Source organism: Silene latifolia, chromosome 9 (assembly GCF_048544455.1).
Source record: "Silene latifolia isolate original U9 population chromosome 9, ASM4854445v1, whole genome shotgun sequence".
In the NCBI taxonomy this organism is placed as follows: Eukaryota; Viridiplantae; Streptophyta; class Magnoliopsida; order Caryophyllales; family Caryophyllaceae; genus Silene; species Silene latifolia.
The window spans coordinates 119,663,904-119,808,082 of record NC_133534.1 but is presented as its reverse complement, the minus strand read 5'-3'; the positions used below and the strand labels follow the sequence as shown (position 1 = coordinate 119,808,082).

At 39.8% G+C, this 144,179-nt stretch overlaps 1 non-coding gene across 1 annotated transcript; it reads left to right on the top strand.

The window, feature by feature from the left end:
* Positions 1-9,852: 9,852 nt before the first annotated feature.
* Positions 9,853-9,959, top strand: LOC141603616 (small nucleolar RNA R71). Its single transcript, XR_012525480.1, has one exon. It is a non-coding gene; the product is annotated as a small nucleolar RNA R71 (small nucleolar RNA).
* Positions 9,960-144,179: the final 134,220 nt, after the last annotated feature.

The window sequence follows — 144,179 nt, the reverse complement described above, 5'->3', positions numbered from 1 at the left end:
GAACAAGACATACCCATATCATCCTTAGGGTCCACTTTTAGGTGTGCTCACACGACAAGGAAATTTTTACAAACTTTATTATACCTCTTTGGTTTATGATCAGAGGGAGTTATCTCAAATCAATTATTCGAGTCACCAAAGGAATATACCCTTATGACCCATGCACTTTAAGGTCCTGACAACATAGCTTAGGCACACACTCTGAACTACGATCTGGTTTGATTTCACTTCACGTGAATACGTAGGGAATCCTCAAGGACGCAACCATCCCCACTTTTAACTTTCAACCTCAATTATCAACCACTTCAAACATCAACCTTTAACCTTAATTTCAACCTTCCAACCACAATTTCCATTTCTACCTCTTTACTAAGGGCTCCTTTTTGTCGCCCAGTCTCCTTTTTTACCAAATTCAAGGGTCATTTTCTCAGCCTGGGGGCTTCTATTTCGAGACGCCACCCTTCCTTAATTTTTCCCTCTTATTCTTTGAGTCTCATTTGAGTTAAGCTAGTGCTCGGTCCGGACAATGACGAAGGTCTTAGATCAATCCTTCAAGTTATAGTGCCTCAATAGAGGTCTTTTTTATGGCAGACGATGGCGAAGGACATCCAAGTAGACAGCTGATCCATGGTTCATGCCTTGCCTTTATATGCCTTCATCATTCTTGCAATTCTTCTACCTTTGGAATAGATACGCATTCTCACCCACACTTGGCTAGGGATTGCGCATACTTAAGCAATGTCTATCAAGTTCATCCCTGTGTCACGTCAAATCTAAGTCAGCGTTGCGTCAGTTTATTGTCTTTTGTCCTAGTGAGTTGATGTTGTGTCAAGTCATGCATCTAAAGCCCATTGGATATGCATAACACATTACAAGCAACAAATTCCACCTTTGTTTCAAGTTTTAAACAACTTTTATAAAGAAAAGAGCTTTCAAAACTTGTATGTTTCCTTCCTCATTTGAGGTCCATGTGCTAATTGCGTTTCCACATGTGATGTGTGCTATTTTCCTATTAGATTTCACTCTTGTGTGGCTACTAACCATGCAGGTGAGTATCAGAAGCAGTGTTCGCTCCAACTGGGGGCTTCGCCCAAGTCTTCATTTTCCCCAGCGACGGCCAAGACATTCCCCAGCAGTAGTTGCAGTATTGCTCAAGGTTTCTTCCATGACAATCAAGGAAATTGCAAGAATTCATGATCACTAAATAAAGTTCATGAGCTTCTCCTCTTTAACGGAATTTCGCTTGCGACGCGAGCGGAGTTTCTCCATAGCGGTGCTAGGGACGCGCCAATTTCGATCGAACACTTTTCCTCAGCGATGCCAAGGACGCGTCGTTGTCGATCTATTATTTTCTCTTCAGCAGTGCCAAGGGTGCAGCGTTTTCGACTCAATATATGATTCTTCCCCAGCGGAATCATCGATATGCCCCCAGCAAGAGTTCCTTACAGCCCACGTATTTCTTAGAAACAGAGTTCGCTTGAGACCGACGCAAGCAGATTCTCCAGCGGTTTCTTCCAACGTCCTGCTGACCGTCATATGGTTTCCTACGTAGTTCGAGAGAAACAACTCTTAAAGAGTCCTTAATCCTTCAGATCTTTCAGAAACTTGCCTTAATCCTTCAGATTCTTCCAGAAACTTGCCTTAATCCTTCAGATTTTTCAGAAGCTTGCCTTAACCCTTCAGAGTTAACCCTTCGTATAGTTTAAACCTTCATATGTTCTTCCTTTAGATAAACTTCAGATAATCCTTTATCCCTTCAAGATAATCTTCATATATTCTTCCTTCAGATAATCCTTTATTCCTCCAGATAATCCTTTATTAATTTCAAGATAACCTTCATATGTTCTTCCTTCAGATAATCCTTTCAGTAACCTTCAGATACCCCCTTTTCAGTATATTTCAAAACCTCTTTTCAGTTGAGTCCGCATGGTCATTCCTTCAGAGAGTTGTCCTTCAACCTTTCCTTTGGAGATAGCCTTCAGAAGTGTTAAGAAGTTTCTTCAGAATCCCTGTAACCCCTAATGCCTTCAGACCCCAAGTTATCTTCAGACCAAAGAGTTTTACCGAAGCGCCTTCAGTCCCGTTTCACCCAAGGGTGTCACAAGTATGTTTTCTTCTTATGGTTGGAAAGCTTCCTTACATATTCTAATGGACTTTAAATGACCCTCCCCGATAGTCGATAGACTCTAAAAATGTTCCCGACGACAGGTCTTTGGCTCAGACCCCTTGAGTCGCCTCGCGTCGCCATATTTGCCAGGTTGTAATATTCGATTGACCTGATGGCTATACTTTGACTTTCGCCTTGTCCAAGCCTATGTCAAAGTCGAGGCTATGTAGACACCTTGTTTCGGTACCCCGTCAACCACCCAGTGATGATTGGGCCGCATGTTTGATACGCGGATCGATTTTATGACACTTCATAAGTTCATCTTCAAGTGATAGCTCAAACACTTGTGTCAACCTCATGGTCGTCATCTATGCGCCGATACGGTCGTTTTGACAGTAATTAGAGTTCATTTGGAGTCCGGGTCGAAACCGCTTCATTTTCTAAAAACCGTTTAAATGCCGAGTCGGAATATTCCAGAGTGTTCTAGAATTCTCTTGATATTTATTCCTAATTAAATTTAATATTTTTAAGGAAATATCTTACGCATATTGTGTTTCACAGAATAAGGAAGTGCATATCTACCGAAATTCCATAAAAAATGCGGAAATCTTTCTTGCTGAGGAGGAAACTTCTAGGGAAATGACGCAGGAGGTGTTGCGCCTCTTCTAAGGGTCGTAGTGGCCGCTGCGCCTGTTCCCCAGCCCTCTTTCCACGCTTTCCTGAATATTTTCGTGATTTGTTTCCGTATCCGTGTCATTCCTAAACTCCTCCATAGGTTTAGTATAAATAGAGACTTTCGGTCTCCATATTTGGCACGCGAGTGTTCTGCCCCTTCTTTCTCTCTCTTTGCATTCTAGACCACGCTATTGCTTTCGACGTCTACGTGCTTGATCAATCATCCACGTAAGCTCAGATCATTCTGAGTCCCAGTCACGTTGTATAGACCGACCAATTTGACCAACTACGTTTAATCAACCTAATTAATCTAAATCCTTTAACAAGGGCACCTTCCACGAATATTCGAGTCGAGCAATCACTAAACGATAACTTTAGTCAATCTCGTTTCATCAAACATGTAAGTATGAGGGTGTAAATCCCATTTATTTATTGTGCTTTTATTTTATATCATCTAATGTAAGAGTTATATCAAGAGCACGTTCGAAAACCGTCTTAAAATCCGTTTTTATAAAACAGCGGAGGTCTGACGTCGAGAAGGAACGCAACAGCAGATGCGCCTCTTCGAAGGATCGCAGCATCTCTCCCAGAGGCTGCCGTTGCTCCTGCTCTTCTTCTTCTTCCTCGACCTTCTGAAATTTTCTATTTTTCTTATTTCTTTCATTTTTCTTTGCTTTCTTTGTCTTGTTAGTACATAAATCATGTTTTAACAACTCTTTTTTTTTATTATAACGCTTAATTCGACTTAAATCCCTTATAATTTAATATTTGCCGGTTTTCGTCATCTCATTCAAACCCGGATTTTAAAGGTTCGATTTTCCCATATCGAGTCTTTAGAGTTCGTCTTTTGTACATAGTTTTCTTTATTTGATTTCAGTTCATCAAATTTTATTCCGTTTTCAAGTTCAAAGTTTCGACCTTTATAAAACCGACGTCGTGTGATTATAATTACGCAAATCGCTGTAAAAAATTATTTAAACTTAGTCTTTAATCTGACTTGTGACGATATTAGTATATGCATATAACCTGTTAAATCACTTCCACTTGTGTGAAATATCAATAATCGATCTTAAATATACCAATGAACGATAACAATCCGCGATTCTGACTTCACAGCCAGTGCCCGGCTCTAGAACAGACGCAGGAGGAGCTGCGTCTCTTCCAGAAAACGCAGCAGATGCTGCGCCTGTTCTAGGTTGGCTTCTGTCCCTGAAGTCTTTCTCCCTTTGACGTAGCTTCTAATTATGGTTTAAATCAACTATTATCCGTATTATCACCTCTGATCTGATGTATTTTCATTCCAATTTTATTTTGTCCTTTTTTATTTTCTTCTTCGAAATCCTGTCTTTGAGCGTCCTTTTGACATAGATCAAATGAACCATGTAATATTTGTAATTTTCATTCTTGTAATTTTAATATTCCTTTATTATTTATTATGTATGGTTTAGTTACTTGGCTTTCACACATAATGAATCTAACATCTACTTCGACGCCAAATTGTTTGCTAGACACGTGTTCACCGACATAGTCTAATTTCACATGTTAGGAGAGGCCGCTATCGAGTCGGGTCGGATTAGGTGTTCGAATTAAAGAGCTTCTTAATACATACCTTCACCCCTTACTCCAGTTATCTCTTGACATATGTGTCCATTGGCATCTTCGAGAGTCATTCTAGACATAGAATGCTAAGGGTAACGAGTTCTTGGTGTTTATGTCATTCCTTTGTGTCTTGACATGGCACGAGGAATTCGAACGGTTCCAATTTTCCATAAAAATTGGTGGCGAATCAACAAATGCAGGCTTATTCAACCTTTCACCTATTTCAATGCCTCGCCAATCGTTAACGGCCCATGACGTGCTCTGGCAAACCATGGTTCCGTGGGAGAAGTGTCGCCGCCTCGACAACCAACGTGTGGGTGCGCGCGGCGCGGGTGGCCCATGTCCACACACTCCATATTACAAAACGATTTTTCAAATTGAGCTTTCCTACTCATAAGTTTTACACTTTGTCGATTTCTTGTCAAGCAATCGAACATGTAAGTATGAGGGTGTAATTAATCCTCTTATTTCATGCTTTTATACTGTTTTCATGACTTTAACATCATAAAACATGCATAACACGATTCAAAACTTGGAAAGATTGAGCCAAAACCGAGTTTTGGCCTGAGACAGAAGCTCGTTGCCTCGCCTAGCGGCTCGCTCCTCTATGGCGTCTCAGGTCAGAACTCAACGTGTTTAAGTTCATCATTGCTCAATGTTTTATTTCGTTTTACTTTCCTTTCTTAAAACGGTTTTTAGCATTTTAAATCATTTTTATGATAAAACATTTTTAACCATAAATCATAATCATCATTGGTTCTTTATAACATGACGGTTAATTCCGTGTTTCGGTGATATTATTTGGTTAATTACATTTTAAAGGGTATTTTAACAACCTTTTCTTCATTTTAACAATTTTACTCTTTCATGCACACTTGCAAGCACTTTATTCATATTCAAAACCATCCTTGGTTCTACATACAATGTCGGTTTAATCCCGAGTACGATGATAAGTTTTGACTAATTACAAAGCAATGAACATAATATAATTAGTTCATATCAAGCACATTTCATTTCATTTCATTTCATTTCATTTCATTTCATTTCATTTTGCTTTTCCCTTTGTCTTACCCATATTGCATGTCACCCTTGGCTATCATATGTGCCATGTCGATTTAATTCGAGTTCAGTGATAAAACGGTTGAGAAAATACATTTTACACGTTTATTTAAAAAATTATTCATGTCAAGCTTGCAAATCCATATTCGAGAACAAATATCATCATCATAATGATGAATACTCTGAGTCATATTTTATACTTGGATACAAACAAGATCTTAACGACCTTTTCCACAAAACAGTTTTAACAACCTTTTAAAACAGTTTTAACAACCTTTTGCAGAACCAGAAGGTTCACTTGGGCTGCTGTCTGACCCGCGCATCAATGCCCTTCTATTCTTCACCTTTTACAAAAGTAGGGGGAGCCCCTTACACCGCCCATTGGCTCGCGCCTCAAAGGCTGTCTGCAGTGTAATAAGCAAGGACTCACAAAAATTTGAAAACCCTGACAACAGACGAAGGACAATTTCAGGGAATGCAAAGAACTTTAAGAGTTTTGTAAAAATGGCAACTGACCATGATTAATCGTGAAAATTGGTGAAAATTTAGTTAAGGTAGGAAACTAAAACTGAACCAAAATTTAATGTTTTATAAGCTCCCTAAGTATTTTAATGAAATTGAAAACCAGACTAAAAATATTGGAATCTCAGACAAGTTTCTTAACAGGATTGCGTGACTCTTTTTGTGAATGAAAACTGGGATATAATTATCAAATTCACCCTCAAGCAAGCACAGAAGGTTAACTTAAAAATTTAAGAAGCCTGAACTGAGTTTACTCAAGCAAGCACAAAGTAAAAATAAGACAGCCTATGAATTCTTGCATTTTTTACCCATCACTTACCTTTTCAATGAGACCTGTAAGACATAAACCAACTCGAGTCTCATTAGACCATGCATATAGTTGGATAGGGAGGATTAAGTCGACTTGTAGGTGTTATACAATCTAATCGATTCGGCTCCCGGACCCAAACTTTCCCAGGGATTTTAAGATATACACTAACTCGATCCCATCACAATAATAATTGCTTGCATCTAGTAGAGAATATGTTTGTCTGATCAAATCCAATGAATCCCCTATGAATCCATGACACCCTAGTGCTTTTAATCAATTGTTTACATCTCATCTTGCTTGCTTTTATTACTTTATTTGCATTGTTATTTAGTTTAGTTGATCTCCTACCTCAACCCAAATTGTGACACCCTTAGACACAACCACTTGCAGTCGAAAATCCTACATCAATACCCGTCCCTTGGGATCCGACCTTTAGTTACCTCTTTATTAAAAGTAGAGTAGTTTGTGAAGTTATAAATATTGTTTTGGTCTAGGTAACTTTTGACGACAAGTAACAAAATCGACGAGCCAATTTGGGTGAATTTGGTTGAGGAAATCGAGTTTTATGGATGAAGGGATTGAGGGTTTTGAATGTGTGTTTGAATAGAATGAAATGAATTAGGGAAGAAGGTTTAAAATCTCGTGTTATAGCATCTTAGCAGCAGGAGACGAGCGGTTTAGGCATGAGACGCTCGGATTATAGGTCAATCAGCAATGCAATCCTAAGCCCGTGTTGAGACGAGCGTCTTCTGGAGGACACAAGCGTCTTTCTCTTGAGACGAGCAGATTTTTCTGGAGACGCTCGGATTCATAGTTAGAGCAAAATCCCAATTTCTGAAGTAGCCAGGACGCTCGGATTTTCAATAAGACTAGCGTCTTCTTGACTGAGATGAGCGTCTTCTCCATGGGACGCTCGGATCCATAGTCAGTACCAAATTTTTCTTTTCAGCTTTGTCAAGACGAGCGTCTTACTATCAGGACGCTCGGATCACTTCCAAGACGAGCGGGTTCTCATGGGGATGCTTGGATTACTCCTGTACCTCACAGGTTAAGTTCCACCCATGGGTATCTTCATATCCTAAGTAATTTCTTCTTCATTCCTTTGGTCTTCATTGTGGGTGCACTACGAAGGCTCGGATAGCCTAGGCAATTGCTATCCCCACACTAGTCCAAATGCTAAACATCAAGAAACATTAAAGTACCTCCCTCACTTCCTCTCATAATGATAATCTTGATCAAAACATAAGAATGTAAATCCAAAATTGACAAAGAATGCAATACAAGATGTAAAATGCAAGTTAAGGGGTTAGAATATTTACAAATGGTGGTTTAGGGAAGACTTCACCAAACTCTCATTCATGGATGAGATGTCAAGGGGGCATAGCCAAGGTGTTGTTGATGTTGCTCAACACCTTGTAGAAGCAGTCGAAGGCTTGTTCATTGTTATTATAAAGATCTTCAATAAACCTTTGCACATTGTTATCTTCATCGTGGTGACTTGAGTTAAAATGATCACTAAAGCCTTGGTCTTGGGTCATAGCATGACCAATATAATGATTGACTAACCCTTCAAATTCATCATCCTATAGACCACAAACTTCATCTACTTGCTCCCCAATAGTGTTATCATGAGTTGATGAGAACAATTCTTCTTCCTTGTTGTCAATGGCCAATAAGGCCTTCTTCATTACGTGTCATGATTGATGGTGAGCTATTCAAGCTCTCATTCTTGTTGCAACTTTCTTGCTCTCCGGATATAGCACTTTGAGGTTTATCCACTTTCTTATTCCATATGGGTGATTATTATTTACCCATAGCATGTTCTTTGCATTAAGATGATAACTTCTTCCTATCACTTTCTCAGCTATAATAATCAACCTTGAAACATGGCTCATGTAGTCGGGGAGCTCTCATTGTCTTGTCAAGATTAAAAGTGATTGTCTCATCCCCTACTTCAAGTGTGAGCTCTCCATGTTTTATATCAATTACCGCTCCCGCGGTGTGCAAGAAAAGTCTTCCTAAGATGATAGGAATGTTGGAATCCTCCTCCATGTCTACAATGACAATGTCTTCCGGGATAAAGAATTTGCTAATTCTCACGGGTACATCCTCCCATACCCCTAAAGGTATATTTGTTGATCGATCCGCCATTTGAAGCGTGATATTAGTGCACTTGAGCTCTCCCATTCCTAGCCTCTTGAATACCAAGTATGGCATGACACTTACACTTGCTCCAAGGTCACATAAAGCCTTGTTGATTGTAGTGTCGCCAATGGTGCAAGGAATAGAGAAGCTTCCCGGATCTTTGAGCTTTGGAGGTGAACTTGCTTGAAGAATAGCACTACTCACTTTAGTGAATGCAATAGTCTCTAGCTTCCGGATGGATTTCTTCTTGGTAAGAATATCCTTCATGTACTTTGCATATGCCGGAACATGATTGATCAATTCCGTGAATGGGATTGAGACTTCTAAGTTCTTCACAATTTCCATGAACTTTCCAAGTTGTTCATCAGACCTAGGCTTGGCTTGACGACTTGGGAATGGAAGTTTAATCACAATAGGCTCTTTTTCTTTAGCCTTCTCTTCATTCTTCTTCTTTGAAACTTCTTGAATGGTGGGTTCTTCTTCCTTAGAGTTCTCCACAACTCTTTCCTTGTTACTAGCATCCACAATGATGTAATCAATTGGCTTCTTCGGCCCTTCATACCTTGTACCACTCCTCAAATGGATGGCACTCACCAACTCATATCTTGGGGGATTACTTTGAGGTGCTAATTGCCCCTTTTGTCTTTGAGAGCTAGAAGATGCTAATTGAGACATTTGGGTTTCCAATATCTTCGTGTGAGCTAGTATGTTGTTGATGGTGATGTCTTTTGCTTGGCTATATTTTTGCATTTGGGTGAAAAATTCTTGTTGGTTCTTTTCCATTTGGAGGACCGTTTTTTGAACATCAAAGCTTTGGTCATTGGATTTATTGTAAGAGGGTTGATTTTGATAACCTTGGCTTTGGTTGTAAAAGGGTCTTTTAGCATGATTTCTCATTGGAGGTGGGGTGTATATTGTTTGAGGATTTTTAACATTTTGGCTTTTGTATGAAAGGTTTCAATGAAATTTGGTATTCTCATTGTAATAGTCGGAATAAGGGGTGCCACTTTTATATGCTTAGAAAGCATTCACTTGTTCCCCTACATTCAGTTTGGTCATGACCCAAAGTTCCACAACTCTCACATACTCCACTTGGATTTGAGGATGATGCCACCATAGCATTAACATGTTTTTTGGGTGATTTGGAGGCCTCTTCAAGTTTAGCCATGGCCTTCTCAAACATCAAATTGATGGTGTCAATATGAGCACTTAGTTGAGCACCCAATTGTGTATTGGAATCTACCTCATGCTTTCCTCCCCTAGTAGCCTTCTGAGGCCTACTATATTGCGAGTTATGGACCGCCATTTCCTCAATTTTGTTCCATGTTTGATTATCATCAACTTCGTTAAACATGCCATTGGATCCCATATTGAGAATGGTTCGGGAGTCTTCATATAGACCATTCCAAAATTGTTGCACAAGGAACCACTCGCAAAGTCCATGGTGTGGACAAGAATGACAAGTATCCTTGAATCTCTCCATGCTTCATATAATGATTCCTCATCCCTTTGTTTGAACCCGGTGATTTGGGCTCTCAACATGTTAGTCTTTTCCGGAGGATAAAATTTCTTATAGAAAGCAAGTGCCAACTTCTTCCGTGAATTAATACCAAGAGTAGCCTTGTTGTGGACACGGGCCACGGGGGCGCTTGGGAAACAAGAGTTTGCATTTGTGGAGTCGCCACCAATTTATTGTGGAAAATTGGAAATCGTTCGAATACCTCGTGCCATGTCGAGACACAAAGTAGTGACATGAACACCAAGAATTCGTTACACTTAGCATTCTATGTCTAGAATAACTCTCGTGGATGCCAGTGAACACAGATGTTCACAGAGATCTGGAGTAATGGGTGAGGGTACGTATTAGGAAGCTCTTTTGATCGAACACCTAATCCCGCCCGCCTCGATAGCGGCCTCTACTAATGATTAGGGAAAATCATGTATACTGGATATATTGTCGATTATATGCATACAATGCAACATCAATAGAATTAAACCTAGCATGTGAAGATTAACACTAAGTCGGTAAACAAGTAATTTAACATACAATTGGGTCGAATCGGGATTTAAGTTCAATTACATGTGAAAGTATGCAAGTGAAAAAAAAAGGTATAATGATAAATACAATAAAGGAAAATTACAACAATGAAAATTACAATAATTAAATAGGGTTTAAAGATTTATGTCGAAAATACATCTAAAACGGATAATTTGGAAAAGAAAGAATAAATAAATTAAATTAACGAACATGAATTAGAGTGATAATACGAGTAATAGTTAAATAAATACAAAAGCTAAAACTAGGTCAAGGCAGCACGGGAGTTCAGAGACAGAAGTCAGCCAGGAACAGGCGCAGCAGAGCTGCGCCCTCTGGAAGAGGCGCAGCAGTCACTGCGTCTGTTCCTTGGCTCAGTTCTGGCTGTGAAGCCGGAATTGCAAGTCGTTAATGTTCGTTGGTGATTTTAAGTGATCGATTAATAATATTTACTCGGTCGAAAGTGATTACTTGATTATTTACATATGATTGACGGTCATGAAAGTGATAAACACGGATAAAAACTAATTAGTTAGAATTATTACAAGATTAATGAAGATTAATTAACAAATTAATAACTAATCAAATTAAGTAGGTTAGATACGATGAATTAATGACGGACTAATGATGAATATGATAATAAATAGGTGAGAATATATCAAAGATCGAATTCCAGAAATTCAATATGAACGAATCGAATTTCTACAACCCGGATTTGACTTTAATGACGAAAACCCGCAAATATTAATTACTTGGGATTTAAGTTGGGAACTAATTAGATGAATTAATTGTGAAGAATTATGAATTGCAGGTTAAAATTATCATGCTTAAATTGTCGTGTTAATGAAACAATGAACATTTGAAAACAAAGTGAAAAACAAAAGGACGAACAAAAGATGAAGGAAGAAGAAAGGAAGCAGGAACTGCGGCAGCCTCACAAAGAGGAGCAGCAGGTACATCGTCCCTTCGAAGAGGCGCAGCAGTTGTTGCGTCCTTTCTCGACGGTTGTCCCCTGATAATCCGTAAAAAAAGTTTTAAACAAAGGGTTTTAGAAATCGGTTTTAATTGTATTTTCGACATAAACCTTACAATATGATTTCAACAATAAAGAACAATAAATAAAAGAGAGATTTACACCCTCAGACTTACATGTTTGACGAAACGAGATGAACTAAGTTTACGATTAGTGATGCTCGACTCGAATATAACGAAAGTGCCCTCGTAAGAGGAAAACGATTAAGATTGAATAAAGTTGATTATGGTGGAGTTGGTCAAATTGATCGGTCATGCAAAACGAGGCTGGTACTCAGAAAGATCCGAGCTTACGTGGTCGAAAGTTCAAGCACGTAGGCACCAAAAAGTAAGAACGTGGTCTTAGAATGCAAAGGGATAAGAGAAGGGCGGACGCTCGCGTGAGAAATATGTGAGACCGAAGGTCTCTATTTATACTAATCACACGGAGGAAGTAGGGTTTTTTGGATAAACTTTGGAAGTGAATCTCCAAAAGATATGAAAAGATACGAAAAAGACACAGAAAAGGACTTGGGAAGAGGCGCAGCAGGCACTGCGTCTCTTGGAAGAGGCGTAGCACCTGCTGCGTCTATTCCCAAGTGGTTTCCTCCTGCGGAAGAAAGATTTCCGTGTTTAGTTTATGGAATAACGGAATAATTTGGTTTTCTTTAATATTTTTTGTGAATATTACGGGAAATTCTTTACCAAAGACTAAAAGATTTATAAAATATGGAATAGAAATATCCGGAACATTCCAAAACATTCCGACTCGGCATTTTAATGGTTGTCAGAAAATGAAGACGGTTTTAGGCCCGGACTCCAAATGTACTCTAATTACTGCCAAAACGACCGTATCGGCACGTAGATGACATTTAAGAGGTAGACATAAATGTTTGAGCGATCACTTAATGATAAACTTACGAACTGTCACAAATCGTTCCGCGTACCAAACGTGCGGCCCAATCATCACCGGGTGGTTTGCGGGAGGTGCAGAAATGAGGTATTTACAGAGCTCCAGCTTTGATCGAGGCTTGGACAAGGCGAAAGTCAAAGTATAGCCATCAGGTCAATCGAAGATTACAACCTGACGACTATGGCGACGCGAGGCGGCTCAAGGGGTCTGAACCAAGGACATGTCGTCGGGAACATTTTAGAGTCTGTCGACTATCGGGGAGGGTCATTTATAGTCCATTAGACTACGTAAGGAGGCTCGCCAGCCATAAGAAGAGACCATACCTGAAATTCCTTGAAACTCCAGGAAAAACAAAACGCGATATTGGGAGAAGACACCAGGACACAGTCTGGAACCGCTGGAAGAAATCTACTTGTGTTCAGCTTCAAACAAACTTCGGAAGAATTTGGGGTCGATATTGATCTCCATGTCTCGAGAGGGAAAGTCTATCCGTGTATGTTGGGAAATGTGTCCTCAACAATAGTGCGATCACATGATTTAAATATCATTATTAAATCTCATTTTAAGAATACATGTGGGATGCAATATTTTACAGTCAACTGGTCCACACATATCGGTAATGATTGGCTGACTAGAGTTTGACATTACCGTGATGCGACGGTGGTGATCCATTGATCCCCTTAGGTCATACCTATAGGGAAATACTCTTAATTGATTATTTAATTAATCGTATACCGATACGAGTTAATTAAATTGCTTAAAATTGACGGATGATTTTGTGAGTATAATTTACGTATCTTATTGTAAATATGATTAAATGAGATACGGTCTGAGTAATCGAATTGTATCATTGCTCAGATGAAATTATTGTTTAAGGAAACAATTGAATTGAATGAATTATTATAAATACAATTTATTGTGATTTATAAATTGGTAAAATATTTTGGTACAAGTAATTATGAATTACTAAGTCGATTTTTGTATATGACGTATTTTTATTAATACGTTGATTTTTAATATGATAAAAATATATTGCATTGTAACATGTCATGTAACATGTAACATGTGACAAAATTGACAAATGACAAAATATAAAATGGACTTTCCATTTTATAAGTGCCGAAATATTAAGAGGGAGTTAGTGGAAAAATTATGTTGATTATTTTAATAAGAGAAAAACATAATTATTAAAGCCTAATCTCTAGCCATGTAAGCCTACAAGCTTTTGAGAAGAGCAAAATCTAAAGGCATTGGGCATGCTACCCAAGGCCATTTTTTCGGCCACCCTAAGGAAAGAAAAGGAGTTTTTCTTTTTCCAATTTCATTCATTCATAGAATACAATAATTTTCTAGTGTAAGAAAATTAATATCCTCTCTACATCTTATGAGATTTCTAGAGAAATAAATCACAAAAATCCTCTTCTCTCTCAACCGAAATATATGAGAGAACAAAAATATTTTGTGTCAATATTTCTAAGCAAGACTAATTTTAATACTAGATCATATTATTTTAGTCTTTAAGATGTATTCCTTGGGTATATACTTTTGGGAGGGATTCTACATTTGAGTCCTTGTTCTTCCATTTGGAGAGCTCAAGAACAAGTGAGTAGGTGAACTCACTTGTGCCCATAAATCCGAAAATCACATGGTGAGATATAGATTTTTCCATCTCTTTAATTAATGTTTGCATGCATAAGACCTTTATTAATTTTATGACAAATTAATTTCGACATATAAGAGTATGTTAGTATGTATATGAATCTTCATTTCCTTCAATCGGTATCAAGAGCCACGGTTGTTTGCATGCAAATCGGTTAAAAGTTTTCCCGAGTTATAAGAATAACAAATAAAACTTGTAAAATTTGTGTTATTATGAGATATCACGAAATCAATCCATGCATGTTAATATTTCTGGTCCTAAAATGTTTTAGGATATTTTGGTTAATTTTTCGGATTTTTATTGTTCATAATTTACAATAATGGCATTTAAATGTGATTTTATGAGTAAAAATGTCATTTTTGGTCTAAAATTAGCTATACTTCAAATTTTCACTTGGTTTTTGGATATGTTGTCACATATATTATTTTGAGATAACCTGTAAATTTTCATAATTTTTGGACTTGTTATGCTCGAAAAATGGATTTTACATTTTTAAATTCGGATTTAGGTGTAAAATAGGTTAATATGAGATAAATTTCGAATCTGGTCATATAAATTTAGTATGTTGTCACATGCAATTTTACAAGATGTGTGTAAAATAATTGGCCTTATTGAAGTTTTTATGCATGATTTATGATTTTTTGAAGAAAAATGACATAAATAGTGACATTATTAATGAAATATTGATAAAACATGCTCTATGACTAAAGAAAAACATGATATGTTGCATTTTATTGTCTTTTTCAGATCTAAAATTGAAAAGTTAATGAATATTTTTTTTCCATGTTTTTATGATTATTTTATTAAAAATCGATAAACCGCAACATTGTTTTTCCGGTAAATTTTCGAAATTTTTAACCTAATATTTTGAACATTATGAGTGTCATGGAAATTTTCCAGAATGTTCATGGGTTTAAATTTCAAATATTGAATTTATTTGAAATTTTGTGATTTATTTGAAGTTTAATAGCTTATTTTTGTAATTTTTGGTCCATTTATGAACAATTTTGTTAATATGGGTTAATTATGGTCAAATTATTAGTGAAGACTATATTTTGAGTCCTAAGAGGTTAGGGTAATTAACTTATGCATAAATATGAGTTTATGTATTTTTGTGATTATAAAATGTTGAAATCACGCAAATCCGTAAAAACCGAGTAATATACGATATTGGCTTATTAAAGGCGATTTAGCATAAAATTGAGCATGTTCATACATATTTTAATGCTGCATTTTCTTTATGATTGTCATAATTTTAATTTATGTAATTTTTGAAATTATGTAATTTTACTTAGTATGGCCTTAGATTTTAATAGGTATTTCCCGAAATGTATGGGAATATCGATTCGGTTGTAATTTTATTGTGATCTCGTATCACCGTCTTGTAATTTAATAGATTTATTTTATTTTAGTTACAAATGTATAATAGGAAATTATGTAATTTGCTATGTAATTTTATTCATTCCGGAGTTCCCAAAGACGGATTTCTTCAAGTATGGCGATACATAAAGACGGTGTTACCTCGAGATGCGTGCCACAACCGAAGTTCAAGGGACCAATGGAGTTGGTTTCCGAATATGTAATAGTTAAATAGTTTTTCTATTTTAGGAAAGGCCATACTAGGATTTATTTATTTTATGCTTGCATTTTATTTTATGTCACATGCATCGCTAAATCGCCATAACTAAACATGCATTGTTATTTTATCGAGTTTATCGACCGTGTCAATTAAAATTATCGTAGTTCACCGCTTTAGTTCACTTAAAACGTGATAGATAATAAATTGACATGACCTCTCGCTAAAACAATTAATTGAGACATAGCCTTACCAAATAGTAGAAACCATGAAAACCTATTTCGCGAGGGAGTGCGCTCGGCTACCCCGGGGTACAAACCTTGTTACGTAGGGGAAGTGGGTGATGAATGTTAATCCACCGAATTCATGTTGATAAGGGATGTATTGTTGGGGTTGGTGTCCTTAACAGTTAGTGCAAGGACTTATAAATCTCTAAAAGGATCAAAGGGCATACTTTTGGTATTATTATCAGTTGATCCACGTTTATCAATAACGGTTGGCTTGCTAGATAAGTTTGACGTTATTGTCATACAGATGGCGGTGATCAACTGGTCCCTAAAAGTCACACCTATAGGATACGTTTGAGAGATGTGACGGTATGAAAATACTGTCATGTAGATGCCAATTTTGACTAACCAGTTAGTCCGAGTTATTTGACTAGTAATTAGTCAAAATATGATGTTGAGATATTATATTTAATACGGATTAAATATTATGGGCTAAGGCGAATTAACCAGTTAATTCGTAAAATTAAATATAAGCGTTTTATATTTAATTAAATGTATATTGAATATTAATTATACAATATTGTCTTTGTCGGACATGTATTAATACTTTCAACTAATCCGTGTTATTAGTCGATGTATTAATAACCGATAACCGATGACAGTTTATAATACAAACCCGTCATATACATTTTAGCATTTTGGCGAACTGGACCTCGAGCTAAAAGTAAGAGGAAGTGGAAGCCCACTTCCCCATGAGGGCTCTCGGTTTTGGCCGAAACACACAAAAGGAGAGCTCCTCTCCTTTTGTGACCTAGACAATTTCATTTACACGGAAATTAGGGTTTTGGAGATTAAGCTTTCTCTGAAACCGAGATCTCACATCTCGAGAAAAACTCACATCAAGTTCTCCCAATATTGCAAGGCAATCGGAGAACACGTTCTAGCACAAGGGCATATCTCGGACGGTCTTGGGTGCAACAATTAGGAGGAAATCTCTGTTGATTTCTGTTCTTTACGCCGTGGATCTAAGGACCCGAGGTTGATTCTTACTCCTTATCGTTTCTCTATTGTATTTATGTTTTATGACGATATTCGCATGTTAAATTTACGTTATAGTCCTAAATTTAAAGGGTATTATACGGATATTTACCCACAAGTGGTATCAAAGCGAGGCCACGTAAATTTTTCCATGTGTTTTTCATAAAACGTTTTTGAAACGATGAATTTGTGCATTGAAAACCGTGCGGCTCTTTACACGGCTGATTTTGTTTTCAATTCGTTTTTTTTTTTTTTTTTGCATGTTGTTGTTTTATACGGAAATTATAACAATATGTCATGTTTTGTCAAATTGTAAATTTGATTTTATGCGGTTTTGATCAAAATCAAAGTAGGTTTTGCATTGTCAAACTGTTTCACGAGGGTTTGGAGTTTTTCAGAAAGCTTTGTACTCGATCGAACAAGTTTTTAATCGATCGAGTGGTTTTTCTGTCATGTTTTTACTCGATCGAGTCCTTGCTGTACTCGATCGACCACTTTTTAAACCCTGACTACTCGATCGAGACCTCCTCGTACTCGATCGAACAGTCTTGCTGATATAGGTCCTCGATCGACCTCATGTTTAGTCGATCGAGCACCTCCTGATTGGCAAACCCCTCGATCGAATGGCAGCCTCATTCGATCGAGCCCTTTTGTTCCTCGATCGAGCACCTGTGTCCCTGGATCGAGGGATTTCTGTTTTGACAGCTTTGAAAATTTATTCCTTTTGCTTTAAATTTTCTTTTGGCTACAAAATGTACATTATACGGATATTGTACACTCGCTATGATTGTGAAACGGTTCACACACGTTCCATTAAGTTATTTTAAAGCGTATTTAAAGTAACGGATTGTAATGGATTAAAATTAAATGATAGAAGCGGTTTTATCACATGAATTTTAATCATTAAAAGGTGGTTTGGATAAATTTTAACATAATTACGGAATTATGTCACGAATGAATTTGTTTTTAGTTGATGCATTTTTATTTTTATCGTTAATTTTGAATCCTTGTGAATGCCTTTTATTACGTATTTAATTTTACAATCAGTTGTAACTTAGTGTGGCCTTAGTAGAACGTGTTACCGTAATGATGAAACACGGTCTTGGTTGTATTTTGAGATCTCGTATCTCCGTTTTGGATTTTTCACTTGTAATTACAGTTTTAATTAGAATGTAAATAGGTTTATATTTTGTAATTTCAATTGTAATTTTGAGAAGACCAAAGATGGAGACCGGATGCTCACTCCCGCTACATGGATCAAGATGGAACATCAAGACAAGCTTTTCGGGTCCAACGGTGGATTCCAAAGTTGTATTATGTTCTTATACTAGGATAGGCCACACTAGGACCTTTTTATTTACGTATTGCATTCTTTTATTTATTTTTCGCAACGATAATATGCATCATATTCCGCCTAAAAACCAAACCACCTAATTATTGCATGAAAACTGACACATATAGAGGTCACGAGTTAGTTTTCATTGACATTCTCATGTCACACGATCATGCTAAGCCATAACCTAAATTGATTCATTCACGCAGACGCTAGTTATTCGTTCACTTAAAATGAATTAAAACTTAGTTGATGGGATCTTCCTCGTATAAACCAAAATTGAGAACGGTCTTTATAGGTCAAACTCCAATGAGTCCCTTCTTCGTCGGTAGGCATAATATGACCCCTTCTACGTCGGGTAAGTTGGAACCGATTGACCTATTTTATCTCAACACTATGGTCACTCGTACGATCCTGTGATCATGGTGGACTATAGATAGGATTTACAGAAATCTATCGACCGAGAGTTCGTACGGAAGAATTAGCTAAACAGTTGGCTTATCAATTTACGGAAATTGAATCTTGGGATCACTTGTATCATTCTTGAGGGAGATCAATTATGCAAGTGCGAGAGTCTACATGTTTAAAATGAATTTTAAAATAGACTTAAATCACCTCGATGAGTTGCTTATTTCGTTTTGTTTTTCTTTCTTTTTCAGTGTAGATCACGACTTTTAAACTGCTAAACAACAAATGGCTGGTTCTACTGATAACCCAATGCCAAGTGCCACATTGGACCGTGAGTCCTGGCTTCGGATCTTCATGAATCGATGAATCGGTCTACTCGATCAAGAATGATGGATCAAACTTCGCGGACCGGGAGGCGGCATTACGGAATGCTGCGCCGCCGACGGGAAGCTCAAATATCTCTTGGAGCCCATCCTGGCAAACCCAGTCCCACGGCTAGAGCTGCTGAAATCACCAAGTTTAATGATTTCTGTATGGAAGCGGGTGCGATTAAAAACGTACTCATTTTTGCAATGGAACCCAATTTGCAGAAACGCTTCATAGCCCATGGTGCAAACAAGATTTTCACCACGCTCACCAAGGAATTCTCGAAAGCACCGAGAATCGTGACCTATGAGCATACCACTCGCTTCTTTGATGCGAGACTCGGAAGGGCCAACCGGTTAGCCCACACATTCTCAAAGATCATTGAGAATGTCGAGAAGTCGAGACCTTTAATTGTAACATCAGCGAGAACATTGTTATCGACCGCATACTTCACTCACTCCACGATGGTTATTCGCAATTTAGAGCGAATTACTATATGAATGATTTGAAGAAAACTCCCCATGAATCGCACTCCTCCTCGTACATGCACCGAGAAGGACATGAAGTTCAGTGGGAGTTTGAAACAAGATGTTCTCGTTGTGTCAAACAAAGGGAAAGGTAAGGGCAAAGCTCGGCAAACCTAGCGAGAGGTAAGGCGAAGTTTAAGAAGTCGGGTTCGGAAAGAGTGGTCCCGGTGAGTCGAGCAACTCATCAGCGCGACAAAAGAGCAAGAATGAAAACATGGAATGCCATCATTGCCACAAGACCGGGCATTGGAGACGCACATGTCCTGTTTATCATGAGGACTTAAAGGCGAGTCATGTTAAACTCGTTGGTATGTCTTCTTCTTCTTCTACTTTTATTCATATGATTGAGATTAACCACGCAAGTTACGGAACTTGGGTACTTGATACTGGTTGTGGTTCTCATCTAATAATCATGTGCGGGGGCTCAGAAACATCGAACCCCTCGTAAAGGGTGAGGTGGACCTGCGTGTCGGGAATGGAGCACGAGTGGCTGCCGTCTCGAGGGGAACATATGTGATCCAGCTTCCTAGCGGATTTGAGTTATTTCTATATAACTGCTATTATGTACCCAGTCTTTCTAAAAACATTATTTCTGTTTCTGCACTTGACAAACTTGGATTTTCATTTGTAATAGAGAATAATTCTTGCATTTTCTCATTACACAATATGATTTATGGCAAGGCAGTCTCCATGAATGGAATTTATGTTTTAGATCGACCAAATAAATATTACACGTAATGAATAAAAGGTTAAAGGTTGGTGACAAAGATCAAACGTATCTATGGCACTGCCGTATGGGACACATTAATGAGAAACGCGTAAAACAGCTCATCAAAAATGGAGCTATCTCGGCCTTTGATTTTCAATCATTTGGCACGTGTGAATCATGTCTCATCGGTAAGATGACTCGTATTTCCTTCAAAGGTGTTGGAATGCGCGCTGCTGACCTATTAGGACTCATACACACGGATGTATGTGGACCTATGTCAATCACCGCACGAGAAGGCTATAGGTATTTCATCACTTTCACGGACGATTTAAGTAGATATGGCTATGTCTACTTAATGAAGCACAAAAGTGAATCCTTTGAGAAATTCAAAGAATACCAGAATAGGGTGCAGAACCTATTGGGTAGAAAGATTAAAACACTACGTTCAGATCGTGGTGGCGAGTATCTTTCTCACGAGTTTGATCAACACCTAAAGGACTGTGGGATTGCCCTACGCTTAACTCCACCTGAACACCTCGGTTGAATGGTGTGTCCGAACGGAGAAATCGAACACTACTTGATATGGTTCGATCCATGATGAGTCACACGATTTTACCCGATTCATTATGGGGTTATGCTCTTTTTCAGCCGCTCTAATACTTAACCAAGTCCGTCTAAAGTCAAGTTGACAAGACTCCATATGAACTATGGAAGGGAACGGTCCCTAACTTGTCCTTTATACGGGTTTGGGGCTGCGAGGCTTATGTCAAGTGGAGACACGAGGATAAGCTCGGCCCGCGATCGGTCAAGACATACTTTATAGGTTATCCTAAAGGAACGCTTGGTCATTACTTTTATTCGCCAACCGAACAACGTGTTTTTGTTGCGGCTAGTGCGACATTCTTAGAGAAGAAATTTCTCGAGAATGCAAAGAGTGATAGAACCTTCGACCAGTCGGAGATTCCAGAACCAAACACCGAGCAACCATTGGAGGAACCTGTTCCTTCAATCCCGGCTGCGGTGAATATTCCTGAGGAACCTAGGAGGTCGGGAAGAGTCTCTATTCCTCCGCATGTATACATTGGTATGGTCGAGGAACATGACATAGATGACGTTCTACTCTTAACGAGTAGTGAACCCGCAACCTATAAAGGTGCCATGACTAGTTTCGACTCAAAGCTATGGCTTGAGGCCATGCAATCCGAGATGGACTCCATGTATGAGAACAACGTGTGGGATCTTGTTGACTTACCTGCTAAGGTTCGTCCCCTTCAATGCAAATGGCTTTACAAGATAAAGCATTCTGTGGAAGGTCAACAAGATATCTACAAAGCACGACTAGTTGCTAAAGGTTTCACCCAAGTGCCAGGTTTGCACTACGATGAGATTTTTGCACCCGTAGTCATGCTGCGTTCCATTCGGATTATCTTAGCGATTGCCGCTTTTCATGACTATGAAATTTGGCAAATGGACGTGAAAACCGCCTTCTTAAACGGCTTTTTGGAGGAAGAGTTGTACATGGTACAACCCGAAGGTTTCATTGATCCAGAACATCCTAAGAAAGTGTGCAAGCTTAAGCGTTCCATTTATGGACTTAAGCAAGCATCAAGGAGTTGGAATCATCGCTTCGACCAAGTGATAAAAGAAAATGGATTTACTCGATCGGTCGAGGAACCATGTCTATATATCAAGTCGAGTGGGAGCAAGATTGTCTTCCTAATATTGTATGTTGACGACATACTCCTGATTGGGAATGACATACCTCTCTTAACTTCGGTGAAAGTATGGTTGAAAAACCATTTCCAGATGAAAGATCTGGTAGAGGCACAAAGAATTCTGGGCATCCATATCTATCGAGATAGATCACGACGGATGTTATCTCTCAGTCAGGAGTCTTACATAGACAAAGTCCTAGAGAGATTCAGCATGACTAACTCCAAGAAGGGGTTCCTTCCTATGGCTCCAGGGGTGCATTTGAGCAAGTCTCAGGCACCAGAGACACCGGAAGAAAAAGAGCGCATGACACGGATTCCTTATGCCTCGGCCATAGGATCAATCATGTATGCCATGATATGGACACGTCCGGACGTGGCATATGCATTGAGTATGACAAGTCGATTCCAACAGCATCCAGGTGAACCACATTGGCTGGCTGTCAAGAACATTCTTAAGTACCTACGGAGGACTAAAGATTGGGCATTGACTTATGGAGGCGAACAAAAGCTATGCGCAACCGGTTACGCAGATGCTAGCTTCCAAACGGATCGAGATGACTCAAAATCTCGGTCGGATTCGTTTTTACTCTTAATGGCGCTGATCACTGGAAGAGTTCGAAACAAACTGTTACAGCAGATTCTACGACTGAGTCCGAGTACTATGCCGCGTCTGAAGCTACAAAGGAAGCGATATGGATGCGTCAATTCTTACGTGGGCTATCTGTAGTGCCTAGTTCGAATGACCCGATCACCATCTATTGCGACAATAGTGGTGCCATCTTCCAAGCTAAGGAGCCAAAGTCTAGCAACAAGTCTAGACATGTACAACGGAAAGCTCATCTAATCCGGGATTACGTGGAGCAAAAGGAAGTAGTGATAGAAAAGATTGCTACGGATAATAACATAGCAGATCCTCTCACTAAAGCATTACGACAAGATAAGCATGAAGGGCATGTTAATTCCATGGGAATTAAACGTGTTCCTAAGTTGTAGTACTCTTTTATGGATTAGATTCATTCTCCTTTGTACTCTATACGACATCATCGTTCTGATATTTAATATATATATTTTGTTTTTCATGTGGAATTGTACGACAATTTTGAACACCACAAAGTGAACTGAACAAACATCATATCTTTTTAGTCCTTAATTGCCCACATGAGCTGATAACTCTGGCAATTATTTTGTGACGTTGGTTGATGGTGGGTTCAACGAGCCATAAGTCAACCGGTTGACTGACCAATCACAGAGGCGATTTATACGGATATTTCGTAGGACACTATTGTGACATCGACGTGGAGTCCTAAATGTTTTATAACATTCCGTGCCTTGGTCGTGGATAGGACCTCCATGGTGATCCTAAGAGTCGATTCTTTTGACTATCGACAGTCTCTTGAGACTACGGCAGATTTTGGGTGACTTTGGTTTCTTTCTCACGGTCATCCGTAATAGAGGGCCAAGTAGATTTTTTCTGGGTCATTTCATGCTGTGCTTAGATCGGAAGGAGTCGAGTTGAAGGAAATATTCACCCTTTATCGTGTACTCGATATTTCTCGGGGCCACTCGAGGAGTCAGAATCGAAATGCATGGCCATGCTCGGATACGGATTCGTTTTATCACTTAAGTTACTCTCTAGTCGGGGAAACCACTCTAGATACAGATCGATTGTAAAATACGACCTTTGTGGATCCGGATCTACAAATTGTTTTACATTGAGTGGGAGAAATTTTAAATGAATATGAGAATCGGTTATCGCACATACACTTGTACGGACAAGTGGGAGTTTGTTGGAGCTTGTGTCCTCCAGTTAGTGCGGATAACGTCATTGCACATACACTTGTACGGACAAGTGGGAGCTTGTTGGGGTTGGTGTCCTTAACAGTTAGTGCAAGGACTTATAAATCTCTAAAAGGATCAAAGGGCATACTTTTGGTATTATTATCACTTGATCCACGTTTATCAATAACGGTTGGCTTGCTAGATAAGTTTGACGTTATTGTCATACTGATGGCGGTGATCAACGGTCCCTAAAAGTCACACCTATAGGATACGTTTGAGAGATGTGACGGTATGAAAATACTGTCATGTAGATGCCAATTTTGACTAACCAGTTAGTCCGAGTTATTTGACTAGTAATTAGTCAAAATATGATGTTGAGATATTATATTTAATACGGATTAAATATCATGGGCTAAAGGCGAATTAACCAGTTAATTCGTAAAATTAAATATAAGCGTTTTATATTTAATTAAATGTATATTGAATATTAATTATACAATATTGTCTTTGTCGGACATGTATTAATACTTCAACTAATCCGTGTTATTAGTCGATGTATTAATAACCGATAACCGATGACAGTTTATAATACAAACCCGTCATATACATTTTAGCATTTTGGCGAACTGGACCTCGAGCTAAAAGTAAGAGGAAGTGGAAGCCCACTTCCCCATGAGGGCTCTAGGTTTTGGCCGAAACACACAAAAGGAGAGCTCCTCTCCTTTTGTGACCTAGACAATTTCATTTACACGGAAATTAGGGTTTTGGAGATTAAGCTTTCTCTGAAACCGAGATCTCACATCTCGAGAAAAACTCACATCAAGTTCTCCCAATATTGCAAGGCAATCGGAGAACACGTTCTAGCACAAGGGCATATCTCGGACGGTCTTGGGTGCAACAATTAGGAGGAAATCTCTGTTGATTTCTGTTCTTTACGCCGTGCATCTAAGGACCCGAGGTTGATTCTTACTCCTTATCGTTTCTCTATTGTATTTATGTTTTATGACGATATTCGCATGTTAAATTTACGTTATAGTCCTAAATTTAAAGGGTATTATACGGATATTTACCCACATGTATCGGCCACACCGTGCCCAAGTTAATGTGGGTTTGGATAATGGACACATTTATTCGAAATTTGGATTGAACTCAACAAAAGTAATTGATAAGGGTTGCATCGGCTACCCCGTGCCCTTGTTGATGTGTTTTGGGCTATAGATAAACATTAGAGTAAGTTTATCGACCAAGAGTTCTAAAAGTAGAATCGATTAAAAAGTTAATCTACCGAGTCATATTAATGAAGGTTGCATCGGCTACCCCGTGCCTAAGTTGATATGATTTTGGGTCTTGGAATCATTTATCATAGTTGGGTAGAGGTCACTATGTAAATGCTTTACTTGTTTTTCAAGTATTAATAAAACGATAAATGTTAAGTTTTCCACTATTCCGTTATTATTGTTCTATTTCTTTACCACTATTCATATACGATATCATTTCGTTTTTGATTCAAATCTCCATTAAAACATCGTAACTAAAGACAAAATATGAATTTTCTTCTAAAGACCTCGTACGAACCATTGCTAAGGATCTCTTGTGAAGAGTGTAGATTAAAGTTATTCATTATCAAACAGGTTTTTGATTCTTGACTAACACATCTACTTACAATGGATTATTTTTCCATGTACTTAATTGAATTAAGTACCTTGAAGCGATAAATTGTTTTGGTAATTAGTTTTGTCAGAATTCGTAATTGACCAAAATAACGCAACCACTTCAATGAAAGTTTTAAGACTAAAACGAACAAATGAAGAGTAATCTTCATGAATTCAATTTTGCTTCTCAAAGCAAAGACTCATTGAAATGAGTGGGAGCATTCTCTTAAACCGTTAAGATGAGGACGAGGTTCAAGAAGTAAAGATTATAATGGAATTGATACAAGGTAATGTTAAAGGTAAAGTTGTTGAGAATGACGATACTAAACCTATCAATCCCGACTGATAAAGTTTCCATTGTCTTAAATGTTGGACACGAGAAAGGAAACTACCCCAAATTATTGAAGAATCAACAAATTAGTTGTGGGACATCTAATAGGATCTTCTTCTTTAAATGTTTATATGATTAACATAAAATTTTGCTAGTACTACTTCGTCAATATTAGAAACCAGTGGAGGTTTTCATCATTGTGTTCGTTACATAAGATGATTAGAATATGACGACTAGCATCAATAATGTCGAGAGATAGAGTAATTGTGTACTCAATCTAGTTTTTGGATTTAAAGTTGTACTTAATTATGACTATTAAGTGCATAAACTCTAAATAAGAATATAAACTTGTTAAGATACAAAAGAGGTTTTCACTTTTGTGACCCTATACACCACGATTTGATGTATGGCTAGCCCATTATCAAGGTGATTATATTCTAAACCAAACTAGAATGATATATCATGTAGATGATGTAAGATTCAAATTGGTAACCCAAGATTAAACCTTAAATTTTGGAATGATAAACGCAAAGAGTTATCGATTACTCTTGAAACCATTAGATTGTTAATGGTATATGCGTACCTTGTATTCAAAGCAAGATGTCTCGTGCCCTTTTTGGTTGAAAAGGAGATCGAGGTTATAAATCATCGATCCAAAATAGGTTGATCATCATATTTTACCAACGATTTAAGTTGACACTAGTGTGTTCACTTAATAAGGTAAATAGAGAAATCTTTGAAGAAGTTCAAGAGTTCAAGGAATCACGATTTAGTTGTGATGGGATTATCAAAGTGAAGACTTTGATATAAGCCAAAGGAAATGTGATATAGTATCACAAGTTAATCTCTCTTAGCACGCATTATGAAATAATGTGTGGATGGATAAGAAATCAAACGCTATTCGATATGGTTTGAACTTCGATCAAGTTACTTTGAGTTACTTGATCCTTTTGGGGATTTTATCATTTTGTCTAGATTATTTTTCCACTAAATCGAATCATATGAGATATGAAATGGTAAGGGTACCATGGTTGTAAGTTTTCACAAGAAACAAATGCTCATTTTTCCCTTGCAATTATCACGTGCATGACGGGTTTGCGGCTCATGAAGCTGTCTTTCTAAAATACAAGTTTATTTCTAGAAGACAGAGTGGGAGAAATTATTCAAGAGCCACAAAGAATGTTATATCGCAAGAAACTGGTCTTTCTTGACTACATGAGACGTTTTGTGTAAGACATTGTTTCTTCAAAACCTAGGAGGTTAAATTCGTCACTTGTTAAAAATGATGAATTCGTGCTACTCTTAAGAAAGTAAAGAGCTTAAAACTTACAAAAGAAATTGTTTGATTCAAGTTGATTACTTCTAGAAAGTAATGAACATATGACTTACATAAGAGTGGTTAAGTCACAACTCAATACAAGGCTTAGAGCCATGAAAATCCGAAACAAAAAGGCTTGATTAGTGACAAAGGGTTTTGAACTAATAAAGAGATATTTCAAAGCAAGATTGGTTGCAAAGGGTTTTGCACTAATTGAAATGCTTAAGTCTATTTGTATCTTCTTGGGGATTATATATCATTATGAGATATATAGCGAGTGAATCTAAAACCCACTTCTTCAATAGAAGGAATGTATTCAATACATGTCATGAGTTTTAGTAGATTCTTGCAATCCTAAGATAATGTGAAACTTAAGAGAGGGTCTTAAGTAGGACATCAATGAGTTAGAATCAACATTTTGATCATGTGATAAAACATTTCTCGATAAGTCGAGAAGTTGTGTTTATACATGGAGTTTAGTGGGAGTTACAGAATTTTTTAATTAGTCCGATATGTGGATGACATATTGATCATTGAGAATGATTTAAGACTTTTGGAGTATTATAATACATCCTTATTATCCGGATTTATGAAGATAAATCCACATGATATTAGCGTCAATAAGAAGTCTTATGTTGATAAGATTCATGACTAGTTCAATTAATTTGAACATATTTGATTGATTCCATTTGCTTCCGCTGCCGGATCAATTAAATGAGTAATGATGTATAACACTTCATATGCTTTGAGTATGATGAATTGTTTTCAAAATCGAATTTAAGTAATCTTTACCAAGTAAGCTATAAAGATTACCCTTAAGTGCATGCAGAAGTATTAAGGAAGTAAAGCAAAGTGTTTATGATGCAATTTTGTGTAAGGGTGTTACACAAGTGACAATTGACAATTGAGGTTGCGCATGGTTTCCGACAAAACCATAATCAAAACATATTAGGATGGTTAAGATACCATTGCGGCTACGTTAATTAAGAAGTAGATTTTCTAGAATCGTTCTAGGCAAGAAAGAACAATGAGAGATATTTATAACGGAAATTGAGTACACTTGCAATCATGAGATGTGCAAGAGGATGAGTCCCGCACACTGTGAAAACAGTGGGAGCTATTCTTAGGCTAGAGGACCTATGTCTTGATTGGATCTCGACACGTACTCAGAAAGTTTTGTGATGGAAATGTATACATTACAAAGGAAAACGAGTATGTAGTAAGGTTGAGTAAGGTACAAGAAGTTGATAAAACCTACTAACCAAAGCCTTCTCAAAGGCTAAACATGATGAGTCATGTCATTTCAATGAATTGAAATTAACAACTACATGCAAGATCAAATTAGATTATAGAATATGAAATAGTAATCAGGCATTGACTATTCATATGTGATAATCGCATTTGTCGTTCGAGTTTTTCTTTAAAAACTCCTTTTATACTTTGTTACATCCAAACGGGTTGTAGTGACAATTGAACCCCGTTAAAGTGAACACGGATTAACATTGTATTCGCCCATAGTCACTTGTATGAGGTGACGTCTCGAAGTGACTAGAGTGTGATGCGATTGATGGCAAGTTCAAATGCCATAGAGTCATGTGAGATGACTAGTCGATCACATAGGCAGACTGTTAGGAACTTTTTGTCGGGCCTAATGACCGCTTATAGAGTTCTGGCAAATTTATATAGCCTGGTCGTGGCGAGAGCTGCTATAGTATTCAAATGAGTCGATTCTTTTGACTAAAGACTATTCACCTAAGATGACTCGGTTTCAGATTAACTTTGATTTGTGTTACTACGACCTTCGTAAATGGGGTCAAATGGGCATATTTTGGGTTATGATGGTCTGTGGCTAGTCGAAGGAATGAGAGCGATAGGAATTGTCCATCCCCATGTCGTGGTTAAAACAATATCTCAGGGCCACTCGAGGAGTAATGAACTCGAAATGCGTGGCCACGCTCGGAAGGTATCTATGATAGATAAATCCGGTCAATCGCTTATTCTCCGGATCGAGGAAACCACTCTCGATATGATCACTTGCAAGTACGACCGAAAGACACCTTGCATTGAGTGGGAGATAGTAATAGGACAAGAGAATTGGTGACGCACACTTGTCGAGGACAAGGGGGAGATTGTTGGGAAATGTGTCCTCAACAATAGTGCGATCACATGATTTAAATATCATTATTAAATCTCATTTTAAGAATACATGTGGATGCAATATTTTACATCAACTCGGTCCACACATATCGGTAATGATTGGTGACTAGAGTTTGACATTACTTGTCGTGCGGCAGTGGTGATCGATTGATCCCCTTAGGTCATACCTATAGGGAAATACTCTTAATTGATTATTTAATTAATCGTATACCGATACGAGTTAATTAAATTGCTTAAAATTGACGGATGATTTTGTGAGTATAATTTACGTATCTTATTGTAAATATGATTAAATGAGATACGGTCTGAGTAATCGAATTGTATCATTGCTCAGATGAAATTATTGTTTAAGGAAATAATTGAATTGAATGAATTATTATAAATACAATTTATTGTGATTTATAAATTGGTAAAATATTTTGGTACAAGTAATTATGAATTACTAAGTCGATTTTTGTATATGACGTATTTTTATTAATATGTTGATTTTTAATATGATAAAAATATATTGCATTGTAACATGTCATGTAACATGTAACATGTGACAAAATTGACAAATGACAAAATATAAAATGGACTTTCCATTTTATAAGTGCCGAAATATTAAGAGGGAGTTAGTGGAAAAATTATGTTGATTATTTTAATAAGAGAAAAACATAATTATTAAAGCCTAATCTCTAGCCATGTAAGCCTACAAGCTTTTGAGAAGAGCAAAATCTAAAGGCATTGGGCATGCTACCCAAGGCCATTTTTTCGGCCACCCTAAGGAAAGAAAAGGAGTTTTTCTTTTTCCAATTTCATTCATTCATAGAATACAATAATTTTCTAGTGTAAGAAAATTAATATCCTCTCTACATCTTATGAGATTTCTAGAGAAATAAATCACAAAAATCCTCTTCTCTCTCAACCGAAATATATGAGAGAACAAAAATATTTTGTGTCAATATTTTTAAGCAAGACTAATTTTAATACTAGATCATATTATTTTAGTCTTTAAGATGTATTCCTTGGGTATATACTTTTGGGAGGGATTCTACATTTGAGTCCTTGTTCTTCCATTTGGAGAGCTCAAGAACAAGTGAGTAGGTGAACTCACTTGTGCCCATAAATCCGAAAATCACATGGTGAGATATAGATTTTTCCATCTCTTTAATTAATGTTTGCATGCATAAGACCTTTATTAATTTTATGACAAATTAATTTCGACATATAAGAGTATGTTAGTATGTATATGAATCTTCATTTCCTTCAGTGTACTCTCACTAGGGGAACTTAATCGGGAACTGATCTCCATGTCTCGAGAGGGAAAGTCTATCCGTGTACTCTCGCTGGGGGAACTTAATCGGGAACTGATCTCCATGTCTCGAGAGGGAAAGTCTATCCGTGTACTCTCGCTGGGGGAACAGAATAAAGGTGTGTCGAAACACCTGTCAAAGAGGGATGCTCGTTGTGACAAGCTAGATCTTGGATAAGAAATAAGGCGATAATCTGCTGTTGGCTTGGAAGATGTGGATCCGGGTAAAGAACATACGTCAAACGGACCAAATAGGTGATGTAGCATCAAGGAAGAGGCGCACCAAAGATGGGCCCACAAAAATAACGAACTCATAACGAATTTTTGAAAATTCGTATGAAGGGAAGCTGAGGAAGAGGCGCAGCACCTGCTGCGTCTTTTCCTGGGCGCGTCTTTCCTGCGTAAAAACCGGATGAAACAGGGATTTCATTTCATTATTTTGAAACATAAAATCTCAATTACTCTCTCAAATTCCAACCATTTCCGTCAAAATTTGATCCAAAAGCTTGCATTTGCCATGACTAATCGAGGTATGTGTATCAATCTTGCATTTATCTTCTGTATTTGCTCAAATGGGATCGACAAAATTAGGGTTTTCGACCCTAATTAGTCGAAAATTTGGGGCTTTTCCCCCAAATGATTTTGCCTTGTGAAATTGACTTTGAAAATAGCCAATTGGTAGTATAAGGATCATAACCATGTATTTGTTTCGAATTTTTGTTGAGTTTTGAGCATTTGAGTGAGATTGAGACGGTTTCACAGCTAAACCATAAATTGCTTCGAAAATAGCCTTAGGATTGCCCATTTGCGACGAAACTTGATGTTTGGAATCCTTGTATGATGGGTAAACTTCGTACCATCTCGGAATTTTGGTTTGTGACGGCTTTTTCAGGAAACTTTTCTAGGGCATAATCGCCGTTATAACGAAATGCTGTCGAAATTCCGACTCGAACCCATGACTAGGCTTCAACTTAGGCTTGACTTGACCCAAATTACCACATGAGCGGACGGGTTGGTGGGAAAAAATTGCCAAAGATGGCGAGAAAAGAGCGATTTCGGAGCTTCGAAAACTCGAAAATCCCCTAATCAAGGCTTGTCGTCACTTGACGCGTCCTAAATTTGCCTTAATTTTTGCAGGTGACGAGGCTTCTACGTCTGGGAGGGCTCCCATGGATGTGGACACTGCTGTTAACCCTTCTCAGGTGCTAGAGGAGGCGTTGGAGGAGGCTTTCACCGCGGCGGTGATGGCTGCTGAGGACGAGGTCCTAGAGGAGGAGGTTGTTGAGGAGGATGAGGCCCCGAGACGGGCCAACGTTGGATGAGGCGGTGGCTAGCTTAGGGGAGCACCTGCGTGGGCTGAGACCTGGGACAGTAGGCACCTGCTCTGGGCTGCGGAGGGTCACCTGTCCTAGAGGACGGTGAAGAGCTTGGTAAATAGAATTTATCACTCTTCATTCATCTTCTTTCATTCCTGTTTATCATTCCTTTTCTTCTTTATTTGAGCTAAAGATAGCTTTTGTTTCAAATCATCATAGGAGGCCGGGAACATTAGGTCGTTGGTGATGGGGTGCTAAGATAGCTTTTGTTTCAAATCATCATAGGACGGTGATGGGGTGCTACGAGAGGCTGTCGGCTGAGGAGCGGGCCATGATCGAGCGGGGAGCGTTCGGTGCCTTGGTGCAGGCTTGGAGGGATATTGCGAGGAGGAAGCATCGGGCTAACCTCAGTCTCGTCCGAGCGTTCTTGGACCGGTTTTGGGACACGACCCCCACGTCTCACATGCCTTTTGGTGAGGTGGGGGTCACTTTGGAGGACTACGACATGATTTCTGGCCTGCCGTGCGGGACTGAGGTGGTGGAGTGGCCATAGACGGCCATGAGGGTTGACTCGGCGGAGGCCAGGAGGTTGATTGGCTGGAACTTGGCGCCGAAGGCGGCTGCGGTACCTGGCTTGGTGCCTAGTTCTTACGTGCGAGACTACTTCGCGGGGAAGACCCCGACGTTGGTGGTGATCGAGGGGAGGGAGACGGCTCATCCTCCCTGCACTGCAGAGCAGAGAGTCCGCTTGTGGCTCTGGTGGTTCTTGTCTTCAATTTACCTCGGAGAAAAGGGAGAGAGGCTTTCGACGAAGCTTCTTCCCTTTCTTTCTGACCTGAGCTCCCTAGGCCGTTGGGACTGGGTCACTGCTGGTTTTGCGGTCCTCATCCGCTTCATGAGGGCCATGGTTCGTCCGGAGTTGATGGAGAAGGGGACTTCTCCTGCTGCTGCCGGCCATGGACTATTGTTGGAGGTATGAACCTTCACTTCTTCTCATGAAAGATCATTTCTTTTTCTTACCAAATAACGAAAGATCGTTGCTGATTATCTTGATATACAGGCATGGGTGTACTACTACTTTTCGAGCCTCGTGCCCAAGAGGACGGAGCCGGTGGAGAAGGCCTATCCCGTCGTGAGGGATTAGGTGTTGTGCCGCACGAGGAGTCGGCGTTCCTTCCACGACGTCTGTCGGCGGGAGGTGAACGTTCTTCAGCTGGACGGCGTGAGTATTTTACCTTACATTTGACTGTGTTTTCTCTTTCTTTTAGAATTGATCATAAGAATGACCCTTCGTTTGCTTTTCTAGTGGGTGCCTAGGCCTTGGGAGGAGTACGCTGGCGCTCCTCCTTTCGTGGCTGAGGTCCTTCGACCTAGGATCTCGAGTCGGCTGCTACTGAGGACGTCGATGGGTCCTGTGTGGTACTTGGGCGAGCGCTTGGCTCGGCAGTACTGTCGGGATATCTTAACGGTTCCCATCGATCCTCCTCGGATGATGTTTAGGGATCCTTCTGAGGCTGAGAGGAGGCTGACCTGGCTGGCGTCGGTGGCGACGCCCTCCTCCTTCCCGGTGAGGACTACTTGGCGTTCCTCTACAGGAAGTTGGCGTACTGGCCGGTTGTGGTAAGTGCTATGCCCTCTTTCATTCTTGATTGTTTGAGCATATGATGAAGGATCATCGGTTAACGGAAATCATCTGACTTTGCAGGAGGTCGAGGCGGCGGGCATCGAGCCCCCAAAGTACACCGACACGACGGGGATGACGACGATCTCCGAGCTACAGGACTTTGACGTGGTGGTGAGAGATGCTGGTTTGGACGATTGGCAGCATCTGATTCGGAGGGTGAGTCTTCTAGCCTGTATAGTTTTCGTGTAAGAACACACTTGCTCGAGTTTGCTCAATTGCTAAACATTTTCCTTTTGAAATGCAGGTCACGCCATCCCGGTTCGTGGCTTTGTGGAGGGTAGCCAACCGGCTGCGGGTTACTGCCGTCGAGGCACTCGCTGGTGGGCGAGGACGTCAGGTATGAACCTTCCGTTTACTTTATTTTTGAGTTTTCTAATCTTCCTTTATTCTTGAAATGAATGACATGAGCCACTTTTGTCGTTTGCAGAGGGAGCGCGAGCTAGAGCGAGAGCTTGCCCAGTCCCGAGAGGAGACGGCTCGCCTGCTGAGGGAGCTCGAGGTTCGCGACGCCGAGGTTGCTGCTCTCCAGGCGAGAGTTGCTAAGCTAGACGGCGACGAACAGTAGCTTCCTTGTTGTTTCTTGTTTTTGGCTGTATTTTGTACATTTATACATTTTAGGACATTTGGATTTTGTTTTGGGGCTCGAGCCCCCAGTTTGGCGTACATATCCCTTTTTGACCGTATATATGACGGCCTGAGTGGCTTTGCTGCTGGGTTGCTTGGTTTGTACCTGCAGGTTAGCTTTGAACAAGTTTGGTAGATGACGGTTTACGCCGTCATGCTGCCGAAATTTACACAGAAATCACATAGAACATGTATTTGTACATATGGCCTAAATTAGCGCAAAACAATGACTCGAAAAAAGCAAAAAAACGACCAGAAATGCAAAAATTTTGGTCGGAAATGGCAGAAATAAAAAAAAAAATTCGGAAATGACCGGACGGTAGGGAGGGTTACCCCCTAAAAAAAGAAAAAATAAAAACATATAAGTTTGAAGTGGAGAGTGAAATGATTCCCCAAAAGGAAAGGAGGTAAAGTTCGAAAAAATGATATAATTAAATTAAATACCAAAATGTAAAAAAAGACTAAATGAAATTAAATTGGTGAAATGATTCCCCAAAAAGAAAATTAAAAAGGATCTTTAAGTGGGCTAAAATGACGAAAATGTCGACATCGTCTCGAGATGCGTGCCCGCGAAATTAGGAAACACGAAATATGGCAACTCTACGCGTTTACCAAAATAATAATCCGTATGAATAGGAAATTATTCGTTGAGGAATTTAGGAAAGATCCAACGCGGAAAATAACAGAAAAACAGCTGAGGAAGAGGCGCAGCAAGAGTTGCGTCCCTTCGAAGAGGCGCAGCACCTGCTGCGCCTGTTCCCAGTGCGTCCGTTCTAAAGGATTTTAGGAAACAACTTTTAGTATAAATAGAGACGTCAAAGGAGGTGTTGTTCACATAATTCTTTCGTCTTTCTCCGTCTTATTACACAAAACTCCCAAAATAAGCCTACAACATGAATACTCTTGAAATTCGTCTAAAAGAATGGACAAATGAGTTTTCTAGTGGGGAGAAGTATGACATGGGTTCTTATAATTTTGGAGCACTTTTGAGCTTGAAATTGATCAAGGTAGTCAAACCGTTTCTCGATGCTTGTCTTGACTATTGGGACCCGAATCATCACGTATTTGCCTTCCCTGGAAGAACAATTGCCCATTTCCTGAGGAGATTGCTGCGATTGGTGGTTGGGATCCCGAACATTTGCATGCTATTCCTTCCACTTCTCAAGGGTATAAGAATAAGTTTAGAGACTTGCTTGGATTGGCCAGAGTTGATGTTGACCGTCTTGTGATTTCTAAAGGAGTGCGAATGTTGGATTTCATCGATCGCTTCATCAATAAGGCTGATCCTACTGTTTCTTATGTTGCAAGGCGAAGTGTGACACCCCGCGATAACGCGGAAAATATAACTAATAAAATGCGGAATTTTAAGGAATTTCTTTGAAACTTTTAAAAATTTAAAGCGCGGGTTCACCAAAATCTAAAACATAAATAACGAATGCGGAAATAAAGATTTTAAATTATACAAACGTGATAGTCGAGGTGAGGGAAAATATATCCCTCGAATGACAATACAATAAAAGGTAGGTCTAAACAATCCTAAGAAATCAACTACTAGGCCGAAGTGCTCGCTAGCTCACACATGTCTTCACCCCATGAATGCATCACTAATACCTGTCATTCATGTAAACATGAACGCCACAGTCAGTGGGGAGTAACTCAAGGTTCTCCCAGCCACAAAATGTCGAAACGAACATAACAAGGAACTAAAACAGGTAAGTCATGTAAGACTCTTATAAAAATATGGATATCAAGTTTATATGTAAACATGGCAAATAATTGAGATGGAACAAGATAGGCCAACATTAGCATAATAAAGATTCAACTGTTCACGGGAGACCATTAAATAATATGAAAAACAAGAATATGGTCATTTATGCAAAAGTACGCATTTCAAGAAATTACGACATATATATGAGATTAGAATCCGAATCATGTGAAGCAGTTAAGTAAGGGATCAACCAATGTAAATTACAAGAATAGAAACCGTAGCCATTATTTGGAAAACCACTTAGCAAACATTGCACGGGACGTGGCTACTAATGTCACATTCATACTTATGGCTTGCATCTCACCATACGAACGGATGGGAACATCAATCCCGACGATCATATCGCAACTAGAGGGCTTATAGCTCACCCCTAGTATCCGATAGGACCAAGACAAACAACACAAGGCATCACTCTTACCTTGAAAGACAAATACCAATAACTATAACCAAGCAAGACCTTTACTACTCATATATCAATATATAATTCCCCTGGTAGGACGATAATGGTACTCCCAAGACTCAGTCCTAGTCTAAATCTGGCCAGACTCTCGGGCGAAACGGTCCCCGATTCGACATGCGGCGAAACAGTCCGCATCCAAGACTCGATCGACGAACGGAAGTCGAGAACCCACAATCGGCGAAACAGTCCAAAGAGGCGGAAAAATATGAGCTAAACCCACAATCGGCGAACAGTCCGAAAAGAGGCGTAAAGACAAGTCAAGCAAAATGTATAGCATAAAGGCATTGTCACCGAATACGGTATGAGGTAACCCGCCATCGGCAGAAACGATCCGAAAGAGGCGGGAAAAACATAAATTAACCAACTCCCGTGAACGGCACGAGAGCGGCGTAAACCCATACTTGCGAACGGCACAAGTAAGGCGTAAAGATATATCATAAGAATAGGACTCAACCAATTAAATATTTAAATAAAATCTAATAAGCAAGTAATATTCCATTTTCTAATTTAACATGCCGGTTGAATGTAATATCATGAGTGACAATGAGTAATTTACGTATATGAAATTACGGAATAAAATGTGACCAAGCACACATGACTCATTCATGAGCCCAACATGTGAACCATCATAAGCCCAAGCAAAGAAACAAAGGGAGCCCAACCAAATTAACAAAACAAATCCACTTGATTGAATATGACAAGCCCAACCAAATAAACATGTAAAGCCCAATAAAAAGGATGTGTGAAAGGACGATAATTAACGGATTACTTGTATAGAACACGAGGCGGGAATTTATAATATTTTAAATAATTTCAAGTAACCAAAACTAACGCCAAAACACAACTCGACCCACGACACAAGGGACCATTGAACGGCCCCGTACCCGTTTCTCTACACCCAACCATCAAACTTGTCCAAAAGTCACTCAAAACCGAAACCAACAACCCAAAACCATACTTGACAAGTCCCTAAACGGCCCAACCAAACCATTTACACCATGTCCACAGCCAACATTTCAAGACGACCAAAAACATTAACATTACGACTCAAGGGGTCCCCTCACCTATACCACGTTGGCCACCACTACGGCCTATGGTCTGCCCAAAAAACCGTCCTACAACAGGCATTCCTCCACGACCAACAAACAGCCTATGAAACAGTACCATGGGCCGTGACAAACAAGCCATGACGGGACATTCAGGCCCGAGTTCTCCCTGTGTGCGAGATGAATTTAGCATGTAAAAGCAACACAAAAACCATCCTGAGATGCAGTGTAGGACCGTCCCCAAAAACAGAGATCGAAATCCGAAAAATGGAGGATAAAACAGAGGCGGAAAGCCTAGCAGGTATACAATTTCAGACCAACAGCCAAAGACACACTCAAGACGGGAACAGCGTGACTTAAACAGGACGAACACCGTCCAAAATCTCGCCACAAGCGCACCCAGAAGGTCAGCAATGCAATATACACAGTTCCTCAAAGAGACAACAAGCAACCCTCGAATTTCGAAGACGATGAAACCGTGACAAACGAGCCACGGGACAACCAAAGACCAACTAAGCTGACCGCGAACTTAACAAAACGCAACTCCACACATGAGAAAGCACACAAAGGTTGAGACTTTACAATAAACACAGTAAAGATTGAAACTTACGATAAATGAAGGTAAAAACCGAGTAAGAAGGGTGAATTCCCGACATATTGTCGAGTAACCTATCACCGTTACCTGTTTATGAGCTCTTAAACGTCCAAGGAACCATCCAAGGGTGATTCTAAACCCAAAAATGGAAGATACTAACCCAGAAACCGCATCCTTGAAAGGTGGTCGAAATGAAACCGGACGAAAGCTGGGTTCTTTCTTGCATATGAAGGAGGAGGACGAGATGGGGAAGCTATTGGTGCAAAAATAATGAAATTTGGTGGAGGGATGAAGTCGGGATCTGAGGTGGGAGGGGCGTAAAAATGGCGGATGCTGTGCGTTGTTGCTGTTGTTGTTCTGTTTTTCCGAAAGAAAAGAGGAAGAAGGGAGTATAAAAGGAGGGGTGGGGTTTTGTGCGTATAAAACAACAATAACCACACACTCTTTCTAATAATAATATATAATAATAATAATAATAATATATAAATATTAATATGAGATATTTTAAAAGTGGGGTATAGGTAGGTGAATGTGTTGTTGGTTTTTGATTAGTCCAGATTAAGATACGATTCTCAGATAAAATGTGACGGTCTAATGTTAGACGGGATTTAAGACGGGAATTATTACTATTACAGTCATTATTATTATCCGGCCAAAAATACGTATACATATATTATTACATAAATCGTGCCTTAAAAATATAATTTAATCGTACGTATTTTTATAAAAATGAGCTTTTATATAATACGTTTATAAAAATCGTGTTTGACGTAAAATTAATTAAATAAAATAATTCGAAAATATATAACAAAATAATTAAACGGTTTAATAAATTTTAACTGTCAGAAAGGGAAATTCGCGGGTGTTACAATCACCCCATCTTTTAAAAAGTTTCGTCCTCGAAACTTGAAAGTAGAAATGAAAGGTTATTTAAAATGAGACTGGAACTGGACTCGGTAACCGAAACATTTAAAAGGTTACTTATCATAAGAATTAGAATTCTTTCAAAAGCTTCAACTAAAATTTTCCGATAGAACCAAGTCGAAAGGCAAATCATTTGTATAAATCAAAATCAAAACACTTTCAAAAACATTAACGGAGAGTTTTCAAAAGTGTAAGTCTCATTCATGGAACGAAATTGCTCTTGTCGTGCACACAAGAACGCTAACCTTCCAAGTCAAAGACAAATTTAAAACAAAAAATCATTCGCCGACAAGCATAGAACAAGTTATTAAACGTCTCTAATAACGAGTTCTAACATCCGATCAACGTCAAAATCAAAAGAAAAGGCAATCCACTCAAATTTTCTCTTGTAAAAGTCAAAATAGAAATGAAGATTTCTCCTTTAAACTCAAAAGGAAGTCAAATTTCTGAAAATATAATATTAAACTTTCACCAAGAAATTTTAAATAGATCAAAGTTAACAGGGATTGTATAAAATTTAAAGAAATTTCGGGTTTAGCAATTAAAATTATGATAAATGAGTTTATATTCAAAGACCAAGTAGGGAACTAAATCAAATTTTCATTTTCAAAATTTTTTTTAAAAGGTAAGGTTTTACAAAAGTAACATCAACTTTTAACAACGAATCAAAACTGGTAGTTCGAAAGTTTAGAAGTTGTACAAAAGGAAGGTAACTTAGACATCATAGATACAAGTATGCTACAAGGATCCAACTTAACTAATCAAAAGAGCTATGATGAATTTCATAGGGTAAGAATTGAAGTCAAAACAATAAGAATATCAAGGGTAGAGTTTTTATAGGTCACTAGCATCAAACTTAAGGGAGGAGCAAGATGAAGCGAGGAAAGGAGGTATGAACGGTAACGCTCACGGTCAAAGAGGACAGGAAATTAGGCAAGAAGGAAACGCCAAGTACTCAAACCTCAAACAACAACATCCATCCTGAACGGTTCCGAAAACTTTCTAACAACAAAGCTCATAACCACAACGCTCCCAAGGATTTCCTCAAATCACTTATGTTACTTCACCCTAAGCAATTCCATGAAACAAGGCACTCCACTACGAGGGTGATTGCGTCACTCCAAATCCTCAAACATCTACAAACAACTTCCACAAGATCAAGGTCAAAGTTCCAACAAAGCTGTACTCGTATACAACTAATGTCAACCGTGGGTTTCTCGAAATGGTAAAACCCTCAATCAAAAATCTCAATCAAAGATCCGAACACTAAGCTCTAAATTCCCAGAAAGGGTTCCTCAAATATTCCACAAGGTTCTCCTATAAGGCAAGGTAGCACATGTCAACCCAAAGTCTGAAAAATTCATAGGTTCTCGAGTCCTCCCATCCTATTAATTATTATGGATTTCCAAAAGCAGAACTACATTCGACTACAACATCATCTCATCATCTCAAGTACTCAATACCACCACAAAGTTTCTAAAACCATAGGGTCAACAAAGACTTCTCAACCATGTAGTTTAGTCTCACTACACTTCTCAAGGTTTTCAAATCCCAAACATAAACAACAAAGCCAAGTTCTATAACCTTAGTAACGAATGCAACTCACACTTGACACACAAAATCCACCGATCAATTATACTCACTTTATCAAGGAACTAGGTATAAGAAGCATCAAGTATGTCTCATCACACTACCTAAGTATTTCCAACATCAAATCCTCTCAAAACTAGGGTTAAGGGTCAAACACAAACAATCTCCTCAAAAGACAAAATTTCCAACCAAGGTCAACATTCCTCAAAAGAAAGAGTACTATAAAAAAAACCGTTAAGGGAGGATAAGCAAGGAACAAAACGCAAGTTAGGAGGGTACAAGAGTAATTCTCAAGGAACAAGAAAAGAGAGTTTAGAAGAAGCAAACATTAAGAAGAAAAGAGCAAGGCAAGGTACATAAAGATGGAGGAAAACTTCGAGGAAGAAGGATCATTCTTCAAAGGTTGAACAAATCTTCAATTTCTGGCAATAGGCACCAAATCTTGATCTTCATGTAGGTAAGCTCACAGTCATTGATCCAAGGGCAGAATAATTATTAAATGGCAATCAACAAACATGTTAGAACCTAACAAAGAGCAAACACATTACAGACTACCACCTTAGGTCCTTAAGTCTACCCATCTCTCATTCGTTATTCAAGGTCAAGTTCACATTTAAATTTGGGGTACACGTGTGTGCGTCGGGAGCAACATAGGCTCTGATACCAACTGTGACACCCCGCGATAACGCGGAAAATATAACTAATAAAATGCGGAATTTTAGGGAATTTCTTTGAAACTTTTAAAAATTTAAAGCGCGGGTTCACCAAAATCTAAAACATAAATAAAGAATGCGGAAATAAAGATTTTAAATTATACAAACGTGATAGTCGAGGTGAGGGAAAATATATCCCTCGAATGACAATACAATAAAAGGTAGGTCTAAACAATCCTAAGAAATCAACTACTAGGCCGAAGTGCTCGCTAGCTCACACATGTCTTCACCCCATGAATGCATCACTAATACCTGTCATTCATGTAAACATGAACGCCACAGTCAGTGGGGAGTAACTCAAGGTTCTCCCAGCCACAAAATGTCGAAACGAACATAACAAGGAACTAAAACAGGTAAGTCATGTAAGACTCTTATAAAAATATGGATATCAAGTTTATATGTAAACATGGCAAATAATTGAGATGGAACAAGATAGGCCAACATTAGCATAATAAAGATTCAACTGTTCACGGGAGACCATTGAATAATATGAAAGACAAGAATATGGTCATTTATGCAAAAGTACGCATTTCAAGAAATTACGACATATATATGAGATTAGAATCCGAATCATGTGAAGCAGTTAAGTAAGGGATCAACCAATGTAAATTACAAGAATAGAAACCGTAGCCATTATTTGGAAAACCACTTAGCAAACATTGCACGGGACGTGGCTACTAATGTCACATTCATACTTATGGCTTGCATCTCACCATACGAACGGATGGGAACATCAATCCCGACGATCATATCGCAACTAGAGGGCTTATAGCTCACCCCTAGTATCCGATAGGACCAAGACAAACAACACAAGGCATCACTCTTACCTTGAAAGACAAATACCAATAACTATAACCAAGCAAGACCTTTACTACTCATATATCAATATATAATTCCCCTGGTAGGACGATAATGGTACTCCCAAGACTCAGTCCTAGTCTAAATCGCCGGACTCTCGGGCGAACGGTCCCCGATTCGACATGCGGCAGAACAGTCCGCATCCAAGACTCGATCGACAGAACGGAAGTCGAGAACCCACAATCGGCAGAACAGTCCGAAAGAGGCGGAAAAATATGAGCTAAACCCACAATCGGCAGAACAGTCCGAAAGAGGCGTAAAGACAAGTCAAGCAAAATGTATAGCATAAAGGCATTGTCACCAGAATACGGTATGAGGTAACCCGCCATCGGCAGAACAGTCCGAAAGAGGCGGGAAAAACATAAATTAACCAACTCCCGGCAGAACGGCACGAGAGCGGCGTAAACCCATACTTGGCAGAACGGCACAAGTAAGGCGTAAAGATATATCATAAGAATAGGACTCAACCAATTAAATATTTAAATAAAATCTAATAAGCAAGTAATATTCCATTTTCTAATTTAACATGCCGGTTGAATGTAATATCATGAGTGACAATGAGTAATTTACGTATATGAAATTACGGAATAAAATGTGACCAAGCACACATGACTCATTCATGAGCCCAACATGTGAACCATCATAAGCCCAAGCAAAGAAACAAAGGGAGCCCAACCAAATTAACAAAACAAATCCACTTGATTGAATATGACAAGCCCAACCAAATAAACATGTAAAGCCCAATAAAAAGGATGTGTGAAAGGACGATAATTAACGGATTACTTGTATAGAACACGAGGCGGGAATTTATAATATTTTAAATAATTTCAAGTAACCAAAACTAACGCCAAAACACAACTCGACCCACGACACAAGGGACCATTGAACGGCCCCGTACCCGTTTCTCTACACCCAACCATCAAACTTGTCCAAAAGTCACTCAAAACCGAAACCAACAACCCAAAACCATACTTGACAAGTCCCTAAACGGCCCAACCAAACCATTTACACCATGTCCACAGCCAACATTTCAAGACGACCAAAAACATTAACATTACGACTCAAGTGGTCCCCTCACCTATACCACGTTGGCCACCACTACGGCCTATGGTCTGCCCAAAAAACCGTCCTACAACAGGCATTCCTCCACGACCAACAAACAGCCTATGAAACAGTACCATGGGCCGTGACAAACAAGCCATGACGGGACATTCAGGCCCGAGTTATCCCTGTGTGAGAGATGAATTTAGCATGTAAAAGCAACACAAAAACCATCCTGAGATGCAGTGTAGGACCGTCCCCAAAAACAGAGATCGAAATCCGAAAAATGGAGGATAAAACAGAGGCGGAAAGCCTAGCAGGTATACAATTTCAGACCAACAGCCAAAGACACACTCAAGACGGGAACAGCGTGACTTAAACAGGACGAACACCGTCCAAAATCTCGCCACAAGCGCACCCAGAAGGTCAGCAATGCAATATACACAGTTCCTCAAAGAGACAACAAGCAACCCTCGACTTTCGAAGACGATGAAACCGTGACAAACGAGCCACGGGACAACCAAAGACCGACTAAGCTGACCGCGAACTTAACAAAACGCAACTCCACACATGAGAAAGCACACAAAGGTTGAGACTTTACAATAAACACAGTAAAGATTGAAACTTTACGATAAATGAAGGTAAAAACCGAGTAAGAAGGGTGAATTCCCGACATATTGTCGAGTAACCTATCACCGTTACCTGTTTATGAGCTCTTAAATGTCCAAGGAACCATCCAAGGGTGATTCTAAACCCAAAAATGGAAGATACTAACCCAGAAACCGCATCCTTGAAAGGTGGTCGAAATGAAACCGGACGAAAGCTGGGTTCTTTCTTGCATATGAAGGAGGAGGACGAGATGGGGAAGCTATTGGTGCAAAAATAATGAAATTTGGTGGAGGGATGAAGTCGGGATCTGAGGTGGGAGGGGCGTAAAAATGGCGGATGCTGTGCGTTGTTGCTGTTGTTGTTCTGTTTTTCCGAAAGAAAAGAGGAAGAAGGGAGTATAAAAGGAGGGGTGGGGTTTTGTGCGTATAAAACAACAATAACCACACACTCTTTCTAATAATAATATATAATAATAATAATAATAATATATAAATATTAATATGAGATATTTTAAAAGTGGGGTATAGGTAGGTGAATGTGTTGTTGGTTTTTGATTAGTCCAGATTAAGATACGATTCTCAGATAAAATGTGACGGTCTAATGTTAGACGGGATTTAAGACGGGAATTATTACTATTACAGTCATTATTATTATCCGGCCAAAAATACGTATACATATATTATTACATAAATCGTGCCTTAAAAATATAATTTAATCGTACGTATTTTTATAAAAATGAGCTTTTATATAATACGTTTATAAAAATCGCGTTTGACGTAAAATTAATTAAATAAAATAATTCGAAAATATATAACAAAATAATTAAACGGTTTAATAAATTTTAACTGTCAGAAAGGGAAATTCGCGGGTGTTACACGAAGGGCATTCGGATTCTGCCTATTACATGTAAATGTCCTTCAAGGGCACGTTGATGAGGACATGAAGGGCGACCCTCGTCTTTTGAGCCTGATTGAGCAAATGGAGCTGCGCAGGAGCCCAGCTTGTCTGTGTTTAGGAGAGATCCTATTGGGCTTGGATAACAGGAAAGCCAATCGCGACCTACCTTATTTGGGAAGTCCCATTATTTTGCAGGTAAAAGAATACTTTTTTTTTTTTTCTTTTTTTGTTCTCTTTTTTTGTTCTCTTTTTTTGTTCTCTTTTTTTCTTTTTTTTTTTCTTTTTTTTTTCTTTTTTTTTCTTTTTTTTTTACTTTTTTTTTTTCTAATACCCGTTTTTGGTAGGTTTGACTTATGAAGCGTCTTCGATTGATCGAGCCCCCAGCTAATGTTCCTTCTTACCATGTTCGTTTGATTGCAATGAGGACCAGGCTTTACATGGTGGACTTCACTCGAGTGTGCAACTACTGGGAAAACAAGTTGAAAAGTGAATATGGCCCCTTAATTAGATGGATTGTACCATGGTGGCACCTCAAATCTGTCACTGGAGTATCTTCCCTGGATCCTACCCGAGCGGTTCGCATTCTCGATTTGGAGTTTATGATACGCATCTTCCCGGAGAGGATGATGAGGCAGGTTGGATTGAAGCAGATGATCCCAAACCTTGACAGTGTCCCGCAGACTGCCGTGGCGCTTACCACGGAGAGTCGAAGAGAGTGGGCCATCAAATGGGCTCAAAGGAACATTTGGTTCTTGAATTCTTCTGTCAGTGCTCTATGGGTGTCAGATTCCTATTTGCGGTGGAGGAAAGCTACTACTCCGGAGGAACGTGAGAGACAGAGGAAGCGTGAACCTGTTGACTACAAGGTTCGCGAGGTGGAGAAGGAGAAAGAGAAGCATCTGACCGAAGGAGAGGAAGAAGCCGGGTTTCGAGTTATTCATCCTTCGAAGAAACCAAAGACTTCTCCTGCCGTCGAGATGGTGGCTGGGAAGAATGGCAAAGTGAGACCACGAGAGAGACCATTGGTGATTAGGTCGGAAGTGGCGCAGGAGCGTCCGGCTCGAGGTCGCGACAAGAAGTATGATAAGAAGGACAAAGGCAAAGGGAAAATGGAAGAGTAGCCTATGTCTTTTATTATTATTATTTATTATTATTATTATTATTATAATAAGAAGGCGGGGTTTTTAGAATCCTAGCCTATTTATTTTTATTATGATTTTATTATGTAACGTATTATTATTATGAATGAAATAAAAGAGGTTGATTGGTTATGAAACCGTTTTGGTTTTCTTTTCATTATTCTTGTCGAATTTCAAATGCATTTGCAAATGTCCTTCTACTTACATTTAAAGCGATTAAGTGGGTTGTATCCCGTGAAGGATTGCTTACGTATTCATTAAAAAAATGAAATCAAACCCTTGCGCGTAGTTCGAGTAAATATAAAGGAATAATTGTTCTAAGCAAGAGCTTGTAACGAACTTTAGAAAATAAGCATGTGCTTTACTTACTCCGAAAATGCAATTTAGTGTATTTGATGATATGAGAGTGACATTAGCTCGATTCAGCTTCGCCAGGGGCCGTTTATTTCGTGCCACAAGAGCGACACGTGAGGTTACGCGAGGCGCATTTTTGCTCCTATTTTAGGCATAATAACGTTTTAATTGGTCAAGGTTTGTTGGGTTGGCAAATTCGTTCCCGTCTAGGTCTGTGACCCTAACCGCACCCCCTGGAAGTATGGACTTGACTAGGAATGGCCCGGCCCAATTGGATTTGAATTTTCCTCGTGGATCGACAGGTAAAAGAGCCCTAATGGATTTGAGGACCAAATGTCCTTCTCTGATGTTCCCTGGCTTAACCCATTTGTTGAAGGCTCGTTTGATACGCGCCTGATATGTCTGCACATTATGAAATGCACGAAACCTTCGTCCATCCAAGAGGATGAGTTCTTCATATCTATCCCTCTTCCAATCGGCTTCGGGTATTTGACTTTTGAGTAAAATACGCAAGGATGGTATTTCTAGATCGACTGGTTGTACGGCCTCCATGCCGTAGGTCAAACAGAAAGGAGTAGCCCCAGTGGGCGTCCTAACGGATGTACGATATCCCCATAAAGCGAAGGGTATCTTGCTTGGCCAATCTCTATAGTTGTCAATCATTTTCTTGAGAATTGCGACAACGTTTTTGTTTGCTGCCTCTACCGCGCCATTGGTTTGTGGTCTATATGGCGAGGAGTGGTGATGCTTGATTTTCTATTTGGCTAGCAATTGTTCAGTCTCAGCTTGGAAATGTGATCCATTGTCACTGATGATCTCATTTGGGCAACCATATCGATAGATGATATTGGTTTGTATGAACTTTGCCACATTCTTGGCTGTAAGACTGGTGTAGGAAGCCGCTTCTACCCACTTGGTGAAGTAATAGATTGCTACTAGGATGAAACAGTGACCTCCTATTCCGGCTGGAGTGATCTTGTCGATGATGTCAATTCCCCAAGCAGAAAATGGCCAAGGAGATGTCATGGTGTAAAGCAATGAGGGAGGAACATGTTGCACATTCCCGAAGATCTGGCAATTATGGCAATGTCTCATATATTTGATGCAATCAGATTCCATCGTGGTCCAATAATATCCTAAACGTGTAATTTTCTTTGCCATCATGGGTCCACTCATGTGAGGGCCACATTCTCCATCATGGACTTCTTCCATCACTTTTCGTGCCTGTGAATGATCAAGACAACGTAGGATTACACCAAGAGGTGTTCTTTTGTATAGCTCTCCTTACACGATGACGTATTGGGAAGCTAGCAAACGGATAGCGCGTTGTCCCCTTTTGTCCATTTCCGGTGGATAGGTGCCGTTGAGTTTCAAGTTATAGTATTGCTTGGAACCAAGGCTCCTCCGTAATTTCCTCTTCATCGGTGATTTGGTGCACATAAGCTGGCTCTGATCGCCGTTCGATGCATAAACGCATTTCTACCATACTATCCGGCATGTTAATCAAAGATGCGAGTTTTGCAAGAGCATCCGCGAATTGATTTTCTTCTCGAGGTAGATGTAAGTAGGTTACTTGATCGAAGAATTGGGCTACTTGGTCTAATCTGGCTTGATAAGGTGCCAGGCTTTCGCTTCGGATTTTCCAAGATCCCGTAACTTGATTGATGATCAAAGAGGAATCCCCATGTACTCGAAGATTCTTGATGCCTAAACTTACTGCCGCTTGCAATCCAATGAGACAAAGCCAGATTCTGCAGCGTTATTTGTCACCTCGAAGTCGAGTTTGACAGAGATTGGTGTATGCTCGCCTTCAGGAGAAATGAGCAACACCCCTATTCCAAATCCTCTTAAGTTCGATGCTCTATCAAAATAGAGGTCCCAGGAGTCTTCATCTGTTTGGAGTATATCCTCATCCGGAAATGACCAAGTGTCTATCATTTGTGTATCATTGATAGGATTCTCTGCGAAGAATTCGGCAATGGCGCGCCCTTTTATGACTTTTAAAGGCACATACTTAAGATCAAACTCAGAGAGCATCAAAGTCCATCTTGCTAGGCGTCCATTGAGAACAGGTTTCTCGAAGAGGTATTTGACAGGATCCATTTTGGAGAATATTTTAACGGAGTAGCTAAGAGTGTAGTGTCATAGCTTCTTCGTTGCCCACACAAGAGCGAGGCATGTCTTCTAGAGTGGTGTGTACTTGCACTCGTACTCCAAGAACTTCTTACTAAGGTAGTAGATGGCTCTTTCTTCTTTTTCCTACGGTTTGAGCTAGCATGGCGCCCATGGCCGGTTCAGTTACCGTGAGATATAAACCAAGTGGTTGATCTCGTTGGGGTGGCATGAGCACTGGCGGTTTGGCTAGTATTTCTTTGATTCGATCGAAAGCCTTCTGACAGTCATCATCGCACATGGTGTGATCTATTTTCTTTAACTTCTTCATCATGGGTTCGCAGATCATTGTGAGTTTCGATATGAATCGACTGATATATTGTACCTTCCCTAGGAATCCCCTAACTTCTTTCTCTGTTTGAGGTTGCGGCATTTCGATTAAAGCTTTGATCTTTGAAGGGTCTATTTCTATACCTCGTTGGCTAACCATGTATCCCAGGAGTTTGCCAGATGTCACTCCGAATGCGCATTTCTGAGGATTGAGCCTCATGTTGTACTTTCGTCGCCTCGAGAAGAATTTGCGAAGGTTCGCAATATGTCCCTCTCTTTCCTTGGACTTGACAATCATGTCATCTACGTATACCTCAACTTCTTTATGCATCATGTCATGTAAGAGCGTGGTTGCGATGCGTTGGTATGTAGCTCCGGCGTTGATTAACCCAAACTGCTTAACCGTGTAGCAGTAGGTCTCCCATTGAGTTACAAAGGCGGTCTTATGCATGTCCTCTAAGGCCATCTTAATCTGGTTATATCCCGCGTATCCATCCATAAAGGGTAGCAACGCGTGATCCGCTGTATTATCCACTAATATGTCGATATGTGGTAGAGGAAAGTCATCCTTAGGGCTTGCTTTGTTTAAGTCTCTAAAGTCAACACAAACACGGATTCTTCCATCCTTTTTGGGTAAGGGTACTATGTTAGCTATCCAGTCTGAGTACTCGGAAACTTTGATGAACCCGGCTTTGAATTGTTTATCGACTTCTTCTTTGATCTTGAGAGCCCATTCTGTCCTCATTCTTCGAAGCTTCTGTTTCACGGGTTTGAACCCTGGTTTGATTGGGATTCCATGCTCTGCAATCTCCCTGTCGATCCTTGCCATGTCTTTGTAGGACCAAGCAAAAACATCTTTGAACTCGTGTAAGAGGTCTATGAAATTGGCCCTTTTGGTAGGGCTCAGGGTTGTCCCTATCCTAAGTTCTTGGGGTTCTAGTTCAGTTCCCACGTTGATGGGTTCAGTATCTTCTATCACTGGTCCCCCTTCCCCCTCTTGTAGTATTTCTTTGGCTATGTAGGGAGGTACCTCGATTGGGTCATGGTCTGGGTCATTCTCATCATCATCGTAAATAGAATTGCATTCAAGATAACACGAAGAGTAAGCAGAACCTGATTTATTCATATTAAGATTTGAGAAAAGTTGAAACAAAGAAGCCATCTGTTCTGTGGTCAGTGGCAGCAAAGGGACAGGGGTTAGGACATTTCCCGAACTACTGTTGCTATTCGACACTAGGCTAGGAGAGACGAGGGGAGTGGGAATGACGATAGGAGGAGACTCTCTAGGAACTTCACTAGACTCCGACTCTGACTCTGACTCGAATTCATCGTCTTCTGGTTCTCCTTTGAACATCTCTCCTTCTCCAGTAGTGAGCTTGAAGAGTCTTCCTTGATTGTTTGTCCACTTGATCGATCTTTTCCATCCTTTCTGCTAATTCGTGTTGATTTCTGTGATTAACGCGGTAGGGTTGAAGTGATCATCTTGAAGTATCATAGTAATGATCTCGTCCTGCGCGGCTTTAACAAATCGATCTTCTCCAAATAGTAGACTCACGGCTTGTTCGTCTAGGCAAGGTGCTTGACGAGTCTTGACGGTAGGAACCATTTCTGGAGGAATGAAGTAGCAATCGTGAAAGATCTCGATTTCGGCTAACTTCCTTTCGAGATAATGCCAAGGTTCGGGAAATCCATGAAAGAATTCTTGACTTCCTTCCCTAACGAAGTATCCATTTAGGGTAGGGAGATAGGGTCGCATTTGGATTCCCACATTTTTACGGTTTTGGATCTGAGTGAGCATCTCGAGAACTTCCTCTTTGGTGGGTTTGTATCCTAATCCAAGGGGTATTCTTTGTGAATTACCCTCCTTGTAGGGGGCAATGGTGCTCCTTTTTGATAGGATTCAAGACGAAGTGATCGTCACCACCTTACCATTTGGTGGGATTTTGATTTTCTGGTGGAGTGTGGATGTTATCGCTTTGGAAGCGTGAATCCAGGGTCTTCCCAGAAGTATGTTGAAGGATGCATCAATGTCTACTATTTGGAAATTGACCTTTCGCTCAATTGGCCCTTTGGCTATGGTTAGGTCAACAAGTCCCACCACTTTTCGTCGTGTACCATCGTATGCGCGAACACCTTGATTGGTAGTAGTCCAATGTGATTCTTTCATGCCTAATTTATATGTCGTTTTCAAGTGTATGACATTGACTGTGGAGCCATCATCTACTAAGGTCATTGGCACATTCTTCTTTAAGCAAATGACAGTGATATAAAGAGCCAAGTTATGACTAGCGCCGAAGGGTGGCAAATCCTCATCCGAGAAAGTAATAGGATTACTTAGCTTTGGTGATTCTTGGAAGACCAAGTTGACCACGTCGTCGGGTGTGGAGTTATGTGCCACATTTAGTTTGGCCAAAGCTTACATTAAAGTTTGACGATGTGGGAATGAGCTTGACACTAGTTGCCAGACTAAAAGATCAGCCTTTATCTTTTGTAGTTGCTTTAGCAGATGGTCGGTAGAGCCTTCTTCATTATCACTTGGTGTGACTACATTGGTTGGACCGTTTGCTATGGGACCATTTTGAGAAGTATTTTAGTATGGGCACCCTGAACGAGTGAGGTGATCTACATCTTGATCTTCATAATTCTGGACTATTTCCTCACTGATTTTGACTAATTAGTGTTCAGTGAGATACAGATCTTCGTCATCATCAGCCCATATTCCATTGATAGTAGCAAGTTCCCTCATTCTTATGATATCAGCTTCTAATTGGATAATCTGGTCGTCTAGTTCATCAACCATGGCTACTACTTCTTGCATTGTGGTGTTTTGAGAGAAAACTAGTGGTGCACGTTCTTTAGGTGTGGCGTTGGGGCCACGTAAGGTTGCCACTGCACTTTCTAGTTCCAAGACGTGCTTATCCACACTTTTTGCCCATGCGATGAAATCAATGATGGTTGGGGAAATGGTGGAGTAGTTCCCTTCATTTTCTATTGCATGAACTTTGTCTTCGACTGGGGAAATGAGATGTGAGCAATCTATGGTAGATTCTTCATTTGTAATCACTAGAACTCCAAGAGGATTCTTAGTGTTGTTAGGATTACCTCCAGGTGGTATTGGTAGGCGACCGTCTTCAATCATGTCTTGAAGTACATTTTTCAGTTTGTAGCATTTCTCTGTATCATGTCCCTTACCTCTATGGTATTCGCAGTATAAACTCTCTTCCCGTAACTTGGATTTCTTTTCTGGTTAAGGCGTAGGGCCTATGGGTTGAAGTTTCCCGAGCTTCATCAATCTTTTCAGAGCGTTGGAATATGTGTCCCCTAGATTTGTGAATTTCCTTGGAGGGGTACTCTTTTTAGATGGCTCAAGGAGGTTAACTTCATCAGTCTTTCTAGTAGAGCCGTAAGAACGACTTGTTGAGCCTTGATATCCACGATCTATCGTTTTGGACAAGAGCCCTTTATGAATGTCATCTTCGATCCTTGTCCCTAGTACGGTTAAATCTTTGAAAGTCTTGATGTTTTGATACCTCAAATTTTTTGCATATATGGGCTTTAGGTTGTCCACGAATTTCTCCACAACGGTCGCCTCATCCGGACGTTCAACAAGTTGAGTACTAGTCTTCCTCCACCGGCTTAGGAAATCGGTGAAACCTTCTTTGTCATTTTGGGTAAGAACCTCTAAGGTGCGCATGTTGACTTGGATTTCCGCATTATCCGCATATTATTTGGCAAACTCGATTGCGGCATCGTCCTAGGTAGCAATTTTCTATCGATCTAGCGAATAGAACCATTGTTTTGGGATGGTGTCAAGAGATGAAGGAAAGATCCTTAAGAACATCTCGGGTTTAATGCCTTTGATAGACATATAATCCTTGAAGGCACGGATATGGTTCAAAGCGTTTTCATGCCCCTTGAATTTAGGGATATCCGTCATGTTGAAGTTGGTTGGCAACTTGGAACTCACGGCCTCATATTTGTGGTTATTCTCCCTATACATGTCATCCCCTTTAAGATACATCAATTTCTCCTCTAAGTATTGGAGTCGTTTCTCAGCTTCAGTTATACCCATGGGAGGGTTTTCATCCCCGAAGTCATTCACGAAATCATCAACGATTTCACTTTCTCGAGGAGGCATCCTCGTTTCCACGGCATATATTCGGCCCTCAATGGTGTCAAGGCGATCATACACTTGGTCTTGAGTAACTTGGAGACGAGCTAGCGCGGATAGGATTTGATCATTACTATCCTGGAGTTGATTGAAGTTCACGTCGCTTGTTCCAGGCATCTTAGAAACTGAATAAGAGATCGACGATGAATCAAAACACGATCGACCACTCTAGCACACTTACTTGAAAGGAAATGTTTGGACTTGTGAAGTGGGAGTGTGCAGGAGTGGACTGGAAGTGAGGTTTTGAAGTGGGTTTTGAGGCCCGAATTTTGACTCGATATTTAGACAGAGTTTCTGCTTGTTTTGCACGAACATTAGGCCCAAGTTCGAAATTTTACATGTTAAAGAAGGATTTTGAATTTTACAAAAATCGTCATGGTTTTGTTTAGAAAAGGGTGATCACGCATGGTACAAACAATATATACAAGCATTATAACGGGATGCTGAGTGCATTTAAATGGGTTTTGGTTTAAAGGGCGGGTTGCCACACCGAACAATCAAACCCGAAGTCTGTGGAGAGGCTCGTACCAAACAAGAGTAAGGCCGATTCCTAGTCCATTTCGTCAAGTAGTGAAAGTCCTTGATACAAACAAGAGTAAGTACCATGGTATGGATGACGTCAATCGCTATCCATCCTTAGGCCCAAATAAGAATTAGGACCGTTTAGACGGGACAATTGGTCGAATGGGTTGGGTTGGGCCTAGGAAGGCCTGAATAAAACGATCTAGGAAGACCGAGTTATGAAAACCGACAATTGTCTTGTATAAACTATTCCCTAACCTTGTTCAAGTTTCACCCTTTTGGCTATACGTAAGTGTATTATCCCCAGCAGAGTCGCCAAACTATGGACACGGGCCACGAGGGTGCTTGGGAAACAAGCATTTGCATTTGTGGAGTCGCCACTAATTTATTGTGGAAAATTGGAAACCGTTCGAATACCTCGTGCCATGTCAAGACACAAAGTAGTGACATGAACACCAAGAATTCGTTACCCTTTGCATTCTATGTCTAGAATGACTCTCGTGGATGCCAATGAACACGGATGTTGACAGAGATCTGGAGTAAGGGGTGAGGGTACGTATTATGAAGCTCTTTTGATCGAACACCTAATCCCGCCCGCCTCGATAGCGGCCTCTACTAATGATTAGGGAAAATCGTCTATACTCGATATATTGTCGATTATATGCATGCAATGCAACATCCATAGAATTAATCCTAGCATGTGAAGATTAACACTAAGTCGGTAAACAAGTAATTTAGCATACAATTGGGTCGAATCGGGATTTAAGTTCAATTACATGTGGAAGCATGCAAGTGAAAAAAAAAGGTATAATGATAAATACAATAAAGGAAAATTACAACAATGAAAATTACAATAATTACATCGGGTTTAATGATTTATGTCGCAAACACATCTAAAACGGATAATTTGGAAAAGAAAGAATAAACAAATTAAATTAACGAACAGGAATTAGGGTGATAATACGAGTAATAGTTAATTAAATACGTAAGCTAAAACTAGGTCAAGGCAGCACGGGAGTTCAGAGACAGAAGTCAGCCAGGAAGAGGCGCAGCAGTGCTGCGCCCTCTAGAAGAGGCGCAGCAGTCACTGCGTCTGTTCCTTGGTTCAGTTCTGGCTGTGAAGCCGGAATTGCAAGTCGTTAATGTTCGTTGGTGATTTTAAGTGATCTATTAATAATATTTACTCGGATGAAAGTGATTAATAGATTATTTACATATGATTGACGGTCATGAAAGCGATAAACACGGATAAAAACTAATTAGTTTGAATTATTACAAGATTAATGAAGATTAATTAACAAATTAATAACTAATCAAATTAAGTAGGTTAGATACAATGAATTAATAACGGACTAATTAATGATGAATATGATAATAAAGAGGTGAGAATATATCAAAGATCGAATTCCAGAAACTCAATATTAACGAATCGAATTTCTACAACCCGGATTTGACTTTAATGACGAACACCCGCAAATATTAATTACTTGGGATTTAAGTCGGTAACTAATGAGATGAATTAATTGTGAAGAATTATGAATTACAGGTTAAAATTATCATGCTTAAGTTGTCGTGTTAATGAAACAATGAACATTTGAAAACAAAGTGAAAAACAAAAGGACGAACAAAAGACGAAGGAAGAAGACAGGAAGCAGGAACTGCGGCAGCCTCACGAAGAGTGCACCAGGTACTGCGTCCCATCGAAGAGGCGCAGCAGTTGCTGCGTCCTTTCTCGACGGTTGTCCCCTGATAATCCGTAAAAAAAGGGTTTTAAACAATGGGTTTTAGAAATCGGTTTTAATTGTATTTTCGACATAAACCTTACAATATGATTACAACAATAAAGAACAATAAATAAAAGAGAGATTTACACCCTCAGACTTACATGTTTGACGAAACGAGATGAACTAAGTTTACGATTAGTGAAGCTCGACACGAATGTAACGAAAGTGCCCTCGTAAGAGGAAAACGATTAAGATTGATTAAAGTTGATTATGGTGGAGTTGGTCAAATTGGTCGGTCATGCAAAACGAGGCTGGTACTCAGAAAGATCCGAGCTTACGTGGTAGAAAGTTCAGGCACGTAGGCGCCAAAAAGTAAGAACGTGGTCTTAGAATGCAAAGAGAGAAGAGAAGGGCGGACACTCGCGTGAGAAATATGTGAGACCGAAGGTCTCTATTTATACTAATCACACGGAGGAAATAGGGTTTTTCGGAGAAACTTTGGAAGTGAATCTCGAAAAGATATGAAAAGATACGAAAAACACGCAGAAAAGGACTTGGGAAGAGGCGCAGCAGGCACTGCGTCTCTTGGAAGAGGCGCAACACCTGCTGCGTCTATTCCCAAGTGGTTTCCTCCTGCGGAAGAAAGATTTCCGTGTTTAGTTTATGGAATAACGGAATAATTTGGTTTTCCTTAATATTTTGTGTGAATATTACGGGAAATTGTTTACCAAAGACTAAAAGATTTATAAAATATGGAATAGAAATATCCGGAACATTCCAGAACATTCCAACTCGGCATTTTAATGGTTGTCAGAAAATGAAGACGGTTTTTGGCCCGGACTCTAAATGTACTCTAATTACTGCCAAAACGACCGTATCGGTACGTAGATGACATTTAAGAGGTAGACATAAATGTTTAAGCGATCATTTGACGATAAACTTACGAACTGTCACAAATCGTTCCACATCCCAAACGTGTGGCCTAATCATCACCGGGTGGTTTGCGGGAGGTGCAGAAAGGAGGTATCTACACTTGTCTAGGCTTTTCAACCATTGTTTCGCCGTACCAATCAAAGAAAAGGGAAATAAGACCCATTGGATTTGGTCTTGAGTAACTCCGGTTTGAGAAATCGCATCACAATAGTCACAAAAAGTCTCCATATTAGAATGAGGGTCTTCATTAGGCATCCCCCCAAATTGATTTCTCTCAAGTAGTTGTATAAATGCGGAATTGGCAATGAAATTACCGGTTAAATGTTATGGTGTAGGAGTACCATTTGGTAGGTTCTCCTCGGTTGGTACGGAATGTGAAGAGAATTTAGGCATTGTGGGTTAATTTTGTGGTGGGTTTTGTATTGGGTTGTCCTCTCCTTCTCTTGGAAAAGGGTTGGTAAACTCAATGTTATTTGGTTCAATGTCCACAATTTCTCCAATACCTCTTAAAGTACCTCTAGCAAGTCTTCTATTGTTGGTCAAGGTTCTTTCCATTTCTAGATCAATGGGTAACAAGTTACCTTGTGATCTCCTAGACATGCAAAATATCAAACAACTCAAAAACAATTAAAACAACCTTGAGGAGATTGACTTCCCCAAGGTAATGAAAGACACAACTAAAATCAATAAACGAAAATCAAATCAAGTTAACACCGTCCCCGGCAACGGCGTCATTTTTGGTGCGGTATTGAACTCGTCGTCAAAAGCTACCTGACCAAAACAATATTTATAACTTCACAAATTACTGTTAGCAAAGAGGCAAGTAAAGGTCGGATCCCAAGGGACGGGTATTGATGTAGGATTTTCAATTGCAAATGGTTGTGTCTAAGGGTGTCACAATTTGGGTTGAGATAGGAGATCAACTTAAACTAATTAACAATAAAAAAGTAATGTAATAAAAACAAGTAAGGTAATTAAAATGAGATGTAAACAATTGATTAAAAGCACTAGGGTGTCATGGGTTCATAGGGGATTCATGGGAGTTGATCATACAAACATGTTCTCTTACTAGATGCAAGCACTTATTGTTGTGATGTGATCGAGTTGGTGTATAAGCTTACAATCCCTAAGAAGGTTTGGGTCCCGGAGCCGAATCGATTAGATTGTACAACACCTACAAGTCGACTTAGTCCTTCCTATTCAACTATATGCATGGTCTAATGACACTCGAGTTGGTGTATAAGCTTACAAGTCTCATTGAAAAGATAGGTGATGGGTAAAAAATGCAAGGATTCATAGGCTCGCATTTCATCAAACATAACATGTGCATAAGTTGTAATCACAACAAGCAAGCAAATTAATTATGAAAACATATTAGATTAAGCATGAATCAATCACCATGTTGGTTTCCCCTAATTCCCCATTAACCCTAGTGAAGGAAACTACTCACTAATTATCAAGTTTAACATGCTAACAAGGTTGTCAATCATACTAGCAAAGCAAAACATGATGAACAAGTGAAAATGATTGACGGTAATTAAACAAGGTTAAGAGAGAATACTATGAAGATGATTACAAATAATAAAGCAAGGAATAATAGAAGTACTTGATGATTGATGGAAGGTTGTCAATCCTCCAAATAAACCCAAATAATCTTCTAATTACCCAAAATAAATGAAGAACAATAGAGAAATTAAGGAAAGATTAATACTGAGATTTGTATTAAGACTTGATTAAGAATGTATTACAACATTATTAAGAGAGTATTAAGGAATCATAAGACTTGATTAGGAATTGATGCTAATCTAGGTAGTACAATGGGGTATTTATACTAAAGAATAAGTACAAGGATTAGGGTTACTAAGGGATTAAATGACTATTAAGTCGTTAAGAAAAGTTGAGGAAATGTTCCTCTCGAAGGAAATGAGCATATCCGTGATTCTAGTCTTGCAACGATCCGTGCGTCTTGAGATGTGGCATGGGCTCTCTGAACTATGATCTGAGCGGATAGCCTGGAAGACGCTCGGACCCCTTAGTTGCAATACGCTCGTCTTGGCCTAGAGATGCTCGGATGGTGGTGAAGGGAGACGCCCGGATCGTGCCTGATCCGCTCGGATTCCTTGGCAGACAACTTCTCTTCTTTTCTTCCTTCATAATCCGCGAGGATCATTTCGGGGATGCAAGGATCCTTTCATCATTGCCCATTTCACTTTATTATCTCCATAGGCCTTCTAGTGACGACTTCTCTTTAATGCTTGGTCATTAGATGCGATCAATTTAGCTCCATTTCGCCATGTAAATGGAGGGTTAGCAATCCTTTCCTACCAAGGGGACAAAACCTCAAATAATATGCAAAATGGGAAACTAAAGATAGTAAATGACCCAATTATGCACTATAAAGCATAGGAACGAGGTTAATTCAGGGACTAAATGTGCTCAAATATGAGTCACATCAATATGTCACTCGTCTCCAAAGGGATGAACCATGTGGTAGTGGTCACCAAGATAATGCATCCGGAAGTGATAGTGGTAAGGCAAAGAAAGGTAGGAAGGGCTTCAACTTTTGACCGTTTTCTTGAATGAATGATGATTGGAAGAGTCCCCCGTATACATACTAGCTTGGGGGCGGAGGGGGGGGGGGGGGGGGCTAGCTAGTTTAGTAAGTGTTCTTCCCTTTGCATTTTAGTTTAATTTCTCTTAACCCATTAAATATGACCTCTTGTGTTTCTTGTTTATTTAGTTTCAACCATTTTTATGTTTTGGTTGGGTGTTTTACATGTTGGCACATTGAGGAAAATATTGTGTTTAGCTTGGGGGGGGGGGGGGGGGGATTTCATTTGCATTGTAGTGTAGTTTGCATTAGGGGAAATCCGAAAATTTTTAGAGAATTGTGTTGCTTTTTGCATGCTTCTTAGCCTAATTTTGTCTTCGAAATTATGTTTTATGCCCTCTTGCTTATCCTAATGATAGCTTACAGCACATGATTCTTTCTTATTTGATAGGATAATTGGTACATGGGGATGTCTTGACATAGTAGGTGGAAGATGAAATTGAACCATTAGGCTTGATAGTGACTTTTGGCAAGCTATAATAAGGTAAGGTAGAGCCTCCTAGGCCAGTGCATTCAATTTCCGGTCTCACTTAATTGTGTGTAGGTCTCTATATGGTGTGTGTTACATCAATAACACACTAGTATGGTCTTGATTTCAACTCTTTATAAGCATTGCATTCATTTGTTGTTAGTATTTTGGAGCCATTCTCATGATTATAAATGTCTTTTTGAACCCCTTCACAAAATTTATCCTTAGCTTTGATTAGTTATGTTTGGGTGCTGATTTGGGATTTGGTTCATCTTTAAATATCATTGTGAACTTGGTCTTAATGCTCTGGGACGAAAAGAAAAAAAAGTGAAAAAAAAGGAAAAAAAATGTATTGAAAAAGAAAGAAAAGAAAAAAAAATGATGAAAAATGATGGAAGAAGAAGAAAAAAAAGAAGAGTTGTGAAAAAAGAAGCATGAAATGAGAATAAAAAGAAGCATGGTTAGCACAGAAAATGAAGAAGAGGTTGATGTAAGAAGCTCTCATGTTTTATTCATAAATTTTGAAGAGCATTCTTATGATTTGTATCGGAATATTGGGTTAGTTTCGGGATTGAGCATCCTTTCATTTTGGATAGTTGCTAGCTTAACATAAGCTCCACATTTCCATAATTCATTTGTTCCCCTTTCTTGCCCATGTCCTTTATCCTTCTTCATACCCTTGGCTTCTTTTACATGCTTGCATTTGAATGTTGTTTACCTGTAGTTTTGAAATGATAACCATATTAGATTGCGGGCACACTCTCATGAGTCGAGTATAGGTGAGTGCTACTCACACAAAAATCCTTTTACATATAATTGAGTGATGAGTGAATCGTTAGAATCCAAAGTCAAAAAGATCAAGTAGAAGCCGAAAAGTTCATACATAATCGTTCATGCTACGCCGTCATGTAAATCTCATCCATGTCTTTGCATTATTCCTTATGCCCATGTTGTCTCGGGTTTTGAATCATAATACCCAGCTTGTTTTAGGATATTGCAATTGATGGGATATGGTTTCTTGCTTGGGGACAAGCAAGAGTTTAGCTTGGGGGATTTTGATGTGTCCATTTTAGATAGGATTTACACTTCATTTTAGCTCGATTTTTATTGAATTTCACACTTTTGTTAGTGTTTTTATGAGCTAATCTTGTGTTCTAGGTGTGTTGCTTGTATTTATTGCATTTTGTAGGAAATTGAGCATTCGGTAGCTTATTCCTGTCATTTTAGCAAACGCCGAAGTTCACCAGGCTAGGTGGAAGCAAGTATGATGATAAGTATAAGATTGGAGCCCAAAACAAAAGAAGTGAAAATCAAGCGCAAAAGGACGTCCAAAGACCAAGTCAATTGGGAACTTAGAATGCATAATGAAGCATTAATCCGAGGATTTAAGGGGCATTAATCGCAAACATTGGATCCCCTTAGCATTTAATCAAGAATTTGAAGGAATATAGCCGGATTCACTCGGCCCCGATCGGGACGGCGTTTCCCTGATCGGGGTTTGCTTGCTCTTGGTTTTGTACGTTGTGCCCCTATTTCACAATAAATAGGGGCCTTAATCCATCATTTTAGGACATCTTTCTTACATCATTTTGTTAGTTATTTAGACAAAATTAATATTCATCTTATGATATTAAAATTACAAATTAATAAAGTGGTCTAAATCTACATGCATGCAAATAAAAGTATAAAAGAATGCTTTTAAACCATCTTAAGACAAAAGTTCCTTACATTGCTATAAGGCAAAATATGGGCACTACAATGGTCTCCTACCTTTATAGTTCTTGAGCTATGCAACTATGGATGATCCTCCAAGAACACCAATTACCAATATAGGTAATCTCCTTTGGTGGCACCCAAGATTAACCCAAAATACTACTAAAATTAATAACTAGTTAATAGTAGTATGTAGTAACCTTGTAATTGTATATTTGATGTACTAATTAATATTATTACTTTGATAATATTATTAGTTAGTTTTTATATGTTTTTTAAGATGAAAATGATGAACAAAATAAGAAGAAAAGTTGGTCTTCAAAGGGGATGATGAAACCGGTGTTGGCAACTAACAAAGACCAAGTTTTTCTTCTAATTTTTCCAACTTATGAATGAGGTGAATATTGGTGTATTTATAGGTAAATGTGGGAGACAAATAATAGTTGAAAAACCATCTAAATAGACACATGTATGCCCTTATAAAAACCGAAACATGTGGACTACTTATGGTCCATTTCGGTTTTCGACATTTGCCCCACAAATGCTTATAAGTCTTATATTTAATTATCTTACATAATTAAATATTAATTTAATTATTTAACCCTTAAATAATATAAATTAACTACCAATGACTACTTAACTATTAAGTAATCATAAGACCATATTATCAACATACAATGTGTCAATATTAACCCATTTAGCTAATTTTACAACCTCTTGTAAAATATAATAGCTAATTCATTTTACCTCAAAACATATACACATATCGTATTAAATTAATTAATTAATAAATCTAATCATTTAAATATCTCATAATTAAATAATAAATATCTTTGTCCCGAGTTCGTACCCGTCATCAAATAATACATTTATGTGACTAACTAAGAGTCAAATAATACAAGGAATTAATTATCTCGTATCTCATACAAACAATTAATTTATTTGGGCGTCATCCTATAGGTGTGGCCTAAAGGGATCAGCTGATCACCGCCATCACACGTCTGTAATGTCAAACTCTAGTCAGCCAATCATTACTGATTAACGACGATCAGCTAACAAATAAATAAATAAATCCCTGATATTCCTTTTACGAGATTTAATATGTAAACGCACCTATTATGGAGGACACTACCCCAACAATCTCCCACTTGTCTGACACAAGTGTGCGTTACCAATTCTCTTGTCCAATAATATCTCCCACTCAATGCAAGATGTCTTTCAGGTCGTTCTTGCACTTGATCATATCATAAAGTGGTTTCCTCGATCAGGAGAATGACTGTCTGACCGGATAATCTACTATAGATCTCATCCGAGCATGGCCACGCATTCACAGTCATCTCTCCTCGAGTGGCCTTGAGATAAAATATGACTTAAAAGGATAATCTTGTTGACCTATTTTCTTCATTTGATACAGATCACAATGACCCTGTAAATGCTCATCGGCCTCCTTTTACGGTGCGACCTAGAACAAAAACCAAAGTCACCGGAAAACCGTATCAACTCAGACAAATAATCACCAGTCTAATGAATTAACTCGAAGGAATAAATAGAAATCCTCGCCACGACCTAGCAACAAAAGGACTCTATAAACGGTCACTGTCCGAAACATTGTCTCACAATATGCCTATGTAATGGACCAGTCATCACTATGACCATATGACAGTCGAACCTGTCATCTATCGCCTTACAATCTAGTCACTCCGAGACGTCACCTCATTAAGTAACTAGGGACAAAATACAATGTTAATCCAGTTCACTTAATAGGGTTCGACATTGTATTTAAAACCTATTTGGAGAAAACAAAGTATATAAATTCAGACAAAAAAACTAAATAAAACGATAAATGCAACTTATCATATATGAAATAATAAATACAATATTTTGATTATTACATATCATATAATTTACAACAGTTCTGGCATTCGTCTCAACCCCATCGAAACTACATGACTATCATGTTTAGCTTGAGACAAAGGTTTGGTTAAAGGATCAGCGATGTTGTCAGTTGTCCCAACCTTACAAACTGTAATTTCTTTCCTTTCGATTAAATCTCCAATTACATGAAATTTCCTAAGTACATGTCTAGACTTGTTACTAGACTTCGACTCTTTTTCTTGAAAAATAACCCCACCGTTATCACAATACAAAGTGATAGGATCCTCGGCGGTCGGAACTACTTTCAGTCCCTCTAAAAATTGCCTAATCTAAACAGCTTCTTTTGCAGCTTCAGAGGCTGCAATGTACTCAGCTTCCGTTGTAGAATCAGCAGTCACAGACTCTTTGAAACTTCTCCAGCAAACCGCCCCTCCGTTCAACAAAAAGACAAAACCAGCCTGGGATTTCAAATCATCCCTATCGGTTTGGAAACTGACATCCGTATAACCTCTTATACGTAATTCAGATTCTCCTCCAAACACTAAGAATTAATCTTTAGTCCTTCTCAAGTACTCAAGAATATTCTTGACGGCTATCCAGTGACTCTCACCTGGAGTTTTATGAAAACGACTCGTCATACTCAAAGCATACGAGACATCAGGACGAGAACACAACATAGCATACATGATCGATCCAACAGTGGAAGCATAGGGAATCGATTTCATGCGTTCAATATCCTTAGGCTCAGTAGGACACTGTGACTTACTCAAAGTGATCCCACTGCCCATAGGTAGAAAACCTCTCTTGGAGTTTTTCATATTGAATCGGTCAAGAATCTTATCGATAGGCTTCTTGACTCAATGCTAATATCCTTTTGGATCTATCCCTATAGATCTGGATAACCAAGATGCGCTGAGCTTCTCCCAAGTCTTTCATTTGGAAGTGATTTCCCAACCACTTCTTAGCAGAAGCAAGCATATCTACATCATTCCCAATGAGTAATATGTCGTCCACATAAAGAAGTAAGAAAACAACTTTACTCCCACTAAACTTCATGTATAAACATGGTTCCTCAACGCTTCGAGAAAAACCATTCTGTTTAATAACATGATCAAAACGATGATTCCAACTCCTTGACGCTTGCTTAAGACCATAAATGGATCTCTTAAGTTTGCATACTTTGTTAGGATTTTTAGGATCCACAAAACCCTCGGGTTGTGTCATGAACACTTCCTCTTCCGTAAAACCCGTTCGGAAAGCGGTTTTGACATCCATTTGCCATATCTCATAATCATGAAATGCAGCAATCGCTAACATTATCCGAACAGATCTAAGCATAGCAACTGGTGCAAAAGTTTCATCATAGTGTAAACCATGAACCTGAGTGAAACCTTTTGCAACCAATCTAGTTTTGTAGACATCTTTATGTCGATCCATGGCGATTTTAATCTTGAATATCCACTTACACTGACGAGGTCGAACATCTTTAGGTAATTCAACCAGGTCCCAAACCTGATTATCGTACATGGAATCCATTTCGGATTGCATGGCTTCGAGCCATAGCTTAGAGTCAGAACTCATAATAGCTGCTTTATAGGTCTTGGGTTCATCACTTTCTAAAAGTAAAACCTCATAGTCACCATCTTCCTCGATAATACCAAGGTATCTATCAGGCTGGCGACTAGCCCTTTCTGACCTCCTAGGTTCAGAAGGAACAATAACTGATTCAGACCTAGAAGGAACATCTTCCTGTATTGTCATATCAGTTTGTGGCTCTTGAACTTCGTCAAGTTCAAATTTTCTCCCACTCTGTCTTCTAGAAATAAACTCTTTTTCTAGAAAGACAGCTTCACGAGCCACAAACACTTTGTTCTCGTTACTATTGTAGAAGTAATATCCACAAGTTTCCTTTGGGTAGCCTACAAAAATACACTTTTCAGAACGAGGTGCAAGCTTATCGTCAAACTTGCTCTTGACATAAGCATCACAACCCCATACTTTCATGTATCGCAGATTCGGGACTTTCCCTTTCCATATCTCATATAGAGTTTTGTTAGTTGCTTTAGTGGGACTTTTATTAAGTGATTGTACAGTAGATAAAATGGTAAAACCCAGAATGACTTAGGTAACTCTGTTTGACTCATCATCAATCGAACCATATCTAATAATGTTCGATTCCTCCTTTCAGCCACACCATTTAATTGTGGTGTGCCAGGAGGAGTTAACTGAGATACAATACCGCAGTTTATAAGGTGATCTTTAAAGTCATTGCTTAAATATTCCCCATCACGATCTGATCGTAATGCTTTAATCTTCTTATTTAATTGGTTTTCTACTTCATTCTGAAACTCTTTGAACTTATCAAAAGCTTCACTTTTATACCTCATTAAGTAGATATACCCATATCTACTCATGTCATCGGTAAAAGTAATGAAATAGTCATAATTACCTCTAGTAGTGACTGTCATTGGGCCACAAACATTGTGGACAAGGCCCTCGGGAACTGCGTCCGCGGGATCCACACCAGGCATGATCGACTCTAGGTTCTTTCGTATCGAATTAAGACAAGTTAGAGTCGCCACCAAGTTTTTTGGGAACTTGGAACCGTTCAAGTCAACTTTACACCTTTCATCGAAAAGCATAAAGACAATCGACTACGAATGATTAAAGATAAAGACTTGTACCCTATATCACTCGATTTGAATGATTTTCGTAATCCAATGGTATTTAGACGGATCCACAAACCATAGATCTTGAGTAAGGGGTTAGGGTACGTGTTAGGAAGCCCATAAGGACACCTAACCCCGCCCGTCGATAACGGCCTCTACTAAGTCAAGTATCGGATTTCAAACAAGGTCACAGCTACTACGATATATGATATGCAAACATCGTTTTAAAACCCTAACATGTGAAGTTTCTATGTTGATTTAGATGCAACTAAACTAACTTTGTCAAAGTTGTAATTTAGCATGTGGGTTGATTGATCTAACAACATACAAAGCAAACAAGGCTTAAGGGGAATGGGGGAGCCGTTGGGATCTATGCTATTACAACCCAGGCATTTCATGCCGACACAACGATAAATTAAAGATACAACTCGATCTAAATACAATTGCTATATACAACACCGTACATGACACATTACACGGCCATTCGGCCTAGAAAAACGTGCACAAAGGGGTGGCCCACGACTTACATGACTCACGGCCTTGGGTCACTCCTCGTGATGCGTGCTTTCGCTTAATCTTATCGAATTAGACATAGGGCCACACACCAAAGCATGCATTAGCATAAACCGGGCCATGTTGCTTTAAACAACATGCGATTTACTACGCTCTCACTTGCATTGGGGCACAACCTGTTGGGAAATGTGTCCTCAACAATAGTGCGATCACATGATTTATATATATCATTATTAAATCTCATTTTAAAGAATACAATTGGGAAGTATTCATACTGTCAACTGGTCAACATATATCGGTAATGATTGGCTGACTAGAGTTTGACATTACTGTCGTGTGACGGTGGTGATCAGTTGACCCCCTAGGTCATACCTATAGGGCAATACTCTTAATTGATCATTTAATTAATCGTATAGTTTTACGAGTTAATTAAATTACTTGAAAAATTGACGGACGATTTTGGAAGTAAAATTTACGTATCAAATTGAAATGTGATTAAATGAGATACGGTCTGAGTAATCGAATTGTATCATTACTCGGATGAAATTATTGTTTAAAGAAACAATCGGAATTGAATGAATTATTATAAATACAATCTGTTGTGATTTATAAATTGGTAAAATATTTTGGCACAAGTAATTATAAAATTACTAAGTCGATTTTTGTATGTGACGTATTTTTATTAATACGTTGATTTTTAATATGTTAAAAATACATAACAAATTTATGTGACATGTGACATGTGACATATTGACAATTGACAAAAATAATATGGAATCCATATTAATTAAAAGGGCCGAAATATTAGAGGTGTATTAGGGAAAATTGTGTTTATATTTTAAATAGAAAACATAATGATGAAAAGCTAAAGTAGCCATGCAAGCCTACTCACCTTATGAAGACAAATATGGGCATGCATTGGCTCCCCTAAAAAGCCCCTCCCACCGGTTTTTCCTAGAGGATTTTAGAGGTTTTTCTCCTCTAAATTATTCATTCATTCACATTCACATTTTCTAGTGTTAGAAAGATAATTTTCTCTCTACATTTTGAGTGATAAATTAGAGAGATAATATACTCCAAAATACCTTCTCCTACCCGGTTTTAGGAGCCCAAAAACCAAACTATTTTTGGTTCATTTTTCACTAGATTAATATTATACTAGCTCAAATAATATTAATTAGATTAAGAGTTAAGCTTTGGGTATTATTCCTAAGGAGAGATCCTACACTTGGATCTTGTTCTTCCATTAAAGGAAAGCTCAAGAAAAAAGAAAAGGAGATTTCTTTTGTGCCCATTTGAACCGAAATTTCAATGTAAGAATGTGATTTCTTCTCCTTTTATTATATTGTTTGCATGCATAAAATCCGTTTTAATTTTATGACAAATTATTTAGACATATATGAGTATGTTAATATGTACATGAATCTACATTTCATTCAATCGGTATCAAGAGCCACGGTTGTTTGCATGCAAATTGGTTAAAAGTTTTTCCGAGTTATAAGAATAACAAATAAAACTTGTAAAATTTGTGTTATTATGATATATCACGAAATTATTACATGCATGTTAATATTTCTGGTCCTAAAATGTTTTAGGATATTTTGGTTAATTTTTCGGATTTTTATTGTTCATAATTTACAATAATGGCATTTAAATGTGATTTTATGAGTAAAAATGTCATTTTTGGTCTAAAATTAGCTATACTTCGAATTTTCACTTGGTTTTTGGATATGTTGTTACATATATTATTTTGAGATAACCTGTAAATTTTCATAATTTTTGGACTCGTTATGCTCGAAAAATGAATTTTTCATTATTAAATTCGGTTTTAAGTGAAAAATAGGTTAATATGAGTTAAATTTCGAATCTGGTCATAGAAAATTAATATGTTGTCACATGCAATTTTACAAGATGTGTGTAAAATAATTGGCTATAAAGAAGTCTTTTTGCATGATTTATGGATTTTTGAAGAAAAATAGCATAAATAGTGACATTATTAGTTGAAAATTAATAAAACATAATCTATGACTTAGGAAAAACGTCTAATGTTGCTTTTTATTATCTTTTTAAGATCTAAAATTGAAATGTTAAAGGATACAATTTTTCCATGTTTTTATGATTATTTTATTAAAAATCGATAAACCGCAACATTGTTTTTCCGGAAAATTTTCGAAATTTTTAACCTAAGATTTTGAACATTATGAGTGTCATGGTATTTTTCCAGAATGTTCATGAGTTTAAATTTCAAATTTCAAATTTATTTGAAATTTTGTGATTTATTTGAAGTTTAATAGCTTATTTTGTAATTTTGGTCCATTTATGAACAATTTTATAAAATATGGGTTAATTATGGTCAAATTATTAGTGAAGACTATATTTTGAGTCCTAAGAGGTTAGGGTAATTAACTTATGCATAAATATGAGTTTAGGTATTTTTGTGATTATAAAATGTTGAAATCACGCAAATCCGTAAAAACCGAGTAATATATGATATTGGCTATTAAAGGCGATTTAGCATAAAAATTGAGCATGTTCATACATATTATAATGCTGCATTTTCTTTATGATTGTCATAATTTTAATTTATGTAATTTTGAATTATGTATTTTACTTAGTATGGCCTTAGATTTTAATTGGTATTTCCCGAAATGTATCGGAATATCGATTCGGTTGTAATTTTATTGTGATCTCGTATCACTGTTTTGTAATTTAATAGATTTATTTTATTTTAGTTACAAATGTATAATAGGAATTATGTAATTTATTATGTAATTTTATTCATTCCGGAGTTCCTAAGACGGATTTCTTCAAGAATGGCGATACATAAAGACGGTGTTACCTCGAGATGCGTGCCTCAACCGAAGTTCAAGGGACCAATGGAGTTGGTTTCCGAATTTGTAATAGTTAAAGAGTTTTTCTATTTTAGGAAAGGCCATACTAGGATTTATTTATTTTTATGCTTGCATTTTATTTTATGTCACATGCATTGCTAAATCGCCATAACTAAACATGCATTGTCCTTTTTATCGAGTTTATCGACCGTGTCAATTAGAATTATCGTAGTTCACCGCTTTAGTTCACTTAAAACGTGATAGATAATAAATTGACATGACCTCTCGCTAAAACAATTAATTGAGACATAGCCTTACCAAATAGTAGAAACCATGAAAACCTAATTCGCGAGGGAGTGCACTCGGCCCTACCGGGGTACAAACCTTGTTACGTAGGGGAAGTGGGTGATGAGTGTTAATCCACCAAGTTCATGTTAATAAGGGTTTCATCGGCCATACCGTGCCCAAGTTGATATGGATTTGGATCATGGACACATTTATTCGAAATTTGGATTGAGCTCAACGGAAGTATTCGCGACCGTAGTTGCATGTGTTCCGGGCTATAGATAAATATTAGAGTAATTTTATCGACCAAGAGTTCTAAAAGTAGAATCGATTAAAACGTTAATCCACCGAGTTATATTGATAAGGGTTTCATCGGCCATACCGTGCCTAAGTCGATATGAATTTGGGTCTTGGAATCATTTACTATAGTTGGGTAGAGGTCACTATATAAATGTTCATATCTTGTTAATATTTTACAAGTATGATTTTAAAAGACAAATGTTAATATTTCCTTTTCCTCCATATTTGTAGTTCTTTACAAATGAATCCATCATATGCTACCGCACCTATCACTATTGATTCATATCACAATGTTCTTGACGACATTTGCTCCAACAACGATTTCGATACAACTAGAGAACTTCATTTCGGGATAGGTTCGGATGGAAACCTTAATTTCATCACTTCTTCTAAACCACCTACTACTAGACCTCGTGTGAGTCCATCTCAGGAAGACTACCTCACACAATCTATAGGGTCTTTGTCTCTGGAAGATAAAGATGCCAAAGCTAGTGGGAGCTCTAGCAATCAAGTTCTTGCTACAAAGGGCAAGAGGTTCAAGAAGAAGGGAAAGAAAATCAAGAACTTCAAGCAAGTTAATGATGAATGCCATTATTGCTATGGCATGGGACATTGGCTTAGGAATTGTCCCATGTATTTGCGAAATATAAGGGAGGGACTCATTACTCCAAAAGGTACAATTCCTAAAGAAATTTATGTTATTGATATAAATTATACTTCCACTACGACATGGGTACTAGATACCGGTTGTGGTTCTCACCTTTGTAATCATTTACAGGGTTTAAGAGATGTGGAGAAGCTTAGCAAGGGAGATGTGGATCTACGCCTTGGAAATGGAGCTCGGGTAGCGGCCGAATCCAAAGGAACTTATGTTCTAGCTTTGCCAAACGGTTTTGAGTTGTATTTGCATAATTGTTTTTATGTTCCTACACTCTCTAAAAACATTATTTCAATCGCCATGCTAGACATGGATGGTTTTTGTTTTGTCATTAAGAACAATCGTTGCTCTATTTCTAGGAATGATTTGGTTATTGGCCAAGCTTCTCCCATAAATGGCATATACATTTTAGAGACCTCAAATCCGACAAATGATATTTATAACATTCATTCAAAGAAACTCAAAACAAGTGACCCAAGTGAAGCGTTCATTTGGCATTGTCGATTAGGTCACATAAACGAGAATCGCATCAAAAGATTAATTTCTACTAATGTGATTACACCATTAGATTATCAATCATTTGGTACATGCGAATATTGCCTACTTGGCAAAATGACTCGTAATCCTTTTAGTGGTAAAGGGACACGAGCTAGTGAGCTATTAGGACTCATACACACCGATGTATGTGGACCAATGAGTATCACCGCTCGTGGTAATTATGACTACTTTATAACCTTCACCGACGATTTAAGTAGACATGGGCATGTCTATTTAATGAAACATAAGAGTGAAGCGTTTGAGAAATTCAAGGAATTTCAAAACAAAGTAGAGAACCAATTGAACAAAAAGGTAAAAACACTGCGTTCCGATCGTGGTGGTGAATACCTTAGCCTTGAATTTGATTCACACTTGAAAGGTTGTGGTATTATATCACAACTTTCTCCACCCGGAACACCACAACTCAATGGTGTTGCCGAAAGGAGGAATCGAACCCTACTTGATATGGTTCGATCCATGATGAGCCAAACCGAGTTACCGAACTCGTTTTGGGGATTTGCGCTTCAAACCGCAATTAGATCTTTGAACAATAGTCCCACTAAATCCACCGAAAAGACTCCATATGAGATGTGGACGGGAAAGGTTCCCAATATATCCTACATGAGGATTTGGGGATGTGATGCTTACGTCAAGACTAAGCCCGACAATAAGCTTGCCCCAAGATCCGAAAAATGCACTTTTGTGGGTTACCCCTCGCATTGTCGAGGATACTACTTCTACAAACCTCAAGAAAACAAAGTGTTTGTGTCTAGTGAGGCTGTCTTCTTAGAAAGTCAATTCATTTCTAATCGACAGAGTGGGAGAAATTTTGAACTTGACGAAGTTCAAGAGCCACAAACCGAGGTAGAGACGCAAGAAGATGTTCCTTCGTCGTCTAACGCGGTTGTACCTCCTCCACTAAGAAGGACGGGCCGAGTAATTCGCCATCCCGATCGATATGTGGGACTTATCGAGGAAGATGGAACACTCGATGTGTTGCTTATGGAAAGTGACGAGCCCACCACCTACAAGGCCGCAATCTCTAGTCCTAATTCCACCTTATGGCTTGAAGCCATGAAGTCCGAAATGGATTCTATGCTTGAAAACCAAGTTTGGGACTTGGTAGATTTGCCTAAAGGGGCAAGACCCCTTCAATGCAAATGGATATTCAAAGTCAAGAATGGCATAGAAGGACATGATGATGTCTACAAAGCTAGGCTAGTGGCAAAAGGATTTACCCAAGTCCAAGGTCTCTATTATGATGAGACATTTGCCCCCGTAGCCATGCTAAGATCCATACGAATTTTGTTAGCGATCGCCGCATTTCATGATTATGAAATATGGCAAATGGATGTCAAAACCGCTTTTCTAAATGGGCATTTAGAAGAGGAGGTGTACATGATACAACCCGAAGGTTTTGTTGATTCTGAAAATCCTAACAAAGTGTGCAAGCTTAAGAGATCCATTTATGGTCTTAAGCAAGCATCTAGAAGTTAGAATCATCGATTCAATCATGTTATAAAGGAAAATGGTTTCACTCGAAATATTGAGGAACCATGTTTATACATGAAATTCAGTGGGAGCAATGTTGTGTTCCTAATCTTGTATGTCGATGACATACTACTCATTGGAAATGATATTCCAATGTTGTCTTACGTAAGAAGTGGTTAGGTAACCACTTCCAAATGAAGGATTTAGGAGAGGCACAACGCATGTTAGGTATCCGGATCTATAGAGATAGACCCAAGAGGATATTGGCACTAAGTCAAGAGTCTTATGTTGATAAGATTCTTCGACGATTCAGCATGGACAAATCCAAAAGGGGTTTGGTACCTATGGTAACCGGAACGATATTGAGCAAGACTCAATGTCCCTCCGAACCCCTTGATGTTGAACGCATGAAATTGATCCCTTACGCTTCCGTTGTTGGATCAATCATGTATGCCATGATATGCACACGTCCTGATGTCTCATATGCCTTGAGCATGACGAGTAGATATCAAGGAAATCCAGGTGAGAGTCACTGGATTGCTGTCAAGAACATCCTTAAGTACTTGAGAAGAACTAAGGACTCTATTCTTGTGTTTGGAGGAGACACTGAGTTGCGTGTTAATGGATACACGGACTCAAGTTTTCAAACAGATAGAGATGACATGAAATCACAAGCTGGTTTCGTGTTTATGCTCAATGGTGGTGCCGTAAGCTGGAGAAGCTTCAAGGAAGTCAGAATCATGATTCAACAACGGAGGTCGAGTACATAGCAAGATCGAAGCTGCCAAGGAAGCTATGTGGATCAAGCAATTCACGGAAGGTCTAAAAGTAGTACCTACCGCCGATGATCCCATCACTCTCTATTGTGATAATAGTGGGACGATCTTCCAAGCTAAAGAGCCAAAGTCTAGTAATAGATCTAGACACGTACTTACAAAGTATCATGTAATAAGAGAATTTATTGATAGAAAGGAAATTGCGTTATGTAAGGTTGGGACGGATGACAACATAGCCGATCCGCTCACCAAGCCTTTATCGCAAGCTAAGCATGATGGACATGTTACGTCCATGGGACTTAAACGTGTACCAAATTTTTGTTAGATTTTGAAATGAAATAAAAGTGTTGTTTTTGTTCATGTTCATAATCATATTTGTCTTTTATCTTTAATTTATACATTGTTATATCCAAACGGGTTGTAGTGACAATTGAACCCCGTTAAAGTGAACACAGATTAACATCGTATTTGCCCATAGTCACTTGTATGAGGTGACGTCTCGAAGTGACTAGAGTGTGAGGCAATTGATGGCAAGTTCAAGTGCCATAGAGTCATGTGAGATGACTAGTCGATCACATAGGCAGAATGTTAGGAACATTTTGTCGGGCTTAATGACCGCTTATAGAGTTCTGGCAAATTTATATAGCCTGGTCGTGGCGAGAGCTACTATAGTATTCGAATGAGTCGATTCTTTTGACTAAAGACTATTCACCTAAGATGGCACAGTTTCAGATTAACTTTGATTTGTGTTACTACGACCTCCGTAAATGGGGTCAAATGGGCATATTTTGGGTTATGATGGCTGTGGCTAGTCGAAGGGAATGAGTGCGATAGGAATTGTCCACCCCTAGTCAGGGTTATAACAATATCTCGGGGCCACTCGAGGAGTAATGAATCGAAATGCGTGGCCACGCTCGGAAAGTATCTATGATAGATAAGTCCGGTCAATCGCTTATTCTCCGGATCGAGGAAACCACTCTCGATATGATCACTTGCAAGTACAACCTGAAAGACACCTTGCATTGAGTGGGAGATAGTAATAGGACAAGAGAATTGGTGACGCACACTTGTCGAGGACAAGTGGGAGATTGTTGGGAAATGTGTCCTCAACAATAGTGCGATCACATGATTTATATATATCATTATTAAATCTCATTTTAAAGAATACAATTGGGAAGTATTCATACTGTCAACTGGTCAACATATATCGGTAATGATTGGCTGACTAGAGTTTGACATTACTGTCGTGTGACGGTGGTGATCAGTTGACCCCCTAGGTCATACCTATAGGGCAATACTCTTAATTGATCATTTAATTAATCGTATAGTGTTACGAGTTAATTAAATTACTTGAAAAATTGACGGACGATTTTGGAAGTAAAATTTACGTATCAAATTGAAATGTGATTAAATGAGATACGGTCTGAGTAATCGAATTGTATCATTACTCGGATGAAATTATTGTTTAAAGAAACAATCGGAATTGAATGAATTATTATAAATACAATCTGTTGTGATTTATAAATTGGTAAAATATTTTGGCACAAGTAATTATGAAATTACTAAGTCGATTTTTGTATGTGACGTATTTTTATTAATACGTTGATTTTTAATATGTTAAAAATACATAACAAATTTATGTGACATGTGACATATTGACAATTGACAAAAATAATATGGAATCCATATTAATTAAAAGGGCCGAAATATTAGAGGGGTATTAGGGAAAATTGTGTTTATATTTTAAATAGAAAACATAATGATGAAAAGCTAAAGTAGCCATGCAAGCCTACTCACCTTGTGAAGACAAATATGGGCATGCATTGGCTCCCCTAAAAAGCCCCTCCCACCGGTTTTTCCTAGAGGATTTTAGAGGGTTTGTCTCCTCTAAATTATTCATTCATTCACATTCACATTTTCTAGTGTTATAAAGATAATTTTCTCTCTACATTTTGAGTGATAAATTAGAGAGATAATATACTCCAAAATACCTTCTCCTACCCGGTTTTAGGAGCCCAAAAACCAAACTATTTTTGGTTCATTTTTCACTAGATTAATATTATACTAGCTCAAATAATATTAATTAGATTAAGAGTTAAGCTTTGGGTATTATTCCTAAGGAGAGATCCTACACTTGGATCTTGTTCTTCCATTAAAGGAAAGCTCAAGAACAAAAGAAAAGGAGATTTCTTTTGTGCCCATTTGAACCGAAATTTCAATGTAAGAATGTGATTTCTTCTCCTTTTATTATATTGTTTGCATGCATAAAATCCGTTTTAATTTTATGACAAATTATTTAGACATATATGAGTATGTTAATATGTACATGAATCTACATTTCCTTCACAACCATCTAACCAAACAAGACTAATGTTTTTGAAAGAGGTTTTGACTCGATAAAAGAAAGATAGCTCGAAAATTACAACTCGATAACAAACGATAAATTACAAGCGACAAAACAAATAAAGAACGAACGTTGCGAAACAAACGAAACAAGTTCGAAAGCGGGCTAGAAAACAAGTTAGAAACGACGTTGATCGATTTGAAAAGATACCTTGCAAACGCGCATTCTACACGGCCTAAAGGGGTCCAATTAGGTCAAGTTTGCTAATTAATTTAACTTATCGAGTGTTAATAAGAAGGTGCTAATCACGCACTCTTATACTAACGAGAAATTAGGTGAAAGAGAGAGATGCGTTCAATTAAGTTACAGAATCGTCAGTTGATTTTTAAAGCTATGTCGATGTACCCTAATGTGTCTAATTAGGTTATCAAATTGATCTAATGTCATCTAAATGAGTTATATGTTAACAATCAGAGGTCAAACTAACATGTGAATGGTCATAAGGTGGGTCGAATCACACGAAACAAAAGAGGGGTCAAAAGCGAAGAGCGAAGTTAGGACTCGTTTTATTAATGCCCTACCTTGAACACGAGGATATGTAAATGAGACGGGGGTGTACGACCGACTGATGTAGCGGTTTCTTTCCCATCTCAAGTCAACGCGGGTGTTCATGGTGGTACTTTAACTCATGCTCTGACTAAACTAGTTTCATAGTTAATTTAAACAATAAATAAAAACGATAAACGAAATAAAACGAAACAATAAAAACAAACATAAAAAAACGAAATAAAAGGGAGAAAGAGGAGGATTTGATGCACCCTCAACCTACATGTATCGTTGACACCGTCTTGGGTCGTAATCGATGGTAGATTTTATCTCGAGAGGCCGTCGTCGACGAAGAAACAAAGCAAACAACACGTTTTTATCGAATCTGGACAGCAACTTTCAAACAGCGATTTCTCTCTCGTTTCACGATGAAAATTCGATTTAAAAGATGTTTTGAAAACTAGAAAGAGAGGAGAACAGAGATCTTAAAGCAACCCCTGCTCGTTTTGAGTTATTGGGCACGAAAAACGAGCACAAACAGAACTGGACAGACAGGAAAAAGCCGCGAAAACAGAGTGTATAACACTCTGTTTTTCGAGGGAATTCGTGTACTCTCAAGGGCAATTTGGCTCGTAAATCTTTGTCTAATGTGTAGATGGATGTTGTATGGTTAATTTGGAACAAGAAACTCGAATTTTTATGGAGGTTTGATGGAGGAACGAATTGTTTTTCGAAGAGGACACACAAACTGTTTCAGTTTGTAAGTCGGTTTTGTGGAGGGTTTTTGAGAGGCAATTAGGGTTTGTTTCTGGGGTTTAAAGCTTGTGAGTGACGGTAGGATATGTGGAGAACTTATAGGAATGAATGTATGGTAAAGGGAGGGTATTTATAAGGAGTTAAAGTAGGGTAAAAAGGAGGAGAGGCAGACGGGCTCCTCTGAGCATAGCTGCTGTCCAGCAGCTTTTGGGGGGTTTTCTAGGGTTTGTATGGGGGGTTTTCTTGGTGGTTAAGCTAAGATAATATGGGTAGGATACTAGGGTATGGGTTAGGGTTAATGGGCACGGGTTTTGGTGGTATTTGGAGCGGGTTTTGGGCTCGGGATTTGGCAAGCAAAACAGGGGGCTGCTCGTGCTTTTGTGCGGGCTGTTGGGGGGAGTTTGGGATGGGATTTGGGCCATGGTTATGGGGTTTGAACTGGGGTTGGATGGGTAGAGGCTTAGGTTGGTTAGTGTACTCGACATTCGTGCCAACTCGTAAAGAAAACGGGCTCAAAAACCGAGCTAAAATCGCGCTCCAAAACGCGTGTTCAAAACGAGTTTTTTCTCGATTTTTAAATCGATTTTTCAAATCAATTAACACATTAAAATAAATGATTTTTCAAATCAAATATACTCATAAAATGATTTTTCAAATCAAATATTTATTTTATTTTCAATAAAATAAACTTAAGAAAATAAATTCAAAATAAAACAAAATAAATTGAAATCACCTTAAAAAAGACCTTAATTTAAATATCATTTAAATTAAAATACTCCGTCGACAACGCTCATTCTACATCGTAAAACGAACCCAAATAATGACAATGACAACTAAATAAATACATGTGTCCTATCATCATCGGGTGTTTGTCGGGTTCTCTATAAATTCCAATATCGACGGATACGGGTATCTACAGAGCCCCCACTTTGACTGAGGCTTGGACAAGGCGAAAGTCAAAGTATACCCCAGGTCCCTCTCGACCTGAGGATTCTGCGGGTCATTTATAGTCCATTAGACTTGCGTATATAAGCTCGCCAGCCATAAGAAGAGATCATACCTGAAACTTCGTTGGGGATTGACTCTTGCTTCTATTGTGTCAAGTTGTCACCGTTGGTCATCGACCCATAAATTGCATATATAGTGGATTGAGCCTTATCCTTAGGCGTCTACGTATCCGTTTCTGACGGAATCAAACCCGCGTCGTAGTTCGGCAACTGCTGACACATGCCAAAAGTTTATCATCTGCTGGCATTTGTCCAAAATTCATCATCTGTTGACATTCGCCCAAAATTTATCATCTGCTGGCGCTTGTCCGAATGGGACGGGACTTTCCGAGGAGGTTGCCGCCGCTTTCATCATTTGCTTTCAGCTACGGAATTCTTCCATTTCATACTCTTGTATTGAATTGAATTCTTGGTGGATGTCATCCTTTGCATCTTGATAATGGTCTCTGAAGCCAACGGCTTCAGAGCCCCCAGTTTGTGATGGCTCTAAAGTTGAAGACTTTAGAGCCCCCAGTTGAAGCATATCCTGCTATATTTGAAACACAAAAACGTACTAGCAATAATCATCACATAAGCACATTTGGATCATCGATCCTAAAATTAGATCATTTGAAAGATTGGGTCATCGACCCGAAAATTGAATTTGAAAATTTTGAATAATTGGGCCATCGACCGAAGTTTAAACTTGACATCACTTGGTATGTTGGGCCATCGACCCTTCGAAAATTGAATTTGAAATTTTGAATTTCAAAAGATTGGGGTCATCGACCCGAAAAGATTCCACTACTTGGATCATCTATCCATAATTCGCAAAAAGTTTTTGGAATTTTGAATTTTTTTGAAATCGAACCTTGATGGGTGAGCATGAAATACGACTCAGACACTTCGTATGACCCGTAAACAACGTGGGCGTAGCCCGCTACCGTAAAACAAAAAAGGAAAATAAAACCCTAAGTGTGCACGGTTTTATTTCAATTATGGACTTGTTGGGGGTAAAAATGTAAATTGGCCATTCTGGCACCAAAAGATGGCAAATGGGAATCACTAGGTCGCCGGACTTGAGACAGAGATATCGTATGGCATGGGCGTGCTGCCGAGGGCACATGGGAATCAAGATTACTTGGCATTGACAAGGTGGATTAAACTCATGGAGCAACAACGTTAGCTTCGCCTAGACACTAAACACAGACTGATTTTATGAGAACACTTAGACATCACACATGACTTTTGTCGGGAACATTCTGTCACTCTTCTCCTCGCCTCCTTTCTTTTCAGCGAGTTTTCATTATTTATTGCCACCGCCTTCTTTCTTTTCAGCGGGCTTTTTATTATTTTTCTTCCACGCCTTCTTTCTTTTCAGCGGGTTTTTCATATTTTCTGTTCCCAACACAAACCCACATCTATGTGACTCAGCATCTTTGCCTAAACCATTAGATAAAGCTCATTCTGAGGCATGATACTATTCATCCGAACCTATATCCTTATCCTAGCCTACATCGAGTGCTAAGACTGACTCAAACAAAGGTGTCTTCATTTGGACTTGGTTAAGACCCGTAAGAAACTGACAAGATGACAACTTGGATGATCGGTGGATTGAATCCCTTATTCTGAAGGACTGCCTACGTATTCGCGTGGAGCGAAATCAAATTCGACGTAGTTCGATCAAGGTGCATAAACTTGGCATATTGATTGTGTGTACACACTCGAAGGTTTCACCTAAGGTATCATGTCGTATCCCATTCTAGCCTGTAAGGTACCGTTAAATCCCGTGTCTAGGGTTGGTACAAAAGGTTGTGGTTCTTTGGGATGTGGAGCTTGGTAATAACAAGTTGGAATGGTTAACCATCATTCTGAAGGTTTGTCTTGTGGTGCTAAGGCCAAGGGCTATGGCTGCTGATATTGTTGGAATGGGTGTCTCGGGTTTGATGAACCACGAGTGCAAATGGGTTGAAAAATGATGTGGGTTCAAATTTCCATGTCTGGACCCTAAAGGTCAAAAACAACACAAGCGAAAAAAATTCTCAAAATTCCCGACTATCCCTTTGTAACTGTCTCAGGAAGGACTTAGAGGGTAAAGAGGTTACTACTTAAGCTTTTGGGCTTCGCCCATTGAACTTCAACTATGGGCACTTGACTTGACTTCTGGCTTCCGTAACTTCGACATTCAACCAAAAAGCATTCCGCAATAACTTCAACATCTTTTTTCTTTTTTCTTTTTCTTTCATCTTTTTTCATTTTTTTTCTTTTGCTATTTTTTTTCGTTTTTTTTCTCATCTTTTCATTCTTTTTCATATTTTTTTTCTTCTCTTCTTGAAAATGGTTTTCTATTCATTCCCTTAGTCACAAACGGATACACCTTAAAACATGGGCTTCGCCAACTAAATTGGGTTAGAATTAACAATTCCTTCTTAGAACGGGTTGATATCTTCTCTCTTCGAGATGGGATGATTTTGTTGGGGAAAAGGCTTGCCTTCCATCATCGATAGAGAAACCATGAGCTAGTCCGGGTTCGTCATAGAATCATCTAAAAGCTTGTCATAAACATTGGTTCAGATAGAGGTTTTCTACCACCAGACATGGAATAGGTAAAGGAATCAAACACGGGATCCTAATGTACCTTAAATTTTGAAATGGGACATATTTCTACCCCAGGGATGCCTTTGAGTGTGTTGTGCATTTTATCATGCTTTCGGAATGATTGAGGATTGAAAACAAGACAAATTTGGAAATGAAACTGCAACTTTTTATTGGAAAGGCAAAAGCTTAACAGACTCGAAAGAACGATTCCTAGGACACACCCTAGGTCATCGTGGAACAAACGACTCAACTTCAAGAAAAGAAAGTCCTAGACTCGACTCGACTAAGATAAGAAAACAGATCCCGACTCATAATTTTCAAATCTGGTCTTGAGCTTTCTCTTGTTCAAATTGTCGCTTAGATGCTCGGCTCTTGTCCTTGATCCCTTTGATGGTCTGCCTCCATCCCGAGGTAGTCCTCTGAGGATCTACGCCAGTGATGAAGGTTGGTGAATCGAATTGTCCTTTATTAACTTCGTTAACGAGAGGAGTACATTCTAGAGCAAGACTCCCGACTTGAATTTCATTCTTCGGGTTTGGCAAGAATTCAAAGCAATCCACAAATATTTTCCCGATAAACACCCCTTTCAAGTGACATGGGCGAATAAGATGGGAATAATCGACATTGTCTTCGACAGAAACAAAGTTGGAGTGATCGCCAAATGGATTGGTGATGTTATTAGGTTTAACAGCTGGGATCGGGAGCGTTCCGTTCTCAATCATGTCTTGAATTTCGTGCTTCAGTTGATAGCACCTTTCAGTATCGTGTCCCTTCCCTTGATGATAGGCACAGTAGGCATTCGGTTTGTACCATTTGCCTTGTTGTTCAGCAGGTGGATCCGGAGTTGGACCAATGGGCTTCAACTTTCCTTGGGCCATGAGCCTTTGGAGAGCGTAGGCATAAGTGCCCCCGATATCGGTGAATACCCTCTGAGCTTGGCGCGGAGGCCCTTTTGATTGTCCATCTAAGAGATTGACAGTTTCAACAAAGTGGGCCGCTGCTGGTGCTTTTGCTTTAGATGACGAGGCCCCTTGGTATCCTTTTGGCTTCTCATCTTCAGCCATTCGGACATCGTCCTCTACCTTTATCCCGATTCTTATCAATTCTTTGAAAGAACCAAAATTTTGGTATTTCAGAGCATTACGGTAAATAGGTCGTAGATTCTTTACGAACTTATCTACCATTTCAACTTCGTCAGGCTTCTTGGCTAATTTCACGCTTTCAGCGCGCCATCTTGCGAGGAATTCAGTAAAGCCTTCTTTGTCTTTCTGTGTCATCACCTCTAGCGTTCTTATATTGGTTCGTATCTCGACATTGTCAGCATAGTGCTTACAAAACTCCACCGTGATATCTTCGAAAGTGGGGAAGTTCTTAAGGTCTAGATTGTAGAACCACGCCTTTGGGTGTTCATCCAGAGATTGGGCAAAAATTTCAGAGAGCATATCAGCAGGTTCTCCCTTCAGTGCTAAGTACCCTTTATAGGCCTTAACATGGTGGACTGGATCTTCGGTGCCCTTGAACTTTGGGATGTCAGTGAGTACTATGTTCGTGGGCAACTTATCCTGAACCGGGGCATAGGCCCTAGCATTCTCATAGTGGATGTTCTTCCCCTGGGAGAGTTTCAAACGGTCTTCGATGAACTTGAACCGTTTCTCCAGATCAGTCAGAGGTGGAGGGGAATCTTCACCCAGCTTAGATTCGATTGCATCCATTCTGGTCATCATGAGGTTCACGGCCTCAGTGAGCTTGTTAACAGCATCTTCCATTGCTTGACGTCGGGTTTTTGGCGGCCTTTCTACAAGAAAACCCCGTAATGAGTCAATATTTAAAGTAAGAGCCCCTGCACACTTAAGGACACGACCCCAACTTGACTCAAACAAAGACTCGACTTGAGACTGACTAACCAAAGGTTTGACTCACGGTTGGATTTAGACCTTGGTTCATTTTAGACTCGGCAAAACGACACGACTCAAACTGTCATAGCACGATTCTAAACTGGACTCGGTGTGACTAAACCCGTGATTGGACTAACATAGCCCATAGGTTCGGTTGAAACGCCCTAAATGGCCTAGCTTGGGCGTTTTTGTTGACTATCCTAGACCAAATGGTCGACCAACATGACTCAAGGCCCAAGAGGTGAGCTTGGGTGACCCAACAAGGTCGTGTTCTAGACTCTTAGAACGAAACACACCCGGCCTAGCACGGCCATGACCCGGACACGACTTGACGCATTTCATGCTTGGTTGAGGTTCGAGAGGCATTTTGAATTGATTTTGAAAAACGAAGGATTGATTTGAAAATAAGATTTGAAATGGGCAGCAAGCCGGCTATAAAAGCTCATTTTGGCCGAAATTTCTAGTCCTATTTGGGCAGCATTCCGCGTTTTGAAAATCATGCTAAGTTTGAAAGTAAGTTGTTCAAAAGTTCGGTTTTGAAATGGACATGGAAAATTTTGAAAAGACTCGGGAAAACACCTTGCACATTGTCATTCTCATGTTATAAGGATGTATGCTCCTAGACATCTCTAAGTCTCGGCAAGTCTTCTATAAGAAGGTCTATGCCCTCCATCCTTTTGCGGTCTTATAGAGCAAGGGCCTTAAGGTAAAGTACCTAGAAGAGCGTCCCCACCATCAAGAACCACGCGAGGTGAAGTGGAAGCGAGCAATGTGCAGCTTCCTAGCATAGTGGGACGTCGCCCCCCACGCATCACAAAGAAACGCTGGGACGGCCCGGGAAAATCCTTAAGGGTTTATGCATGAATCGTAGCACTATGAGTAATGTTTTACTTTCCAACACTTTCTTTTCAAGTTCACCTCGGAGGAAAAGACCCTAGAAACAAAGTGTAACTAGTCCTCTTTTCCCCAAATGGAGTCGCCAAATCAGGACAAGGCCCTCGGGAACTGCGTCCGCGGGATCCACACCAGGCATGATCGACTCGAGGTTCTTTCGAATCGAATTAAGACTAATTAGAGTCGCCACCAAGTTTTTTGGGAACTTGGAACCGTTCAAGTCAACTTTACACCTTTCATCGAAAAGCATAAAGCCAATCGACTACGAGTGATTAAAGATAAAGACTTGTACCCTATATCACTCGATTTGAATGACTCTCGTAATCCAATGGTATTTAGACGGATCCACAAACCATAGATCTTGAGTAAGGGGTGAGGGTACGTGTTAGGAAGCCCATAAGGACACCTAACCCCGCCCGTCGATAACGGCCTCTACTAAGTCAAGTATCGGATTTCAAACAAGGTCATAGCTACTACGATATATGATATGCAAACATCGTTTTAAAACCCTAACATGTGAAATTTCTATGTTGATTTAGATGCAACTAAACTAACTTTGTCAAAGTTGTAATTTAGCATGTGGGTTGATTGATCTAACAACATACAAAGCAAACAAGGCTTAAGGGGAATGGGGGAGCCGTTGGGATCTATCCTATTACAACCCAGGCATTTCATGCCGACACAACGATAAATTAAAGATACAACTCGATCTAAATACAATTGCTATATACAACACCGTACATGACACATTACACGGCCATTCGGCATAGAAAAACGTGCACAAAGGGGTGGGCCACGGCTTACATGACTCATGGCCTTGGGTCACTCCTCGTGATGCGTGCTTTCGCTTAATCTTATCGAATTAGACATAGGGCCACACACCAAAGCATGCATTAGCATAAACCGGGCCATGTTGCTTTAAACAACATGCGATTTACTACGCTCTCACTTGCATTGGGGCACAACCATCTAACCAAACAAGACTAAGGTTTTTGAAAGAGGTTTTGACTCGATAAAAGAAAGCTAGCTCGAAAATTACAACTCGATAACAAACGATAAATTACAAGCGACAAAACAAATAAAGAACGAACGTTGCAAAACAAACGAAAAAAGAAAAAACCAAAGGACACGGCCAAGCCTCACGGCCTAAAGCCACGTCCAACCCTAAGTCCTAGGTCGGGTTCATTAGTTAGATCGATTGATTGCGAAACAAGTTCGAAAGCAGGCTAGAAAACAAGTTAGAAACGACGTTGATCGATTTGAAAAGATACCTTGGAAACGCGCATTCTACACGGCCTAAAGGGGTCCAATTAGGTCAAGTTTGCTAATTAATTTAACTTATCGAGTGTTAATAAGAAGGTGCTAATCACGCACTCTTATACTAACGAGAAATTAGGTGAAAGAGAGAGATTCGTTCAATTAAGTTACAGAATCGTCAGTTGATTTTTAAAGCTATGTCGATGTACCCTAATGTGTCTAATTAGGTTATCAAATTGATCTAATGTCATCTAAATGAGTTATATGTTAACAATCAGAGGTCAAACTAACATGTGAATGGTCATAAGGTTGGTCCAATCACACGAAACAAAAGAGGGGTCAAAAGCGAAGAGCGAAGTTAGGACTCGTTTTATTAATGACCTACCTTGAACACGAAGATATGTAAATGAGACGGGGGTGTACGACCGACTGATGTAGCGGTTTCTTTCCCATCTCAAGTCAACGCGGGTGTTCATGGTGGTACTTTAACTCATACTCGGACTAAACTAGTTTCATAGTTAATTTAAACGATAAATAAAAACGATAAACGAAATAAAACGAAACAATAAAAACAAACATAAAAAAACGAAATAAAAGGGAGAAAGAGGAGGATTTGATGCACCCTCAACCTACATGTATCGTTGACACCGTCTTGGGTCGTAATCGATGGTAGATTTTATCTCGAGAGGCCGTCGTCGACGAAGAAACAAAGCAAACAACACGTTTTTATCGAATCTGGACAGCAACTTTCAAACAGCGATTTCTCTCTCGTTTCACGATGAAAATTCGATTTAAAAGATGTTTTGAAAACTAGAAAGAGAGGAGAACAGAGATCTTAAAGCAACCCCTGCTCTTTTTGAGTTATTGGGCACGAAAAACGAGCACAAACAGAACTGGACAGACAGGAAAAAGCCGCGAAAACAGAGTGTATAACACTCTGTTTTTCGAGGGAATTCGTGTACTCTCAAGGGCAATTTGGCTCGCAAATCTTTGTCTAATGTGTATATGGATGTTGTATGGTTAATTTGGAACAAGAAACTCGAATTTTGATGGAGGTTTGATGGAGGAACGAATTTTTTTTCGAAGAGGACACATAAACTGTTTCAGTTTGTCAGTCGGTTTTGTGGAGGGTTTTTGAGAGGCAATTAGGGTTTGTTTCTGGGGTTTAAAGCTTGTGAGTGACGGTAGGATATGTGGAGAACTTAGAGGAATGAATGTATGGTGAAGGGAGGGTATTTATAAGGAGTTAAAGTAGGGTAAAAGGGAGGAGAGGCAGACGGGCTCCTCTGAGCATAGCTGCTGTCCAGCAGCTTTTGGGGGGTTTTCTAGGGTTTGTATGGGGGGTTTTCTTGGTGGTTAAGCTAAGGTAATATGTTTAGGATACTAGGGTATGGGTTAGGGTTAATGGGCACGAGTTTTGGTGGTATTTGGAGCGGGTTTTGGGCTCGGGATTTGGCACGCAAAACAGGGGGCTGCTCGTGCTTTTGTGCGGGCTGTTGGGGGGAGTTTGGGATGGGATTTGGGCCATGGTTATGGGGTTCGAACTGGGGTTGGATGGGTAGAGGCTTAGGTTGGTTAGTGTACTCGACATTCGTGCCAACTCGTAAAGAAAACGGGCTCAAAAACCGAGCTAAAATCGCGCTCCAAAAAGCGTGTTCAAAACGAGTTTTTCTCGATTTTTAAATCGATTTTTCAAATCAATTAACACATTAAAATAAATGATTTTTCAAATCAAATATACTCATAAAATGATTTTTCAAATCAAATATTTATTTTATTTTCAATAAAATAAACTTAAGAAAATAAATTCAAAATAAAACAAAATAAATTGAAATCACCTTAAAAAGACCTTAATTTAAATATCATTTAAATTAAAATACTCCGTCGACAACGCTCATTCTACATCGTAAAACGAACCCAAATAATGACAATGACAACTAAATAAATACATGTGTCCTATCATCATCGGGTGTTTGTCGGGTTCTCTATAAATTCCAATATCGACGGATACGGGTATCTACAAACATCGGTATGTATTAAACCCAATAACTCACTAGCTTGAGATCCGTTTCCTAGAAAAGGTGAACGAGTCATCTTGCCAAGAAGACAAGATTCGCATGTACCATATGATTCGAAATCAAAAGGTTTAATTACACCAGTCGACACTAGTCTTTTAATGCGTTTCTCGTTGATGTGTCCTAATCGACAATGCCATAAATAAGATAGATCAGGATCACCTGTTTTGAGTCTTTTATTATCTAAATGATAAACATCGTTGCAAGTATCTAGAATATAAATACCATTGATTGAAATAGCTTGACTATATACAATCCCATTAAGGGAAAAAGTACAACACTTGTCTTTAATTACAAAGGAAAACCCTTCTGTGTCTAACACAGATACGGATATTATATTTCTAGATAGCGTTGGTCCAAAATAACAATTATTAAGATGTAACTCCAACCCCGAAACTAAACTAAGTACAAAAGTTCCTACAGAGACGGCAGCTACTTTAGACCCATTTCCCATTCGGAGATCGACATCACCCTTGTTTAGCTTTCTTATGCTTTTTAGGCCCTGCAAATGATTACACAAGTGAGAACCACAACCAGTATCTAATACCCAAGTTGTTTTTGAAGCATAATTTATGTCTATCATAAAAGATTCAGTTGGGAAATTACATGTCGGCTTCACAATGCAAGCTTTTATGTCATCCAGTTACTTTGTACAATTACGTCTCCAATGTCCCTTGTTATTACAATAATTACAAGTATCTTTAAGAGGATTACCCTTTATAGGTTTTTGCTTGGTAGAGCAATTCGCAATTGCTTTACCTTTGCCCTCCACCTGAATGGGCTTCTTACCTGCGTTCCTCTTAAACTGCTTCTTCCCCTTCACGTTAATTGTAAGCACGTCTTTCCTCGTACTCCCACTCAATCCCATGTCCTTCTCTGCTTGCACAAGCAGAGAATGGAGCTTATGTAAACTCTTTCTCATGTTTGTCATATTGTAATTTACCCTAAATTGGGTAAATCCCTTGACGTGCGAGAGAGAGTGGAGCACTCGGTCCACCACAAGTTCGTCGGGGATCTTGCATCCCAACTCCTCTAAAGTTTCCACGTACTCAATCATTTTAAGTACGTGTGAACTTACAGGTTGACCATGTTTGAGGTTAGCCTCAAAGAAACGAACAGCTGTGTCATACTGAATTATTCTCGGGGCTTGAGAAAACATAGTAGAAAGCCTCGAGAATACTTCATGTGCATCGCGAAACTTGACACATTGCCTTTGTAAAGCAGGATGCATTGAAAAAATCAAAACACTTTTTATTTCAGCGGATTCCTTTTGATAATTTGAGAAAGACTCCCTTACATCGGCAGTGGCCCTAGTACTAGGCGAAGGGGGAGAGGGATCGACAAGGTAGCGTAATTTGCCATCACCTGCGGCAGCTAATCGAAGTTGTTCTTCCCAATCTTTAAAATTACTACCGTTGGCTTTTAATACATATTTGTCCATAAAAGAACGTAGCCATGAATCTCTAGCTATGGTGGCGGTTTCACTAGTAGAAGTCATCGTGATTACTACAATGGAAATAAAGGAAAGATTAACATTTATCGTCTAGAAATATTTAACTTGTGAAACTATTTAACAAGTTCCCATTTATATAATGATCTCCCACTGAATTATATAAATGATTCCAAGATCCAATTTTATATAAACACGGGCACGGTGGACCGATTCAACCCATATTTATATAAATTTGGTGAGTCAACATTTTGACTGATTCTACTACTAGAACTCTTGGTTGACGGATTTTCTTAAAATCTATCTTTTAGCCCCAGAATAAATATGGGCACGGTGGACTTCAACCCATATTTATCCCGTTGAGTCCAACCAATTTTCACGCGTAATAACTTTTATTACCCTACTTACCCAACGTAAAAAGAGTGTACCTCGGTGATCCGAACATACCTCTAATGAAGAAGGGATTCATAGGTGCTATTATTTGGTAAGGCTTAATCTCAATTTTAAACAAATGTGAGAGTCTTATCAATTTAATTGTCTATCACTTTTAAGTGAACAAAATTAGTGAATGCTAGACGATTAAATCGATAACAAAAAAAAAATAAAACATGTAGTGACGATTTGGCATGAATGCATAGAAGAATTAAAACAAACAAGTCCTAATATGGCCACCTAGTTAATCTAATTAACTAAAATTATTACACTTCGGAAACCAACTCCTTGGTCCCTTGAGTCTTCATAAATTGGCCTCCTTCTTTAGGATTTCGGAACGCCTTTCCGAAAACACCGTCTTCATGAAAACTCCGTCTTTAGAAGCTTCATCTAATTACTAATAATTAAATTACATAACAATGCCCTATTATACAATTTGTAATAAAATTAAAATAAAACTATTAATTAATTACAAATTAGGCGATGCGAAATCGCAATTAATTACAAAACAAGTCGATATTCCCTTACATTTCGGGAAATACCAACTTCTACCTATGGCCATATTAGGAAAAATTACATAATTATAATTCTAAAAAAAACATTCATCTAAATGAATAATAAAATGCATTATGGAAAATGACATGCCAAATCGTCTAACTTACCAACAACGATCATTTGAGCTTGCTTTGACGGAATTTTTTACCAATAAAAAAATTCATAATCAATTCTTAAAACACTTTTAAGACTTACACATCATTCTAATCTGGTCTAATATCAAAATAATTATTCTCAACAATTATCTTGAATTTATATGGGAATTAAAACACAATTGTGACAAAAAAATGATATAATAATTCACAATTATCATACAAAAATTCCATTTAATATAAAAATTTATGGAAAAATGAATTTCAAAACCATGAATATTCTGGTCTTACACCAAAAATGCCATGCAAGTGAAATTTTTTGTTTTTGAAATTTATTTAAAACGATTTCACAATTTAATCGGTAAAGCGACAATTTTTACGATTTAATTCCAAATCAAACCATAAAAATTGAAATGACTTAAAATTAAATTTTTTACATTTTGGAACGATTTTCAGGAGCTAAAAATTCAGAAATTTCGAGCCCTAAAGTTAAATCAATATTTATTTACAAAATAACCATTATTTACCCATTTTTATCAAATAAAAATAAATAAACTACCTAAATTAATCACATTAACCTAAAGTTTCTACTTATCTCATAAACAGAACATTCATGTGGTTATTTATAATTAAATATGCGTAAAATTAACATGCAATCAATTTTAATTAACTCTTAATTAATTTTAATGCATTTTTACTCAATTTTAGTTCAATTTAAGTTATAAAAAGTGGAAAAATTTAACAAAAATAAAATTTTCGTCCCATATCATCCTAAGACCATATTATTTACATTCAAGACTATATTATGTGATAAAACTAATTTTAGTATCATAATATCAATTTTATTAATTTATCTCATAAATTACTAAAATTGTCGTAAGACAACATGCATGTATTTAACAATGCTCTGATACCACTTGTTAGTTATTTAGATCAAATTAATATTCATCTTATGATATTAAAATTACAAATTAATTTAATGTGGTCTAAATCTACATGCACGCAAATAAAAGTATAAAAGAAGGGTTTTAAACCATCTTAAGACAAAAGTTCATTACATTGCTATAAGGCAAAATATGGGCACTACAAAGGTCTCCTACCTTTAGAGTTCTTGAGCTATGAAACTATGGATGATCCTCCAAGAACACCAATTACCAATATAGGTAATCTCTTTTGGTGGCACCCAAGATTAACCCAAAATACTACTAAAATTAATAACTAGTTAATAGTAGTAGTAACCTTGTAATTGTATATTTGATGTACTAATTAATATTATTACTTTGATAATATTATTAGTTAGTTTTTATATGTGTTTTAAGATGAAAATGATGAACAAAATAAAAAGAAAAGTTGGTCTTCAAAGGGGATGATGAAACCGGTTTTGGCAACTAACAAAGACCAAGTTTTTCTTCTAATTTTTCCAACTTATGAATGAGGTGAATATTGGTGTATTTATAGGTAAATGTGGGAGACAAATCATAGTGGAAAAACCATCTAAATAGACACATGTATGCCCTTATAAAAACCGAAACATGTGGAGTACTTATGGTCCATTTCGGTTTTCGACATTTGCCCCACAAATGCTTATATGTCTTATATTTAATTATCTTACATAATTAAATATTAATTTAATTATTTAACCCTTACATAATATAAATTAACTACCAATGACTACTTAACTATTAAGTAATCATAAGACCATATTACCAACATACAATGTGTCAATGTTAACCCATTTAGCTAATTTTACAACCTCTTGTAAAATATAATAGCTAATTGATTCTACCTCAAAACATATACACATATCGTATAAAATTAATTAATTAACAATTAATTAATAAATTCTAATCATTTAAATATCTCGTAATTAAATAATAAATCTCTTTGTCCCGAGTTCGTAACCCGTCATCAAATAATACATTTATGTGACTAACTAAGAGTCAAATAATACAAGGAATTAATTATCTCGTATCTCATACAAACAATTAATATATTTTATTTGGGCGTCATCCTATAGGTGTGACCTAAAGGGATCAGCTGATCACCGCCCTCACATGTCAGTAATGTCAAACTCTAGTCAGCCAATCATTACCGATTAACGACGATCAGCTAACAAATAAATAAATAAATCCCTGATATTCCTTTTACGAGATTTAATATGTAAACGCACTTATTGTGGAGGACACTACTCCAACACATTTTACACTTCTTATACCCTTAAGCAACAAATCTCTTAGTTTTCCTATTGGTTTTAACATTGTTAAGCATTTGGTTGTGTTAAACAATTTACATTTTATTAAGTTTGTGGTTCTTATTTCAATACAATCTTTCCTTTGAAGTTCATTTGGGTTTGCTATTCTCGTTCAAGTTTCAAGTTCTTGTTTCGGTAATTTCGATCCTAATTTATTACGTTATTGCATTTTCTATTATCGTTATTTCATAATTTACATTTTAGTTATTAGCATTTCAAATTAGTTTGTTATCAAGTTATCATCATTAGTTTATCTCTAGCTTTCCATTTTCCATTTCTCATTTCACTAATCTACATGTTATTATTATTTAGTTTTTTTTTATAATTTATAATATTTCATTTAGTTATAGTCACATTGTTACCATGTTTATCAATTCACACATTGTTGTTAGTTTTATTTCCGACATGTGTGAGTAGTTCCATTTGCCTAGGGATTAGGGATCCTGTGACACCCCCATATACTCAGGAGCCTTAACAAGACCTTCCCGAGCATATAAGGGCGTCACCATCCCGGTTGCCTGAGGACAATAATAATCAAATGCCGATAAAAGAACAATTAAGTTATATTACAAGTTATTAACAAAGCTACAGATATATAAAAGATACAACTCAAAACCACTATGTAAACTACTTCTGTCGTTACTCGTGAAAGACTCATCCTGCCAAGCACCTAGCTAGCATCCAGATCACAACATGCTAAGACTCACTGCTCACCATAAGGGATCACGGCAAACACAACAGAAACGAACAACAAGACAAAACCACACAAGGTCAGTAACTAAAGAAACACACCAACAACCACAGATACAACACAAGCACAACAGAACATACACACATCACACCTCCTCCAACCAATCACAGTCACCGACTGTCCACTGAACCAGCCCTGCTAGTGGGGGACCGCAGCTGTTCCCACCTAAGCCCCGCTCATCATACCGAGCGATAAACCCATGTCCATTAATGTACACATCCCCTTCTGTGGCGGGTTCCACGGAGGGCGAACTACGGGCGTGAAGCCACGCCCGCAAGTGACTCCACTCAGCCGAGGACGCACCTCGAGAACCACAGACAAACAATCACAATCAGCTGCACCACAACAATGATAAACGAAACAACACAACACAACACCAACCAATTACCGCAATCAATCAACCACACCGACACTACAACAACCTAACCACATCAAAAGACACTCTAGACAACCAACAGTACTGAGTAGGCGAACCTACCTTTAGCCAACCGCAGCGATTCCAGGTCCGAACATATGATATCAATCAACAACGTAACACACCTATATAAATAAAACAATCATCTATCACTAGCACTACAAACCTAACTAGAAACAACAACGACAATGATGATGACGATGACATACCTACGCATAACAATCCGGCTTCAAGACCGCTACCCGACTCAAGCAACCCATCCCCATGGCATAAGCATCCTCAAGGACCTCAAAGGAAGGAACTATGGTGAAGGGAATAAGAAGAGACGGCATCTAGGTTTAGGGAAGAAAGGCGGAAATGATTTGCGGTATCACAAAACACGATTTAGAATCCCCCGCTGTAAACCCGTTACTCGATCGAGTAACTGACTTACTCGATCGAGTGACACCTACTCGATCGAGCTCCCAAGCTACTCGATCTAGTAGCCTCCACTAGATCGAGTAACAGACAAACTAAAGTACACACCGTCACCAGACATCGCTCACAAATTTTCAGAGGGTCAAGCTACATACCTAAGGTCGGTCAACGGGTCCCTAAAAGGACGGGTATTACAGTCTTCTCCCCTTAAAAAGAACTTCGTCCCTGAACTCCGTCCCTAAAGTTCGACTCATCCTCTCCCCCGACAAACGACAAAGAAACCAAAGTCATCACCACCGTTTACCCGACACAGGTCAACATATATGTTTAGAAATACCACCCCACTATGTATGTTCATCACACATCATCATCATCCACCTTAGCACACAATACACAACACGACCCTCAACTAATCACTAACTTCCTTTAGAGTCACTGAACACACACTAACCACAAGAACGACTATCTCGACTATCACTTGCAATTACTACTTGATATTATTCAAACGTACCCCAACACAACAATCATAACATACTTTCATCCATTACTTGTCAACGATTACCAATTACAAAACATACAAAACAACGTTCCCACCATTGATTCTCAACGATACACGATTCATTCCACCCTATTACTTTAGCCACACAACACAATTCTATTAATAGCAATTCTACTACTGCTAATAACATCCAATTCTCATGACAACATAACGAATAATTACCTGAAAATAAAGTATAGCGACGTGCTATTTTATTCAACAATTATAAACTCTTACTCAATTACACAATAACCACATTAAAACTATTCAAACGAACATTCAACACACTTTAAATGTCATGGAGATACTATGAAATAACACGAAAACACTGTAAAATTGTTATAATTACGTCATTTTTCTTTTGCGACAATACTCTTCCCCTCTTAAAAGGAACTTCGTCCTCGAAATTCACCATCAAATAACATTCCTGTCACACAACCGACACATAACATATCACATTGACATTACTTAAAAAGCACAACGCAAAACTTGACCCACGTCACCCCATACACTTCTTGATGGTACACATTTGACTCGTAGAAATATAAACCACTGAAAGCGGATATCACACCACAAGATATACCATTACCAATTAGCAGCCAAATCATCTATTAATATTTCATACGATCATAGGAATTATGCAACAAATTTATAATCATTGGACATTACACATCCAAGGCGGCTTGGTATAGTATAAAAAATTATATAAATGTCACCACAAATTTGTGCAACTTAACCAATACACATATTCGACTCATGACAGCCGCGATACTTCCTTGACATTCCCAAAACATGCCTCACATGATATATATATATATATATATATATATATATATATATATATATATATATATATATATATATATATATATATATATATATATATATATATATATATATATATTTAGCGTTGAAAATTGTATACATCGAACGACCACGCACAACAACATGACCATCTATGAGCGTGAACAATGATACAAAACACACCCAACAAGAAATGATATAACCACATTGAAAGATATGATGATTCAATCAAATTTTTAAACGAAAAGTAGCTGTAACAATGCTACTCAATCGAGCTCGTAGGGCACTCGATCGAGCTGCACTTACTCAATCGAGTCCACCAGCTACTCGATCGAGTAGGCTGAGATCAGTATACTGCCCCAACGCCACCCTTGTAGTTGCTCGGTCGAGTGAGGGGCACTCGATTGAGTAACCACAGGTCGAAAGTCCCCTCTAAAACGCCATGTTAAACTGAAACAATCATATAACACGAGTGGGAATGCTCCCCCGACTCAAAATCCTGCAAAAACAGTATAGAAGTATCCGAAATACGGCCTTATGGCCAACATACATACCAAAGTCTAACAAAGTACCAACCAAAACAAGTACCAACAACTACAAATCCATGAAGCGATATATAAAAGAAAAGGAGTATCATCACTCCACATCCTGATCATCCATCACCTCGTCACCATCATCACCACCTGACGTGCCTGCTCCAGCTGCATCATGACCTGCGACACCACCAACACCCGCATCTGCTCCCATACGCCAAGTGGTCAAGCAACCATAGGGATATGACTGGGGCTCTCCCCAAGTAGACCTCTCCACGCCAAAAGAGTGGAAGACTCCGTTGTCATTCCCAATGCCCCTCCATCACACGGGCTGAGCTGCCTCGATCCCTATGCCCTACACATATGCCATCTCGTGGAGGTTCTGGAGTGTTAAGGTAGCAGACACCATGTCCGTGAGCTTGCTCACTCTCATCTCGGGGCTATAGAAGGGAGGGTAACCGGGGTACTGGTACTGTGGGGGCACAGGCTGCTCCGGCAGGGTCTCAGCCGCCCTCTCTCTCTCACTCGCCGTGGTCCTCTCCCCACCCTGGGCTGGGCATCCTCAGGTCTTACACGATCCCCCTTCGTTGGCTAAGGCATTACCTCCGAGATATCCGGGTCAATGATGTACAACTGCGTCTCAGGAACCCCGTCATCCTCATCATCAGAATCGGCAGCCACTACTGCCGCCGGTAAAGCCTCGGTCTCGGGAAGGTGCTCGGGAGCAGGTATCCGCATCCAACTCATCCCCCAAACCCTCCATGCCAACCCACCATCCTCCAAAGTTCTCAACCACTTGAGGTCGAGAAAGTACTCACGGTCTAAGGTAGGGACCGCTGGAGTCAAGGGTGTATAGGCCGAGTAGGCTACAAAGGAAGTAAGCCTCTCCGCCAACCGAGTGGCAATCGCGCCACAGCTCAGAAAACGAGCGTCAGAAGAGGCCATCAAGGCCAAGTTGGCACACACTATGTCCGGGGCACTAAAGGTGACTCTCTGGGATCGGGTGGGGTTAAGGTAGGCTGCAAGCAACATCACCTCATGTGATTTTAACTTACTCACACCCTTCCTCTCGTAAAGCAGACAAGTCAAAGCACGAAGAAAGATCTTTAAGGTGACATGTTGAACATCATTAATCAACATGTTGCTAGAGGTGGGGGCGGGGTTGCCGGTAAAGCAAGACATAAGTCTACTAGCCCCACACTCAGTCGGGATGTTCCTAAGAGCTCCTTTCAGAGGCCTCGCCAAGCTGAGGTGAGAGGAAAACATATCCATGGTAAGGAAGAAACTGGTGTCCATGAGGCGGAACTCAACGGTCTGTTCCACTATATCATACGTAAAGGAACTCATGAACTCAAGGGTCAGAAAAGCATAAGAGTGCTTCCGGAGGTGGTACAACCCAGTCATCCCCAAAGTCTGGAAGATATGCCTAACATCGGTCTCAATCCCCAAGTCAGTCAAAAGAGTTGTGTCGATACAACGGGTGGGTCTCATCTTTCGTCTCTATAAGGCAACAAAATTATCCCTTTGTGTAAAGTCCACAATGACAACAGACTGGTACTCGGGTACTGCTAGGACCGTAGGTCCCCCACTCCCATCTCCTACCTCGGGCCCAGACGCCCTCCCCCTCTTGCTCTAACGGGTTCCCAACGTTGGTCTCGGCATCTGTTTTGTGACACAATCTTAGATTCACATATCACATATATGAAAACATGTAAAACATTCATGTATGATCATGGAAAAGAGTTACTATGTACACATTTTCACCAAACAATCCAAAAATTATAATTATAACTCTTAAATTTATCATCATACGATCTCACAGCAGTAAAAATTCATAGCAAAGATGGCATCAATTAACAATACAACTATTAATTTTGAGAATTAAACCTTCAAATTAGCTTCACTAATAGACAAACTTCTCAAGAATGTAAGATGAAATTCAGTTTAGGGAACTTTTAAGACGGAGTTTTAAGGCAAAATTTTGAGTGAAAACCATCAAAATCAACTCTAAACATGATATATACAACATACATTACCCAATTTTCCCCCTCTTATATACAAAAGACAACCAAAATTCAATTCAAAATATCAAACCCTAGAAATTTCGACACATACTCTCCCCCAAATTGATTCGATTTTTGCATAACTAACATATCGTCAAGCGATTGCTCAAACACTGGTGTCTACCTCTTAATTGTCATCTACCCGCCGATATGGTCGTTTTGACAGTAATTAGAGTACATTTGGAGCCCGGGCCTAAAACTGTCTTCATTTTCTGGTAACCACTAAAATCCCGAGTCAGAATGTTCTGGAATGTTCCGGATATTTCTATTCCATATTTCACAATCTTTTAATCTTTGGTAAAGAATTTCCCGTAATATTCACACAAAATATTAAGGAAAATAAGATTAATCCGTTATTCCATAAATTAAACACGGAAATCTTTCTTCCGCAGGAGGAAATCGCCTGGGAACAGACGCAGCAGCTGCTGCGCCACTTCCAAGAGACACAGTGCCTGCTGCGCCTCTTCCCAAGTCTTTTTCTGCGTATTTTTTTCGTATCTTTTCATATCTTTTCGAGATTCACCTCCAAAGTCTCTCCGAAAACCTTAATTCCTCCACGTGATTAGTATAAATAGGAGCCTTCGCTCCTCATATTTCTCACGTGAGTGTCCGCCCTTCTCTTCGCCCTTTGCATTCTAGACTACGTTCTTTCTTTTTGGCGTTTACATGCTTGAACTTTCGACCACGTAAGCTCGGATCTTTCTGAGTACCAGCCTCGTTTGCATGACCGACCAATTTGACCAACTCCACCATAATCAACTTAATAAATATTAATCGTTTTCCTCTTACGAGGGCACTTTCGTTACATTCGAGTCGAGCATCACTAATCATAAACTTAGTTCATCTCGTTTCGTCAAACATGTAAGTTTGATGGTATAAATCCTTCTTTGTTTATTGTTATTTACTTTTTGTAATCATATTGTAAGGTTTATGTCGAAAGTACTTCTAAAAACCGATTTGTAAAACCATGTTTAAAACCCTTTTTACGGATTATCAGGAGACAGGCGTCGAGAAAGGACGCATCACCTGTTGCGCCTCTTCGTGAGGCTGGCGCAGTTCCTGCTTCCTTTCTTCTTCCTTCGTCTTCTGTCTATTCGTTTGTTTTGTTGTTTTCTTTCGTTTATTGTTCATTGTTCATATGACGACTTAAGCATGATAATTCTAATAATTCAACATATCACTGTTAGTATATAATTCATCGTTAATTCCCGACTTAAATCCCTTATAATCCAATATTTGCGGGTTTTCGTCATTAAAATCAATCCGGGTTGTAGAGATTCGATTCTTTCATATTGAGTTTCTGGAATTTGATCTTTGATATATTCCCACCTGTTTGTCCGTCATTAGTTCTTCATTAATTCGTCATATTCACACTAATTAGTTCACTCATGTCACTAATCAATCATTCAGTCATGTAATTAATTCGTTTGCATTCGTCTCATTCATGCTTTATCGCTTTTATGACTCATTCACATGTAATTAATGTGTTAAATCACTTTCATCCGAGTCATATATCGTAATCAGTCATTAAATTCACCCACGAATATTAACGATTTTTAGTTCCGGCTTCACAGCCAGAACTCAGCCTTGGAACAGACGCAGCAACTGCTGCGCCTCTTCTAGAGGGCGTAGCTCTGCTGCGCCTGTTCCAGGTTGATTTCTGACTCTGAACTCCCGTTCTGCCTTGACCTAGTTTAATTAGTTTATGTATTAATCTACTATTATTCGTATTATCGCCTAATCCATGTTCGTTTGTTTATTGTTTTTTCCCAAATTATCCGTTTTTAAAGGTATTTTCGACATAAATCATTAATCCGTTGTAATTATCGTATTTATTATTGTATTTCTTTTGTCGCATTGTTTGTATGCTTCCACATGTAATTGAATCTAAATCCCTACTTCGACTCAATTGTATGCTAAATTAATTGTTCACCGACTTAGCCTAATTCTCACATGTTAGGATCAAAACTTGTATGTTGAATTACATGCATATAATCGAAAATATATCAAGTATAGACGATTTTCCTAATAATTAGTAGAGGCCGCTATCGAGGCGGGCGGGATTAGGTGTTCAATCAAAAAGAGCTTCCTAATACGTACCCTCACCCCTTACTCCAGATCTCTGTGAACATCCATGTTCATTGGCATCCACGAGAGTCATTCTAGACATAGAATGCTAAGGGTAATGAGTGCTTAGTGTTCATGTCACTACTTTGTGTCTTTACATGACACGAGGTATTCGAACGGTTTCCAATTTTCCATAATAAATTGGTGGCGACTCCACAAATGCAAACGCTTGTTCCCAAGCGCCCCTGTGGCCCATGTCCACAGTTTGCACTACCACTACAAACCTAACTGGAAACAACAACGACAATGATGATGACGATGACATACCTACGCATAGCAATCCGGCGTCAAGACCGCTTCTCGACTCAACCAACCCATCCCCATGGCATAAGCATCCTCAAGGACAACAAAGGAAGGAACTATGTTGAAGGGAACAAGAAGAGACGACATCTAGATTTATAATTCCCCGCTGCAAACTGTGGACATGGGCCACAGGGGCGCTTGGGAACAAGCGTTTGCATTTGTGGAGTCGCCACCAATTTATTGTGGAAAATTGGAAACCGTTCGAATACCTCGTGTCATGTAAAGACACAAAGTAGTGACATGAACACTAAGCACTCATTACCCTTAGCATTCTATGTCTAGAATGACTCTCGTGGATGTAACACCCCGATATTCAGAGGAGCCTTAACTAGGCCTTCCTTAGCATATAAGGGCGTTACCATCTCGGTTGCCCGAGGAAAGTAAATATCAAACGTCAATAACAGGACCATTAAGTTATATTACAAGTGATTCAAACCCAAAATACAATACAATGCTACAACTCAAGGACTACTCGCTATAACCATCATAACTCGTGAAGACTCATCCCCGCCCGGAAATCGCCTATCAACATCATCAACACCGCTAAGACCGATTGCTCACCATAAGGGATCACGGCAGACACATAACAAACAAACAACCACACAAGGTCAGTACTGAGACAAGACAACGCAAAGACAGCTACAAACAACAATACAATCAACGCTACCAATTCCAAACCCAGTCACCACAACTCAAACAACCTGTCACTGACTGTCCACTGGACCAGCCCTGCCAGTGGGGGACCGCAGCCGTTCCCACCTAAGCCCCGCTCATCGTACGAGCGATAACCCTGCTCATTAATGTGCACATCCCCTTTCGTGGCGGGTTCCACGAAGGGCGAAACTAGGGCGTGAGGTCACTCCCACAAGCGACCCCACTCGGTAGAGAACGCATCTCGAGAACCATCAACAACGATCTCCATCACAAATCACAACACAAACAAATACTACAACAAACAAGCACACCACTACTACAACGACCGACACACTAGACCGTCAACAGAAACTGAGTAGGCGAACCTACCTTTATGCAACCGCAACCAATCCACGCCGACAGACAACATCTCCAGCGACCAAGCAAAGCCTATTACCGACATACAAACATCTATTACTAATGAACAAACCCTAGCTATAGAAACAGAGGCACGGATGATGATTATGACATACCTATTGGGGAGAGACAAGGCAAAAGACCGCTACCCGACTCAAGAGACGCTCTCCTAAGGCTCCAGAATCTTCAAAAGGCATCCATGGAGGTTTTGAGGTGAAGGGAAGGGAAAGAGGCGGCTGAAGGATAGGAGGAAAGCGGCGAAAGTGATTTGCGGATTTAACAAAACGCGATATATAACCCTCGCTGGAAACCGGGCACTCGATCGAGTACCCAACATACTCGATCGAGTAACCCCCTACTCGATCGAGTACCCTAGCCACTCGATCGAGTAGCCTCTACTCGATCGAGCACCACTCTTACTCGCTGCTCAAACAGGTTTTGGTATACTTCCCTAAGGTTACTCCCGCTCCCAAGGGCAGTCAACGCTGGTCAAAGGTATCCCTAAAAGGGCGGGTATTACAGTCTTCCCCCCTTAAAAGGAACTTCGTCCCCGAAGTTCACCTCTCCTATCTCTCGATCAAGACACTAAAACTACACGACTCTATCCATCTTCCCGCTCGCCCACTACTCTCCGGAAATATCGCTCTTTCCCCCCATATCATCATTATCACCGTCTATCTATCCATCTAATGGCTCTTACTACTACCACGCAAGCTTAACCACGGTCAACCGCTATTTTATATATATAAAACATCCGACGCGCAATGCGAATCGTCACTCACGAACTTCCAACATACACTAATTACTGTTCAACCATCCATCTACATCTAGAACATGTCTCATATCAACTTTCATGTGGTGTGACTACTACCGCCACGTTATTTGGCAACGTGATTCCATCATAACCATCTTTTGAAACATACAACCACACAACAATTACCAACAACGTTATAAACAAGCAAAATGTTATTCATACGTGACACCAATCACATTGCAAACAACTACTAACAGCATTATGAACAAGCAAGACATTATTCAAAAACAACCTTTTATTCCGCCTTTTTATTCCGCGACATTACTCTTCCCCTCTAAAAGGAACTTCGTCCCCGAAGTTCACCACCCAAATTATAACACGTATTACTTGTTATGGGCATCAAAACATGAAAGAAAACCACATTATGATGGACATTACTCATTACTTGTACACTCGTTGAATTAAAATCACACACACGCCACCGGAATAACTAGTCACCGATGACAACATATATTAATATGGTATGCACAAATGTACGAGAAGCTACAACTCCGATAAATAGATCGTAAAAAGGCGCATACAAAATAAAAGTAACAAGAAATTATTACCGCCTTACCAATTGTGACAAATACGTTTATAAAACTTTAATCATGACTTGTAACATATGAAATTAACGTTTCAAAGGTGTTATTACGTACTCACAACTACTGTAAACATTAAAATCGTAATTATAAAACAATTGAACATTTTTAATTTTCAAAAACCTCCTGTAACAGTGTCACTCGATCGAGTATGTATAGGTACTCGATCGAGTAGCATGCTACTCGATCGAGTGTCTTGGCTACTCGATCGAGTAGCCCGAGATCAGAATGCTTCCTTTCTTTCCTTCCTGCAGTTACTCGATAGAGTGTGGGGTACTCTGTCGAGTACCTGCAGGTCAAGTACCCTACACAACTCGTCATAGGCCACATATATAGACATGATTATCGCATAAACTGAGTCGGGCTGATGCCCCGACTCTCCATCATCCTGTTAAAGGTAAAAGTAGCAAATCCGGCCTTATGGCCTAACAATACAAGTTCATAAATAAAGTCTCAACTAAAACAACTGAAAATCCAACCATGCTACCAACAACAACTACTACTGACTATCATGGACGAAGATAAAAACAAGGAGTATCACTCTTGCTGCTGCTGCTGCTGCTGCTGCTCGAACATCACCTCATCATCACCACCACCACCTCCAGATGAACCCACTCCCGCATCACCCCCTGCTCCTGCTCCCGGGCCCACGTACCATGGCGTCAAGCCTCCATAAGGAAAGGACTGAGGTGCTCCCCATGTCGACTGATCCACCCCGTAGGCATGGAAAACCCCCGAGTAGCTCCCTACTCCACTCCACCAAACTGGATGCGGTCCCTCGGTCCCTATCCCCTGAGTGTACGCCATCTCATGCATGTTCCGGAGTGTCAAAGTAGATGACACTCTCTTCGACAAGTAGCTGGACCGCGTCTCCGGTGTATCAAGATAGGGGTAGTACGGGAAGGGCTGCTGCTGCTGTTGTGCCTCCGGCTGTGGTCTAGGCTCCGTGGCCCTCTCCCTCACTCGTCGGGGTCCCCTCACCACCCTGGGTCTATCCACCCTCTGGACTTCCGCATTCTCGCCCTTCGTCGGCTCCGGCATCTCCTGGAGGATGGTGCCATCAATGAGGTAGGTCTGCAGCTGGCGTGGTGTATCCTCATCCTCCTCCTCCTCCTCCTCACCGTCCACGTCTACAGTCACCACAGCCGGCTCCAAGGGCTCTGTGGCTGGGAGGTGCTCAGGAGCTGGAATCTTCATCCAACTCATGCCATGTACTCTCCATGCTAGGCTACCGTCAGCTAAGGTTCTCAACCATTTCAGGTCGAGATAGTATTCACGATCCATGGTAGGCACAGGGGTAGCTAGAGGCACGTACGCTGAAGAAGCCTCAAAGGAGGTTAGCTTTTCAGCTAACCGAGTGGCAATAGCACCACAGCTCAAGTATCGAGAAGGAGAGGAAGCCATCAAGGCGAGAGCAGCACAAACTATGGAAGGGGCATTGAAGACCACCTTCTTGGCCCGCTCCGGGTTGAGGTACGACATCAAAAGTAAGACCTCATGGTTATTCAACTTACTGATATCTTTCCGGTCATAGAGGAGGTTTGAAAGGGAACGGAGAAAGATTCTCAAGGTGATGTGTTGAACGTCATTAATCAGCATATTGCTCGCGGTAGGAGCTTGCTTCCCGGTCAAGCAAGGCATTAGGCGGCAAACGCCGCACTCAGCTGGAATGTCGATGATGGAGTCCTTGGGAGGCTTGGCCAACCCAAGGTGAGAGGCAAACAAATCCATGGTTAACAAGAAACTGGTATTCATCAATCTGAACTCGACAGTCTGACCCGCTGGGTCATAGTTAAAGGAACTCATGAATTCTAGGGTAAGGAAAGGGTAGGTGTGCTTCCTCAACCGGTACAAACCCGTGAACCCCAAGGTCTCGAATATGTGACGGACATCCGTCTCTATTTCCAATTCTTCCAACACAGCGGTGTCAATACACTTTGTGGGTCTCATCTTGCGTTTTTGTAAAGCTACAAAACGCTCCCTTTGCTTAAAGTCGACAAAAACAACAGAAGGGTACTCAGAAACTGCGGGTACTACCGGTCCACTAGCCTCCCCCCTCTCAAGTGGATCAACCCTTCCCCGTTTACTCTGACGGGTTCCAAGGTTTAGTCTCGGCATCTGCTTTAGATATGAGGTCAAACAACTTGTATATATAAACATGCAAGCATATGTTTCATGTAATTCAAATTCACTTACTCAGCTAAGCACAAAATTTTCCAACAAATTTTGACATGTGAAGCACATAATTCATGCTATTATCCTTGAACATTAAGATAAGTACTCATGTTTAACAATAGTTTCTAAAATTTTACATACCAGGTCAAATTATTACTACTCACAAGCCACGGTGGAGAAGGAAATTACCATGGCGGTTACATATGTTCGACAAATTTGAGTCCTATATACTTAGCAAGTTTACTAACTCCTCAGCTAGTTCCATATTCAAGCACATAACTTACATCATTAAACTTAAAGGTTCAGGTAGGTACACACATTTCATCAATGGCGTCCTCAACTTTAACATATGGTCTCAGATTGTAGTTTCTTATAAACCATAATTGCGAAAGTTTAGCATGTGGACCCATTTACCCAGCAACTCGCCTATCCTAGCGTGCTTCTAATGGTCGTTCCATTCACATTGCTAGTCACATGTCACTAATTCAAGAGAATGAACAATTTATGACAATTCAATATCACCCTTCACTTATTATGTAAAAACAACTCAATTAAAATTTTTCAGACGGTCTTTACAGCTGTGAAAATTTCGGCATATATTCATCAACCATCGTTTCCATTAGCATATTGAAGTTCAATTCATGCTTATACTGTCAATTACAACCTAAATTTTCAGTTATAAATCACGAAATTCCACTTAAGGCACTTTTAAGACGGAGTTTTAAGGCACTTTCTATGGTTATAATCATCAAAATCTATCCCCAACATGATATAAACAAGACTTGAGGCTCGATTCTACTATCTAATCATCATAAAACAATCAAAAATCGATTTTAATTTGGAAACCCTAGAAATTTCGGGCTCACTATAGCAAATTTTTAATCTAATTTACAGCATATAAACACCATCAAACATGTAAAGAAGACATGTGAATCCAGTTTCAACAATTAAAAACATCAATTTGGTCATTATAATCGAAAATTTCAGATTATTATTACCCTATTTTAACACATTCAAGCAACAATCATGTACATAAGGAAGAATAACATACCTTGATTGATGAACAAAGTAAAGGAACGAATTAAACAAGAAACCAACCCCAAGAATCACTATTAACCCAAGAGAAAGAGAGAATTTGAGAGGTAGGAAAAGGAATTTTAGAGTGATTAGGTGTAAGAGTGTCGAATTATAGAGGAATAAGGAATAGAAATAGGAAGGTTAGGGGTTTTAAGAAAACCCGTAGAAATCACTGTACAGTAACCTACTCGATCGAGTGCCTGGGGTACTCGATCGAGTACCACCCTACTCGATCGAGTAGGAGCTGAATCGTCGAGTAAATGCAGGAATTTTCCCACATCCCGACGTCATAGCTTCCTAATTAGATCGAGTGAGGTCTACCCGGTCAAGTAAGCACTCGCACTCGTTCAAGTATTGTTAAGTACTCGATCGAAAACACGAAGTAACTTAAAGATCCCTGCAAAAACAACACCACGTGTCGATTCCAACTAAATTCGGAATTCGACACTAGTTATCGCATTCAATCACATTTTATAACCATTGTCATACAAAACCCAACTCTTCAACAACTAAGAGACATATCACGTTACGTTATTCAAATTACTCAACTCGGTCTACCTGTCACCGAGTTATGTACAAACCTAGCCGTGCCATTTTATTACACTTACTTACTTACTTTACATGTTATTACCAAACTCGTGTTTACATCAAATTGAAACGTATAATTAACATTAATTCATTCTTTTACATATTACTTAAATGCATACTTTTCAACACAACTTAATCTACCATGTTCCACATTCTATCATAAGCAACTTATTTTGTATAAATCAACTATTACGCAACGGAAAAATTTCAACTGAATAGCAAAACATAAACACATTCAAATTCACACTTCCACGCATCTCCATGATGTGTAATCTCGTCACATAACTCCTAGCTATCCTATAAACTCATTAATCGTCCAACGAGCTTCAATAATCTCGTCAATAATTACCATACGCGGCCCAAACATTCTATCACACCTCTATCAATTCTAACAAAACTTAACCGGAGGTAGCTCCGGTACATTTAACATACATAACACGCATAGACACACGGACTCCACATTCCCATCCCATGTGACTGGCTTAAGTATCATGGGGCCAAGATTTTGAAATGAGGGCGCCTACTCACCCAAAATCTAGCATCAGCCGGGCTCCCATTACACATACACCAGGTTCATTTTATTAGACTCTCTATGTTCATTATGTTCATTTGTTACAGGTTCCAAAATCGTCGCTCTGATACCACTTTGTAACACCCCGATATTCAGAGGAGCCTTAACTAGGCCTTCCTTAGCATATAAGGGCGTTACCATCTCGGTTGCCCGAGGAAAGTAAATATCAAACGTCAATAACAGGACCATTAAGTTATATTACAAGTGATTCAAACCCAAAATACAATACAATGCTACAACTCAAGGACTACTCGCTATAACCATCATAACTCGTGAAGACTCATCCCTGCCCGGAAATCAGCTATCAACATCATCAACACCTGCTAAGACCGACTGCTCACCATAAGGGATCACGGCAGACACATAACAAACAAACAACCACACAAGGTCAGTACTGAGACAAGACAACGCAAAGACAGCTACAAACAACAATACAATCAACGCTACCAATTCCAAACCCAGTCACCACAACTCAAACAACCTGTCACTGACTGTCCACTGGACCAGCCCTGCCAGTGGGGGACCGCAGCCGTTCCCACCTAAGCCCCGCTCATCGTACGAGCGATAACCCTGCTCATTAATGTGCACATCCCCTTTCGTGGCGGGTTCCACGAAGGGCGAAACTAGGGCGTGAGGTCACTCCCGCAAGCGACCCCACTCAGCCGAGAACGCATCTCGAGAACCATCAACAACGATCTCCATCACAGTCACAACACAAACAAATACTACAACAAACAAGCACACCACTACTACAACGACCGACACACTAGACCGTCAACAGAAACTGAGTAGGCGAACCTACCTTTATGCAACCGCAACCAATCCACGCCGACAGACAACATCTCCAGCGACCAAGCAAAGCCTATTACCGACATACAAACATCTATTACTAATGAACAAACCCTAGCTATAGAAACAGAGGCACGGATGATGATTATGACATACCTATTGGGGAGAGACAAGGCAAAAGACCGCTACCCGACTCAAGAGACGCTCTCCTAAGGCTCCAGAATCTTCAAAAGGCATCCATGGAGGTTTTGAGGTGAAGGGAAGGGAAAGAGGCGGCTGAAGGATAGGAGGAAAGTGGCGAAAGTGATTTGCGGATTTAACAAAACGCGATATATAACCCTCGCTGGAAACCGGGCACTCGATCGAGTACCCAACATACTCGATCGAGTAACCCCCTACTCGATCGAGTACCCTAGCCACTCGATCGAGTAGCCTCTACTCGATCGAGCACCACTCTTACTCGCTGCTCAAACAGGTTTTGGTATACTTCCCTAAGGTTACTCCCGCTCCCAAGGGCAGTCAACGCTGGTCAAAGGTATCCCTAAAAGGGCGGGTATTACAGTGGATGCCAATGAACATGGATGTTCACAGAGATCTGGAGTAAGGGGTGAGGGTACGTATTAGGAAGCTCTTTTTGATTGAACACCTAATCCCGCCCGCCTCGATAGCGGCCTCTACTAATTATTAGGAAAATCGTCTATACTTGATATATTGTCGATTATATGCATGTAATTCAACATACAAGTTTTGATCCTAACATGTGAGAATTAGGCTAAGTCGGTGAACAATTAATTTAACATACAATTGAGTCGAAGTAGGGATTTAGATTCAATTACATGTGGAAGCATACAAACAATGCGACAAAAGAAATGTGGGTTAATATCCGTATACTACCCTTTAATTGTAGGATTATAACGCAAAATTTACATGTGATTATAGTCATAAAACGAAAAACATTATGAAACGATAAAGATTAGAAATCAACCTCGGGTCCTTTGTAGTGCGGCGTAAAGATCAGAAATCAACAGAGATTTCCTCCTAATTGAAACACCCAAGACCGTCTGAAATTATGCCCTTGTGCTAGAAGAGAATTCTCTAATTGTCTTGCAATATTGAGAGAATTTGTGTGAGGTTTTCTTAGATGAGAGATCTAGGTTTAGAGAGAATGAATTCCAAAACCCTAGCTATGTTGCAAATGAATTAGCATTAGGTCACAAAAGAGAGAGAGCTCTCTTTTGTCTAAAACCATTCGGCCAAACCGAGTGAAGGAGCCCAAATGGGCTTTTCATTTTCTCTTCACTTAAACTCGTGGTCCGGTCCATAGCTTACTAAGTGTATACGACGCGGTTTCATTATAAACTGTTATCGGTTATCGGAAATTAAGGCATCAACTAATAATACGGGTTAGTTGAATTATTAATACATGTCCGACAAAACAGTATTGTATAATTATATTCAATACACATTTAATTAAATATAAAACGCTTATATTTAATTTTACGAATTAACTGGTTAATTCGCCTTAGCCCATGATATTTAATCCGTATTAAATATAATATCTCAACATCACGTTTTGACTAAATATTAGTCAAATGACTCAGACTAACTGGTTAGTCAAAATTGGCATCTACATGACTGTATTTTCATACTGTCACGTCTCTCAAACGTATCCTATAGGTGTGACTTTTAGGGACCAGTTGATCACCGCCATCTGTATGACAATAACGTCAAACTTATCTAGCAAGCCAACCGTTATTGATAAACGTGGATCAACTGATAATAATACCAAAAGTATGCCCTTTGATCCTTTTAGAGGTTTATAAGTCCTTGCACTAACTGTTAAGGACACCAACCTTGCACTAACTGTTAAGGACACCAACCCCAACAAGCTCCCACTTGTCCGTACAAGTGTATGTGCAATGACGTTATCCGCACTAACTGGAGGACACAAGCTCCAACAAACTCCCACTTGTCCGTACAAGTGTATGTGCGATAACCGATTCTCATATTCATTTAAAATTTCTCCCACTCAATGTAAAACAATTTGCAGATCCGGATCCACAAAGGTCGTATCTTACAATCGATCTGTATCAAGAGTGGTTTCCCCGACTAGAGAGTAACTTAACTGATAAAACGAATCCGTATCCGAGCATGGCCATGCATTTCAGTTACAGCTCCTCGAGTGGCCCTGAGAAATATCGAGTACCTGATAAAGGCTGAATATTTCCTTCAACTCGAACTCCTTCCGATCTAAGCACAGTATGAAATGACCCAGAAAAAATCTACTTGGCCCCCTGTTACGGATGACCGTGAGAAAGAAACCAAAGTCACCCAAAATCTGCCTTAGTCTCAAGAGACAGTCGATAGTCAAAAGAATCGACTCTTAGGATCACCATGGAAGTCCTATCCACGACCGGGCAACGAATGTTATAAAACATTTAGGACTCCACGTCGATGTCACAATTGTGTCCTACGAAATATCCGTATATATCGCCTCTCGTGATTGGTCGACAACTGGTTGACTTATGGCTCGTTGAACCCACCATCAACCAACGTCACAAAATAATTGCCAGAGTTATCAGCTCATGTGGGCAATTAAGGACTGAAAAATATAATGTTCGTTCAGTTCACTTTGTGGTGTTCAAAATTTGTCGTACAAATCCACATGAAAAACAAAATATATAAATATCAAAACGATGAGGTTGTATAGAGTACAAAAGCGAATGAATCTAATCCATAAAAGAGTACTACAACTTAGGAACACGTTTAATTCCCATGGAATTTACGTGCCCTTCATGCTTATCTTGTCGTAATGGTTTAGTGAGAGGATCTGCTATATTAACATGTGTAGCAATCTTTTCTATCACTACTTCCTTTTGCTCCACGTAATCTCGGATTAGATGACCTTTCCGTTGTACATGTCTAGACGCGACATAGTACTCAGACTCAGTCGTAGAATCTGCTGTAACACTTTGTTTGGAACTCTTCCACCGATCAAGCACCATTAAGAGTAAAAACGAATCCAGACTGAGATTTCGAGTCATCTCGATTCATAAGTCAATGCCCAATCTTTAGTCCTCCGTAGGTACTTAAGAGTGTTCTTGACAGCCATCCAATGTGAATTACCTGGATGCTGTTGGAATCGACTTGTCATACTCAATGCATATGCCACGTCCAGACGTGTGCATATCATGGCATACATGATTGACCCTATAGCCGAAGCATAAGGAATCCGTGTCATGCGCTCTTTCTCTTCCGGTGTCTCTGGTGCCTGAGACTTGCTCAAATGCACCCCTGGAGCCATAGGAAGAAACCCCTTCTTGGAGTTTAGTCATGCTGAATCTCTCTAGGACTTTGTCTATGTAAGACTCCTGACTGAGAGATAACATCCGTCGTGATCTATCTCGATAGATACGGATGCCTAGAATTCTTTGTGCCTCACCCAGATCTTTCATCTGGAAATGGTTTTTCAACCATACTTTCACCGAAGATAAGAGAGGTATGTCATTCCCAATCAGGAGTATGTCGTCAACATACAATATTAGAAAGACAATCTTGCTCCCACTCGACTTGATATATAGACATGGTTTCTCGACCGATCGAGTAAATCCATTTTCTTTTATCACTTGGTCGAAGCGATGATTCCAACTCCTTGATGCTTGCTTAAGTCCATAAATGGAACGCTTAAGCTTGCACACTTTCTTAGGATGTACTGGATCGATGAAACCTTCGGGTTGTACCATGTACAACTCTTCCTCCAAAAAGCAGTTTAAGAAGGCGGTTTTCACGTCCATTTGCCAAATTTCATAGTCATGAAAAGCGGCAATCGCTAAGATAATCCGAATGGAACGCAAAAGATGACTACGGTTGCAAAAATCTCATCGTAGTGCAAACCTGGCACTTGGGTGAAACCTTTAGCAACTAGTCGTGCTTTGTAGATATCTTGTTGACCTTCCACAGAATGCTTTATCTTGTAAAGCCATTTGCATTGAAGGGGACGAACCTTAGCAGGTAAGTCAACAAGATCCCACACGTTGTTCTCATACATGGAGTCCATTTCGGATTGCATGGCCTCAAGCCATAGCTTTGAGTCAGAACTGGTCATGACACCTTTATAGGTTGCGGGTTCACTACTCGTTAAGAGTAGAACGTCATCTATATCATGTTCCTCGACCATACCGATGTATCTGTCCGGTAGAATAGAGACTCTTCCCGACCTCCTAGGTTCCTCAGGAATGTTAACCGCAGCCGGGATTGAAGGAATAGGTTCCGCCAATAGTTGCTCGGTATTTGGTTCTGGAATCTCCGACAGGTCGAAGGTTCTATCACTCTTTGCATTCTCGAGAAATTCCTTCTCTAAGAATGTCGCACTAGCCGCAACAAAAACACGTTGTTCGGTTGGCGAATAGAAGTAATGACCAAGGGTTCCTTTAGGATAACCTATAAAGAATGTCTTGACCGATTGCGGGCCGAGCTTATCCTCGTGTCTCCACTTGACATAAGCCTCGCAGCCCCAAACCCGTATAAAGGACAAGTTAGGGACCGTTCCCTTCCATAGTTCATATGGAGTCTTGTCAACAGCTTTAGACGGACTTCGGTTAAGTATTAGAGCGGCTGACAAAAGAGCATAACCCCATAATGAATCAGGTAAAACCGTGTGACTCATCATGGATCGAACCATATCAAGTAGTGTTCGATTTCTCCGTTCGGACACACCATTCAATTGAGGTGTTCCAGTGGAGTTAACGTAGGGCAATCCCACGATCTTTGAGGTGATGATCAAACTCGTAAGAAAGATACTCGCCACCACGATCTGAACGTAGTGTTTTAATCTTTCTACCCAATAGGTTCTGTACCCTTTTCTGGTATTCTTTGAATTTCTCAAAGGATTCACTTTTGTGCTTCATTAAGTAGACATAGCCATATCTACTTAAATCGTCCATGAAAGTGATGAAATACCTATAGCCTTCTCGTGCGGTGATTGACATAGGTCCACATACATCCGTGTGTATGGGTCCTAATAGGTCGCAGCCGCGCATTCCAACACCTTTGAAGGAAATACGAGTCATTTTACCGATGAGACATGATTCACACGTGCCAAATGATTAAAATCAAAGGCCGAGATAGCTCCATGTTTGATGAGCTGTTTTACGCGTTTCTCATTAATGTGTCCCATACGGCAGTGCCATAGATACGTTTGATCTTTGTCACCAACCTTTAACTTTTTATTCATTACGTGTAATATTTCCGTGGTCTGATCTAAAACATAAATTCCGTTCATGGAGACTGCCTTGCCATAAATCATATCGTGTAAAGAGAAAATGCAAGCATTATTTTCTATTACAAATGAAAAACCAAGTTTGTCAAGTGCAGAAACTGAAATAATGTTTTTTGAAAGACTAGGAACATAATAGCAATCATATAATGATAACTCAAATCCGCTAGGAAGCTGGATCACATATGTCCCCTTTGAGATGGCAGCCACTCTTGCTCCATTCCCAACACGCAGGTCCACCTCACCCTTTACGAGGGGTTCGATGTTCCGGAGCCCCTGCACATGATTACACTGATGAGAACCACAACCAGTATCTAGTACCCAAGTTCCGTAACTTGCGTGGTTAATCTCAATCATATGAATAAAAGTGGAAGAAGATGAAGACATACCAACAGGTTTAACACGACCTGCCTTTAAGTCCTCATGATAAACAGGACATGTCCGCCTCCAATGCCCAGTCTTGTGGCAATGATGGCATTCCATGTTTTCACTCTTGCTCTTTGTCATGCCTGATGAGTTGCTCGCCTCACCAGGACCACTCTTACCTGAACCCGACTTCTTGAACTTCGCCTTACCTACTGTTAGGTTTGCCGGAGCTTTGCCCTTACCTTTCCCTTTGTTTGACACAACGAGAACATCCTGTTTCGAGCTCCCACTGAACTTCATGTCCTTCTCGGTCTGTACGAGAAGGGAGTGCAGTTCATGCGGAGTTTTCTTCAAATCATTCATATAGTAATTCGCTCTGAATTGCGAATAACCATCGTGGAGTGAGTGAAGAATACGGTCGATAACAATATTCTCGCTGATGTTACAGTTAAAGGTCTCCAGTTTCTCGACATTCTCAATCATGCTGAGAATGTGTGGGCTAACCGGTTGGCCCTTCTGGAGTCTCGCATCAAAGAAGCGAGTGGTATGCTCATAGGTCACGATTCTCGGTGCTTTCGAGAATTCCTTGGTGAGCGTGGTGAAAATCTTGTTTGCACCTTGGGCTATGAAGCGTTTCTGCAAATTGGGTTCCATTGCAAAAATGAGTACGTTTTTAATCGCACCCGCTTCCAAGGCGAAATCGTTATACTTGTCGATCTCGTTTACTCCAGCCGTGGGGCCTGGATGTGACGGCATGGGCTCAAGCAGAAATCTGAGCTTCCGTCGGCCAGCGGCAAGATTCCGTAATCGCCTCCCGATCCCGCGAAGTTTGATCCATCATTCTTCGATCGAGTTGATGATTCATCGACTCATAAAGATCCGAAGCCAGGACTCACGGTCCAATGTGGCACTAGGCATTGGGTCGTTCAAGTGACCACCATTTGTTATATGCGGTTTAAAGAACGTGATCTACACCGAAAAAGAAAGAAAAACAAAAACGAAATAAGCAACTCATCGAGGTGATTTAAGTCTATTTAAAATTCATTTTAACATGTAGACTCAATGCACTTGCATAATTGATCTCCCTCAAGAATGATACAAGTGATCCCAAGACTCAATTTCTGTAAATTGATAAGCCAACTGTTTAGCTAATTCTTCCGGAAGAACTCTTGGTCGATAGATTTCCGTAAATCCTATCTATAGTCCACCATAGTCACAGGATCGTACGAGTGACCATAGTGTTGAGATAAAATAGGTCAATCAAGTCCAACTTACCCGACGTAGAAGGGGTCATAGTATGCCTACCGACGAAGAAGGGACTCATTGGAGTTTGACCTATAAAGACCGTTCTCAATTTTTGTTTATACGAGGAAGATCCCACCAACTTAATTATAATTCATTTTAAGTGAACGAATAACTAGCGTCTGCGTGAATGAATCAATTTAGGTGATGGCTTAAAATCGTGTGACATGAGAATGTCAATGAAAACTAACTCGTGACCTCTATATGTGTCAGTTTTCATGCAATAATTAGGTGGTTTGGTTTTTAGGCGGAATATGATGCATACTATCGTTACAATAAAATAAATAAAATGAATGCGATACGTAAATAAAAATTCCTAGTGTGGCCTATCCTAGTAAAAAGAACAAAATACAACTTTGGAATCCACCGTTGGACCCGAAAGCTTGTCTTGGTGTTCCATCTTTTTCCATGTAGCGGGAGTGAGCTCCGGTCTCCATCTTTAGTCTTCTCAAAAATTACAATTTAAAATTTACAAATATAAACCTATTTACATTCTAAATAAAAACTGTAATTAAAAGAAATAAAATGGAGATACGAGATCTCAAAATACAACCAAGACCGTGTTCCATCATTACGGTAACACGTTCTACTAAGGCCACACTAAGTTACAACCGTTTGCAAAATAATTAAATACGTAATTAAAAGGCATTCAAAATATAAACAAGAACGATAAAAAAAAAATACATCAACTAAAAAAAAATTATTCGTGACATAATTCCGTAATTATGTTTAATTTTTATCCAAACCACCAAAGATAATTAAAATTACATGACAAAACCGCTTCAGTCAAGTTAATTTTAATCCGAGATAATCCGTTACAATAAAACATGTTAATGTAACTATATTTTACGTGGGTGAACCGTTTCACTAATCAAGCGAGAGCATAAAAAACGTTTTATGCATTAAAAAGGCCGAAAAAAAAAAAAAAACAAAGGAAATTTTTTTTTTTTTTTCTTCTCTGTACTGTACGTGAACAGTACCAGGGGCCAAAAAAAAAAAATTTTTTTTTTTTTTAATAGCAGAAATGCCGAGAGCCTTTAAGGCCAAAAACAAGTTTTACACGGCTCAAAATCGTGAGCAACCAAAGATCAAAACAAAACGGTTTGATTAAAACACAATTGTAATTTACTCTAATCCGGATTAAAATAAAAATACAATTGACATGTTCTTTACATTTTGTTGTAATTATCGATTAAAACAACAAATCGCTAAGAACAACACGAAAACAAGAGATCGAACGATCTAACAAAACTTGTGGCACGCAAACCAATGCAATAAAAAACAGAAAACAGGCCGTCAACAGTGAAGGCCACACGGTTTTCTTAAAAAAAACAGATTTGCCGAAATAAAAATTGCCACATGAAATTTTATGCAATTATTTTGACCGATCTTTAACATATAGCGATGAATATCGATTACATAGACAATATGCAAAGATCAAAAAATAAACAAACATCACCGTGTAAACTAGACACGGATCCCAAGGCACAAAACAACAACAAAACGCAGCAATAAAAAAAATATTGCCGAGATGAAAAAAAAAATTTGAGCCGTGACAAATTTTTGCCCAAAAATCATCGATTTCAAAATCGTTTAATGAAAAACACATATAAAAAAATGCGTGGCCTCGCTCTGATACCACTTGTGGGTTAATATCCGTATACTACCCTTTAATTGTAGGATTATAACGCAAAATTTACATGTGATTATAGTCATAAAACGAAAAACATTATGAAACGATAAAGATTAGAAATCAACCTCGGGTCCTTTGTAGTGCGGCGTAAAGATCAGAAATCAACAGAGATTTCCTCCTAATTGAAACACCCAAGACCGTCTGAAATTATGCCCTTGTGCTAGAAGAGAATTCTCTAATTGTCTTGCAATATTGAGAGAATTTGTGTGAGGTTTTCTTAGATGAGAGATCTAGGTTTAGAGAGAATGAATTCCAAAACCCTAGCTATGTTGCAAATGAATTAGCATTAGGTCACAAAAGAGAGAGAGCTCTCTTTTGTCTAAAACCATTCGGCCAAACCGAGTGAAGGAGCCCAAATGGGCTTTTCATTTTCTCTTCACTTAAACTCGTGGTCCGGTCCATAGCTTACTAAGTGTATACGACGCGGTTTCATTATAAATCACATTATCGGTTATCGGAAATTAAGGCATCAACTAATAATACGGGTTAGTTGAATTATTAATACATGTCCGACAAAGCAGTATTGTATAATTATATTCAATACACATTTAATTAAATATAAAACGCTTATATTTAATTTTACGAATTAACTGGTTAATTCGCCTTAGCCCATGATATTTAATCCGTATTAAATATAATATCTCAACATCACGTTTTGACTAAATATTAGTCAAATGACTCAGACTAACTGGTTAGTCAAAATTGGCATCTACATGACTGTATTTTCATACTGTCACGTCTCTCAAACGTATCCTATAGGTGTGACTTTTAGGGACCAGTTGATCACCGCCATCTGTATGACAATAACGTCAAACTTATCTAGCAAGCCAACCGTTATTGATAAACGTGGATCAACTGATAATAATACCAAAAGTATGCCCTTTGATCCTTTTAGAGGTTTATAAGTCCTTGCACTAACTGTTAAGGACACCAACCCCAACAAGAAATACAATAATAAATACGATAATTACAACGGATTAATGATTTATGTCGAAAATACCTTTAAAAACGGATAATTTGGGAAAAAAACAATAAACAAACGAACATGGATTAGGCGATAATACGAATAATAGTAGATTAATACATAAACTAATTAAACTAGGTCAAGGCAGAACGGGAGTTCAGAGACAGAAATCAACCTGGAACAGGCGCAGCAGAGCTACGCCCTCTAGAAGAGGCGCAGCAGTTGCTGCGTCTGTTCCAAGGCTGAGTTCTGGCTGTGAAGCCGGAACTAAAAATCGTTAATATTCGTGGGTGAATTTAATGACTGATTACGATATATGACTCGGATGAAAGTGATTTAACACATTAATTAAATGTGAATGAGTCATAAAAGCGATAAAGCATGAATGAGATGAATGCAAACGAATTAATTACATGAATGAATGATTGATTAGTGACATGAGTGAACTAATTAGTGTGAATATGACGAATTAATGAAGAACTAATGACGGACAAACAGGTGGGAATATATCAAAGATCAAATTCCAGAAACTCAATATGAAAGAATCGAATCTCTACAACCCGGATTGATTTTAATGACGAAAACCCGCAAATATTAGATTATAAGGGATTTAAGTCGGGAATTAACGATGAATTATATACTAACAGTGATATGTTGAATTATTAGAATTATCATGCTTAAGTCGTCATATGAACAATGAACAATAAACGAAAGAAAACAACAAAACAAACGAATAGACAGAAGACGAAGGAAGAAGAAAGGAAGCAGGAACTGCGGCAGCCTCACGAAGAGGCGCAACAGGTGATGCGTCCTTTCTCGACGCCTGTCTCCTGATAATCCGTAAAAAGGGTTTTAAACATGGTTTTACAAATCGGTTTTTAGAAGTACTTTCGACATAAACCTTACAATATGATTACAAAAAGTAAATAACAATAAACAAAGAAGGATTTACACCATCAAACTTACATGTTTGACGAAACGAGATGAACTAAGTTTATGATTAGTGATGCTCGACTCGAATGTAACGAAAGTGCCCTCGTAAGAGGAAAACGATTAATATTTATTAAGTTGATTATGGTGGAGTTGGTCAAATTGGTCGGTCATGCAAACGAGGCTAGTACTCACAAAGATCCGAGCTTACGTGGTCGAAAGTTCAAGCATGTAAACGCCAAAAAGAAAGAACGTAGTCTAGAATGCAAAGGGCGAAGAGAAGGGCGGACACTCACGTGAGAAATATGAGGAACGAAGGCTCCTATTTATACTAATCACGTGGAGGAATTAAGGTTTTCGGAGAGACTTTGGAGGTGAATCTCGAAAAGATATGAAAAGATACGAAAAAAATACGCAGAAAAAGACTTGGGAAGAGGCGCAGCAGGCACTGTGTCTCTTGGAAGTGGCGCAGCAGCTGCTGCGTCTGTTCCCAAGCGATTTCCTCCTGCGGAAGAAAGATTTCCGTGTTTAATTTATGGAATAACGGATTAATCTTATTTTCCTTAATATTTTGTGTGAATATTACGGGAAATTCTTTACCAAAGATTAAAAGATTGTGAATATGGAATAGAAATATCCGGAACATTCCAGAACATTCTGACTCGGGATTTTAGTGGTTACCAGAAAATGAAGACAGTTTAGGCCCGGACTCCAAATGTACTCTAATTACTGTCAAAACGACCATATCGGCGCGTAGATGACAATTAAGAGGTAGACACCAGTGTTTGAGCAATCGCTTGACGATAAACTTACAAACTGTCACAAATCGTTCTGCGTACCAAACATGCGGCCCAATCATCACCGGGTGGTTTGCGGGAGGTGCAGAAATGAGGTATCTACAGAGCGCCCACTTTGACTGAGGCTTGGACAAGGCGAAAGTCAAAGTATAGCCATCAGGTCAATCGAAGATTACAACCTGACGACTATGGCGACGCGAGGCAGCTCAAGGGGTCTGAACCAAGGACCTGTCGTCGGGAACATTTTAGAGTCTGTCGACTATCGGGGAGGGTCGTTTAAAGTCCATTAGACTACGTAAGGAAGCTCGCCAGCCATAAGAAGAGACCATACCTGAAACTTCTTTCTCAAGATGTTTATGGAGGTGCATAGGAGCTAAGGTTAAGCGTAGAAGTTAAGGGTAAGCGTAGAAGCTAAGGGTAAGCATAGGAGCTAAGGGTAAGACCTAAAAGATATATAAGGATTGTGCTCTAGGGTGTGGGACCCTAAAGGAAAGCATCGATGGGAAGGAGGCCAAATATAAGTTCGACATAAGGGGTAACTAAGGCTCGAGTGTAAGAACTATGCCGGTCTGGGAACTTCTGCAGAACGACACCTGTATCGCACTTGAGAAGGAAGACAGGCGGGAACTGCTGGGAGAAATCTGCTTGGGTCGTCTTCAAACAAACTTCAGAAAAACTTGAGAAGGACGATTGTATGTCGTGAACTCTCGTTGGGGAAAACCTTATCGGTAACTGATCTCCATGTCTCGAAAGGGATTGTCTATCTGTTTACTCTCGCTGGGGGAATATAATGAAGACGTGTCGAAACACCTGTCAGTGAATACTTGCTCGTTGTGACAATCAAGGTCTTGGGATAAATAAATAATGCACGATAGTCTGCAGTTGGCTTAGAAATGCGGGTCTGAGCGAAGAACAATCGTCAAACGGACCAGAAAAGATAAAATGGCATCGGGGAAGAGGCGCACCAAAGATGGGCCCACAAATAACGAACTCATAACGAATTTTTAAAAATTCGTATGAAGGGAAGTTGAGGAAGAGGCGCAGCAAGAGCTACGTCTCTTGGAAGAGGCGCAGCACCTACTGCGTCTTTTCCTAAGGGTGTCTTTCCTGCGTAAAAGCGCGATGAAACAGGGGTTTCATTTCATTTGTTTCGAAACACAAATCATCAATTTCTCTCTCAAATCGAAACCATTTCCGCCAAAATTTGATCCAAAAGCTTGCATTTACCATGACTAATCGAGGTATGTATATCATTCTTCCATTAATCTTCTATAATGGACGAATTGGATTGACAAAAATCGGGGTTTTCAACCCTAAAATGTCGAAAATTTGAAGCTTTTCCCCCAAATGATCTTGCCTTGTAAAATTGACCTTGTAAATGGCTAATTGGTAGTCTAAGGATCATAACCATGCATTTGTTTCGAATTTTCGTTGAGTTTTGGGCATTTGAGTGAAATTGTGACGGTTTCACAGCTAAACCGTAAATTGCTTCGAAAATAGCCTTAGGATTGCCCTTTTGCGATGAAACTTGACATTTGGAATCCCTGGATGATGGGTAAACTTCCTACCATCTCGAAATTTTGGTTTGTGACGGCTTTTTCAGGACACTTTTCTAGGGCATAATCGTCGTTATAACGAAATGCTGTCGAAATTTTGACTCGAACCCATGACTAGGCTTCAACTCAGGCTTGACTTAACCCAAATTACCACATGAGTGATCAGGTTTGTGGGAATACGGCCAAAGATGGTGAGAAAAGAGCGAGTTCGGGGCTTCTAAAACTCGAAAATCCCCTAATCAAGGTTCGTCGTCACTTGACGCGGCCTACAATTACTTTAACATTGCAGGTCACGAGGCTTCTACTTCTGGGAGAGCTCCCATGGACATAGACACAGCCGCCGATGCTTCTCGTGCTCTCGAGTAGGCAGTTACTGAGGACGAGGTGGAGGAGAAGGAGGCCCCGAGGCGGGCCAACGTTGGGCGAGGCGGTCGTCAGCTCATGGGAGCACCTGCGTGGGCTGAGACCTGGGACAACAGGCACTTGCTTTGGGCTGCGGAGGGTCTCCTGTCCTATAGGACAATGAAGAGTTTGGTAATCTTGGATTCATTACTCATCATTCAGCTTCTTTCATTTCTGTTTGACATTCCTTTTCTAATTTCATTCAAACTAAAGATAGCTTTTGTTTCAAATCACAATAGGAGGCCGGGAGCATCAGATCGTTCTCGGGCTACACGACGGCGATGGAGTGCTACGAGAGCAACTAGATAGAGATATAGAGAATTAGAGAATTAGGTTTTTGATGAATGAAGAATAAGAAAGAAAGAAGATGGGAAAAGGGTATAAGAATCCCGTAATCCACACGGGTACTGTTCACTTACTCGATCGAGTATGTAGGTTACTCGATCGAGTGGCCATTACTCGATCGAGTTAGAGCTACTTGGTCGAGTTTTCGCTGGCAGATCCAACTTTTTCGATGTTATAACTTCCTAACTAGACCGAATTAGGTCTACTCGATAGAGTAGATACTCTTACTCGGTCAGGCAAGAATAAGAACGAGTCAAAAGTTACGGATTTGAGTAACGGTTCGTGGAAAACAACAATGCGTGCCAATTCCAAAGTAAATTCGGAAATCGTCACAAATTATTATATTCATTCATGACGTATTACTACTACTCATATTCAATGTATCGATCTAACAATCATATCACTTCATTCAACATAATTTACTTGATTCTATGATCAATGTTACGCAACCAATTGACTACACTATTAGCTTTCTCATGCTTGCATTCAATACCTTTCTTTACCTCTGATCATGCCTTTGCGATTTCAACAATACAACTTATAATCATATCACTCTAAGCATTCATCTAACATTTAACCATTCTTTATCACCCAAGCTTACTAATAATTTAACCATGTCACAACAAATTATCAACTAGCTTTCTCAAGTTAATTATGCCATATCACGGAAGCATTCAACCATTCATCCATCACACTTACCAAATACTACCCTGACAAATGTTACAACTAATTCAAAACTTACTACTTACTAAATACTACTCTGACAAATGTTACAACTAATTCAAAACTTACTACTTACTACTATCATCACACACAAAACTCACAATTCTTTTATATCAATCCCCATAGAATGATTTGGAAATCATTACCATCACTACATCATACGCACTGTCACGTATTATAAACGTTTCACCACTTCTCTCACACATACTTCCATTCAACCTCAAACCATCAGTGCTTCTCACCGCAATCACACATGCTAGCATCAACAGAGACTTCATCACAAAAATTTCTAACATAACCATTATACGCACTAAGCAAAAAAATTTCGACTCGACATTCCCATACCCGGTGACTGGCTTATGTATAATGGGGCCATGATTTTGAAATAAGGGCGCCTACTCACCCAAAATCTAGCATTAGCTGGGGCTCCCAATATACATACACCAGGTTCATTTTATTAGACTCACTACGTTCATTAGGCTCATTTGTTACAGGTTCCAAAATCGTCGCTCTAATACCACTTTGTGACACCCCCATATACTCAGGAGCCTTACCAAGACTTTCCCTAGCATATAAGGGCGTCACCATCCTGGTTGCCCGACGACAGTAATAATAAAATGCCGATAAAAGAACAATTAAGTTATATTACAAGTGATTAACAAAGCTACTTATTTATAAATGATACAACTCAAAACCGCTATGTACACTACTTCTGTCATTACTCGTGAAAGACTCATCCCGCCAAGCACCAAGCTAACATCCAGATCACAACCTGCTAAGACTGGCTGCTCATCATAAGGGATCACGGCAGACACAACGGAAACAAACAACAAGACAAAACCACACAAGGTCAGTAACTGAAGAAACACACCAACAACCACAGATACAACACAGGCACAATAGAACATACACACATCACACCTCCTCCAACCAATCACCATCACCGACTATCCACTGGACCAGCCCTGCCAGTGGGGGACCGCATCCGTTCCCACCTAAGCCCCGCTCATCATACCGAGTGATAAACCCATGTCCATTAATGTGCACATCTCCTCCCGTGGCGGGTTCCACGGTCGGCGAACTACGTGCGTGAAGCCACTCTCGCAAGTGATTCCACTCAGCCGAGGACGCACCTCGAGAACCATAGACAAACAATCACAATCAGCTGTACCACAACAATGAGAAACGAAACAACACAACACCAACCAATTACCTCAATCAATCAACCACACCGACACTACAACAATCTAACCACATCAAAAGACACTCTAGACAACCAACAGTACTGAGTAGGCGAACCTACCTTTAGCCAACCGCAGTGATTCCACGTCCGACCATATGATATCAATCAACCACTCAACACACCTATACAAACAGTAAAATCATCTATCACTACCACTACAAACCTAACTGGAAAAAACAACGACAATGATGATGACGATGACATACCTACGCATAGCAATCCGGCGTCAAGACCGCTTCTCGACTCAACCAACCCATCCCCATGGCATAAGCATCCTCAAGGACAACAAAGGAAGGAACTATGTTGAAGGGAACAAGAAGAGACGACATCTAGATTTATAATTCCCCGCTGCAAACTGTGGACATGGGCCACAAGGGCGCTTGGGAACAAGCGTTTGCATTTGTGGAGTCGCCACCAATTTATTGTGGAAAATTGGAAACCGTTCGAATACCTCGTGTCATGTAAAGACAAAAAGTAGTGACATGAACACTAAGCACTCATTACCCTTAGCATTCTATGTCTAGAATGACTCTCGTGGATGCCAATGAACATGGATGTTCACAGAGATCTGGAGTAAGGGGTGAGGGTACGTATTAGGAAGCTCTTTTTGATTGAACACCTAATCCCGCCCGCCTCGATAGCGGCCTCTACTAATTATTAGGAAAAATCGTCTATACTTGATATATTGTCGATTATATGCATGTAATTCAACATCCAAGTTTTGATCCTAACATGTGAGAATTAGGCTAAGTCGGTGAACAATTAATTTAGCATACAATTGAGTCGAAGTAGGGATTTAGATTCAATTACATGTGGAAGCATACAAACAATGCGACAAAAGAAATACAATAATAAATACGATAATTACAACGGATTAATGATTTATGTCGAAAATACCTTTAAAAACGGATAATTTGGGAAAAAACAATAAACAAACGAACATGGATTAGGCGATAATACGAATAATAGTAGATTAATACATAAACTAATTAAACTAGGTCAAGGCAGAACGGGAGTTCAGAGACAGAAATCAACCTGGAACAGGCGCAGCAGAGCTACGCCCTCTAGAAGAGGCGCAGCAGTTGCTGCGTCTGTTCCAAGGCTGAGTTCTGGCTGTGAAGCCGGAACTAAAAATCGTTAATATTCGTGGGTGAATTTAATGACTGATTACGATATATGACTCGGATGAAAGTGATTTAACACATTAATTACATGTGAATGAGTCATAAAAGCGATAAAGCATGAATGAGACGAATGCAAACGAATTAATTACATGAATGAATGATTGATTAGTGACATGAGTGAACTAATTAGTGTGAATATGACGAATTAATGAAGAACTAATGACGGACAAACAGGTGGGAATATATCAAAGATCAAATTCCAGAAACTCAATATGAAAGAATCGAATCTCTACAACCCGGATTGATTTTAATGACGAAAACCCGCAAATATTGGATTATAAGGGATTTAAGTCGGGAATTAACGATGAATTATATACTAACAGTGATATGTTGAATTATTAGAATTATCATGCATAAGTCGTCATATGAACAATGAACAATAAACGAAAAAAACAACAAAACAAACGAATAGACAGAAGACGAAGGAAGAAGAAAGGAAGCAGGAACTGCGGCAGCCTCACGAAGAGGCGCAACAGGTGATGCGTCCTTTCTCGACGCCTGTCTCCTGATAATCCGTAAAAAGGGTTTTAAACATGGTTTTACAAATCGGTTTTTAGAAGTACTTTCGACATAAACCTTACAATATGATTACAAAAAGTAAATAACAATAAACAAAGAAGGATTTACACCATCAAACTTACATGTTTGACGAAACGAGATGAACTAAGTTTATGATTAGTGATGCTCGACTCGAATGTAACGAAAGTGCCCTCGTAAGAGGAAAACGATTAATATTTATTAAGTTGATTATGGTGGAGTTGGTCAAATTGGTCGGTCATGCAAACGAGGCTGGTACTCAGAAAGATCCGAGCTTACGTGGTCGAAAGTTCAAGCATGTAAACGCCAAAAAGAAAGAACGTAGTCTAGAATGCAAAGGGCGAAGAGAAGGGCGGACACTCACGTGAGAAATATGAGGAGCGAAGGCTCCTATTTATACTAATCACGTGGAGGAATTAAGGTTTTCGGAGAGACTTTGGAGGTGAATCTCGAAAAGATATGAAAAGATACGAAAAAAATACGCAGAAAAAGACTTGGGAAGAGGCGCAGCAGTAATCGTGTCTCTTGGAAGTGGCGCAACAAATGCTGCGTCTGTCCCGTGCGATTTCCTCCTGCGGAAGAAAGATTTCCGTGTTTAGTTTATGGAATAACGGAATAATCTTATTTTCCTTACTATTTTGTGTGAATATTACCGGAAATTCTTTACCAAAGATTAAAAGATTGTGAAATATGGAATAGAAATATCCGGAACATTCCAGAACATTCTGACTCGGGATTTTAGTGGTTACCAGAAAATGAAGACAGTTTTAGGCCCGGGCTCCAAATGTACTCTAATTACTGTCAAAACGACCATATCGGCGCGTAGATGACAATTAAGAGGTAGACACCAGTGTTTGAGCAATCGATTGACGATAAACTTACAAACTGTCACAAATCGTTCTGCGTACCAAACATGCGGCCCAATCATCACCGGGTGGTTTGCGGGAGGTGCAGAAATGAGGTATCTACAGAGCGCCCACTTTGACTGAGGCTTGGACAAGGCGAAAGTCAAAGTATAGCCATCAGGTCAATCGAAGATTACAACCTGACGACTATGGCGACGCGAGGCAGCTCAAGGGGTCTGAACCAAGGACCTGTCGTCGGGAACATTTTAGAGTCTGTCGACTATCGGGGAGGGTCGTTTAAAGTCCATTAGACTACGTAAGGAAGCTCGCCAGCCATAAGAAGAGACCATACCTGAAACTTCTTTCTCAAGATGTTTATGGAGGTGCATAGGAGCTAAGGTTAAGCGTTGGAGCTAAGGGTAAGTGATACGTGCATTTTATATAGTCTTTTTAGTCTATTCTTGCACGCATCTTTATGCTATTTTAGTAGTTATTTGCTACGAATATGCCCCGAATTGCATACTTTGGAAGTTCTTGTATTAATTGCAGGAATGAGCTTAGAGAGGCGGAATCAAGCCTAAAACATGTCCCTACGCATGCATTTAGGAGAGGAGTTGAGTCGGAGCTTGGAAAGTACTATTTTGAGATGCGCATTGGAGTAAGGAATTTAGGCGAGCCAAGAGAGTGCTTCAATTTGCTAGTTCCTGCTTGTAAGAGCCATATCTCGAGTTCTACAACAGTTATTAAGGTGATTCCAGTTGGAGGTTAAAGCTTATCCTCTTAGCTTTCCAACGCCACCAACCACGCCCTATTTGTCCAAGTAACGAAGGAATGGCAGCCGTTTGAAGTTCAGTGCGCGAAGCAGGAATTACGCGCTGAGAAGTCCTCGATCGAGAACTATTTCTATTCGATCGAGAGCCCATTTGCTCGATCGAGAGCTACTTCTTCTCGATCGAGTGATTAAAGGGAAAGAAGTCCTCGATCGAGAGGAATTGTTCTCGATCGAGAGGAATACTAAGGAATATCACTCGATCAAGAGCCTTAAGTGCTCGATCGAGCAACAATCTTTTACGGGCTCGGGCTTTTAGCTTAATTTCCGTCAATTAGGTTAATAAATCCTATTTTTCTTATAAATAGGATAGGAGGACGTCATTTGTAAGGATCCGATTACTCTCTTCTCTTCTCTTTTTCTCTTGGAACGACACACACTGTTGCATTATTACTGTTACTTTGCTTTTTATTCCGGATCATTATTTCAGTAACATTTCTTCCCTTTTCTCTCTTAATTTAATGTTTATTGTTCTTTTAATTCTTGTTCTTGTTTATTTCATAATGAGTAGCTAATTCCCATACGCTAAGACTATAGGGGATCCATAATCATGAGGGAATAGTAATCGATTTATTGGGTTAATGCTAGTATAGTCTTTGTTGGTTAAATGCTACAATTAACTGTATCTTTCTAATTGAGTCGACGCAATTAGACCTTTAATTCTTAGTGATCCTTGACCTGGACCGAAAGGTTGGAAAAGGCGAGACTAGTAGCGAACAATAGGGTATTGCAGTGAGGGCGAAAGTTAAGCTGTTTACACTTTAGGGTGAATTAAGGATCGAAAGGTGACGTTCACTACCCCTTAGACCGTATTTGCATTGACCTGAGACCTAGATTACTTAACTGAATGATTATGGTGAACTGTCTGTCTTAGTTGTTCCTCTTTATCTGTTTGCTTCCTTCTTTTTTATTTCCCTCTCCCTTATTCTCTTTAGTTTAGAATATCACTTTTAAAACCCCCACATTGTGACATCCGACAGACTAAAATTAGACAGATAAATCTCATTTTTGCCTCCCCGTGGAGATCGACCCTACTTGCCGACTTCATTAGTTGTAACTTAGGTATTTATTTTTGGTACCTGGCGACGACGACGGTATCAAATTTTGGCGCCGTTGCCGGGGAGGCAGCGTAGTTTTATTTGTTTTTATTTAGTTTATTTCTTGTCTCAAGGAGCTTCGGTTCCTTGAGACCGTTATTATGTCTTTCGTTCTTCTCTTTCCGCAGGAAGAGAACGAAATTTTTGGTACTTATTTAGCCAGGTTTATGGAGTGGCTCGAGCCCAGACGAGATGCATTTTCTGAACTCCAATTGTGCTGGACTATCTTCCGGGGTATGAATAACCCTACGCGAGCATACCTAGAATCTATTGGTAAGTGGGATTTCGAAGGAATCCCCATAAATGAGGTATTAGAATTCTTTGATTGGTTTGCTGCTGAATCTCTTAAACCCAACTTTTCTCTTCATGTTGACTCAAATGAGGGGGTGGGTGAGACCTTAGAAACCAATCTAGGAAATGCTGACGGAGACATAGGGGAGACCACTAGCGTGGTTGACAATCCTTTTTATGAGGATAGTTTAGAACCCCTTTATGATTCTTGCACTAATAGTGAGGGTGATTTGAAGGCTCTCTTTGAGAATCTCCATCTTGACGAGTCTAGCGATAAGGAGAGTGAGGAGGTAGATTTAGACAGTCTTGAGGTCAAATGGGATACTTATGATGATATAGATGATGAGCCTATTATAGAGGACCCGATTGACCCAATTGACTTTACAACCCCTTGCATCCGGGATGATTATCCACCTTCACCTTTAGCGACCGCACTCCTTCACCTCCCGCTTCTTACCCGTCCGAGCATTTAAATTCTACTCGCGTTATTTTTAAGTTGAATGCTCCCGAGCTTTTTATTTTCCACCGAGCTATTTTGAGTTTTTATATTCCGCCCTTAGCCGGAGGGCGAATTATCTTGTGAATGATTTTGGGCGCCATCATTGGAAATTCGTTAGGCTTAAACGATCTTGCATTTCAATTTCCTATGCTATTACTATATTATGGTGCTACTTACGTTTATGTAGCACATGCGCAGCTATTTGACAAAAGTTGGTGCGAGCTTTGAGTTGCTTTGATTGGGTTCAATTAGAGTAGTTGGTCAAAAAAGAAGGTCGAGCCGAGACCATGTCTGAAACTAGCGCTACCCGGGAGGCAACCCGGAGAGATTTATTTTTAGTTGTTTTTCAAACATTGCATTTTATTGTGTGTAATAATTGGTCTTCGTACCATAGACTATATCAGTATGCTTGCTTTGTTAGTTTTGCGGGCAATTTTTACTGCGTTTTGCAGGAATACACTGGAGATTACTCGATCGAGTACTTTTTGTACTCGATCGAGAGCTTTTTCTGCTGATTTTACTCGATCGAGTGAAATTTCTACTCGATCGAGTACCTTTAAAAAAAAAAAAAAAAAAAATTTTTTTTTTTTACTCGATCGACCACTATTCCTCTCGATCGAGCTGTTTTGGACGCCCATTGCTTGGACTAGCTTCTTGTGACGATGTTTCGGAGCTATTAGTTACCTCCCATGTTGCTGGCTGGTTTGGGGAGGTCCCTTATTCGCGCAATCTTGTGAGTTTTCCGCATTTATTCTCTTTCTCTCCTAGTTTGCATTTCCTTTCCATGTTTTGGTACAATGAGGGCATTGTACGATTTGGTTTGGGGAGGTTATGCATCCATATTTGTGTCTGCATATTGTTTTTATTGCATTTCAGTTATCAAATTTAATTTATGTTTGCATTGTTGTTTATTTTCGTTAAAATTCAAAAAATTCAATAAAAATCAGAAAATTGTTAAAAATTCAAAAAAATATTCACGTTTATTTTTGCATATAGGTTGAGTCGGAACGGTAGATTTCCGTGATGAAATTGCACTATAACTTGTCATTTTACTTGAGCCTTGCACTTTTATTGATAGTTATTAGCTTTGTCATACGCATAGTCTACGAGTTTCGTTCAAAATATAGTCATCTGTTTAGACTTGACCGATAAATTGGCAACCTACTCTATAATTTCGAGTTTTAGAGCCATAACCGGTGACATTCATGACCAGTTCATTAGGAATTTTGAGTAGTACTCCTTGCATAGCATGTTCGTCTCTTTTGCACATTTATGACATTCAATTTCTCGTCAAAATGCACATATTCGGGTTCGTGGTTGGTGTCACATGCAGGGAGGGCCTTGCAAATTTCCCTTTCCTTATATTTTTCACCCAGTTAGCTCCACATTAGCCAAATTTGCCTTTTGACCCATTAGCTACATCCCAAACTAAGCCTGCCTAGTCAAACTAGTTAGTATGTTCTTTTGTGGTATGAGTTTTCGTCTGCAGTTTGGCCGTATCTCTTTTGTATGGAGTTGTTGGAAAATAAAGGAAGGAGAAAAAAAAAATGAAAAAAGAGATTTACGAAAAAAAAAAAAAGAAAAACGTGAAGAACAAAAAAAAAAAAAAAAAAAAAAAAAATCACGTATACAGGAAGAAACCTAAGGAGGAAAAGTTTGGAAATTTTTGAGCTGGTTTGATTTTTGAGTCCGTCTGTGCCTATTTCTATCTTCTGACGGTCTCACTCCTCCGTTTTATTCATATCATTTTGAGGAGATTGTATTTGAGTTTAGTGAGTTGTGTGCCAAATGAAGGGCACTTGTACTTAGTTTTTCAGTCAGTTGAGATTCGGATGGTTTACTATGGTCCTGTTAGGAACTAGTTTGACGCTTTTACCTCCACATTTCCATAACATGTTTTGCCCTTTCTCACCTGAACCTCTTTGTTCCCAAATTATTTGTAAGCCCTCGGCTGTGACGGACATTATTGGTTGGAGTATGTGCATTAGTACTTGAATTGTCTTTCATTTTTGTTGCATGCATGCTATGTAGGCCGCAGTTAGGTGAGAGACTATCCTTTCTTCTCTCTTTTACATATAAATATTCACCCTTTGCTTCATGAGAGAAGAGTGACCACGAGAGAGTCCGATTTTGTTGGTCTTGCAAGGTCGATAGGTTGGCTATATTTCGAATGTTCATAATTCGTTTGCGTATTGACTGCTTAGCTTAAACTGTTAATCTTTGTTGCATTAAATTGGTTCAAGTAGACAAGTTAAGCTAGCTCTGAGTTATTTTTCCGTTCCATTAGCGTATAGTTTTGAGTTTTCTCGAGGACGAGTAAAGGTTTGGTTTGGGGAGATTTGATACGTGCATTTTATATAGTCTTTTTAGTCTATTCTTGCACGCATCTTTATGCTATTTTAGTAGTTATTTGCTACGAATATGCCCCGAATTGCATACTTTGGAAGTTCTTGTATTAATTGCAGGAATGAGCTTAGAGATGCGGAATCAAGCCTAAAACATGTCCCTACGCATGCATTTAGGAGAGGAGTTGAGTCGGAGCTTGGAAAGTACTATTTTGAGATGCGCATTGGAGTAAGGAAGTTAGGCGAGCCAAGAGAGTGCTTCAATTTGCTAGTTCCTGCTTGTAAGAGCCATATCTCGAGTTCTACAACAGTTATTAAGGTGATTCCAGTTGGAGGTTAAAGCTTATCCTCTTAGCTTTCCAACGCCCCCAACCACGCCCTATTTGTCCAAGTAACGAAAGAATGGCAGCCGTTTGACGTTCAGTGCGCGAAGCAGGAATTACGCGCTGAGAAGTCCTCGATCGAGAACTATTTCTATTCGATCGAGAGCCCATTTGCTCGATCGAGAGCTACTTCTTCTCGATCGAGTGATTAAAGGGAAAGAAGTCCTCGATCGAGAGGAATTGTTCTCGATCGAGAGGAATACTAAGGAATATCACTCGATCAAGAGCCTTAAGTGCTCGATCGAGCAACAATCTTTTACGGGCTCGGGCTTTTAGCTTAATTTCCGTCAATTAGGTTAATAAATCCTATTTTTCTTATAAATAGGATAGGAGGACGTCATTTGTAAGGATCCGATTACTCTCTTCTCTTCTCTTTTTCTCTTGGAACGACACACACTGTTGCATTATTACTGTTACTTTGCTTTTTATTCCGGATCATTATTTCAGTAACATTTCTTCTCTTTTCTCTCTTAATTTAATGTTTATTGTTCTTTTAATTCTTGTTCTTGTTTATTTCATAATGAGTAGCTAATTCCCATACGCTAATAAGACTATAGGGGATCCATAATCATGAGGGAATAGTAATCGATTTATTGGGTTAATGCTAGTATAGTCTTTGTTGGTTAAATGCTACAATTAACTGTATCTTTCTAATTGAGTCGACGCAATTAGACCTTTAATTCTTAGTGATCCTTGACTTGGACCGAAAGGTTGGAAAAGGCGAGACTAGTAGCGAACAATAGGGTATTGCAGTGAGGGCGAAAGTTAAGCTGTTTACACTTTAGGGTGAATTAAGGACCGAAAGGTGACGTTCACTACCCCTTAGACCGTATTTGCATTGACCTGAGACCTAGATTACTTAACTGAATGATTATGGTGAACCGTCTGTCTTAGCTGTTCCTCTTTATCTGTTTGCTTCCTTCTTTTTTATTTCCCTCTCCCTTATTCTCTTTAGTTTAGAATATCACTTTTAAAACCCCCACATTGTGACATCCGACAGACTAAAATTAGACAGATAAATCTCATTTTTGCCTCCCTGTGGAGATCGACCCTACTTGCCGCTGACTTCTGTTAGTTGTAACTTAGGTATTTATTTTTGGTACCTGACGACGGTATCGGTAAGCGTAGAAGCTAAGGGTAAGCATAGGAGCTAAGGGTAAGACCTAAAAGATATATAAGGATTGTGCTCTAGGGTGTGGGACCCTAAAGGAACGTATCGATGGGAAGGAGGCCAAATATAAGTTCGACATAAGGGGTAACTAAGGCTCGAGTGTAAGAACTATGCCGGTCTGGGAACTTCTGCAGAATGACACCTGTATCGCACTTGAGAAGGAAGACAGGCAGGAACTGCTGGGAGAAATCTGCTTGGGTCGTCTTCAAACAAACTTCAGAAGAACTTGAGAAGGACGATTGTATGTCGTGAACTCTCGTTGGGGAAAACCTTATCGGTAACTGATCTCCATGTCTCGAGAGGGATTGTCTATCCGTTTACTCTCGCTGGGGGAATATAATGAAGACGTGTCGAAACACCTGTCAGTGAATACTTGCTCGTTGTGACAATCAAGGTCTTGGGATAAATAAATAATGCACGATAGTCAGCAGTTGGCTTAGAAATGCGGGTCTGAGCGAAGAACAATCGTCAAACGGACCAGAAAAGATAAAATGGCATCGGGGAAGAGGCGCACCAAAGATGGGCCCACAAATAACGAACTCATAACGAATTTTTAAAAATTCGTATGAAGGGAAGTTGAGGAAGAGGCGCAGCAAGAGCTACGTCTCTTGGAAGAGGCGCAGCACCTGCTGCGTCTTTTCCTAAAGGTGTCTTTCCTGCGTAAAAGCGCGATGAAACAGGGGTTTCATTTCATTTGTTTCGAAACACAAATCATCAATTTCTCTCTCAAATCGCAACCATTTCCGCCAAAATTTGATCCAAAAGCTTGCATTTACCATGACTAATCGAGGTATGTATATCATTCTTGCATTAATCTTCTATAATGGACGAATTGGATTGACAAAAATCGGGGTTTTCAACCCTAAAATGTCGAAAATTTGAAGCTTTTCCCCCAAATGATCTTGCCTTGTAAAATTGACCTTGTAAATGGCTAATTGGTAGTCTAAGGATCATAACCATGCATTTGTTTCGAATTTTCGTTGAGTTTTGGGCATTTGAGTGAAATTGTGACGGTTTTTCACTAAACCGTAAATTGCTTCGAAAATAGCCTTAGGATTGCCCTTTTGCGATGAAACTTGACATTTGGAATCCCTGGATGATGGGTAAACTTCCTACCATCTCGAAATTTTGGTTTGTGACGGCTTTTTCAGGACACTTTTCTAGGGCATAATCGTCGTTATAACGAAATGCTGTCGAAATTTTGACTCGAACCCATGACTAGGCTTCAACTCAGGCTTGACTTAACCCAAATTACCACATGAGTGATCAGGTTTGTGGGAATACGGCCAAAGATGGTGAGAAAAGAGCGAGTTCGGGGCTTCTAAAACTCGAAAATCCCCTAATCAAGGTTCGTCGTCACTTGACGCGGCCTACAATTACTTTAACATTGCAGGTCACGAGGCTTCTACTTCTGGGAGAGCTCCCATGGACATAGACACAGCCGCCGATGCTTCTCGTGCTCTCGAGGAGGCAGTTACTGAGGACGAGGTGGAGGAGAAGGAGGCCCCGAGGCGGGCCAACGTTGGGCGAGGCGGTCGTCAGCTGATGGGAGCACCTGCGTGGGCTGAGACCTGGGACAACAGGCACTTGCTTTGGGCTACGGAGGGTCACCTGTCCCATAGGACAATGAAGAGTTTGGTAATCTTGGATTCATTACTCATCATTCAGCTTCTTTCATTTCTGTTTGACATTCCTTTTCTAATTTCATTCAAACTAAAGATAGCTTTTGTTTCAAATCACAATAGGAGGCCGGGAGCATCAGATCGTTCTCGGGCTACACGACGGCGATGGAGTGCTACGAGAGGCTGTCGGCGGAGGAGCGAGCCATGATCGAGCGGGGAGCATTCGGCCCCTTGGTGCAGGTTTGGAGGGATATTGTGAAGAGGAAGCTTCGGGCTAACCTTAGCCTGGTCCGCACTTTCTTGGACCGATTCTGGGATACGACTTCCACTTTTCACATGCCTTTTGGTGAGGTGGGAGTCACGTTGGAGGACTACGGCATGATCTCTGGTCTGCCGTGTGGGACCGAGACGGTAGAGTGGCCGGAGACTGCCATGAGGGTGGACTCGGCCGAGGCTATGAGGTTGATCGGCAGGAACTTGGCGCCGAAGGCTGCTGCAGTGCCTGGTTTGGTGTCTAGTTCCTACGTCCGAGACTACTTTGCAGGGAAGACCCCGACGCGGGTGGTGATTGACGGGAGCGAGACGGCTTCTCCTCCCTGTACAGCTGAGCAGATGGCCCGTTTGTGGCTTTGGTGGTTTCTGTCTTCGATCTACCTCGGAGACAAGGGAGAGAGGCTGTCGACAAAGTTTCTTCCCTTCCTTTCTGACCTGAGCTCCCTAGGACGTTGGGACTGGGTCACTGCTGGTTTTGCGGTCCTCATCCGCTTCATGAGGGCCATGGTTCGTTCGGAGTTGATGGAGAAGGGGACTTCTCCTGGTGCTGTCGGCCCTGGACTACTGTTGGAGGTATGAACCTTCATTTAGACTGAAATCACTTCCTTTATTTATCGAATTACGAAAGATCGTTATTGACTATCTTGCTTCACAGGCGTGGGTGTACTCCTACTTTCCGAGCCTCTCGCCCAAGAGGACGGAGCCGCTGGAGAATGCCTATCCCGTTGTGAGGGATTGGGTGATGTGTCGCACGAGGAGAAAGCGTTCCTCTCTACCGGCGGAACGTGAACGCTCTTCAGCTGGACAGCGTGAGCATCTCACTTATATTCGTTTTGCTACTTTATTACTTTTTTACCGATCATAAGAATGATTTCTTGCTTATCTTTCCCCAGTGGGTGCCCTGGCCTTGGGCGGAGTACGCTGGCGCTCCTCCTTTTGTGGCTGAGGTCCTTCGACCCAGGATCTCGAGCCGGTTGCTGCTGAGGACGTCAATGGGTCCTGTGTGGTATTTGGGCGAGCGCTTGGCTCCTCAGTGCTCTCGGGATGTCTTGACGCTTCCCATCGATACTCCTAGGACGATGTTCAGGGAGCCTTCTGAGGCTGAGAGGGAGGCTGACTTGGCTGGCGTTGGTGGTGACGCCCTTTTGCTTCCTGGTGAGGACTACTCGGTGTTCCTCTACGGGAGGTTGGCGTACTGGCGGGTGTTGGTGAGCATTTACTCTCCTTATGACCATTTCGAAAGCATGATGAATGATCATCGATTTAATGGCAATGCTTTGTCTTTGCAGAAGGTTAAGGCGGCGGGCATCGAGCCCCCAGTGTACCCTAAGACTCTCGAGTACACTGACGCGACCGGGAGGACGACGATCTCCGAGCTGCGTGACTTTGACGTGGCTGTGACGGATGCTGGCTTGGACGAGTGGCATCATCTGATTCGGAGGGTGAGCCTCTAATTTGTATGATTTTTGTGTAAGAACACGTTTGATTGAACTTATCCAATTAATGAGAACTTCTTATTTGAAAATGCAGGTTGCACCGTCTCGGTTTGTGGCGTTTAGGAGGGTAGCCAACCGGCTGCGAGCTACTGCCGTCGAGGCACTTGTCGGCGGTCGAGGTCGTTTGGTATGAACCTTTCGTCTACTTCATTTTTGAACCTTCTAACCTTTCTTATGATTGCTTGAAATGATTGACATGAGCCAATTGTTGCGTTTATAGAGGGAGCGCGAGCTGGAGCGAGAGTTGGCCCAGTCTCGGGAGGAGACAGCTCGTTTGCTGAGGGAGCTCGAGATTCGTGACGCCGAAGTTATCGCTCTCGAGGCGAGCGTTGCGGAGTTAGGCGGCGTCCAGCAGTAGTTTTTGTTGTTGTATGTTTTGTTTGTTGTTGGCTGGATCTTGCACATTTGTACATTTAGGACCTACATTTTGGACATTTTGGATTTTGCTTGGGGCTCGAGCCCCCAGTTTGTTGTACATATCCCTCTTTTGGTTGAAGATACGACGGCATGTGTGCCTTTGCTGCTGGGTTGCGTTGTTTGTTCCTGCAGGTTAGCTTTGAACAGGCTTGGTAGACGACGGTTTACGCCGTTATGCTGCCGAAATTTACATAGAAATCACATAGAACATGTATACATACATATGGCCTAAATTAGCGCAAAACAATGACTTGAAAATGCAAAAAAGAAAAAACTTGGCCGGAAATGACCGGACGGTAGGGAGGGTTTGACTCGAAAATGCAAAAATGTAATGCAAAAATTTGGTCGGAAATGACCGGACGGTAGGGAGGGTTACCCCATAAAAAAATAAAAAATAAAAACATATAAGTTTGAAATGGAGAGTGAAATGATTCCCTAAAAAGCAAAAATAAAAAAGAAATGTACAAGTTTGCTAAAATGACGAAAATGTCGATGTCGTCTCGAGATGCGCATCTGCGAAATTAAGAAACACGAAATATGGTAACTTTGACTTATTTACCAAAATAATAACCCGTATGAATAGGAAATTATTCGTTAAGGAATTTAGGGAAGATCCAACGCGGAAAATCACAGAAACGTTGCTGAGGAAGAGGTGCAGCAGAAGCTGCGTCCCTTTGAAGAGGCGCAGCAGGTGCTGCGCCTGTTCCCCGGTGTATCCGTCCTGGTGGATTTTAGGAAACAGATTTTAGTATAAATAGAAACGTCGATATAGGTTTTATTCACAAAATTCTTCCGTCTCTTCCTTCGTCTTATTACATAAAATTCTCAAAACAATCCTTCATCATGAATACTTTAGAGATTCGTCTAAAAGAGTGGACCAATGAGTTTTCTAGTGTGGAGAAGTATGACATGGGTGCCTATAATCTTGGATCGTTGTTGAGTTTGAAGCTTATCAAGGTGGTCAAACCATTCCTAGATGCTTGTCTTGATTATTGGGACCCGAATTATCACGTTTTTGCCTTCCCTGGAGGTGACATTTGCCCATTTCCTGAAGAAATTGCTGCGATTGGTGGGTGGGACCCAGAACCCTTGCCCGCTATTCCTTCTATTTCACAAGGGTATAAGAACAAATTTAGAGACTTGCTTGGGTTGACAAGAATTGAGGTGGACCGTCTAGTGACCTCGAAAGGAGTGCGAATGTTGGACTTTATTGACCGATTTATTAACAAGGCCGACCCCACCATCTCTTATGTTGCTAGGCGAAGGGCATTCGGATTTTGCTTGTTACATTTATATGTCCTTTAAGGGCACGTTGCTGAGGATTTGAGAGGTGACCCCCGTTTCCTGGGCCTAGTTGAGCGAATGGAACTGCGCATGAGCCCAGCTTGTTTATGTTTAGGAGAGATCCTATTGGGTTTGGATAACAGGAAAGCCAATCGCGACCTACCTTATTTGGGAAGTCCCATTATCTTGCAGGTAAAGAATAATAAAGAATTTCTTCTCTTTTCCTCCTTTTTTGTTTTTTTTTTTTGTTTTTTTCGTTTTTTTTACACCTGCTTTTTTGGTAGGTTTGGCTTATGGATCGTCTTCGATTGATCGAGCCCCCAGTTAATGTTCCTGCCTATCATGCTCGCTCAATTGCTATGAGGACTAGGTTCTACATGGTGGACTTTACTCGAGTCTGCAATTATTGGGAAAACAAATTGAAGAGTGATGACGGTCCCTTGATTTGATGGATCGTACCATGGTGGCATCTAAAATCTCTCACATGAGTGTCTTCCTTTGATCCTACCCAATCTGTGTGCATTCCTGGCTTGGAATTCATGGTACGCATCTTCCCAGAGAGGCTGATGAGATAGGTTGGACTGAAGCAGACAATCCCGAAGCTTGACACTGTCCCGCAGACTGCCGTGGCGCTTACTACTGAGAGTCGAAGAGAGTGGGTCATTAAATGGGCTCAAAGAAATGTATGGTTCTTGAACTCTTCTGTTAGTGCTTTATGGGTGTCGGACTCTTAACTGCGGTGGAGGAAAGCTACTACTCCGGAGGAGCGTGAGAGATTGAGGAAGCGCGAGCCCGTTGACTACAAGGTGCGCGAGGTGGAAAAGGAGAAAGAGAAGCATCTGACTGAGGGAGAGGAAGAAGCCGGGTTTCGAGTTGTTTATCCTTCGAAGAAACCGAAGATCTCTCCTGCCGTGGACAAAGTGATTGACAAGAATGGGAAGGTTAGACCACGAGAAAGACCGTTGGTGATTAGGTCCGAAGTGGCGCAAGAGCGTCCGGCTCGAGGTCGTGACAAGAAATATGACAAAAATGACAAAGGCAATGGGAAAATGGAGGAATAGCCCAAGTCTTTATTATTATTTATTATTATTATTGTAATAAGAAGGTGGGGTTTTTAGAATCCTAGCCTATTTTTTTTTTTTGTTTTTTTTTTTGCATTGTTATTATGTAGCGTACTATTATTATTATTAGAAAATGAATGAAATAAAGGGGTTAATTGGTTATGAAACCGATGTGATTTTCTATTTATTATTGTTGTCGAATTCCAATTTCAACTGCAAATGTCCTTCTATTTACATTTTGAAATTAATGGGTTGTATCCTGCGGAGGATTGCCTACGTATTCATTAAAAAATGAAATCAAACCCTTACGCGTAGTTCGAGTAAATGTAAAAGAATAATTGTTCTAAGAAAAAGCTTGTAATGAACTTAGAAAAATAAGCATGAGCTTTTTTTACTTACTCTTAAGGTGCAATTTAGTTTATTTGATGATATGAGGATAAAAAATTGTCAAAATGCAAGAGCATGGTGACATTAGCTTATTTCAGCTTGGCCAGGGGCCCGTTTATTTAGTACCAAAAGAGCGACACGTGAGGTTACGCGAGGCGCGTTTTTGTTCCTATTCTAGGCATAATACCGCTTTAGTTGGTCAAGGTTCGTCGGGTTGGAAAATTCATTCCCATCTAGGTCCGTGATTCTAACCGCACTCCATGGAAGTATGGACTTGACTAGAAATGGCCCGGCCCAATTAGGTTTGAATTTTCCTCGTGGATCGACAGGTAAAAGAGCTTTAATCGACTTGAGTACTAAGTCTCCTTCCTTGACGTTCCTTGGCTTGACCCTTTTGTTGAAGGCTTGTTTGATACATGCTTGATATGTTTGGACATTATGTAATGCGCGTAGCCTACGTCATCCAGGAGGATGAGTTCTTCATATCTATCCCTCTTCCAATCGGCTTCTGGGATTTGACTTTCGAGTAAGATACGCAAGGATGGTATTTCTAACTCGAGTGGTTGTACAGCTTCCATGCCGTAGGTCAAATAAAAAGGGGTGGCCCCAGTGGGTGTCCTAACAGATGTAGGATATCCCCACAAAGCAAAGGGTATTTTGCTTGGCCAATCTCGATAGTTGTCAATCATTTTCTTGAGAATTGTGAAAACGTTCTTGTTTGCCGCCTCTACCGCGCCATTAGTCTGTGGTCTATATGGCGAAGAGTGGTGATGCCTAATTTTGTACTTAGCTAGCAATTGCTCAGTCTCAGCTTGGAAATGTGAACCATTATCACTAATGATCTCATGTGGGCAACCATATCGGCAGATGATGTTGTTTTGTATGAACCTTGCTACATTTTTAGCCGTGAGACTAGTTTAGGAAGCCGCTTCTACCCATTTGGTAGAATAGTCAATTGCCACTAGGATGAAACAGTGACCTCCTGCTCCGGCTGGAGTTGTCTTCCCGATTATATCAATTTCCCAGGCAGAAAATGGCCAAGGAGATGTCATCGTATAGAGCAATGAAGGAGGGACATGTTGTACGTTCCCGAAGATTTGGCAGTTGTGGCAATGTCTTACGTATTTGATGCAATCGGATTCCATTGTGGTCCAATAGTATCCCAAACGTGTGATTTTCTTTGCCATCGTAGGCCCACTCATGTGAGGACCGCATTCTCCATCATGGACTTCTTCCATCACTTTCCGCGCCTGTGAATGATCAAGGCAACGTAGGATTACACCAAGAGGTGTTCTTTTGTATAGCTCCCTTTGCATGAGAACATATTGGGAAGCTAATAGGCGTATAGCACGTTGTCCCCTTTTGTCCATATCCGGTGGATAGGTACCGTTGATCTTGAAATTTAGGATTGCTTGGAACCAAGGTTCCTCTACGGCTTCCTCTTCACCGGTGATTTGGTGGACATAAGCTGGCTCTGATCGTCGTTCGATGCATAAAGACATTTCCACCATGTCATATGGCATATTAATCAAAGATGCAAGTTTTCCAAGAACATCTGCAAATTGATTTTCTTCCCGAGGTAGGTGTAGATAGGTCACGTGATCAAAGAATTGGGCAACCTGGTCTATTCTGGCTTGATAAGGCGCTAGGCTTTCGCTTCGTATTTTCCAAGATCCTGTAATTTGATTGATGAACAGGGACGAATCCCCATGCACTCGAAGGTTTTTAATGCCTAAGCTTACTGCCACTTGTAGTCCAATGAGACAAGCTTCGTATTCTGCAGCGTTATTTGTCACCTCGAAGTCGAGTTTGACAGAGATCGGTGTATGCTCGCCTTCAGGAGAAATGAGCACCACTCCTATTCCAAATCCTCTTAAGTTTGATGCTCCATCAAAGTAGAGGTCCCGGGAGTCTACATCGGTTTGGAGTATATCCTCGTCTAGAAATGACAAAGTATCTATTGTTTGTGCATCATTGATGGGATTTTCTGCAAAGAATTAAGCAACGGCACGCCCTTTTATAACTTTCAGAGGTACGTATTTGAGATCGAACTCTGAGAGCATCAAGGTCCATCTTGCTAGGCGTCCGTTGAGGACGGGTTTCTCGAAGAGGTATTTGACTGGATCCATTTTGGAGTATATTTTGACGGAGTAGCTAAGCATGTAATGACGTAGCTTCTTCGTTGCCCACACAAGAGCGAGACATGTCTTTTCGAGTTATGAGTATTTGCACTCGTACTCCAAGAACTTCTTACTAAGGTAGTAGATAGCCCTTTCTTCTTTTCCTACGGTTTGAGCTAGCATGGCGCCCATGGCTGTTTCGGTTACTGTGAGATGTAAACCAAGAGGTTGATCTCGTTGAGGTGGCATGAGCACTGGTGGTTTAGCTAATATCTCCTTGATTCGGTCGAGTGCCTTTTGACAGTCATCATCCCACATGGTGTGGTCTGTTTTCTTGAGCTTTTTGAAGATAGGTTCACAGATCATGGTGAGTTTCGATATGAATCGACTTATATATTGCATTTTTCCAAGGAATTCACTGACTTCTTTTTCCGTTTGAGGTTGTGGCATTTCGATCAAAACTTTGATCTTGGAAGGGTCTAGTTCTATACCTCGTTGGTTAACGACGTATCCCATGAGTTTGCCAGATGTTACTCCGAATGTGCACTTCTGAGGATTGAGCCTCATGTTATACTTTCGAAGCCTTGAGAAGAATTTGCAAAGGTTCGCAATATGCCCCTCTCTGTCCTTGGACTTGATGATCATGTCGTCTACGTATACCTCAACTTCTTTATGCATCATGTCCTATAGGAGTGTAGTTGCGGTGCGTTGATATGTAGCTCCGGCGTTGATTAACCCAAACCGAATGACCGTATAGCAATAGGTTCCCCATTGAGTGACAAAGGCGGTCTTATGTGTAATACGACGGATTTATGAGTCTGTGGGTACTCTATCGAGTAGGCCTTACTCTGTCGAGTAAGGGTGAGTTGCAGTTTAAAATATTTTCTGACCTGTTGGGTACTCGATCGAGTAACGTAGATACTCGATCGAGTAAGGGGGCACTCGATCGAGTACCTCGACTCTGCGATCCATGAGCGGGTTTACGGGGATGATTTCTCGGGTTTTGTTAATAATGCGATTAAAGTATATATTACTTCTGTCATTGTTCTTTAAACACTTTTTAAAACCTAATTACTGAGAAAAGAGAAATCAAACTACGTTCTTCGCTTCAATCGCATTGTTGGCAAATCCCGGAGTTTGGAAGGCCGGATTTCACCTTTTTTTATACCGTTGTGATCGTTGCGTCGAAGGTAAGATCTACGTACCATTTTTATAGTATTTCCTTAAAGTTGGTTAAACCCTAGTTTTGGGATTTGGGGGTTTTTATTGTATTTTGTGATTGGTAGTGATTATATGTTTGTATATTAGGAGGAGGATTTGTAGAAGAAGCATTTTGATATCAGCTGTGAGACCGTCTGATTGTGTTGCTTTCCAGGTAGGGTTCCCTACTCAGTATTAGTCTCATAATGCTTGTTGATGTGCTGTGGTTGTTGAATATTATCGTAATTGTATTGTGACAGTTGTTGATTGTGATTGTTTGTCTCCGGTTCTCGAGATGCGTTCTCGGCTGAGTGGAGTCACTTGCGGGAGTGGCTTCACGCCCTAGTTTCGTCCTTCGTGGAACCCGCCACGGAAGGGGATGTGCACATTAATGGGATAGGGTTATCGCTCGGTATGATGAGCGGGGCTTAGGTGGGAACGGCTGCGGTCCCCCACGCGGGTGTCCAAAGTGGACGATCGGTGACGGAGATTGATGGGAGTGGCGTGATTGTGTGTGTGTGATTGTATGAGCTGCATGTTTACCGTATTGTTGGTTTATATATATATATATATATATTGTGAGATTAGTACTGACCCCGTTTAATGTTTTAAAAACTGTGGTGATCCATTCGGGGATGGTGAGCAGTTATTGAGCAGGTATGGGTTGAGTTACTGGGATAGCTGGGATGTGCCACCGTCTGATGACAGAAGTCTTCCGATGTAGCTTAGTAGTTTAATAAACATTTCAGTTAATTCAGTAGACAGTTGGTTTGAGAACATGTATTTCATTTTTTTGGTTTTGGTTTCGGATTGTAACCTTTCGCTAAAGTATTTCTATTTAAATGTTGTTTCGTTATTGTCTATTTGATTATCATTGCCTCGGGTAACCGAGATGGTAGCATCCTTATACCTGAGTGGTCCTGGTAAGGCACTTGGAGTATGGGGGTGTTACAAAATGGTATCAGAGTGACGATCCTGAAACCTGTAACCAATGAATCTAATAAACATAGGGAGTCAATTAAAAATGAACCTGGGGTAAAGGTTGTAGGAGTTAATGCAAAGGCTTGGGAGACGTCCTAAAGTCGCGAACTCGCCCTACAATTTTGAACCGGTCACATGGGGGGATATATGTCAAGGTCGTATGTGATGCTTGTTAGTTTGTATGTGGATGTGATGGTGTATGTTGTAATTGTTGGATGTTTGGAGTAGAAGGTTGAGATTGTGAATGAAAGGTTGGTGAAACGTATAGAACTGTTGTTTGAACAAGAAGCATGTTGGATGTTTACTATGTGGCGTTTGATAATATGATATAGTTGTTTTGTTGATCATATGAAAAGCTTGGTAGAATTGCATGGTTAACCATAGTATAATGCTGGGTTTATAAAGTTGTATAGTGTGTTGGGATATGATATAGCATGCGGGTAGCATATTCGAGTTAGCATGACTCGATCGAGTGGGTCTGACTCGATCGAGTGGGTATTTGACGGTTTTTAAACCAGAATCGTGTTTTTGGGCACTCGATCGAGTACCTCGGGCACTCGATCGAGTAGGGGGTCACTCGATCGAGTAGCCTGGTTACTTGGTCGAGTATGTTAGAGATCAGAAGGTCTGTTTGGGGTCTGATGTCGAGGCACTCCATCGAGTATGGGGGGCACTCGATCGAGTAGCCTCTTACTCGATCGAGTAGGTTTAGGCACTCGATCGAGTGTGTTCTGGGCAGTCCGCTTTCGTGTTTTGAGGTTTTAGTGCGTATGTTTATGTCTACTCTTTCTTATATAGTTTCAAGATGCCGCCCAAGAGAAATGCTTTTTATGCGAGAGCTGAGACCATGAACATAGATGATATCGTTAAGATGTTGGAGTATCAGGATGCTCTTACGGAGGCCTTAAAGAAAGTGGGAAAAGATAAGGATTAGGAGGTTGATCACTCTAAGATCAGCCTTTATATAGCGAGGTTTAACCCAAAAGAGTACAAGGGGACCGGGGAACCAAACCTTCTTGACAACTGGCATCGTGAGATGGAGAATATACTGGACCTGGTTCACTGTCCGGATGAGATGAGAGTAGAACAAGTTGCGTTCAACCTGAGGGAAGCAGCTGGCGAGTGGTGGGATAAGGTGAAGGTGACTGCTAGGGAGATGTATGCAAACCAGGGCTTACCTGCTATACCTTGGGAAGAGTTTCGAAGGGCTATGAGGAAAGAGTTTGTACCTGAACATGTGAGGAGTAAGCTAAGAGAGGAGTTTGATGGGTTTAAGATGACATCTGACATGTCTGTGGCTGAGTACTACAAGCAGTTTAATGAGAAGTCTAGGTATGCTGAGGATATGGGTTTGAGTGAGGAGAACCTGGCGCTGAGGTTTGAGAGGAGGTTGACCCTTAAGATCATGGATAAGCTACCCGTGGGAAAGGCTGAGAGTGAGGGTGTGGTCGGACTAAATATTTTCGGCAACTTGTCGTTAGGAGCACCTAGACCAAAACACAATTTATAGCTTCACAAACAACTCTACAATTAGTAAAGAGGCAAGTAAAGGTCGGATCCCAAGGGACGGGAATTGAAATGAGATTTCTATTGAGACTAGTGGTATCCTAGGGGTGTCACAATTTGGGTTGATGTAGAAGGTCACTAAACTAAATAGCAATGAAAGTAAATAAGCAAGATGAATTGAAAGGGTTGTAAACAATTGATAAAAAGCACTAGGGTGTCATGGGGTCATAGGGGATTCATGGGAATTGATCATACAAACATGTTCTCAAATTATAAGCAAGCAATTATTGTTGTGATGGATTAAGTTGGGTTATATCTTACAATCCTAGGAAAGTTTGGGTCCCGGAGCCGAATCGATTAGATTGTACAACACCTACAAGTCGACTTAGTCTTCCCTACTCAACAACATGCATGGTCTAATGAGACTCGAGTTGGTTTATGTCTTACAAGTCTCATTGAAAAGGTAGGTGATGGGTAAAAAATGCAAGGATTCATAGGCTCGCATTTCATCAAATATAACATGTGCATGAGTTGAGATCAAAATAAGCAAGCAAATAAACCATGAAAGCATATTAATTTAAGCATGAATCATTCCCCATGTTGGTTTCTCCTAATTACCCATTAACCCTAGCTATGGAACTACTCACTCATTATCATGTTGAACATGCTAGCAAGGTGGTCAATCATACCAACAAAGTGAAACATGATGAACAAATGAAAGTAA